The sequence below is a fragment of the Saccopteryx bilineata genome, chromosome 1 (assembly GCF_036850765.1).
Source record: "Saccopteryx bilineata isolate mSacBil1 chromosome 1, mSacBil1_pri_phased_curated, whole genome shotgun sequence".
NCBI classification, from domain to species: domain Eukaryota; kingdom Metazoa; phylum Chordata; class Mammalia; order Chiroptera; family Emballonuridae; genus Saccopteryx; species Saccopteryx bilineata.
Window position 1 is genome coordinate 121,111,216 of NC_089490.1, and position 144,179 is coordinate 121,255,394.

At 39.1% G+C, this 144,179-nt stretch overlaps 2 protein-coding genes, 2 non-coding genes and 1 pseudogene across 4 annotated transcripts; 1 reads left to right on the forward strand and 4 right to left on the reverse strand.

Annotated features, from left to right (window-relative positions):
* Positions 1 to 4,165: 4,165 nt before the first annotated feature.
* Positions 4,166 to 67,862, reverse strand: GYS2 (glycogen synthase 2). The gene is made up of 16 exons (XM_066264613.1): positions 67,394 to 67,862; positions 55,889 to 56,070; positions 52,532 to 52,723; positions 50,412 to 50,594; positions 43,923 to 44,067; positions 43,345 to 43,462; positions 43,059 to 43,179; positions 39,786 to 39,892; positions 39,059 to 39,118; positions 37,757 to 37,835; positions 36,768 to 36,881; positions 13,884 to 14,010; positions 10,686 to 10,781; positions 9,569 to 9,732; positions 8,176 to 8,256; positions 4,166 to 4,910 (listed from the first exon to the last, which is right to left on the reverse strand). The coding sequence occupies exons 1-16, from the start codon at positions 67,512 to 67,514 to the stop codon at positions 4,689 to 4,691; spliced, it is 2,112 nt and encodes a 703-aa protein (XP_066120710.1). The 5' UTR covers positions 67,515 to 67,862; the 3' UTR covers positions 4,166 to 4,688.
* On the reverse strand, positions 37,360 to 37,522 carry LOC136321402 (U1 spliceosomal RNA). The gene has a single exon (XR_010728657.1). It is a non-coding gene; the product is annotated as a U1 spliceosomal RNA (small nuclear RNA).
* Positions 67,863 to 87,014: 19,152 nt separating the features above from the next.
* On the reverse strand, positions 87,015 to 111,308 carry LDHB (lactate dehydrogenase B). The gene is made up of 8 exons (XM_066264620.1): positions 111,164 to 111,308; positions 107,430 to 107,564; positions 99,055 to 99,172; positions 97,672 to 97,845; positions 95,198 to 95,371; positions 90,854 to 90,971; positions 88,909 to 89,032; positions 87,015 to 87,376 (listed from the first exon to the last, which is right to left on the reverse strand). Exons 2-8 carry the CDS (start codon positions 107,556 to 107,558, stop codon positions 87,209 to 87,211), a joined length of 1,005 nt encoding a protein of 334 aa, XP_066120717.1. The 5' UTR covers positions 107,559 to 107,564; positions 111,164 to 111,308; the 3' UTR covers positions 87,015 to 87,208.
* Positions 111,309 to 120,323: 9,015 nt separating this feature from the next.
* LOC136320076 (AP-1 complex subunit sigma-1A pseudogene) lies at positions 120,324 to 120,899 on the forward strand (annotated as a pseudogene).
* Positions 120,900 to 132,770: 11,871 nt separating this feature from the next.
* TRNAA-AGC (transfer RNA alanine (anticodon AGC)) lies at positions 132,771 to 132,846 on the reverse strand. The gene has a single exon. It is a non-coding gene; the product is annotated as a tRNA-Ala (tRNA).
* Positions 132,847 to 144,179: the final 11,333 nt, after the last annotated feature.

A 144,179-nucleotide genomic window follows, 5' to 3' on the forward strand; every position in this document is an offset into this window, starting at 1 on the left:
AAATATATATACACTGTATACCTATAATAAATTAAAATATATTTATTTGTAATTGCAATATGACCATCATGTTAATTAATTGAAAGTTGTTGATAAATGTCATAAGTAGAAAGTATTAATTCTTGCTGTCATCAGTATATAGCACACTATTCAGTAGCTGATATGTAAATGTCTCTGTAACTTGGAATTACAATTTTACTGTGTTATCAAAATCCTGCTTTTAAGTTTTGTCTGGAACTTGTTTCATAATTGAACAGTGAAACTATATTCAAGTTAATGTAACATTGATCTCTGCAAAAAAAATGCTAGCATTAAAAAATCTGTGGCATTATAATAGGCACCTGTCGTTAATTATGATTTGATTTTAAAGTGGATTTTCTAGAGAGTGCATATATCCAGTTTTTTGATAATTACTTATTCATCTGACATACACATACACATTTTGGCTACTTAAACACTGTCTAGGCCCTGGCCAGTTGGCTCAGCGGTAGAGCGTCGGCCTGGCGTGCGGGGGACCCGGGTTCCATTCCCGGCCAGGGCACATAGGAGAAGCGCCCATTTGCTTCTCCACACCCCCCTTCCTCTCTGTCTCTCTCTTCCCCTCCCGCAGCCAAGGCTCCATTGGAGCAAAGATGGCCCGGGCGCTGGGGATGGCTCCTTGGCCTCTGCCCCAGGCGCTGGAGTGGCTCTGGTCGCGGCAGAGCGACGCCCGGAGGAGCAGAGCATCGCCCCCTGGTGGGCAGAGCTTCGCCCCTGGTGGGCGTGCCGGGTGGATCCTGGTTGGGTGCATGCGGGAGTCTGTCTGACTGTGTCTCCCCGTTTCCAACTTCAGAAAAATACAACCCCCCACCAAAAAAAAACACTGTCTAGTCTCAGAACATGTTTTAAAATTTATCTTGTGAAATCATTCTTCTGACAGTGAACTAAGACAATCTCAAGTAATCTGTCCTAAAACAGAATTTTTAAATTGAGTTCCTTGACTGCTTGTTCCTCTGCTGAACAGCTGTGCTGATTAGCACAGTCATTGCATAAAGTCCCCTATGCTCAGGTTGCTATATAGCTCTATGTCTCTCTTCAGGTATCTTTGCAATTGTCTTTATTTCTATCTTTTTTAACAGTGAAATGAACAAATGATCAGTGATGAAAACTTTTTACGTTGAATGGCCTGGATTTTAAAATTAGGAATATCTGCCTCCCATGCATATCTATGCACTAGAGCAGTGGTCCCCAACCTTTTTTGGGCCACGGACCGGTTTAATGTCAGAAAATATTTTCACGGACCGGCCTTTCGGGTGGGACGGATAAATGTATCATGTGACCGAGACAAGCGTCAAGAGTAGAGTGAGTCTTAGATGGATGTAACAGAGGAAATCTGGTCATTTTTAAAAAATAAATCATCATTCAGACTTAAATATAAATAAAACAGAAATAATGTAAGTTATATATTGTTTCTCTGCAGACCAGTACCAAATGGCCCACGAATCGGTACCGGTCCACGGCCCGGGGGTTCGGGATCACTGCACTAGAGTCCACCCACCTCCCACTTGGACTTGCAGCCACTTTTAACACAGTTCCAGTTGCTGTTCCTCTCTTTGCCTCTATATCCTACCTCCCCTGCGGCTATCTATGGCAGCGTGTGTGTGTGTGTGTGTGTGTGTGTGTGTGTGTGTGTGTGTAAATAAAACCTCCAGTGTGGGTTCTCAAATTACTCTGTTTCCCTGGGTATCCCCAGGCAACACCTCCTATCCCTCCCACACCACCCTTGATCATGAGAGAAAAGAGAAGGCAAAGAGGCCCTGACGTTAAAACCAGCCTCCAATTTCCATTTCTTTCTTTGCCTGGTTCTGAGGAGCCACTGAGCCATTTCACCCGCAGGTGTTGTAAAGTACCAAAGGCTACAGAATTAATATTAATATTATAAGAGGCTTGGAGAACATTTTATTAATTTGGGTTAAGGTGTGCAGAGAAATTGTGAGAATAGTCTCTGCACTGTGTGATTGGCATAGTCAGGATGGCCCTTAGCATTGTATTGTAAATGCAAGGGGAGGAAAACATGGATTCCCAGACATTCCACCATGCCTGCGGGGGAAAGGGTGAATGGCTAGCCAGGTACAGGGAGAGAAAAGCCAAAATAAACCTTTTCTTATAACAATGAGCCATTCATGGGCATTTGTCCCCACCGAAACTACCTCTCCTATGTAAATGCGTGTGTGACTCTGGACAGAGAGATGGCAGATAAACACTAGATAATATAGGAATACCTTTAATATGTAAAGAGACATCTTTCTACCATTGTGTTGGCTTGTAAATTTTGTTTTCTCCAAAATAATGTATGGCTTGCAAATTGAACGTGGTCCTATCATGTTAAAGGACATATGACTATAACCAATGGCGGTAAGGGGCTCCTAATTGCAATTTTTGCTTCTGTACTTCCCACTTACAAAACTATAAAAACTAAATAGAACAAAGGGCTGGCGTGCTCTCTGTCAGATTTCTGTCGGAGTTCCCGCCGCTTGGCCAAGCTAGACAATAAAGCTTTGATGTGTAGACGATGGACCTTGTTCCTGTCTTTCATGTTTCGGGTCCCTCCAAATTTGGCTTAGCAGTTCAGAAAATAAAAGTCTAGCTGCTATCAACCTTGAGTTACATTATTTTACTTCAGCTTCAGGAGAAAGGAGAGTTGAGAGTGTAACCTGTTGGTCTCCTCTTTCTGGACTACAAGTTCCTTCAGGAAGAGTTCATTTCTAATTTGACTGGATCCTTATTACCACCACGTGGAGAGGACAGTTGTATCTCCCACATTACTTCGTGGAAAGTTAAGCTCATCCTACGAAAGCCCTTGGAGCCTCCCCAGTGTGCACTTCAGCAGTTTCTTTTCTTAGTCCTCCTTGTATCCCGGAAAATGATGACTCTCACACTTGTAACATTTTATATTCTCACCAACACGTGTAAAACCAGCTCTGTTAACGCTCACTCTTATGAGGAAGGAAGGCGATACAATATATTAAAAATGTCTCACTGTCAGCGGATCAAGCACACACACTATTTTCTGTAGTTCCTGTCTTCCGTTTTATGAATACATACAATCCTTAAAAGCATTGTTTTTGTACCTCTATTTCTCCCAATAAGGCTATTCATTTATGCACCTGTTGTGTATTAGTCACTGTGCTAGACTCAGAATAATCTAACAATCTTGTTTGTTGATCTTCACGGGGCTTTGTCAATCTTGGGGAAAGGACAGTAAATGCCTGGGGCCAGGGGATGGAGTCAAGTGGCAGCAGCTGTCTGAATAGAAGACTGGCAGGATAAAAAACTGACTCCTACACATGCCACTCAAAACCAAGTATTTGCAAGTCCCTTTCTTTCCATGTGTACTATCAATTGTATTCATTTCTAATCAGAGGACTATTCTTTCATTTTAAATGAAGCATTTGAACTTTAAAGTTTTGTATTAAGAAGGTATTTTATTATATAGCTCATGCTTTCAATAAGTGACCTAACCAATTAACAGTTAAGAGTATCATCTGAATTATGAACAGTATGTAGCTTCACCAGGGATGAATTTTTATGGTTATTGTACTAGTGAAATTCCTTTTTATCATGAGATCTTCCTAGGACTTTAGCAAAAGAGTGTTTGTATTATAATACAAATGCATCTCATATTTTCTTTCTGATATTAAGTGCAGACCTTTCCAAACTGATCTGCAGATACTGGGTTAATTGGCATCCATGGGGTATTAGTCAAGGGTTGGGCTTTAGGTCATTTATTTCCCTTCTTCCTGAACCTCTACGTGAGGTGAGCTTGCAACCATCTTCCATTTTGGCCTGATTTGTTGTTTATACCCAGCATTCTCCTACTTTCTCTTAATAATGGGGCAATAGGAAATCTGAATGAGAGTTTTTAGCTGGTCTTGAAGTAGTTGAACCGTGAAGATAGTGAGACAGACTCCCGCGCACATGAAGACCTTGGCTGGCATATCAAAGTTGGTCTATTTCAAAAGAGTCTCTAAAAATGTTTAGGTCTTCTCAGTGCTATCTTGTTGATGGCAATAGTGGAAGAGTAACAGTTATGGTGGGTCACTGTCTCACCTCCTCTCACTTAAAAAAGAGAGAGGGAGAAACAGAGAAGTGACCTTGTAAATATGCACAAATATGCACCAAGATCTGGATTTAGGATGGCTATTTTAATATGAATTTTGATTGTCATGGTTCAGACTCATGTGAAAAAATGAAAATAATCATTAAAGACCAAGTTATTAAAATATGTAGATAGAGCACATTTATGGCTAAGATCAGGGTCTTTTCAGGGGAAATGGAAGACTTGATTGGCAGATATAGGTGCTGTATAAATACTAAGCGTAGGATTGTGGCGATGATAATTTTAAAAACACTAGTAAATGAAAATTGTTATTGCTCAAATTAACCACCTTAAAAACACTTCCAGTCCTCTTCCTTTAATTAACATTTTCTCATATCTAAATATACTGGGAGAAAAGGAGTTGAAGAAAATAACATGGATTTCATTTTAAATTACACAATTGCTATTCACTTAAGCTCCACTTTTTAGGCAGAGCATAAATCCCACTGTGACTCAGAAGAAAAAATGGAATTTGTGGCATTTTCATTTCTTTAAATGCTCATTTTTACTATGCTCTCACTAAAGTAGGTGTGTTCACCAGTTGTGAAATTCAGTTCTTATATTCACCGTGCAGCTTTTTCTTTCTGTAAGGAACATGACCTAGAGAAAATGGTGACTTAATATTTAACCGATCCCTTTCCGCCTCCTCTTCCTCATCGTATCTCTCATCTTCATCTTCCTCTTCCACATCACTGCTCTGAGGGCTGGAGGCCTGTGACCCTGACGGAGAAGGTGGAACTGAAGATGGCCTGGGATATTTAAATCCTTGTGTCTGCCAAAGACAAAGATTAGACACAAACGTTATATCAACTTCTTCATTTTCCAATATGTAAACATTTCGCATGTGCATTTTATAAAAACATATATATATATTTATATAGTTGGATATTTTTTGTGGGCAGTTCAGGAGCTAGTTATTTTGATTCATTTTGATACTGGTAGCAACAAGCTCAAGAGAGACTCATTAAATAAGTAGCTTTATTTTATGAAGCATTGACATGTGCTGGGTACTGCATGTATGTTATCGTGTTTAATCTTTGTAACAGCATTTCAGTAAAATTGTTTTTCCCATTTACATAAGAAAATGAAGGGTTAGAGAGGCTATATGACTTTGCCCAAGGTCATACAGCACATAAGTTGTACAGCAAAGATTTGTACCAAGGTGATGATCACTCCAGAACCTTTCATCTCAACTGTTATGTTATACTGCTGATTAGCGTCAGCTTCTATGTCAGCCTTCAGATTTGCTCAATGAAACTGTAGGACATGAGCAGCTTGGACATGACATGGGCAGCCAGCACTAGAAAGAATCTTGTAAGCCAGGCCATTGACCTTACTCTGATATTCCACTAAATATTTTTATATCAGTTAATGAACAAATACCACTAAGTTTTAATCAGCTTTCCCTTCTACCTAAAATTAACCAAAATAACTCATTTTATAAACACATACGATGAGTCAGGCATGATACTGGCACTGAGGAAACAGATGAAAAACGTAATGCTTGCTCTCAAGGAGTACACATGCTTGAATGGGGAGACAAATGTATAAAATCACCACAATACTTGTCACTGCATTTCACCTATTTTTATACATTATTATTATTATTATTATGTCACACTTATACAGTCACTTCAAGATTCAGACACTCTACTTGAAAGCAACACAGAAAACAAGCTGAGTCTTGCGCTCAGGACTTGGCTCAGAGGAGATGCTGCTCAATCTTAATAGTTTAATAAGCAGATTAATGGATGAATATGGCTGAGTTATCTTCAAGTGGAGTGTCTGCCTCTAAAGTGCAAAGCAATTAACTGTTAAAATCATGAACATGGGAGTGAAATTTGTAGATTGAAGGATTTACAAAACCCTTTCACTTTCTCTATGTGCAAATTTTGCTTTGTGTTAACTTTCTAGGTCTATTCTCTTGGACACCTGATATAGGTGGAATATAAATTGTATTACTAGGCAAAATTATTTATGGTAAAATTGACCCTTGATTGGGAAATTTACATCTGAACTTGGAGGATCTATAAATATTAAATCAGGATGCAGTTTTGGGGAAATCACTGAATTTGCATTATAATTCAAAATAAAATCTTATAATTGGGCATATATTCCTGCAGAGAACATGGAAGATGTCTATGAAAATTTACACGAGATATTTGGCTTTGTTAGTCACAGAAAATGGATCTCATACCTAATGGTATGGGTTTCATTTTCTTGCACCTAAGCTATCACCTGATGGGTAGGGGGACAAAGAAGTTTAGCTCATTGACCAATATGTAAATTACTGTTAGGACAGTCCCACTGCAGAGAAATGTCTGATGCTGCTCTGCTTCAAGCTGTGTTTCCTATCTTACACCCTTCTAAGTGAATCTGATGACAAGTTAGCTTACGTTGTCCTATAAATTTGATATCTGGTTAGACTTTAGAAGACTCCTTAATGGGCATTGCTGAGTGGAACATCAACACCCATCTTGTCCAATTCCTTCTGTGGTGATTGAATTCAGTCTAGATTAATCTTGCCAAGTCATCACTCTATATTTAAAATCATCTTTGGATAGCAAATTAACTTCCAGTTAAAGGAAACTGCTTTATATTTGAACAACTCTCTAAAGCAGGAGTCCCCAAACTACGGCCCGCGGGCCGCATGTGGCCGGCCCCCTGAGGCTATTTATCTGGCCCCCACCACATTTCCGGAAGGGACACCTCTTTCATTGGTGGTCAGTGAGAGGAGCATAGTTCCCATTGAAATACTGGTCAGTTTGTTGATTTAAATTTACTTGTTCTTTATTTTAAATATTGTATTTGTTCCCGTTTTGTTTTTTTACTTTAAAATAAAATATGTGCAGTGTGCATAGGGATTTGTTCATAGTTTTTTTATAGTCTGGCCCTCCAGTGGTCTGAGGGACAGTGAACTGGCCCCCTGTGTAAAAAGTTTGGGGACCCCTGCTCTAAAGAATGGATGCTTAGCCCTGGCCACTTGGCTCAGTGGTACAGCGTCGGCAGGCACGTGGAAGTCCCAAGTTTGATTCCCGGCCAGGGCACACAGAAGAAGCACCCATCTACTTCTCCACCCTTCCCTCTCTTCTTCCTCTCTATCTCTCTATATCTCTCTTCCCCTCCCACAGCCGAGGCTCCACTAAAGCAAAGTTGGCCCGGGCATTGAAGATGGCTCTGTGGCCTCTGCCTCAGGTGCTAAAATGGCTCCTGTTGCAATGGAGAAACGTCCCAGATGGGCAGAGCATCGCCTCCTTGTGGGCTTGCTGGGTGGATCCCAGTTGGGCGTGTGCAGAAGTCTGTCTCTCTGTCTCCCTACTTCTCACTTCAGAAAAATACAAAAATAAATAAATAAACAAAGAATGGGTGTCTAATGGAGTGATTTCAAGTACTATGGTTGAGAGAGGTTTTTTTTGTTTGTTTGTTTTTTGACAGAGACAGAGAGTCAGAGAGAGGGACAGATAGGGACAGACAGGAAGGGAGAGAGATGAGAAGCATCAATTCTTCATTGCAGTTCCTTAGTTCAGTGATTGCTTTCTCATATGTGCCTTGACTGGGGCACTACAGCAGACCAAGTGATCTCTTGCTCAAGCCAGTGACCTTTGGGCTCAAGCCAGTGACCATAGGGTCATGTCTATGATCCCATGCTCAAGCGAGCAACCCCGCATTCAAGCTGGTGAGCCCGTGCTCAAGCCAGCAACTTCAGGGTTTCAAACCTGGGTTCTCCATGTTTCAGTCCTACGCTCTATCCACTGCATCACTGCCTGGTCAGGCAAGAGAAAGTTTTAATATGGAGGTGCTTCTCCATTGACATGAGTAAGCTGACTGCTCATCTCATACTTGTGGTTAATTCTGAATCAAGTGCTTTAAGTGGGTCTGATTTGTCAGTTCTTCTATTCTTTGCTTTGCTGTGACACCATTAAAAAGTATAATAGTTTGTGTACTTAGCTACTTCCATATTAAAAGGTATTATTAGGACTTCACATAAATAAGAAATTTAGTTTTCAAAACAAATAGACAACATATAAAATACTTACCGTTGGTGGTGATGTGGATTCCATGTGGAATTTCTCTGGAAAGGCTCTGCTTAATGTTAGGTGCCTCGCATGCTGGTAATACTATAGGAGAACAATTCACAGGTTTAGAAAAAAAAAGACATATACTTCAACAACCAAGTTATTATATAAAATTTTCTTAGTTAGGAAATATATTTTTAAAGTGACAGATTCTATTCATTCTAAGCTTGAGAATAAGAAAGAATTGACAGTTTATAATTTTATTATTTTTCAATAAATAGGTAAAGAAATATTAGAAAACATTGGAGGAAAAGGCATACTGGCCTTCCTGAACTCTGAATTAGTGCTAAGGGGACCAAAAACACTGGCTTCATTATACAGAGAAGCAGTATGGTGGGGGAAAGAGATGAGACCTGAATAATTAGACAAACTAGATTAAAATCCCACTTTGGACATTAGGTAAGAAAAATAATCACTAAGAACAGCAATTTTCAACCACTGTGTTACAAGAGTTTTTTAAACATGCAATACCTGACTATTTAGTCAGGAGCACCGACCTCCTTTCCCTTAGGTTGTCAAATAAAAAGGATGACAACAGCCAACACAACTGCCATCTAGTGTAAATGAATGAAAATGATACTAATTTTTTTTTCTGATTAGCAAATATATATTTTTTGGTGTGCCACAAAATTTTTGTAATTAGTTTATGTGTGCCATGAGATGAAAGAGGTTGAAAACCGCTGCCTAAGAGCCTTATCATTCTGCTTTCATTGTAAAATGAAGACAAAATGAATCATCCAAGGTGGTAATGAGCACTGGGATTAATATGCGTAGGTACTCAGCAAATGGGCAGCATCTATCATTTGACTGGGGAAGATTAACAGTCTCTTAGCAGATATATTATGTGAAGGCTAAGTCAGTTCATCTTTTATTAAATTATCCAGTGCTAAGATATCTCAACATCTGGGTATTTCTAAACCTACTGCATGAAAGAAGGTGTTTCCCTCTGCACTTGTCATTTTGAAAAACAGTATTTTCCCATTACCCACTGAGGAGTAAGACCAAATTATCTCTTAGAGTGAAACAATGTAGGAATTTTTCTCTTGGTGTTTTCTTCTTTTCATGAGACATTTCTGCTTACGTATGCATCAAGTTAAGCAATGGCAATAGAATAACTAGTAAGATCAGTGCTAGATCTTGATGGACTTGCTGTGATAGACTCAGACTAAATGTAAAGAACTGGGTTTAGGACTTTGCAAATTTATAATATGTGAAAAGAAAGTATGTGAAAAATCACTGAGATTTGAACAAGTATGACACTGAGTTGGCTTTACAGATTACAACTAGAACCAATACATTTGTGGTCCAGTGGGATTTTTAAAGTGCCCTATGAGTTAATCACAAATCTGCTTACTCTGCCCAAGTATCTCCAGTCCAGAAGATCTGAGAGCCTCTCAGTTCGGTTCCTCTGGATAATTCTTTGGCGGCGTGACTGTTTGCAAAATCCATAGAGAAATTGGGTCAGCTGATTGCAAGAATCATCTGGAGAGCGGAACCGCCTGTCAACAATGTAAATACCTGAGGGGCACAAAAGCCAAAGCACAGGTGAAAAGCAGGGCTCACCTTAGAGCATCTATTTCTTCCTTAAGATCTATGGAAAATCACATGCATTATACTCTCTAGCCCCCTATTACCTCTACTTTATCTCTTCCTTTCCAAGGCTGTGTATATTTTGTGATCTTCTAATGGTTTCTAACCATCACTAACACACAGCCAACAAAATGGATATTGCTTTAAAAACACCTGGTCACATAGGGATCCCCTGGATCTATGATTCTCCCTGGGGCTGCTCACTACCTAGAATCTCAGTGAGCCTTGTGTATCCATGCATTTTAGACTCTCCGGAGTTCCCAGTGTGCATATGTGGTTGAGAACCACAGCTTGAGCTTGAGGAGAGAGAAAGTGACAATGCAACTCTAAAGGATCAGGGAATTGGTCACGTGTAGGCAGAGAATCCAGCCCATTCAAACTTGACTTGCTGCTAGACAACATGGACATATAAGGATAGTGATATGCAAATTCTCCTGCCATCTTAAACAATGGAAGTGAATTTTACTGTTGATATGCACCTTTATGTAATTATGCTGACCAAATATAGTTAATATAATATCATTCCTAAGACCATAGTTATTGTAATAGCACTTCTAGGTAGTACAAGGACAAACCAATTCAGGAAAATTAACAAAAAAGTAAAGGCGGGTTTATCTAAGTTTAACACACTACTTTTGTAGTTTGTTTTTTTCTGTTTCAGTTATGTTTGTTCATTTAACTTTTCTTTTGGGCAATATAGTTAATATTAACAGCATTTTTATCTTTTCTGTAGACCACATAATTATATCTCTTTCTTCAACAAGAAATATAAACATTACTTTAATCAGAATAGCGTTAGAGTTTGGCTCTGTAAACACCTTATGCTGCGTTTGGTTAAATGTCACTTTTCCCTGGGTTGGGTTAATGATGAAAAATCTCACCGTATGCAGTAGGATCAGCCACATGCTCCTGCATGAAACAGCCAAAGCCAGAGAGGTTGGTTGTTACACTGGGGATACCCATCACAGTGCACTCCGCTACCAGGAGAAATAGACAGAGGCCTGGCATCAGACCAACTACAGCATCCTCTTATAAACACAGAGAACCCCCCAATCTGGTAATAGCAATGTTTACTTTGTATCAGACTCATTTAATCTTCGCAACAACCTGTGAAGTGAGACAACCATTATTTCCTTTTTACAGATGAAGAAATTAAGGCACAGGAAAGTGAAATTGCTTGCCGAACTTCACAAAACCATGCAATGAGGAGAGCTGAGATTTGAAGCCAGGGTCCAGCTCCAGAGCTCTTGCTGGAAACTGCTATCTTAGACTGTCTCTCTCACTACTGGTTTTGATTTCCACTCCATTCTAATGTTATATTTCTAAGTATATGGCAAGTTAATAGAGAAGATAAATGTTTTGGAACTAACTAGCTCCTCACATGATAGAAATCTCCCTTCACACAAATCCCTTCCACTTTCCCAGGTGCGCAGTGAACCCCAAAGTCTCTTCCAGCCCTCTCTCACATTTTAGTCAAAACCTGTTTTTCAGAAAGTATCAGATATGTCCTACAAAACATTATCACTCTCAGGTGCCACGTACTAGCGTGGCTAGTAACCGTCCAGATCCTGAGTGAGAATGGTTCGGAATGAAGAAATAAACTCAGAAAAAAAAGGATGGGATCAGGAGGCCTCTGCAAGCTGTGTGTGTGCAAGTCAGAGCAAAAGCAAAGCCCTTGGTCTGCTTTATGATATAGTGCAGAGCCTATGCAAATAAGGAAGTCTCTGATAGGAAGTCACACATCTAAGGCATAAACAGGAATCTATTTAAGGCATAAACAGGAATCCCCCCACCATGCATAACTGAAATTAACCAACATCAGAACAAAGGGTGAGAAGAAGGGCATGTAAATTGCCTCTAACAACTTAAACAAGTGGGGATGGGATGATTAGAAACTCTTTGGTATCACAGCTAACTTGGAGGAGTGGGGAAAACCTTAGCCTTTAGCAATTTAAGCAAACCAATGAGGTGGAGGGTTGGGCAGGCTGTCATCTTACTGCCAGTCCCCCACACCTCGGTCTCCCAAAAATCAAAACCGCAAGGTCCCTTTCAGCTTGCAGTCTCCAATACTCAGGGATATCTGCATTTTAAAAACTTTTTAAAATTATTTATTGAGTTTAGAGAGAGAGGAAGAGAGAGAGAATCATTGATTTGTTGTTCCATTTATCTGTGCATTCACTGGCTGATTCTTGTTTTTTTGGTGTGTAACAGAGAGAGAAAAACAGAGAGAGAGAGACAGATAAGGACAGACAGACAGGAAGGGAGAGAGATGAGAAGCATCAACTCTTTGTTGCGGCACCTTAGTTGTACATTGGTTGCTTTCTCATATGTGCCTTGTCTGTTACAGCAGAGCAAGTGATCCATTGCTCATGCCAGTGACCTTGGGCTCAAGCCAGCAACCTTGGGCTTCAAGCCAGCAATCATGGAGTCATGGCTATGATCCCACGCTCAAGCCAGCAACCCTGCACTCAAGCTGGTGAGCCTGAGCTCAAGCCAGATGAGCCTGCACTCAAGCTAGCGACCTCAGAGTTCCAAAATCTGGATCCTCTGCATCCCAGTTTGACACTCTATCCACTGCACTGCACCACCGCCTAGTCAGGCTCATTAGCTGATTCTTGTATGTGCCTTGACTGGGGATTGAACACACAACCTTGGTGTATAGAAATGATGTACTAACCAACTGAGCTACCAAGCCAGGGCAGGATATCTGCATTTTAAACAGGAAAATTGGGTTTGATTGTAGAATAACTCTTAGTTGGTTAGTAAGGTTGGGTAAAAAAAAAAAAAAGGTGATTTCCCCATTACTCATGAAGTAACACAATTTAAATAATGGCCTTTTTTCTTGCTCTGCAAGTATTTCTTCTTGGTTTACCCTAAAGAGTAGTGGTTTCCTAATTTAGGATGGGGATAGGAAAGATGATGTAATGGAATTACAGATAGACCTACTTGAGAATTTGATAAAAATTTTGGAACTCCTCCATAGAAAAATTCTCATAATACTCTATGTACCATACTTTTTGCTCCATACAATGCACCTTTTTCCCCAAAAGTGGAAGGGAAAATACCCGTGAGTCTCATAGAGCGAGTATTCATTTTTTAGTTGCTGTGGGTTCCTGGACAACTAGAAGGATATTTGAACATTAAAGTCTTTTCTTATTTGTTAATAATAGTGCTAATGGTTGTTAATACTGCTATTGAGTTTACATTGTCGAAATATTGTTGTGGTGTATTTTTAAAAATATTTTAACACACCATTTGGTTCAGAATATTTTTTTTCTTATTTTTCTCCTTAAAACCCTAGGTACTTTTTATGGTCAGGTGCATCTTATGGAGCCAAAAATATGGTATTTTGTGTGTGTATACATATACACACATACTCACATGCTACCTATGGATTATGAAGAGCTCATCTGAAGATATATATACTTATGTGTGTGTGTGTGTGTGTGTACGCACACACAAAATTTTGCCTACAATTCTATGAAACTTAACAGATCCTTATTTTTATTAAATACTATTAACACACATGTAGTGAAATGCCAGTTGTCCATGTAAGCTCTGTATATGATATGTTCATTCTGTGAATTTAATAAAATAAGCATTTATATTCATTGTGGTTTCTCAAAATACAAACTTTAATAAATACTTTCTGGAGTGCATTAGAAATAATGTCACATAAAACAATTATTTTTTAAAAACATATTAGAAACTTATTTAATATGCTAACACCAAACTTATAGCACCAGAGATTTTAGTGTTTCTGTAATTACAGGTTAAGTGAGGAGTGGCCAACTTCCTTAGGTTAATTTAAAACAGAATGACTCATCCGCTTTAGAGTATTTCCCAAACTCTTTTTTTTTTTTTATCTCCCTAGGTTTTGTAACATCTCACAAAACGAGATATAACTCCTCTCTCATTCTGGGTTAAACTTAACTTTGTCCTGTAAAATGACCTCAAACACTTAAGCTTTGGTTTTGTGCTTCCCTGTATGACAGTAAATTATACACCAACTTTGGATACCATATACAAATGCATAAAATAAAATTCAAAACATTTTACTATCGATACATGTCACATACCTGGAGTATAACCCCATGGTTCATAGTATGATGGAAATACTCCAAGATGACAACCTCGGACAAACTCCTCATAATCCATGGGCAACAAAGGGCTGGTGGAGGATAGGAACTCTGGGTGCAAAATCACCTAAAAAAGGAAAATTCTAATGAGAAAAAAAAATAAAGAAGAAATTAAAGCAAAATAATCTCCTGCAACTTGGTTATTTTAATGTTGTAAAATCCTTGTGTTCTAGATTCAGGGGGAAAGAACAATTTAAAAAGCCCGGGTGTTTCTTTTTTCATCTCACCATTCTACATCAGCATCTACTCTGTAGACTATCTTTATCTCAGTTTCCAAGACCTAGGCTGGAAGATTGGGAGTTTGGGTGCCATCTTTGTTCTCATGCTAAAATACATCCTCCAACCCAGGCTTCATTAGCAATAAAGCTTTTATTTTATTCTCTGCTTCTATTTCTCTAAGGACTCAGCACAACAGCCAGAGTGAACCTTTAACAGTGTCAGCCACTCTCCTGTTCAAAATCATTCAGTGGCCATCCATTTCACTGAGGAAAAGCCAAAGTGTTACTGTGGCCATTACCCCATGAACATTTACCAGCACAGTGGTAATGTGTGTGCTGGTAAATGTTCAAGAATCAAAAACAAAGTATAAATACATATTTCTACATAAGTTTATTGTAAATTTTACAGATATAAAAGATATAATTATAGCATACAATTTCAAACAGTAAAGAAATGTACACACAAAAAGTTCACATACAGATGTTTATTATCAAATTAGTTCATAATTGTTAAAACTTAGAGGCAGCCAAAATCTCCTAAAGTAGGTGAGTGGATAAATAAACTGCGGTACATCCAAACGTTAGAATATGAGCTATCAAGCCGTGAAAAGACATGGAGGAATCTTGAATGCATATTATTAAGTGAAAGAAACTCATCTGCAAAGATCACATTCTGTATGTTTCCAACTATATGACACTCTAGAAAAGGCAAATCTACGAAGACAGTGAAAAGATCACTAGGGATTAGGGGGAGGGAGAAATAAATACTGCACAGAGGATTCTAAGGCAGTGAACTATTCTGTATGATACTATAATGGTGAATACATGCCGTTATACACTTATTGAAACACACAGAAGATATGACACCAGGAGTGAACCCTAATGTAAATTATGGATCCTTGGTGATAATGATGTGTCCACGTAGGTCCATTGAAACAAATGTATCACTGTGGTAGAGATGCTGATCGTGGGGGAAGTTGTGCATGTTTAGGAGCAGATGGTCTATGAGAATTCTATACTTTGTGATCAGTTTTTCTGTGAACCTAAAACTATTCTAAAAAGTAAAGCCTATTAAAATATATAAAATACTACTTATTGTAAATTCTATGTCAATTAATTATAATACAATACTTTTGTTGCTTTTTGAGAAAATCTTGTATTCATTACCAATGTGTGGTTTCAACTGATGACTGATTATACATAGTTCTGACATAACCTTCGGTTTATTCCTTTGCTAAGGAGCAAAAGGAAGGGTGAAATACAAAGATGTATGTCAGATTTCACAAGTTCATCAATGACATGAGTGACTTCTTCGTTGAGTTGGATAGTTTTGATAATGGAAGAATATTTTCTCATATTTTTGTGTCACTCACGATGTAATGACTACAGAAACAATACCGATTTAAGTTTTATCTGCATTATTAACATTTTTCTACCACTTTCTTAAATCTATACAATCAAGACATGATGTGTAGTGTTTACCTATTTTCACTCTATAAATATTTCACCATGTCCAATTTCAAGCTATCAATGAGATATCACTGATCTGGAGATAAGGAGAACAGTGACATATCATTAGACAGTCTTTCCATCATGTGGGTGCAATAGTCATAAGTAACCCCAAGGGCATAAGTAATAGTAAAATGTAGTAAACAATTAGGATGAGAAGAGTTTTGAACATTGCTTTTCTTTTTAATGTAATTAATTTATTTTTACATTTATATAATTTAATTTTAACCAATGACTATAATTAAAACTAGCTCACAAAATTTAACCACTGGCCTCGTCCACTGGTATGGGCCTGTTCTGGGACTGAGCTGCCTGTAATATTCTGCTAAGGCAGAGGCAAGACAGCATGGCTGTAATTGCAAAGTTCGGAATAGCATAGCTACTTAACTGGCCACCAAAATGAGTGGATTCTCCTGTTTCTTCTATTTATTAAAGTTCTCCATGAATTATATTAGATTATCTGTCAACTTCTCCTCATATCTAAGTAGTTATTAAAAATAAAATCTGCCCTGGCAACTTGGCTCAGTGGATAGAGCATTGGCCCAGCATATGAATGTCCTGGGTTTCATTCCTGGTCAGGGCACACAGGCAAAGCAACCAGCTGCTTCACCTCCCCTCCATTTCCCCTTCTCTCTCTCTTCCACTCTCACAGCCAGTGTTTCAGTTGGTCTGAGTGTCAGCTTCAGGCACTGAGGATAGCTTGGTTAATTCAAGTGTCAGCTCCAGACAAAGGTTGCCATGTGGATCCTGGTCAGGGTGCTTGTGGTAGTCTGTCTATCTCCCCTGCTCTCACTTAGAAAATAAATTAATAAATAAATACATAAATAAATAAAATTTTAAAGTACTGGGATTATATATAGAGTTCTACCGTATAATATACTTAATATAACAAATCACTAAATAAAATAATAAATAATATATATTATGATATAATATAAATATATTTAATATAAGATATAATATGTGAGATATATATATATATATATATATATATATATATATATATGCCTCGTAAAAAGGGAAGAGATCTTAGCCCCTTTCCCCATGTGAGGACACAGCAAGAAGGTGCCATCTATGGACCAGGAAGAGGGCCTTCATCAGAACTCAGCCATGTTGACAACTTGATCTTGGACTTTCTAGCTTACAGAACTATAAGAAGTAAATATCTGTTGTTTATAAGCCACTCAGTCTGTCATATTTCATTAGCAGCCCAATTAGACTAAGACAATCGCCCCAAACTCATCTCCCTCCACTACCACCCTGTCAGTGCAGACAGCATCTACTGCACTCTGACCCCACAGGGGCTTCAAGGGCTGCTCCCCGCTGTGTGGGCCTTCCTCCTTGTCCTGGCTCTGGCTTCTTTCTCTGGACTACCGTAGCACATTCTGCCTTCCAGTGTAGACATCTACCTTGTGTTACCCCACCTAATGGCTTTAGAACTGAATTGTTTGGGAAGGAAAAGGAAAAGAAAAATAGTAAAAAGAAACTTGGTTTTAACAAGCATGCTGCACTTTTATTTTTTATTCATGGAATAAGTATATATTCTTCCAAATAGATTACTTTAAAGAAAAACCCTAATTTGGATATATAATAATGATAACATTAATGACATAATACCATTAGATATGATTAATTTTCACATATATTGCCTCATTTATTCTTAGCAACATTGTGAGATGAATATAGTAGACATTCTCATTGTCCTAATTTTAGAAATAAAGAAACTAAGATTTCACAGGCATTAAGTTATATATATCTCAGTAGATTCATAAATAAGAGCTATGTTAAGCTTAAGAAGAAATAAAATAGCAAATATTCAAAACCAATACCATAAAAATGATTTATTCAATCACAAGAATCACACATTGGCAAAGTAAACATGGATAATATGTTTTCCTCTAGAAAGCATAATTTGAGTTTCTATTACAAGCAAAGTACTACACGAAGAAAAGAGACAAAAGACAGATATGTCTGTCTGGGCACCTATCAAATCAACAGCCCATTATACTTTCTTGGCAAATATCAGGAAAGTAGGATTTGAAAAGCATTGTGCCTGTTTGGCATTTCCACAATTAGGAAAGTTCATACCCTCCAAAGCCCATTTTGGAATCTGAAAACACCACAGCTCATTTGTTTTGTTCCCAGCCAAACAGAATGATCAAACAGCTAAAATAAGAGGACAGCTGCTCTAGGCCCTAAAACAGCCAACTGCAGAAGCCCAAGGTGGAAAAAAGGATATTAAAGGGCAGCAGAAGGTTATAGGGAGGATTAAATGAGATCCTGCACACAAAAGCCCCCAGCAGAACACCTGGCTCATGGCAAACCCTGGATCAGTAGGGGAAAAACAAAAACAAAAACAAATGAACAAGACTTGTCTGACTGTATTCATTCTAGGAGGGAAGTAAGGTCCCAGGAAGTTAGTTACATTCACGACTGTCAGTACAGGATGGAGATTGTCAGTACAGACTGTCAGATTCAGGATGAAAACCTGAAACCTGCAGTCCAAGCTTTTCTCACTATACCACACTGCTGATTAAAGATAAATTCAGTCAAAATAACCTGCTACATTTCCTGAATCAAATGGTTACATTTACATTAAAAAAAATTGTCAACCAACTCTGACAGTTGAGAACTACTCTATAGTGTTCTATAAATATACAGGCAACCAAATAGGAGTTATGTTAGCACAGATGTTGAGTTAGAATCAAGCGTTAAAGGATACTGTTAATAAAGCACAGTATCTAATTCTGAACTGACCAAAGTTTATCTCAGAGTTTTGAGGTTATATTGTTAGGAAGGGGTTATTCTTTTATCTCTTTTGCATGAGTGTGTGTTTACTTTATGATAATAAACAAATATTTCAAAATATTTATGAGTTTATCTACATAAACAATTTGTATAGGATCAACTCCCTTATCCATTCACTCTGCATAAGCCATGTGCTATTAGATATCTGTGCCTTTCCACCTACTTCTGCCTGGTGAGCCCTCCCTCCTATTATTTGCTTGATGAACTCCTGCTCATTGATCAAGATCTGCTAACATGTCATCTCTTTTTTTTGGATTTTTCTGAAGCTGGAAACGGGGAGAGACCGTCAGACAGACTCCCGCATGCTCCCGACCGGGATCCACCCGGCACGCCCACCAGGGGGCGACTCTCTGCCCACCAGGGGGCGATGCTCTGCCCCTCTGGGGCGTCGCTCTGTTGCGACCAGAGCCACTCTAGCGCCTGGGGCTGAGGCCAAGGAGCCATCCCCAGCACCCGGGCCATCTTTGCTCCAATGGAGTCTCGGCTGCAGGAGGGGAAGAGAGAGACAGAGAGGAAGGAGAGGGGGAGGGGTGGAGAAGCAGATGGGTGCTTCTCCTGTGTGCCCTGGCTGGGAATCGAACCTGGGACTTCTGCACGCCAGGCCGATGCTCCACCACTGAGCCAACCGGCCAGGGCAAACATGTCATTTCTTTAAGAAAATATTTACCCCATCCCACAGGAAAGACAAACCTTCAAGCTTCTAATCTCACCAAACCCTGTTCAGACTTTTCTTCTAAATGTAAAGTATGCCATCATGTGCTGTTACTGAACTAAGTACAAATGAAAGCTAACCTTTATTATGTATTGACCAAGTGCCAATACTGTACTAAATGCAGCACCTATTATTTTTTTAATCCCACAACAATTCTATAAATATGGGCCTATTTTATTATCATTTTACAGATAAGAATATGGAGGTAAAGGAAGATTAAGTAAATTTACATACTGAATAAATGGCAGAGATTTAAAGCCAATGGGAGCATGGTCTTTCAAGACTTGATATCCTGCCTTCTTTTAGGGATGTGGCAGTCCTAAATTTGCTGCTCAGATTTTCTCTAAGACATCCTGTAGCTGGGGAGCTTCACTGATAACTCCACCAGCATCCACTCGAGATTCACCACAGCAGCTGCTCTTGATCTACAGGACAGGTAGAGATGGGTCCTAGTGCCAACCCATGTCTACCCAATGGGTGATTCTTTCAATGGGTAACTTTTGTTTGCGGATCCGTGTTGATATTCATATGAATCCCTATTAAAACCGTTGCATCCAGCCTACCTGTGGTGGCGCAGTGGATAAAGTGTCAACCTGGAATGCTGAGGCCGCTGGTTCAAAATGCCAGGCTTGCCTGGTCAAGGTACTTAGAACAAGCAACTACTATGAGTTGATGTTTCCTGTTCCTCCTCTCACTTTTTTCTCTATATATACTCTCTCTAAACACAATATATAAAATCTTAAAAAACAAAACAAAACTGTTGCATTCAATTCCTCATAGAATAAGGCCTGCCAACTTGAAACTGTTTTGGTAGGTTGAAAATAACATGAAGGTAAAACATACAAAAAAGCTGTTAAATACAGCAAAATGCTGTATGTAGCACCACTAATATATTTAAAATAAGTCAACAGTAAACTACCACACACACACACACACACACACACACACACACACACACAGAGGCATTCTTTGTATTAAGAAAGTAAGCATTGTAAAATAATACTGAATTTGTGTTAGCTGTTGAAACTATTTTCTTATTGTTGTTTATATTTTTGTTTGTGGGCACATGTGCACCCATGTATGTGTTTTTAGCCACTGACAAGCCATATTGATATGAAGTGTCTTGGGAATGCAGACAAAGAAACAATAATTCTGTCTGAGCCTGACCTGTGGTGGCGCAGTGGATAAAGCGCCGACCTGGAATGCTGAGGTCACTGGTTCAAAAAAACCCTGGGCTTGCCTGGTCAAGGCATATATGGGAGTTGATGCTTTCTGCTCCTCCCCCCTTCTCTCTCTCTCTCTCTCTCTCTCTCCCCCCTCTCTATAATGAATAAATAAAATCTTAAAAAAAAACAAGGCCCTGGCCGGTTGGCTCAGCGGTAGAGCGTCGGCCTGGCGTGCGGGGGACTCGGGTTCGATTCCCGGCCAGGGCACATAGGAGAAGCGCCCATTTGCTTCTCCACCCCCCCTTCCTCTCTGTCTCTCTCTTCCCCTCCCGCAGCCAAGGCTCCATTGGAGCAAATATGGCCCGGGCGCTGGGGATGGCTCCTTGGCCTCTGCCCCAGGCACTAGAGTGGCTCTGGTCTCGGCAGAGCGACGCCCCGGAGGGGCAGAGCATCGCCCCCTGGTGGGCGTGCCGGGTGGATCCCGGTCGGGCGCATGCGGGAGTCTGTCTGACTGTCTCTCCCCATGTCCAGTTTCAGAAAAATACAAAAAATAAAAATAAAAAAACAAAAAAAACAATTCTATCTGGCATAGATGAGTATATACTAAGGAAAAAAAAAGGGAGAGATGACTTTTAGGTTGGATCCCAAAGGAATAGTTAGAATGACTGAAATAAGGGTATTTCAGAAAAAGTAGTACATTAGTATATTAGTAATGCCACAGGGGTATGAAAGTGTTTAATAAGTTTAGGAAATGATGTTCTTGTCCATTTCTGGGAAGTTGTTTCACTATTATCACACTTTTATTTTTAAAATATATATCAGCAAAGCATATGTTGTTCAAAACTTCATGGGGCCTCCAGCCCGAGTCTTCCCAAGAGCAAAGGAAGCCAGCTTCATCTCTCCTACACCCTCCCACATCCTCACTTCCATCTGTATTTATTGTACATGACATATGCCTGGCACAGGCAGATCGTCAGAGGAAGAGCCACAGATAGAGTATGACATAAAAGGTTCTGAGGAAAACAGAACCTATAGATAAATAAGAGCCTTCCTTGTCCCCACTATATCCTTTCTGAGAGACAAAATAAAAATTATAGACAAATAAAATGAGGAAATCCTGTCTAGGGTAAATTGCATGAGTTAGAGGCCAAGATACTGTTAAAATAATATACTCAGTGATGAGTCTCTGTGGATCCAATCCTGCTGAAAATCCTAAAGGAAGGTGCAACATTGGCAGAGACATTCCTGCATTTCCAGGGAAAATTTTGTAGTCTATTCATTATAGAAGTTCTGCTAAGTTTTGAAAATTTTGGAAATGCAGACACATAAGTAAGGAAAAAAAAACTACCCAAAATTCTATGGGATAGAGCAATGTTCACATATTTATGCATGTGCATGTGTGTAGAATATGAAATAAAATGGCTAACACAGTACGCCACATTTTATAAGTAGCTATATTATTTAATGCTGTATTATGAGCTCCTCTTACTATCAAGAAAATTTCTTCCTCTTGATTTCTGAAATACTTTCCTCTTCTAATTCTTTATTCTTTCTTTTCTTGACTTTTCATCTTTTAATCTCCCTCTTAAATCTAAGGTTTCTGTGAGTCAGCACTTTTCTCCACTCATTCGACCTGGTCTTCTAGCATGGCAGGGTGGCCATTCACTGGTCTTCACTACTGTCCATGCACTAATAGCCCTTCATGACTATGCTATGTTCCTGGGATATCCATGAAACCCCAAGATCTATGTTTTCTAGGTAACAAACATCTCAACATGAATATCACACATGAAACTCAGACTCATTCTGTCAAAAACTGAACTCAGTTCATGATAAAACCTTTTTTGTGTGTTTGTGTGACAGAGACAGAGAGAAAAACAGATAGGGACAGACAATCAGGAAGAGAGAGAAATGAGAAGCATCAATTCTTCATTGTGGCACCTTAGTTGTTCATGGATTGCTTTCTCATATGTGCCTTGACTGGGAGGCTACAGCAGACCAAGTGACCCCTTGCTCATGCCAGCAACCTTGGGCTCAAGCTGGTGAGCCTTGCTCAAACCATATGAGCCCATGTCAAGCAGACGACCTTGAGGTCTCAAACCTGGGTCCTCCGTGTCTCAGTCTGATACTCTGTGCATGGTGCCACTGCCTGGTCAGGTTCATAACAAACTCTAAACCAACATTTGTTTAGAGTTTGCCTTTCCTTAACTTTTAGAAAGTATTGGTTAGATACTGAAGCCAGGAAGCTATTATTCTTGTCTTCTTTCTCTTATTCTCTCCTAATGTCCATTGGTCAATAAGTATGATCTTTTTTATCTACAGAATAGTTTTGTCCTCTCCAATGCATCTGACATAGGCTTTTAAGGGATCCTCATCATCTCCCATTTGTACTGTTACAGTAGGTCCCTAATTTGTCTCCTTCCATTATATCCACCCATGCCTATATCAAAGACTGAATACAACATAGAAAATGAATTTAAGAATACACTATTTTTTTTTCAAGAAATTTTGCAGAGGAGGAGTCCAAGATGGCAGTGGAATAGGCAGTTACACAGACTTCTACCTCCCAATACCAAACTGAATTACAAATTAATTTAAGAACAATCATCATGAAAAACCAATTTTGGACTAAAAGAACAGGACTCAAAAACCAAGAAGCACAGAAGAATCCACACCAATCCTGGTAGGGAGTGTGGGGAGCGGTGGAGGCTCCCCCACTCCCAAGAGCGAGGGGAGGCTGAGGCTGAAAGTCCAGAAGGGCTCTCATTACAAGGAGAAAGACCCTGAGAGGCAAGGATACTCAGTCTCAGAACCAGAGGCCCAGCCTAGAAACCTAGGGTTTGAAGGAGATAGCTGGACAGCATTGAGTGGGAAGAAGTAAGAGTTCTGTTTGTGGGAAGCAGCTGGCAAAAAAAGAGCAGCCTTAAAGGGACAGAGCAGAAAATATCACTGATAGCCACTTGCCTGGGGCTCCAGGGAGAGGACTGACTGGTCTTGCATGAGAAAAGTGGCCTCCACTCTCCAGTGTGGAGGCAACTATAGCTGGGGGAGGGGTTACTCTCTCTGCCCAGAATAAGCTTAGAGTGGAACAAGATGGCCCACCTCCAAAAAGCTGTCTGGCTCCAATCATTACAAAAGGCATTCCAGAAAGGAGGAAGTAAGAGGTAGGGGCAGTGACTCAGGTTTCCAGGGAGACCTGAGCTACACCTCCTCCTTCATACTGAGAATGCATCCTGCCCCCAGAGAGTAACTGGGCAGAACACACCTTCAGATTCTCAGAGGTCACACCCACCACATTCCTGGATACAATTTCAACAAAGGCAAACAAACAAACAACAACATCAAAAAACAAGATATGCCACTTTTCCCCTTCTAAACATAGAAGGCCCTTGTTGAAATCAGCAAACAGAAGCTCCCTGCTGGTTTCAGCAAACAAACAACAGCAGGGAAATCAAGACTTTGAAGTGGTTCTACTAGTTAAGGAGAATTAAAATCCAAGCAATCAGCAGAGGCAGAGGAATAAAGGCCTACAGGAAAAGCTGAATTAAATAAACCAACCTCAAACCCACAACTCTAACAAGTCTGCAAACCACACACAGAAAGAATTGGAAGTCAGAGGAACATAAACCATATGAATCAACAACAACAAAAATATCTCCAGAAAAAGAACTGAATGAAATGGAAAGAATCAAATTACCAGATGCAGAGTTTAAAATAATGATTGTTAGGATGTTTAAGGATCTCAAAACTACAATGGATGGACTTAATGAGCACCTAAATAAAGAAACTGCAAGCATCAAAAAGGACACTGAAATCATAAAAAAGAACCAAACAGAAATGACAAACACAATATCAGAAATGAAGACTACACTAGAAGGAATTAAAAGCAGGCTGGATGAAGAAGTGGATCGAAGGAGCGATTTACAGCAGTAGTCCTCAACCTCCCAGGCCACAGACCGGTACCAGTTCATGGGCCATTTGGTACCAGTCTGTGGAGAAAGAATAAATAACTTACATTATTTCCATTTTATTTATATTTAAGTCTGAACGATGTTTTATTTTTTAAAAATGACCAGGTTCCCTCTGTTACATCCACCTAAGACTCACTCTTGACGCTTGTCTCAGTCATGTGACACATTTATCCGTCCCACCCTAAAGGCCGGTCTGTGAAAATATTTTCTGACATTAAACCGGTCCATGGCCCAAAAAAGGTTGGGGACTACTGATTTAGAGGACAAGATAAGTGAAAGCTTGGAAGCAGAACAGCAAAAAAAAAGAGTATCAAAAAGTCTGAAGAAACTCTAAGAGAGCTCTGTGACAACATGAAGAGAAAAACCATCTGCATAATAAGGGTTCCTAAAGGAGAAGAGAAAGAACAAGGAATAGAGAACCTGATTTAAGAAATCATACCTGAAATTTTTTCTAAATTGATGCAGGAAAAAGTCACACAGGTTCAAGAAGCACAGAGAAGCCCATTAAAAAGGAACCCAAAGAGACCTACACCAAGACACATCATAATCAAAATATCAAAACTAAGAGATAAAGAAAGAATACTAAAAGCTGCAAGAGAAAAACAGTCAATCACCTACAAAGGAGCCCCCCCATAGGGATGATATTCAAATTTTCAAAAGAAACACTTGAGGCCAGAAGAGAATGGTAGGAAATATTTAAAGTAATGCAGAACAATCAAGACTTTTCTATCCAGCAAGCCTATCATTTAAAATTGAAGGAGAAATAAAAAGCTTCCCAGACAAAAACAACAACAACAAAAAAAAAACAAAAACAAAAAACAAACCTCAAGGAATTCATCACAACCAAACCAATGCTTCAAGAAATGTTAAGGGGCCTGTAGTAAACAGAACAAAGGGGGGAGGGGGGACTAGTAAAAGAGGAATGTAGATTTCTGGAATAAAATGGCAATAAACAACTACATATCAATAATAATCTTAAATGTAAATGGATTAAATGCCCCAATCAAAAGACATAGGGTAGCTGCATGAATAAGAATACAAGAGCCGTACATATGCTGCCTACAAAAGACACCACAGAACAAAAGGTACACATAGACTAAAAGTAAAAGGTTGGAAAAAATATTTTATGCAAATGGAAAGGAAAATAAAGCTGGGGTAGCAATACTTATATCTGACAAAATAGACTTTAAAACAAAGGCTATAGTAAGGCATAAAGAAGGTCACTACATAATGATAAAGGGAGCAATCCAACAGGAAGATATAACCATTATAATTATCTATGCACCTAAACAGCAGACTTAAAGGACACACTACATTAACTGGATTTAATAGATATCTTCAGAACCTTTCATCCTAAAGCAGCAGAATATACATTCTTTTCAAGTGCTCATGGTACATTCTCTAGGATAGACCATATGTTAGGACACAAAATAAGTCTCAACAAATTTAAGAAGATTGAAATCATATCAAGCATCTTCTTTGATCACAATGGCATGAAACAAAATCAACTACAATAGAAAAACTGAAAAACACTCAAAGACTTGGAAACTAAATAGCATGTTATTAAATAACAAATGGGTTAACATGAGATCAAAGAATAAAAAATTTCCTTGAAACAAATGAAATGAGCATACAATAACTCCAAATTTATGAGACACAGCAAAAGTAGTCCTGAGAGGGAAGTTCATTACAGGCATACCTTAAGAAACAAGAGGTCACGGAAATGGCGCCATGAGCAGCGTGTCCGACAGCTCTCCCCTAAATCACAACAAATTTATCAACTAGAAACAGAAAAATTTATCCTCGGAGCATTCCGGAGTTCCACACAAACTGATAGTGAAAGGACTGTTATCACTTGAATCTGAGAGACGAGGTTGTGGAGGAATCTACCACAGGGACGTTCTTTCAAACCGCAAGGAAGTGCGCCTGTGGTGAGTCAGCCCATATACTTGGGAACCGCGAGCCACCGCGAGCGGCCGACGCGAGCCGCCACCGTGAGCCGCCGCGGGCTGCCACCGTGAGCCGTGAGCCGCCGCGGGCCGCCGCCGCGAGCTGCTGCGAGCGGCCGCGCGCGCCCGGTCCGATTGAGCACCGCTGACGTTGCCAGCGGCCCGCACACTGCGAGTGGGGGTCGCCGGCCACCGGTGCCCAGAGCGCCCCATTCGTGCGCGTGCCTTGGGCATTCCACGCGCCCAGGGCGCCCTGCTGGCCCGCACACCCAGGGGGCTCCATTATCCTGCGCCTGGTGCGGTCCAGCCGCCAGCGGCGGGGCGAGCGGGAGAGGCTTGGGAGATTCTCTCCATGAGCGGGGCACCTCACCCAGCCATTCAAGCTAACAATCAAGCGTTGGGGGAGGGGCGCACGCAGGCAGCCTAAAATACCTTCGGAAGCACAGCTGCGTCCCAATCACTGAAATTAGCTTAACCCATGAAATCTGCGCACCCTCGGTTCTATTTGATAAGATCTCTCTCAGTTCAGCGATCCAAGACAAGAGGCGTGATATTTTTTAGTGCCTCTCGCTAAAGGGGCGGGGGCAACTTCTAATTGATAGAGCCTCCATATTCAGGGATAAACGCTAACAAGAAGGACTTGGCAGATAATAAGGTCTATACTACACTAGTCGTAAGCAGAGACTAGTGCCTCTTCTTCCCTGCAAAAACAGGCTACAAAGTGTGGAAAGCCTGGGTTGAGAGGTCCAACTATATATGATAGGCGCTGAACAGTCACCTTGACAACAATTGACTCCCACCCCCGCCTGATTACACTGGAGGCCCTGACTCTCAGAGCCTTTCCCAAAGCCTTGCACTGAGTGGGGATAGAGTGGGGATTTCCCAGCTCTTTGAGCCTCTTACTCCCCAGGCAGAAGCAGTTGCAGCCTTATAGCTGGATCACCAGGCTGCTAATTCAGAAAGGGGGGACTAGGAGAGAGAATCCAGGAAAGCAAACTCTCTCATCGTTGGACCCTGCAAACGCCAACAAGCCTTTACTTCCAGCAAGACTAAAGCCAATTATATGACATTGCCATAGAATCCCATCAACTGCAAATCCCTACCTAAGAGTGACACAGGGGCAGAGCCTGGGGTACAGAGTCACCGACCAGGAAGAGGGAGAGAAAAGAAAAAGGAAGAAGTTAACCTCTCAAAATCAAGAAAAACCCACAGACTTTACAACTTGATCCACTAATTTTTTTTGTTGTTGTTGTTTGTTTCTTCTATCTTTTTGCCTTTATTTCCTCCACCTCGGTCCTTCTATTCTCTGCCCATCTTATGCTTCCCCTTTCTTGAACTACACTACCCATGAGTGTTGCATTTTATTTTTCTTCTTCATCCTCACCATCCTTTAAGGTTATACTCCAAAACACTTAACTCTCACTCTCTCCTCTTTTGTTTTGTTTTTTTGTCTTGCTTTATTTTGTTTTTTTCTCTTCCTATTTTATTTCTTCCTTCTTTGTTCTCTTTTTCTTATTTTTTCCTTTCTATTCGTTTTTTCTTTTCTCATTTTACTTTCATCCCATATAATCCTCAATCACGAACAAATAAGTTAATTTGGGACTCAAGGCTTTTTTTTGGCTTTATTTCTCTTTTTTGCTTTTGTTTTTATTTTTTTTTATTTTTTTTTATTTTTTTATTTTTGTGGCATTTTGGGTCCTCCCAACCCAAGGTCTCCATTGTATTTAGTCTTCGCTCCACTTAATACAACAGATTTTTACTTATTATTTTTATTTTTTCTTCTTTATTATTCTTTTTTGGTCCTTTTTTCTGGTTCCCTCTTATCTCTCTCATTATATCTCTTAGTTGACCATCACTTACAAGCAAATCATCTTATGCTTGTCTAAGATTTTCTTCCTTTTTTTTTTTTTTTTTTTTTGCATTTAGTAGGTCCCTACTTCTTTTTTTTGTCCCTTGAACTCTTCACCCCAAATCAAGCCCTCCAATATAGGCACAATATTTCCCTGAGGAGGGGAGAGGAGGGAAAGAGAAGAGAGAAAAAAAGGGGGAAATAATAAATTATTACTGTTTTTTTTTGTGGGGTGTTTTACCTTTTTTTTTCTTTTTTTTTTCTTTTTACTCTTTATTAATTCTAATTAGTGCTATCAATAAGACCACCCTCAGATGCCGATAAGAAAGAGGAAATCGAATATTATGGATACAAAAGAAAGAGAGGTAACACAAATAAATGTGGAAAAATCTATGGAGAAAAGACTTAACATATTGGAAGCCTTGGAGCTAAATGACAGAGAATTTAAAATAGAAATCTTAAAAATACTCAGAGAGATACAAGAAAACACAGAAAGGCAATATAGGGAGATCAGAAAACAACTCAATGAACACAAAGAATATATTACCAAGGAAATTGAAACTATAAAAATAAATCAAACAGAAATGAAAAACTCAATTCACGAGCTGAAAAACGAGGTAACAAGTTTAGCTAACAGAACAGCCCAGATTGAAGATAGGATTAGTGAAATAGAAGACAAACAACTTGAGGCACAACAGAGAGAAGAAGAAAGAGACTCAAAAATAATAAAAAACGAGAAAGCCCTACAGGAATTGTCTGACTCCATCAGAAAGAATAACATAAGAATAATAGGTATATCAGAGGGAGAAGAGAAAGAAAATGGAATGGAGAATATACTCAAACAAATAATAGACGAGAACTTCCCAAGCCTGTGGAAGGAACTAAAGCCTCAAATTCAAGAAGCAAACAGAACACCAAGTTTTCTTAACCCCAACAAACCCACTCCAAGGCACATCATAATAAAGATGACACAAACCAATGACAAAGAAAAAATTCTCAAGGCAGCCAGGGAAAAGAAGAGTACAACATATAAAGGAAGGCCTATTAGATTATCATCAGATTTCTCAGCAGAAGCTCTACAAGCTAGAAGAGAGTGGACCCCAATATTTAAAGCCGTGAAAGAGAGGAACTTTCAGCCAAGAATACTATACCCATCAAAGCTATCCTTCAAGTATGAAGGAGATATAAAAACATTCACAAATACAGAAAAGATGAGAGAATTTATCAACAGAAAGCCCCCACTCCAGGAAATACTAAAGGGGGTTTTCCAACCAGATTCAAAGAACAAAAGAAAACAACACCACAAGTAACAGCTCCACCAAGAACACAATAAAACCAAACTTAAACTGTGACAACAAAGGAAAAAAAGGGGGGAGAGGATGGAGATTAACAGTAGCAAAGGATGATGAAGTGCAGAAATACTTATAAGATAGGGTACTACAATGAATATGGTAGGTACCCTTTTCATTACTTAATGGTAACCACCCTTAAAAAAACCACCACAAAAACACTTGACTTAAAAAAGGTAGCAACAGAGGAAAGAAGTATGGAACACAAACAAACAAAAACAAATGATAGAAAAACAAAAGAGAAGAATCAAACTAGATACAAAACTAACAGAAAGCAATTTATAAAATGGCAGTAGGGAACCCACAAGTGTCAATAATTACATTAAATGTAAATGGATTAAACTTACCAATAAAAAGACACAGAGTAGCAGAATGGATTAAAAAAGAAAATCCAACTATATGCTGCCTACAAGAAACACATCTAAGCAACAAGGATAAAAACAAATTCAAAGTGAAAGGCTGGAAAACAATACTCCAAGCAAACAACACCTCAAAAAAAAGCAGGTGTAGCAATACTCATATCTAATAATGCTGACTACAAGACAGAAAAAGTACTCAGAGACAAAAATGGTCATTTCATAATGATTAAGGGGAAGTTGAATCAAGAAGACATAACAATCCTTAATATATATGCACCAAACCTAGGAGCACCAAAATATATAAGACAGCTACTTATTGACCTTAAAACAAAAACTAACAAAAATACAATCATACTTGGAGACCTCAATACACCGCTGACGGCTCTAGATCGGTCATCCAAACAGAGAATCAATAAAGATATAGTGGCCTTAAACGAAATACTAGAACACCTGGATATGATAGACATCTACAGGACACTTCATCCCAAAGCGACAGAGTATACATTTTTCTCTAGTGTACATGGAACATTCTCAAGAATTGACCATATGTTGGGCCACAAAGACAATATCAGCAAATTTAGAAAAATTGAAATTGTACCAAGCATATTTTTTGATCATAAAGCCTTGAAACTAGAATTCAACTGCAAAAAAGAGGGGGAAAAACCCACAAAAATGTGGAAACTAAACAACATACTTCTAAAAAATGAATGGGTCAAAGAAGAAATAAGCGCAGAAATCAAAAGATATATACAGACAAATGAAAATGAAAATACGACATATCAGAATCTCTGGGATGCAGCAAAAGCAGTAATAAGAGGAAAGTTCATATCACTTCAGGCCTATATGAACAAACAAGAGAGAGCCGAAGTAAACCACTTAACTTCACACCTTAAGGAACTAGAAAAAGAAGAACAAAGACAACCCAAAACCAGCCGAAGAAAGGAGATAATAAAAATCAGAGCAGAAATAAATGAAATAGAGAACAGAAAAACTATAGAAAAAATCAATAAAACAAGGAGCTGGTTCTTTGAAAAGATCAACAAAATTGACAAACCCTTGGCAAGACTCACCAAGGAAAAAAGACACAGGACTCAAATAAATAAAATCCAAAATGAAAGAGGAGAGATCACCACAGACATCATAGATATACAAAGAATTATTGTAGAATACTATGAAAAATTATATGCCACCAAATACAACAATCTAGAACAAATGGATAAATTCCTAGAACAATACAACCTTCCTAGACTGAGTCATGAAGAAGCAGAAAGCCTAAACAGACCAATCAGCAGGGAGGAAATAAAAAAAACTATTAAAAATCTCCCCCAAAATAAAAGTCCAGGCCCAGACGGTTATACTAGTGAATTCTATCAAACATTCAAAGAAGACTTGGTTCCTATTCTACTCAAAGTCTTCCAAAAAATTGAAGAAGAAGCAATACTTCCAAACACATTTTATTAGGCCAACATAACCCTCATACCAAAACCTGGCAAGGATGGCACAAAGAAAGAAAACTACAGACCAATATCTCTAATGAATACAGATGCTAAAATACTAAACAAAATACTGGCAAACCGAATACAACAACATATTAAAAAAATAATACATCATGATCAAGTGGGATTCATCCCAGAATCTCAAGGATGGTTCAACATACGCAAAACGGTTAACGTAATACACCATATCAACAAAACAAAGAACAAAAACCACATGATCTTATCAATAGATGCAGAAAAGGCTTTTGATAAAATACAACACAATTTTATGTTTAAGACTCTCAACAAAATGGGTATAGAAGGAAAATATCTCAACATGATAAAGGCCATATATGATAAACCATCAGCCAACATCCTATTAAAAGGCATAAAACTGAGGACTTTCTACCTTAAATCAGGAACAAGACAGGGTTGTCCACTCTCTCCACTCTTATTCAACGTGGTGCTAGAAGTTCTGGCCAGAGCAATCAGACAAGACAAAGAAATAAAAGGCATCCATATCGGAAAAGAAGAAGTAAAGCTATCACTTTTTGCTGATGATATGATCCTATACATTGAAAACCCGAAGGACTCCACAAAAAGATTATTAGAAACAATAAACCAATACAGTAAGGTCGCAGGATACAAAATTAACATACAAAAGTCCATAGCCTTTCTATATGCCAACAATGAAATATTAGAAAACGAACTCAAAAAAATAATCCCCTTCATGATTGCAACAAAAAAAATAAAATACCTAGGAATAAACATAACAAAGAACGTAAAGGACCTATATAATGAAAATTACAAAGCATTGTTAAGGGAAATCGAAAAAGATACAATGAGATGGAAAAATATTCCTTGTTCTTGGATAGGAAGAATAAATATAATCAAAATGGCCATATTACCCAAAGCAATATACAAATTTAATGCAATTCCCATCAAAATCCCTATGAGATTTTTTAAAGAAATGGAACAAAAAATCATCAGATTTATATGGAACTATAAAAAACCCCGAATAGCCAAAACAATCCTAAGGAAAAAGAATGAAGCTGGGGGCATTACAATACCTGACTTTAAACTATATTATAGGGCCACGATAATCAAAACAGCATGGTATTGGCAGAAAAATAGACACTCAGACCAATGGAACAGAATAGAAAGCCCAGAAATAAAACCACATATATATGGTCAAATAATCTTTGATAAAGGGGCCAACAACACACATTGGAGAAAAGAAAGCCTCTTCAACAAATGGTGTTGGGAAAACTGGAAAGCCACATGCAAAAGAATGAAACTCGACTACAGCCTGTCCCCGTGTACTAAAATTAATTCAAAATGGATCAAAGACCTAAATATAAGACCTGAAACAATAAAGTACATAGAAGAAGACATAGGTACTAAAATCATGGACCTGGGTTTTAAAGAACATTTTATGAACTTGACTCCAATGGCAAGAGAAGTGAAGGCAAAGATAAATTAATGGGACTACATCAGACTAAGAAGTTTTTGCTCAGCAAGAGAAACTGATATCAAAATAAACAGACAGCCAACTATATGGGAACTGATATTTTCAAACGACAGCTCAGATAAGGGCCTAATATCCAAAATTTACAAAGAACTCATAAAACTCAACAACAAACAAACAAACAATCCAATAAAAAAATGGGAAGAGGACATGAACAGACACTTCTCCCAGGAAGAGATACAAATGGCCAACAGATATATGAAAAGATGCTCAACTTCATTAGTTATTAGAGAAATGCAAATCAAAACTACAATGAGATACCACCTCACTCCTGTTAGATTAGCTATTATCAACAAGACGGGTAATAGCAAATGTTGGAGAGGCTGTGGAGAAAAAGGAACCCTCATTCACTGTTGGTGGGACTGTAAAGTAGTACAACCATTATGGAAGAAAGTATGTGGTTCCTCAAAAAACTGCAAATAGAACTACCTTATGACCCAGCAATCCCTCTACTGGGTATATACCCCAAAACCTCAGAAACATTGATACGTGAAGACACATGTAGCCCCATGTTCATTGCAGCACTGTTCACAGTGGCCAAGACATGGAAACAACCAAAAGCCCTTCAATAGAAGACTGGATAAAGAAGATGTGGCACATATACACTATGGAATACTACTCAGCCATAAGAAATGATGACATCAGATCATTTACAGCAAAATGGTGGGATCTTGATAACATTATAAGGAGTGAAATAAGTAAATCAGAAAAAAACAAGAACTACATGATTCCATACATTGGTGGAACATAAAAATGAGACTAAGAGACATGGACAAGAGTGTGGTGGTTACCAAGGGTGGGGGGGGAGGGAGGACATGGGAGGGAGGGAGGGAGAGAGTTAGGGAGAGGGGGAGGGGCACAGAGAACTAGATAGAGGGTGACGGAGGACAATCTGACTTTGGGCGAGGGGTTTGCAACATAATTTGATGACAAAATAACCTAGACATGTTTTCTTTGAATATATGTACCCTGATTTATTAATGTCATCCCATTACCATTAATAAAAATTTATTAAAAAAAAAAAGAAAGAAACAAGAAAAAGCTCAAATAAACAACTTAACCCTGCATCTAAAAGAACTAGAAAAAGAACGAGTAAGGCCCAGAGGAAATAATAAAGATCAGAGCAGAAATAAATGACATAGAGGCTAAAAAATCAATATAGAGAAAAAATGAAACCAAGAGCTGGTTCTTTGAAAAGGTAAACAAGATTGATGAACCTTTAATCAGACTCACCAAGGAAAAAAGAGAGAGGACTCAAATAAATAAAATTAGAAATGAGAGTGGAGAAGTAACAACCGACACAATAGAAATACAAAGGATTGTAAGAAAATACTATGAAGATCTGTATGCCAAAATATTAGACAACCTAGGTGAAATAGACAAATTACTTGAAACATATAATCTTTCAAAAATCAATCTGGAAGAATCAGAAAACCTAAACAGACCAATTACAACAAATGCGATTGAAACAGTTACCAAAAAACTCCCAACAAACAAAAGCCCTGGGCCAGATAGCTTCACAGGCGAATTCCACCAAACATTCAAAGTAGAACTAATTCCTATCCTTCTCAAGCTATTTCAAAAAATTCAAGAGGAAGAAAGACTTCCAAGCTCCTTATATGAGGCGAGCATAATTCCGATTTTCAAACCAGGCAAAGAAAACACAAAGAAAGAAAACTATAGGCCAATATCCCTGATGAACATAGATGCTTTAATTCTCAACAAAATATTAGCAAACCAGATCCAGCAATACATAAAAAAAATCATACACCATGATCAAGTGGGATTTATTCTGGGGAAGCAAGGCTAGTACAATATTTGCAAATCAATCAATGTGATTCATCACATAAACAAAAGAAGGAGAAAAATCACATGATAATATCAATAGATGCAGAAAAAGCATTTGACAAAATCCAGCACCTATTTATGATAAAAACTCTCAGCAATATGGGAATACAGGGAACATACCTGAACATGATAAAGGCCATCTATAACAAACCCACAGCCAACATCAAGGAAAGGAGGCAAGAATAGGTAAAAAAAAAATCTGTATCTGAGGCCAGTACGGAGAGACACTGAAGGAGTTTATACACCTTAAATTTTCAATTAGGTCATCTGCTCAAGGTGAAAAAAAGAAAAGAGGATCTTTGAAAAGGTTGGTAAAAGCTTATGACACCTTGATCTTGAACTGGTGAATGAAATTGAGTAGGGTTAAGCAATTATTTGTTAACATGTTCACCGTTATCAACCACATCTAATAAAGGCCTAGAACATAACAGACATCATAGAGGTAAACATCATAGAGGTTAAGCACCACAGTGTCTGAGACCAGATCTTATTCATACAACTAGCACTATGCCTAAAAATTGTGGAAATGCAAAAGTCGAGCCTGACCAGGCAGTGGCGCAGTGAACAGGGTGTCGGACTGGGATGCAGAGGACCCAGGTTCAAAATCTCAAGGTTGCCAGCTTGAGTGCAGGCTCATCTGGTTTGAGCAATGCTCACCAGCTTGAGCCCAAGGTTACTGGCTTAAGCAAGGGGTCACTGGGTCTGCTGTAGCTCCCAAATCTAGGCACATATGAGAAAGCAATCAATGAACAATTAAGGTGCCTCAACAAAGAATTGATGCTTCTCATCTCTCTCCCTCCCTTCCTGTCTGTCCCTATCTGTCCCTCCCTCTGTCTGTCTTTGTCTTTGTCACCAAATAAAGAGAAAGAAATGCAAAAGTCAAAAGGATGAATTGTTCCATAGAAAATCACATAAAAACATTGTTAGCCATATTCTTTAAAACTGGAAATCTCTTGCTTGACCAGGCAGTGGTGCAGTGGATAGAACGTCAAACTGGGATGTGGAAGACCCAGGTTTGAGACCCCAAGGTCATCAGCTTGAGTGTAGGCTCATCTGGTTTGAGCAAGGCTCACCAGCTTGAGCCCAAAGTCGCTGGCTCGAGCAAAGGGTCACTCGGTCTGCTGTAGCCCCTCAGTCAAGGCGCATATGAGAAATCAATCAATGAACAACTAAGGAGCCACAACAAAGAATTGATGTTTCTCATCTCTCTCCCTTCCTGTCTGTCTGTCCCTATCTGTCTGTCTCTCTGACTCTCTCTGTCTCTGCCACACAAAAAACAAAACAAAACAAAACAAAAACCCCAAAAAACTAGAAACCTCTCATATTTTCTCTTTAAGTTTAACTTATCAGAAAGAAATAAAGATGGTTCATGTGATCTCAAGGTTTGTTAATTAAATTAATTCTTAGAAAATAAGTCATTAAAAATTAGATAACCTCCTTATGTTTACTAACAGATTGTACAGTGAAAATATGCTAAGTGAAATAAGCCAGGCAGAGAAAGATAAATATCATATGATCTCCCTTATATGTGGAATCTAATGAACAAAGTGAACTGAGGAACAGAATAGAGGCAGAGGTGGGGCCACAGGGAGCAGAGGGACAGCTGTCAGAGGGAAGGGGGATGAGGGAATGGAATCAGAGAAGGTGAAGGGATTAGTGAGATTATATATACATAACACACAAATACAGATAATAGGACAGCAAATCCAAGAAGGAAGGGAGGGGAGAGAATTTGGGGGAGAGGGCAAAGGGAGTGTAATGGAGGACATGGGGGGGATGAAGGTGTTATATTGACTGGGACACTTGACTCCATGTTAACACAATAAATGAAAATTAATAAAAATGTAAAAAAAAAGAAATGTTAGAATTATGACTAAAAACCATAAATATTCTTCAGCTTTCAATGATACCAAAATAGTAATTGTATTTTAATTACCCAAGACAGAAAACAAAATTAATTTTCTTTGGAAATATTTAAAATATTTTTGATAGATGTTAAAACAAATAAGGGAGACTTCTAATAAATTATCAGTGAATATATTCTGTATCCTTTTGAAGCGACCTACATAACAGTGAGTTCTACCTTGACTCTGTCTGTGCGGCTGTTGAAAAGTCCAATTCGTCTAATGGTGCTGAGGATGGGATCAGTGGAGTCATCAATCATGTTGTGCGTGGTCACTGGAGGCAAAGACTGTCGCTGAAGTAATGGAAGAAAATGTCAATTGCAGAAAGAATTAATATGTGACTAATTTCTACAAAAGGTCAACGGGGAGGTGTCATCCAACCTTATTGCCTTCAGTCTTTTGAGATGATGCTAATGATGATGACTAAGTTTTGTATGTTTCAGAAGATAATGGGTTGAAGCACTTCCTTTCGATATTGTGAATACATAATAGTTTTTCACCTGCAGCCAAGACATCTTGTCTACTCCTGAGACTTATCTGGAATAAGAGTGTCCTAAAAATCTTGACTGAAGATGAGCTACTCATGTAGATTCTTCTAGTGAGGTGTCCTCTGGTGCCTGATCCCTCACTATTATGACAAGATTTTTGGTGCATGACTAACACAGCACTTATCCTCTTTTTCTTTGAAAAATTTAGGTTTTCATTGTCATTGCAATATGCACAGCTTTTCAATTGTATATAATGTTTCTAGATGAAATTGCTTTTTGGTGCCAGGGGAGAGTGCAAACAAGTCCTCCTCTACCACAAATTATGCAGTTGAATTTGCCACAATTAGGGAAATCACAGGAGTCAACACATCCAGAGTGCAATAAGTGAGACTGGTCCTGGAAAAAACATCTTTGGAATCCTGGTATCCTCCCTACCAAGTAAGTATAAAATACATTTGGTAATTGGATACAAAGACAAGCTCCATGAGATTATTAAAAGGAGCCCTGTAAGCCACTCATAAAAGAGAATACAAAGTTGTCATTTAGGTGAATACATAAAAATGACTTTCTAGCTCTTGAGTTTAAAACTTTTGTAAATTAGCTGATTTCAGTAAATTAAACTATTGATCTAAATTGATTTTAACAATTATGGGAAGTGGAAGGCACTTTTTCTTTACTACCTGAGTTGAAAAGATGGCTCTTTTCATAATTGTTACATCATCTCGATCCAAAATATTGTTCATATCAGGAATTTCTCCTCTGTGGGGAAAACAATGTTAATAAAAATAAAAACAACTGGCACTAATTCAGTGCTTTCTATGTATCAGAAACTGTGTTAAGCACTTTAAAAATAAAAATAAACAGTTTCCTGATGAAGCTCACAGACAAATTCCTAAAGTGTGAAGAAGTTTGATAAAAGAACACATTTGGTAGCATTAAAAATAAATTGAATATCTTTTTTTTTGTGTGAGAGGAGGGGAAGCAGAGAGACAGATTCTCACATGTGTCCCAACTGGGAGCCATCCAACAAAACCTCTAGTGGCAATGCTCTGCCCATTTGGGGCCTTTGTTCCCTTACAACCAGAGTCATTTTTTAGCACCAAAGGTGGAAATCCTGGAGTCATCCTCAGTGCCTGGGGCCAACTTGCTCCAACTGAACCATGGCTACAGAAGGGGAAGAGAGAGAGAGAGAGAAAGAGAGACAGAGAGAGACAGAGAAGCGAGAGGGGAAGGGGTAAAGAATCAGATGGGTGCTTCTCCTGTATGCCCTGAGTTAGAATTGAACCTGGATGTCTACACACTGGGCTGATGCTCTACCACTGACCCAACAGCCAGGGTCTCAAAATTCATTTTTAAAGTGTACATGTTGACCATCAGGGGAACTCTTATTATGTTTTGCCTACTCCTGAGTTCTTGTCCATCTATAAGTTGATTATTGTACTGGTAAAAAAAATGATGCTTACCTGCCACCATGTGTCAGGAGACAACATAGCTTTCTCTTTATATCAGAGCAAAATTCATATATTTTAATATTATTATTATAATATATTTAAATTTGATTTGACATTTTAGATTTTATTGTATCTATAAGTTTATATATTTCACTTATTAAGTAAATACATGTAGATTCATAAATATATGATAATCTAATATGTCAGTATATTTAATATATTAATTCAATATCTATATTGACTGAAAAATCTCATGAACTCTTTCATCTTCCAATTGGCACATGAACGTTTAACAAGATTCTTATTGAATTAGACCTTGTTTGCATATATAAATATGTTCTCATTTGTACAATGTTTACAAGAATTTGTCAGATAAAGGATAAGAGGAAACCTTCTGACATGAAGTAACCCATCTTCAAAGGTTATTAATTCCTTTATATTTGGAACAAAACAAATACATTATAGCACTAAAATTAATTTTGAATAGTGACACCCCAAATATTTGACAGGTTAAGTGTTTGAAGTATCTACCTTAATAAGGCATCATAGAGTTTCTTTCCAAACTTTTCCTTCATAGAATTTGCAGTGTCCCTATATGGAAAATAAATAAATAAATGAATATTTATAATTGAAACAGTATTACAATTTTAAATCTTTATTTGTCATGATAATGTTATTATTTTGTCAGTGCATTGTTGAAATTACAGCTCTCTTTTGTATAATCTCTTCTATTATTTGATTTGTCAATTTAGCTTGAGTTAAAACCTGCAGAGCTGAGGCAGCAGAACGCCATGGCAAACCCACAGGGCTTAACGTTATTTGTTTGCTTGATGATATTCAGGGAGGGCAGAGGGCTGGGAGCAGGAATCAAAGGAGGTATAGATGTAACAAGATTGTGAATGTGCTGCTAATTGTCAAATATGGGCTATGAGCATGGAAGAGGTCATTATACTAATATCTTTACTTTGCCATATGATTTTATGTTTCCACATTATATTTTCCTAAAAAGTCAACCCATCTTTAAAGATTTCTACAGAGGCTTTCTTCTTCTATGATAGCTCATTCTAAAGTTTTTATAACACAGATGTATAGGCATTACATAGTCTAACATAGCCCAATGAGAAGAGAACCAAGTAGTATCTATGCTATAATAATCTTAAGGCAAAAAATAGTTCAGGAATATATATATCATAAATCAGGCACATAGAAATAACCCTTTGCATTTTTGCTTGAGAACATTTACAAGATGTGAAATTACCATAGTTGTTTTCGCACTGCCTGACCTTTCAGGGTTTCCACATTGAAATTGTTTGTCTTGGCAGGCATAATGAAAAACACCACCACGGTGACGTCACTCTTATGCATCTAATGAGGGATCAGAAAACAAGAGAATCAATGACCAAAGATAAAATAAAATGTGTGACAGATGGACCTTATACTTTAAGAAAAAATAGTGTTTCAAATATCTTTAGAGAAAAAAAAATACTTTTTTATAATTTACGGAGAAATTGTACCCACTTTTCCAAGGCTTTCCAGAAATTTTAATATAAGTTAGGCTTTCAAGAGACATCTGTTGATTAACAATTTGAAAATTCAGATATAAAGTATTTTCATAGCATCAGTCATCTAAAGTATATAGCAATTGATATTAATATCACAATCTTCTCTGTTGTTAAAAAATAGTAATATGAACGTGAGTTAAGATTACAGGGTCAAAATTTGTTCTTTAACATTTCAGATTGGAAGCTTACTGAAGTTTTAGCTTTAGTTTACTCTATTTTTTCCCTAGTTTATGCACATTGATTACACAAAAGATTATTTATATTTTCCAGTCAAATGTCTTGATTCTCACAATACTGCATTTTATTTATTTTAGTCAGGTAAAGAAGCAAGCATATGCTCAGCAAATTTGTTGTGGCAGGTGCTGTGTTGGGTGTGTCAAATGCTTAATTTAACACAGTCCTCATAATCCATGCAAAACAGATATCACTCTCTTTGTTTTACTGATGTCAAAAGAGAGTCATGGCCTGACTAGCCCTTGGCACAGCGGATAGAGTGTTGGACTGGGACACAGAGGACCCAGCTTCAAAATCCTGAGTTCACTAGCTTGAGTGGGGCCTCAGCAGCTTGAGCAGGGGTCACTGACTTGAGCATGGGATCATAGACATGACCCCATGGTTGCTGGCTTGAACACAAGGTTGTTGGCTTGAAGCCCAACGTCACTGGTTTGAGCCCAAGGTCGCTAGCTTGAGCAATGGGTCACTCACTCTGCTGTAGCCCCCCGGTCAAGGCACATGTGAGAAAGCAATCAATGAACAACTAAGGAGCCTCAACGAAGAATTGATGCTTCTCATCTCTCTCCCTTCCTGCCTGTCTGCCCCTGTCTATCCCTCTCTCTGTCTCTGCCACACACACACACACACACACACACACACACACACAGAGAGAGAGAGAGAGAGAGAGAGAGACAGAGGCATGGAAGTTCAGTATAGGAATCTGACCTCTTCTAACAAATTTTTGGCAAAGTTGAGATTCAAACAGTTTTTTTTTTACTCTAAAATCTATGGGTTTTTCCCCCTCTTCCCACAAATACTATTGGTCTAAGCATCTCTCAGAAGGAAATAACATCAAACAGCCATGGGAATAAAAGCGTAAACTCACTTAAACCATGAACAGATGAATGCTCATGTATTCTGAAAATGACTATCTCCTATCTGTGGCCTCTGCACTGCAAGGCCTGACAAGCTACTCAAAAGTTTAAAGTAACTATCCATAGAACAATAAACTCACTCCAGGAGAAACTAATGTGCTGTTAAAGAATAAATGTAGCATATAGAAAGAGAATGCCTTCTTTTCCTGTCTCCAAGATTGTGATTATCTTTGATGTCTAGAATAATGTAGTAACTGGCTTTTTCTTCACATCTAAAAACAAACTATTTAATAAATGTATGGATGAATTGGTTAATGATGTTCCTAAACATAATACACATTTGCTATGGTTGGGAGCCCATCTATAAAGTTTGTCACATGGTACATACTAAAAAATGTGATGAAATAAGGTTTAAGTAACATTGTTTATTTTTTTAAAGAACTTCAAAGTCTGTGTCATTCCTAACAAATCTGAGCTGCAAGATCTCCAAAGAAAGCCTGTGTACCAGCTACAAAAACTTTTTCTTTTTTTTTGCATTAACTCGTAACTGGAAACAACCCAAATATTCACCAACAGATGAATGAATAAACAAAGTGGTATAGTAATAGAATATCACACTTCTCAGCAATATAAAGAAGGAACTATTCATGTAACCATCACTAATGAATATGCTGCCTGAAGGTGCCCAGGGGGGAACAGAGTAGACGCCGTATGACTTCAGGGAGATAGATGGTAGAAAAAATAAACTACCGTAAGGAAAACTATGTTAAAATGGTCTTCAGTCTTATTTTGCAGACTTGAGTTTTTATTTATGTACTTCCTTATTAATGTGGTTCTGTAAATCTTTAACACACTTGCTACAATGTCTGCTCTAAGACAAGGATAAATCTATGTTCAAGAAATTAAAAATTTAGTTGGAGAGTATTACGAAGCTCAGAAAAGTTTAGACTGTCTCAGTATCACAATAAGATTGAAATTTTAAATGCTCTTGTGAGCATTTTACTGTTATTTATTTTATATTTTATGTGATAGAATTATAATGTAAGCCAATGTAACTTTAATCACTAGCTTGACATGATACCATTTTTATGGTTGTTTCCATCGTACACAGGTTTTATTTTTATATTTTTTACTTGATTAGTTGGGAACTTATTTTAAGTCCTGCCTTTTGAGCAAAACATGATTCTACATCACTGAGAGTGTGGACGTCGTTTTCCTTTCTTCTTATTTCTGTGTGATGGGTCATCTCCTGGTCTCACTGCTAAAGACTCTCAGTCTAAGGGAGGAGGTGTGTCTGCTGAGTGGGGCAAGTAGCAGAGTTTGTGTGTGCCTGTCTTGTTCTGCAGAGGACAGCTGCTCTGCCGTCAGTCTACCATGCATGTTCCTCTGAAGATCTCCTCTGGTGGGGGAAGGATGGTGATGGCCCGAGCCACCTGCAAGCCTGGCTAAGTCTAGTACCAAGGTTCAGCATCAGGAAGCCTATTGTTTTCATAGACTCAGACTACGTCTTCCATCATTAGTCCTTATCAGTTTTTTGAAAAGATAAAATTCTGTTTTCTATTTGCTCGATTCCTCTATATTTATTCTTCAAGTGGTTACAAGCTCATTTGGGGGAGTGTTATAATGTCATCTTAAAGCATAGCATATAAAGTGGGAAAAGCTAGTGGCTCTCCTAAAAATATACCTGATGACAGAGACAAACACACAAGTGGAAAGTGTAGCAATCCCAATGTGGAAATTGAAAGACCAAAGCCATTTTTATAAGATTGTCATTTTAAATCTTCAGAGTCTTACATGCTCCTGAAAACTGTTTAAGGAGCCAGAAAGTTCTTTACTGCAAACAGAACAAAAGCATTATATAGCATCTTAGAACTTTCTTACCCTCAGGAGGAAATTTAGCCTGGATAAGGACTCTAGGAAGATGTCAGCTCCTTTGTTTGAAAACTCATACCTCCCAGCAATGAAAAGGAACAAAGTCTTCTCAAGATCAAAGTCCAGGTGACTAAAACAAAACAGAACAGTTTCAGATGAAAATAAAGCACCAGAAACAAAATGTACACATGAATTCTGGTAAAGTACAAAGTGGGCTGGGAAAGATAAACATTTCTCTATACTAGAGATCTCTAGAATCACACACTATTTTTTTTTTAAATAGAGAAAAACATACCCATAAAAATGACCTCGAACAAAATCTTGTATCCTAGCCTTATACATTACATGTAGATTTTGAAACTCATGCACTGCTGAAAATTTCTTAACATTCAAGCCATTTGGAGTAATTATATCTGGAAAAGCAAAAATAAAATCATCATGAAAACGCTCTTTTGAGAGAGGATACCATTGTAGAAAAACAGTGTATTTAAATTTATAAAGTTAGATGCCTGTTCACATTTCTAGTTTGTGACTATCATAGAATTGAAAATTCATAAATTTCTCAATAAATTGTTGAAATAGGAAATCAGGAATACATAACTGAAGTAACACTGGTACAAGGACATAGTATAATGAAAAGCAATAATAATGGTTATTATAGTTTTATTGTTTACTATGTTCCAGGCTCTGTTGTGAACGCTGCACAATGTAATTCATTTAATCCATGTAACAATCAATGGAGTAGGTGCTCTTATCTGCATTTTCAAGGACAAAAACTTTTTTCCTCTACTGTTTTACGCTTTTTTCTTATTGTTTTCAACAAAATTCTCATACTCTCCTGTCATCAGTGACAATCTCCAGGATAATAATTACCAGGCTTTCGCATCAGCATATGTTCTGCCTCTATTGCTGTTATTTCAGAAACCGTGGTGAACACATGAGCACAGTGGACCGCGGCCCGCTCCAGGCAGTACCGGTGGTAAATCTGCCTTTCTCCAGCCTCTTTGTCGATGTCAAACTGTTAAAAACAAAACAAACACAAAAACAAGCACATCTACATTTGCTTACACTGATTCTTCCACACAAGCAAAACAAAATCACATATTTCTCATATTGTGTTTCTGCAAGGCTATGCAAAATTTTATGTCCACAAAAAAGTAATGATTTCTATTAGACCCATTATTAAGTGCATAGCAACTTACGCTCAGGTGTTGTTTACTTCACTTCTGCTTCTAACTGCTAGTTAACCCCATGAGTAAATGATATTTCTACTTTGTTATCATCACATAAAAATCCGGATGTGATGGCATTTTAATGATACTTATCTCACATTTTATAAATATTGAGCTAATTTCTTTTCCCAAGGTCCTTATTACATTTTGTCCATAAATGATATAATAAAGTTAACATTAAACTTGATACTAAAAATAAAGATAATTATTATTATCCTTAATTCACTGAAAGGGAACCTGGCAAAGAAAAAAGACAAATGCTTTTCCACAGCCCTAGAAATCCTACAATTATAAAATTTCAAGAGTGTACAGCCTGACCAAGGTGGTGGCACAGTAGATAGAGTGTCAGCGTGAGATGCTGAGAACCCAGATTTGAAACTCCAGTTATTAGCTTGAGCATGGGATCATAAACCTGACCCCATGGTCGTTGGCTTGAGCCCAGAGGTCACTGGCTTGAAGCACAAGGTCGCTGGCTTGAGCAAGGGGTCTCTGACTTCATTAGAGACCCTGGTCAAGGCACATATGAGAAAGCAATCAATGAACAACTAAGGTGCTACAACGAAGTATTGGTGCTTCTCATCTCTTTCTCTTCCTCTCTTTCTCGCAAAAGAGAGAGAGAGAAAAAGTGTACTGTTATTTTAACTATATAGATAGTGTGTTGGATTGTTCAATCACTTGTTATTTTAGGTATCTTAACTTATAAAAAACCACATGCACACAATAAGTCAACCCCCCCACCCCACAATTAAATAGTTGGCAATAGTCATGGCACTTGTCATTTGGCTTAGATATTGAATGTTATGTCTAGTCAAGGTGCATATAAAAGTATCAGAGTCTAAGAGAAAAGGCTATATAGTTTTTAGCACTCAGCAATGTGCTTTTCATATTAGAAGCTTTTCAGTGCTATGCATCATGTACTTTTCCAAGCAGGATATCATATTTCATCCTCATATACCACTGAGACACATATTTTGTTTTCATTTTATAGAGGGGGAATTGAAACTTTTAAAAGTTAAAGAACTTGCTCAAAATCACATTCCTATTAAGCATCTTCATCTTAACAGAGCCCTAAGTTGATCCTAATTAGTCTGATTCCAAGCTTATACTCTTACCTGCTTTTGTATCATCTAAACTCTCAGTCAACAAGTTAGACCCAACAATTACTGTACTATTTAGAGGAAAATATTTTAAAAGGATTTATTAGATTATTCTAAAGATTAGAACAAGGACATTCTTAGAATATTTTTTCTTGACTGTAATATTTGCAAACATCTCTCTGAAAATGTTTGAATCGGGGCTCTATATGGTATTCTTGGATCAGCAGAAGTTTTTCTTAAAAGCTTTATATGACTGGTCTCATTTATTCAACAAAATCCTTCATTTGACCAATATTTATTAAGTAACTTATATGTTTTTGTTTCCATTAAAGAGCTTATAAATTAGTGAGAAAATAGGTAAAAATTAGGCAGCAATGAATAAGTGCCTCAGTAAGGTATAATAGGATCAAAGCAAGATAGGGAAAAATATCTCATATTATATGTGTTCATGTTGTCAATATCACTTCTAGAATGTAAGATTTTCAAGGGTAAAACCATGAGTTTTTTATCTTTATATCTCCAAGTTGTTTGGATGAATAAAATAGTATTTGGACTAGGATATGAAAGTCTAATTTGGGGTAAGTTTGTTTTAGGTTGAAAATTTAGCTTCCTTAAAGAACAAGTATATAAAGTTATATGGCGTGTGCAGAACATAGCAAAATGTCTAGTGGCATTGGGAGTAGAATGTAGGAGACATAGTAGGGCAACATCTTGATGGGATATAATAGGGCCATATTCCAGAATTCCCTGAAGACAAAACTAGGAATTTAGTTTTTGTCCTGTACACAGTGGAAAGACTGAATGGGTTTGTTCAGAGATATGGTGAAGACACAGCCTATGTTTAAGAAAAATAGCTCTGGCAAGTATGAAATGTTTTCTGTCTCACTGAGTTTCTGTAAAGATCAAATGAGGTAACGTCAAATATACAGCTCACAAAAATTAGGGGATATTTCAAAATGAATATGAAGCGATAAAAAGAAACATTTGATTTTTTTTATTAAACAAGAACATCAGAAAAGTAAATGACAAGTCAAAAACCATTGTTTGATTATGCAAATGAGATGCACTATACAAAAGGCTGAAAGTACTGGAGTATCTGCATGTTCCTTGATCCCCTAATTTTTGTGAGCAGTATTTACAAAAGTGCCTGGCACATAGAAAGTGCTCAATAACTTTAGCTATTGTTATTATTTATTGTTGTTGCTGCAAATAATATGATTTTATATGTGGGATAGCATTTAATGTTTAGACATGTAGAGATAGGAAGATATGTTCTCCAAGTGAGTAAACCAAGCAGGCAAAGACGCAGGTCTTGGTGAAGACAGACATTGTGCATGCTTCTGCCTTTTCTTGGTCCCATGACATCCCTTATCTTTTAGGCCTGTGGGATGCCTAACCACACCTGTGGCTTTATAGCAACCCAGTCTGGTTATACATATCTACTTTTCCTGGGTTCATGATAGTATGTTAAAATCTCTATCTGATAATTACAACATCTACAACATATCTGGGCCTGGTTCTTTTGACAGTGAAACTTCCCTGTTTTTTTCCTGTACTTCATAGCTTTTAGTTGAATTCTGGATAATGTATATAAAAGAACAAAGAATGAGGTTAAGTGTATATTAACCATTGAAAACCAGTCCAGCAATAGCCCTGGCTGGTTGGCTCAGTGGTAGAGCATCAGCCTGGCATGCAGGAGTCCGGGTTCGATTCCCGGCCAGGGCACACAGGAGAAGCACCCATCTGCTTCTCCATCCCTCCCCTCTCCTTCCTCTTTGTCTCTTTCTTCCCCTCCCGCGGCCAAGGCTCCACTGGAGGATGGCTCCATGGCCTCTGCCTCAGGTGCTAGAATGGCCCTGGTTGCAACAGAGCAATGCCCCAGATGAGCAGAGCATTGCCCCCTGGTGGGCATGCCAGGTGGATCCCGGTCGGGCGCATGCGGGAGTCTGTCTGACTGCGTCCCGGTTTCCAACTTCACAAAAATACAAAAAAAAAATAAAAGCCAAACAAACAAACAAACAAAAACCAGTCTAGCAGTAGCAGAAGGTCATCCTGTAAATGAAGTTGACTAGTTCAAAACTTGGTCAGAGGAAAGAGTTGGAATTCATTAAACAATTTTCTATGACTTCCTTCACCATTTTTTAATCTCAAACAGCACTGTCCTCATATTTCCATTAAGGAAATTTTGTTGCTGTTGAAGGAAAAACTGCTTATTTTACCTTATGTGCTTTTCTTCAACTATTCCCTAACCCCCTCATCCAGTTTCAGGCTACCCCCACCTCTCTCGTCCCCTCTTTGTGCAGCCACTTAAACTAGCCAGTCGGGAAAAAGTAAGATTGCACAGTCAACATTCCAGCCAATGGGACAATACTCAGCCTAGGGTCTGCATTAGGGATAAAAACAGGACCCACTCCCCTGCCAACGTGCTTGCTGGCTGGCTTTCACTAGCAGCAGCACTCCCTTCTGCAGAAGTTATTAAAGTTGCCTTGCTGAGGGTTTTTTTGTCTCCACAAGTCTTGCTTAATTGCAACTCTAACACTGTCAAGAAAGGAGAAGCCAAAATCCAACCATTTTGGAGAGTCTCAGAAATTCAAATGCTGGCTAAAAATGGTTGAAATGCTATATATTAGCTCATTAATTTAACTAAAAACTTAAACCAATTTCAAGGTCTTTGTAAATTGACTAATAACAAAAAAAAAGTTCTCAGTTAGCATTTACTTTTTGAGTAAAATAACTTTTGCTTTTTGCTTTCCTAGAAATTGAAACTTCTATTTTTATTCTCATTTCCTTACCCCTCACTCCATGTTTATTTGCCAGCGCCAGAATTTACTGGGACAGATCTTGGGTCCTGACTCAAAGACAAAATCATGACTCATTTCTTATGTTGAACCTTAAAAAAATTTTATATACAAAATTTGGTATTTTTATACATCACCAAATTCTAAACTCAGTGAGAACATAAATAAGGAGAGGGTATACAGTGGAAAATGATTGTAGGGTTTTATTTTCTGTAAAAAATGATAATGAGTTTAACTCAAAATCTAGTTCTTTGCTACTTGTTATTTACTAGTCACTCTGTTGGGCAGGACATTTTACTAGAACAATGAGCTGGGGTCTGACTAAGCTTCTGTACGTTAAACAGTGAAGAGCTTTAAGCTGCGGGCATGTATTATCCTATCTGAGACAATATGATAAAAATTCTGACCTTTATGAAGAGGATAAAGTTGTAATATATAACTATATATTACCATGCATTTGTTTCTTTAAAAATGCTGATGTATATTATTAGTTGTTTTTACTAATTACTATATAATGCTCTTAAGTATTCTGCAGTAAAATATTTGATATGCCTCACCAATATTTTCTGTCACAAAAACCAAAGTCTGCTTTTCTCCAGGTAATATGGTTCCTGAGTATAGCACAGATCACTGGTTTGCCCTCATTAGTCCACCAATATCTTATGCCATTAGGAAATTTCCCTGATCTCCTGACTATCTGAATCCCTCTGTGACTTTATTTTAAAGGTACATCTTATGTTTCCAATTGACCTTTAGGATAGGCTGACCTTTTCATAGGTCAGCTCTCAATAGGACCATTCATTGCTTTGCAAATGTTAAAGTTTTGTCAGAAAAAAAAAACTTTCTTGCATTCAGTGTCAAAGTGTCTTTGAGTCAGTAATTTAACTTTTCACAATTATTACCTAAGAATTATTTATATATTACACACACACACATACACACACACACACACACATTCTGTGTCATAAAATCCTAGCACTTTTTAAAACTGGAAGTCTTTAGCAACCAACTTGCAAACTTCCTAATTTTCTGGATAGTGAAACAGAACCCTAAAATGTTAAATTGATTTGATTGGCAATATAGATACCAAATTTGCAAAACTGATTTATGGTATGCACATGCTTTGTTGATATTATTGACATATTATGTATTCTTTAATCTGATTTCACTGATGGAAAATACAATAGAAGAAAGAAGTCAAAACTGAATAACTTTGGCCCTGGCCGGTTGGCTCAGCGGTAGAGCGTCGGCCTAGCGTGCAGAGGACCCGGGTTCGATTCCCGGCCAGGGCACATAGGAGAAGCGCCATTTGCTTCTCCACCCCTCCGCCGCGCTTTCCTCTCTGTCTCTCTCTTCCCCTCCCGCAGCCAAGGCTCCATTGGAGCAAAGATGGCCCGGGCGCTGGGGATGGCTCTGTGGCCTCTGCCTCAGGCGCTAGAGTGGCTCTGGTCGCAACATGGTGACGCCCAGGATGGGCAGAGCATCGCCCCCTGGTGGGCAGAGCGTTGCCCCTGGTGGGCGTGCCGGGTGGATCCCGGGCGCATGCGGGGGTCTGTCTGACTGTCTCTCCCTGTTTCCAGCTTCAGAAAGAAAAAAAAAAAAAGAAAAAAAAAAAGAAGAAAAAAAACCAAACAACTGAATAACTTTGGGTCACAGAGTCAGGCCATCTTCTCTAGTGAGCAGATATAACTGTTTGGTCACCTAGGACCCACATCCCTGTTTTTAATAACTTTTTTCTCATTTGATCCCAACAAAAAATCCACCTATGCTTTGCAGAGTGACAGGAGAAATCTGACCATTTGTTCACTTGGAGGGTAGAGGAAGTGAGGCTCATGGTGCAAGCTCTAGGTCTATAATTGTGGTTCTCTATCTGCCACTCTGAGCTGTGTGCAGATCCAGGATCCTCCCAGCATTTCCCAAGCTCCAGGGTAAACAGGAGCCCAACCTTGTGTCTATATAGTCTTACTCTCACCCAGACCCTTTGGGTCTGGGATCTATTGCTCCAAAGCAGAAAAATCTCACCCCTCACTGCTACAATCTACTGCATTTTGAACAAAGTTACACTCTATGAGCTCTCTGTCACACTGGGGCGGATTTGTCATGGATATCGATTAGTTAAAAGGGCATTTCTGCCATCTGGCTGGCAGATGAAATGTCAAGATCAATACCTCTCATCTTTTAGCTTCAGGCATCAGAAAAAAAGATGGTGAGAAGGAAGGAGGTAGGACTATTTACCTTATCTAGATGGTTGTAGAAATCAATGTTTGCTGCACAGAGATACCTCCCAAGCTGTGTGGCGTGAGTGGTAAAAATAGTAGCAATAGGAAGTTTCCGAGCTCGAGAAAGAATCAGTCCAGTCCCAGCCTGCCATTCGTGAAATTGGGCAATTACGTGTTTACCTTCGGCATGGTCTGTCACCTAAATCAAAAAAAGAAGCATTTAGAAAAGTTGTTGAAGCTTGATCTTGCTCATGACCCACAGCCTAAGTAAAATTATTGTGCCTGTAAATTTTAGCACAATTTAAAGGAATCTAAATGTGAAGCATGCAGGTTGAGCAAGTGTGTTTTATAGCAGTGGTCCCCAACCTTTCTTGGGCCACAGACCGGTTTAATGTCAGAAAATATTTTCACGGACCAGCCTTTAGGGTGGGACAGATAAATGTATCATGTGACCGAGACAAGCATCAAAAGTGAGTCTTAGACAGATGTAACAGAGGAAATCTGGTTATTTTTTTAAAAATAAAACATCGTTCAGACTTAAATATAAATAAAACGGAAATAATTTAAGTTACTTATTCTTTCTCTGCGGACCAGTACCAAATGGCCCACGGACCAGTATCGGTCCACAGACTGGGGTTTGGGGACCACTGTTTTATAGAATTCAGTGCACGTTCATAAAGCCCAGCGTTTCTCACACTTAGCATACATCAGGTCATCTGGAAGGCTTGTTAAACACTAACATGGGGGCCTCATTTCCAGATAATTTAATTCAATGAATCTGGGCTTGGGGCAGGACTTTGCATTTCTTACAAGTTTGCAAGGGATGCTGCTACTGACAGTGCAGGGAAATATTCTCTGAGAACCACTGACTTAGGCTAAAACCTTTGTATTTTAAGGTATCTGCTCTTTGCAAGGTTCTTCACAGCTCCTAACAACTGCACAGATCAATGGCCCAGCAAGACAGGTGATATAGAAACAGGAGTTGCCCAGAAAAGCCTTAGGATTGCTTCAGTGTCTTTGTTTACACTTTTAACCAATGACAACATCTCTATTTCTGGAAATGCTTTACTGTAGAGGAAGTTGGGGCTCTCACTTTTTGTTTCTTTTCCCTCTGTTCTCTTTAACAAAAAGGATGACAGCAGACACACACATGTGTGCTTGCACACACTTGCAGGCTGACTTCAGCCCCAGGCGCAGTGGGTCAGGGAGACAGTTTGCAGAGAAAGAGTTGACACTAACGGAAACTAAAACAAGAGTTCATATTTGTCATTAGGCCAGACCTGTCAGCACCCTCACCCTTCTTCTCCTATTCTGTCACTAACACAAAGCAATAGGACTGCTTTTCCACTTTCTCCTTAAGTTTGAGACAGCCCTTGATGGCTATTGGAATACAACTGTACAGGGAAGAAAGACAGGCCAAATGAAACACACTCCCAACAAATAGTTCTCTGATTTGTCCATAGAATACACTCCCACTTTGCTAGGGAGGCTCTTCTCTTTCCATCTGATTTTTTAGGTTAAGCATCATCATCTTGAGATAATGCAAAGAAATACTACTGCAGTGCTTTGAGGACTTGAGTGTACCAGCTTGGCTCATTTAAAAAGGACTAGTTTCTAATGTTATTATTATTATTATTATTTTATTTATAGGATATTTCACTGTTATGAATTTCTTAACACCTGCTGGGATCACTTTAGCCTTTTGCTAATGAAAACATCTAAAAGTCACTGCAGTTACACAAGTACTCATGCATAAGCAAAACCAGATATTTCAAGCTATTTTCTATTCCCTTGATTTATTCATATATATAGTACATGATGCATACTATTTTTTTCTAGCATATATTTTGAGTGTGATCTATGTAGCAGATAATATAATTTGATTTTTTACACATAATTCTATTTAAACCAGACACAAAGTAAATATTAATAAGCATTAGTATCACTCTGTTTCACAGGTTGATATTTTGTTTGAGGAATGCTGAATATTTTCTTGGAAATGTACTAAGACAATTAATAATGGCATCATTTTAAAATTCACTGAATCTAGAGGTCATGGGATCATTGCTGGGCAATGCTGAACACAGAACACAATTGTGCTGCTCCTCTGTTGCATGACTATACAGAAAACTGTACCTCTTTTAAGAACCAGGCAGTTAAAGATCCAAATATCAACATATCGTTGGCTTCTCGGTCGTGATTAGGGATGCCGACACTGCATGCTTCCCAGAGGTCACCTTTCCACCTGTCCAAGTTCCAAGCCGAATACCCTATGTCAAAGAGCACCACGTAAGGATTGCCTTCTATGAGCCATCTTCCAAAATGTACCTGCCGTATAAAGAACACAATGCCTTGAGGTAATGCTCAACAATGAATAGGAGGAGATGTATCTGTGCTTAGAAAGTGTGTTATTTAGAACTCAGTAGCAGATTACATATGCTGTATGGAAAACTGTAGTGATACCAGAAAACATTTGGTATATGAGCCTGAGGATTGAATGAGCTTGCCTCCATTCATCTAAAATCCCCCATTCTTTGCTTTTCATTTAATTTGGTCATTCAGAAACCTAGTATCTATCATATCATCACTCTTGTGAACTTGAGATCATAGTTTTAGGATTAATATTATAGTCTATGTTTGTTTTCATGATAGAGTCGTAAGGTGAACTGCTCTGTATCTGTAAGAACTTGCAATTGGATATAATTTCTACTGTCACTTATGATTTTTTATGCCATGGGACTTAAAATAGTTCCTGCTAGAGAAAGTTTTTTTTCTGTTGACAAATATTTATAATTTTTCTTATTTTTCCTATAAAAAATATGTTACTCAAAGTATTTTTCAATCTGGTTACTGCCAGAAATCTTAATTAGATATACCTATTGCCTAAGATATATTACCGCATTAATCTAGCAGGTCAAAGTCTAATTCTATTACAGTCTTCAAACTGACTGTCCATCAATTCAACTATTAATTACTTCAGTCTGTTGCAAAATTACCCCCAAGACTTTTTGCCAACTTGCCCCATTGCACAAATGCTGAAATTTAACAACACTGAATCTCCATCTGTTCAACTTCCCATACTTTAACTCAGGCTGCTGAAGGTTGCTGGAGAAAGTCACAGTCATGTAGATTTGAGACACTAAAAAGTCATGACTATACATCAAAGATGTCCAGAAATTCTATTTATTCCTTGAACACTTTTACAGAATTTTTTCCTTCAAATTCTCTTATTTTAGCACTTGCCTCCTAATTTTTGTAAGATGACCTTTAACTTTAACTTCAGTATGATCATCAAAACGTTGAGTGAGACCATACTGAGCTCTTCATCAACTTATCCCTGTACATTCATCCTTGATTTCTTGTTTAAGTGAAAGGGGAGAAGAACGATGCTCTCACAAGTGCTTTGGATCTTGTTCCCGCTCCCATTCCCAGTGGCCTTACTTACTTCAATCATCCATTTCTTCTGAACTTTCAATCTCTCCCTATCTGCTAGATATTCTTTTAGGCATAGAATTATAGCCAGGTCTCACTTACATTTAATAAAGTATTAATTCTCTCATAATCACAACTTTTATACTTTTTTATCACCACTCATTCATTCTTCAACCCACTGGCATCTGATTTAGCCTTCCCTTCCTTAGAAGGTGTATTTAACAAGGCAGTGGTGGGATTCAAATAATTTAACAACCGATCTCTGCCCTAATGACCGTTTTAAGTATTAAAAACGATGTACCAAAAGGTAGTTTATTTATTTCATGCATTGAGCACTTAAATAAGAACAATTAAAGAAGTACAAAAAACTAGATTATTTTATAAGAAAGAGTTTTAAAATATTAATGGAAGATATTAAATAATACCTGACAAAAAACAATAAAACGGTTATTTCAGATATTTTCAGTGATAGCTTATAACCTCTGGTTGTTTGGCACTTTCTCCTTTACATTATGTATTTGTTTACTGAAGTAATATACACAAGGGTATTAAAATGTGGTATTTCATCAAAGGTACAGAGTTTTATGAGATGAATTAATAAATATTACAAGCATAGTTCCATCAAATATTTTTCACCTACAGACTGAATGAACAGTAGTACTACAAGCACTTAGAATGCACTGTTGTGCAGATGAATGTTAAAAAAGCGTAAAGAATATAAATTTGTGGTTTCCACATTGGGCGCCCACCTTAGAGAGAACCCTGATTACAGGTAACAACTGTTCGCCAAACTCAAGGTATTGGTTCTGCCAAACTGGTGTAAACTGGCTGAATCCCACTACTGAAACAAGGTTACCACAAATGACCTTAATATTGTCAAACCAAAATATTGCTAAAGGCTGGTTCAATTCTTTGTTGACTTAGTCCCATCATACTTGGAACTCTTCTTCTCCCTTGTCTTGAATTCACTGTTCTTGTAGCGATGGCAACAAATTAACAGAAACCTAGTGGCTTAAAACAACACAAATAATTATTTTATAGGTTTGGAGGTTATAACAGGAAGTTGGTCTTATGGATTAAAACAATATGTTGGCAGAGTTTCATTCCATCCGTAGTCTCTAGATGAGAATCTATTTATGGCCTTTTATAGTTTCTAGAGGCTACCTTCATACCTTGGCTCATGGCCCCTTCCTCCATCTTCAAAGCTCATTATGCCAACTTCTGCTTCCATTGTCACATTTTCTCTCTGATTCTGATTCTACTGCCTCCTTCTTATAAGGACCCTTGTGATTAGATTGGGCCTTCTCTTATTATCAGGGTAATTTCCCCATCTCAAGATCCTTAACATAATCACATCTACAAAATCAATTTTGCTACATATGGTAACATTTTCATAGGTTCTGAGCATTAGGATTTGGACATCTTTGGACTTACATTACTAGCTAAGCTTCTACTTTTGCAATCTCTGACTTCTTTTTTTTTTTTTACTGAAGGACTTTTAAAATTTTTTCTTTATTTATTGATGAGAGAGAGAAAAACATCAATTTTTTGTTCCACTTGTGTATGCATTCATTTGTTGATTCTTGTATGTGCTCTGACTAGAGATCAAAACTGCAATCTTGGGGTATCAGGACGATGCTCTAACCAATGCTCTGCTTGGCCAAGGCCAATCTCTGACTTCTTTTAATATAGATATTCTAACGTGTTGACATTCCCAAAGTTTGGCTTAGAACTCCTATTCTATAAACTCCCACTGAATAATGTTATCAACACCAATTATATCAACTACAATTTAGACACAAATGACTTTTCCAACAATAACTTTACTTTATGCCTTCTGCTGAGCTCTAAACCTATTATACCACTAGACATTTCCTTATGGTCTTCACAAGGTTTCTAAAAAATGTGACTATTTAAAATCAAGTTCATCATTTTTCTCACAAACCAGCTGCTTTTCCCCAAGTAGATGGTCTTCTCTTGTAAGTCAGTGTAAATTGTGTCTACTTTCCCATGACGGTTTATTAAGACTTGTCAAGGGAAGTGTCCGTCAGTACCCTTTACCTGGCAGCCATGTTTATTCATTGTGTCCATCGCTTTTCTAATAACATCATTTGCAGGTTCACACTGTTCCACTTGAGTCTTCATATTTTGCTCAAAATATGGACCAATCATAAAATAATTGTCTCCCCATTCATCTGCTGTTATTCTGGACTTTGTCTGAATCACAGTGTAGATGCCACCAACTGTTGAAAAGAAAAGGTTTCATTATCATTCAGGTTGGTAATTCATTTTAAGTGATAAAGACATAGAAATGAGTTCTAATTTTTGAGTAAGTATTCAGGATCTATCTAGCACAAGGGTCTATTTAACTTTCTAAATGAAAGATTTTAAAAGACACTAACAAATAGTCACTATTAGTTCAATTCATGCATACTTTAAAGCTTCTTCTGGGTATAGGCCAAAGAACAGCAGAACAATTACAAACATTTCAAAGAAATTTGAAGAGACAATTGGAATAAAACAGTACTTGGCTTAATGATCTATCCATACTAAGGTGTCACAGTTGGGACAAATAGCCATTGTCAGAACACATGTCCTCAGCAGCAATAGTCACCTCCCACTCCTTCTCCTATAGTGGTCCAAGAAGGGACTAATGTATGTCCAAGTAACAACCACTGTTGAATTTATGAGCAAGTCTCCCAAGCTGAAGAGCCACTTCCCATCTAAGGTACCAAGTAAAGAAGCTTTTGTCAAGAAGAAAGAACTGATAGATTTTGAGGGGAAATGCTTGGCCCAATTCTCAAATCAAACCCAATGACACAAATACAAATTTTTATACAGCAGTTCATTTTCCCCCCTCTGCATTGTGGCCACCAATGTTAAAGCACAAAGCCAAAAAATATGTAAACTATTGAAAAATATATATACCCTTGGATCCAGCATGTCCACATATAGAAAATTGTCCTGGAGGAAAACCAAAAGAATGCCAAAGGATATGTGGACAAGGGTGTTTATTGAAGTATTATAATGTTGAAAAATTATAATCAACTTGCCTGACCAGGTGGTGGTGCAGTGAATAGAGCATCGGACTGGGATGCGGAGGACCCAGGTTCCAGACCTCAAGGTTGCCAGCTCAAGCGCAAGCTCATCTGGCTTGAGAAAAAAATAAAAAAAAATAAAAAGCTCACCAGCTTGGACCCAAAGTCGCTGGCTTGAGCAAGGGGTTACTCAGTATGCTGAAGGCCCATGGTCAAGGCACATATGAGAAAGCAATCAATGAACAACTAAGGTGTTGCAACAAAAAACTGATGATTGATGCTTCTCATCTCTCTCTGTTCCTGTCTGTCTGTCTCTATCTATGCCTCTCTCTGACTCTCTCTCTGTCCCTGTAAAAAAAAAAAAATCTAATCAACTTAAATTGAACCAGTTAACTCATTTAACCTTGAGAGAGGAGAAACCAGAAGAATGCAGGAGAGGGGAGCCTACAATGTCTGTGATCTTATGCTCAAGCCAATGAGCTCAGGGTTTTGGACTGAGGGAGAAAGGGCTGACTGAGAAAGTTTGAAAAGTAACAAACCACAACTGTAGCCCCTGTTATCAGTTCCCTGAAATAAACATGCAGCACCAGCAAGAAAAAGGGGATATGTGAATAGTAAACAACAGACAGTCCAAACCTCCTCTCTTGTCCCCTCTCCTCTAAGAGACACAAAAGTCATGTAGGTCTGCAGACAAAGACTTCAAAGAAATCAGGTACTTGTCACATGAAAACTAAAGCTGTGAAGGTATATTAGATTCAGAAAAGCTAACTTTGGGGAGCTCGTGCTTTGGTGCTACTAGCCCCATGGCTACTAATAAAGTCTTCTTCCTCCATCAAGTTGTCTACATGTCTATTATCCTTCGTTTGGGAGCCATTTCTTGCTACAACCTAAGGTTCAATTAGCTCATCTGGCCAATGGCAGTAAAATAATACTTAGCTTAGAGAAAAGAACAGGTAACAACAACAGTATTAAAAACTAAGCCTCAGTTAAAAAATAGTATTTGATTAAGTACTAAAAAGGATAAAGAAATAATTATGGCAGGTGAATATCATGGGGAAGAATTTTGAGTCAGAGGAAAGGGTTAGAGCCAAGACCCTGAATAGGACCCTGAATGGAGAGTGATAGGCCTTCAAAAAGAAAGGTCTGAGGGGCAATAACCAGGCAGGAACAACAGAGAAGGCCAAGGAGAAGACCTTCAGTAAACATAAGCAGGCTATTCCTGTGCTGGCTCTGAACTGTCATCTTGTATGACAGTATGAAAACAGTCTGAATCAATTTCTTGAGCAAAACTTTGTCTCTGAGGTATAGGCAAGGGGATGAGTCCAGAAATTCTGTGTGAAATCCCAAAGCTAATACAAATCCTGGCACCAATCTTCAACTCCATTTCCAAGAACAATTTGTTTGGTTTATAGACAAAAAAACCAAAAACAAAACAACTTCTTATTTTTCATTACCATTTTTTTTTGTATTTTTCTGAAGCTGGAAACGGGGAGGCAGTCAGACAGACTCCCACATGCACCTGACCAGGATCCACCTGGCATGCCCACCAGGAGGCGATGCTCTGCCCATCTGGGGCATTGCTCTGTTGCAACCAGAGCCATTCTAGCGCCTGAGGCAGAGGCCACAGAGCCATCCTCAGTGCCCGGGCCAACTTTGCTCCAATGGAGCCTTGGCTGCAGGAGGGAAAGAGAGAGAGAGAGAGAGGAAGGAGAGGGGGAGGGGTGGAGAAGCAGATGGGCGCCTCTTTTGTGTGCCCTGGCCCGGAATAGAACCCAAGACTTCCGCACGCCAGGCTGACGCTCTACCACTGAGCCAACCGGCCAGGGCCTTTTATTACCATTTTATATAATGTATTTCAATTCATCAGGATATAGGGTCTGATAGCTACTGCATCCCTTAAATGTCTTGTTTTGGTAGCTGAGACTCTAAGTAATAAATCTGATCGATAGTTACAATCCATAGCCAAAAGTTAGAATTTCCATCTGTGAATTTGTCTTTAAGCCTGAGCCACTAAAATATACTTTTTGGTAAATTACCCTTTGAGAAGTAAGACACAAAAGACAAATGTTGATACTAATATATGACACTAACAAGATTCATTAATTTATACTTCTTTTTCAAATTTTCTCAAGTGTTTATTTTATTGATTTTAGAAAGAGAAAGGTAGAGCGAGAGAGAGACAGGAACATCAGTCTGTTCCCAGTATGGACCCCAACTGGGGACTGAACCGGCAACCTCTGTGTTTAGGCATGATACGCTAGCCAACCAAGCCACCCAGCAAGGGCAAGATTCATTAATTTATAAAATGAAAGAGCTAACTTAACTCCCAAAATGTAAATATTACATGCAAGTAATTTTTATATGAGCCTACATAAACTTATTGCCTTTAAAATTTTTCTTTTTTTAAAAAGGGCTTTCTGACTGTACCTAAAGGAACTTAAAACTGTTACTTGAGTAGAGTATGACAATAAGAACACTATCTAGCACAGCTCAGATGGCAGATGATGAAGATACTTTGAAACACATGAAGAAGATCTGCAAATCCTGTAGGCAGAGGCTTCCAGACTGGAATAGAACAGACCTGATTCACCTGACCATTCAACAACAATTTTTTATTTTATTTTATTTTATTTTTACAGAGACAAAGAGAGGAACAGACAGGGACAGACAGGAAGGAGAGAGATGAGAAGCATCAATTCTTCGTTGTGGCTCCTTAGTCTCTTTAGTTGTTCATTGATTGCTTTCTCATATGTGCCTTGATCAGGTAGCTACAGCAGAGCGAGTGACTCCTTACTCAAGCCAATGACGTTGGTCTCAAGTCAGCAACCTTGGGCTTTAAGCCAACGACCCTTGGGCTCAAGTCAGCGACCATGGGGTAATATCTATGATCCCACACTTAAGCCAGTGAACCTTTGCTCAAACCTGATGAGCCTGCACTCAAGCCAGCAACCTTGGGGTTTCGAACCTGGGTCTTCTTGCATCCCAGTCTAATGCTCCATCCACTGTGCCACATCCTGGTCAGGCTCAACAACAAATCTGAGTCTACATAAATTGATGCCAACATCAAGTATCCCTAAGTATTTCTCCCAATTCCAGAAAATTTTATAAACTGTCAAAACTATTTGTTGAGGAAATACAAATGTAAAGAAATAGCTTGCAAGGGCAGCTAAAAATAACTTTTCTTTAAAGCATGAGTCACATTTTAGCAACATTTAAATATTTATATACTCTTTATTTAGATAATTTTTCCTCTTCTGTTGACTTATTTTCTTCATCTTCATCTTATTGGGGGGGGGGATATGTTAACAAGTTTTGATAGCACATGTTTATTAAATGCCCTATTCACATTTCTATTCTTGAAAGCTCTTTTATTTGCCATATGTGTCTTGCCCAGAGAGTTTAGAACATCTTTGTTTGTTAGATTATGAGTTTTAAATTTAAACACACTTGTGTAAATGCAAACACATTTTTATTTGCTAAAGGATATAACAGAGAACAGAAATTCTTCATTAATAAAAAATTGTTAGATTTTGAAATTGAAATGTTAAGATAAACATAGTTAATCAGTTTGCTACTTTCTTTTCTGATTTGAAGACTTCAGTCTTGATAAAGATAGTCCCCAAAGAGCCTTACATTGTTAGTCAATACTATGGCTATGTTCTTTCAGTCTATCAGGAATAAAAACGCAAAATTTAAAAATAACAGTCCATCCCATATTAGCTGAGACCTGATTGTAGATAATTCTTTCCGTGCAGACATCTCTCTGTACAGTCTCTCTGCGAAGAGAAACTCTAGCTGCATTTCATATGCTTAAGCACCAATTTAGCCTCTTTCTTTCTTATATTTTTATGCCAAATATCTTTGCTAGATTTTTACTCTGTATCACAAACTTCTCTTTTGCGTGCCAGTTATAGGTAAGTGTGATGATATAGACATAGGGTCGTTTACATTTTTCAAATGTAAAGTATAAACCAGAGGTTCACCAATGTATATTTTTAATGAATTATTATTTTATTGTACCTCAGTGTAGGTCACTGAATTTGGACTTACCCTTTACTTTCAAACATGTACTTTGTATTTTATTGATCTATATATTTTTTTCCAAAACAACATGGGAGCTATCTTTAGTATCAGGGCAAAGTAGCAGGACTTTCATAAGAAAGAAAAGACGAGCTCCTGCAGCATATATGACACTGAAGTAGCTACAGCCCCAAGTTTTCATTTAAAACCACTGCTGATGTTGTTAGAACTGGGATTCCGCCTGACCAGGCGGTGGTGCAGTGGATAGAGCGTCGGACTGGGATGTGGAGGACCCAGGTTCGAGACCCCGAGGTCACCAGCTTAAGCGTGGGCTCATCTGGCTTCAGTAAAAAGTTCACCAGCTTGTACCCAAAGTGCGGGCTCGAGCAAAAGGGGTTGCTTGGTCTGCTGAAGGCCCGCGGTCAAGGCACATATGATGAAAGCAATCAATGAACAACTAAGATGTCGCAACAAAAAACTGATGACTGATGCTCTCATCTCTCTCTGTTCCTCTCTGTTCCTATCCCTCTCTCTATGTCTCTGGGAAAAAAGAAAAAAAGAGAACTGGGATTCCAAAGCAGCATGAAATATGACGATGGCCAAAATAAGGCATTTTATATATGCATATAAATTAGGAGTATCTTCACTATTTTTTAAAATGTTTCAAAGTTATAGAATTTGGAAGTCATATTAATTCAGTATGCATAGCTAATTATCTTACCCTTCTGTCTCAAGATACAGTTGCAGAAGCAGGAGTAGTCATTACACAGTTAAAACATTAATTTTTGAGGCAGCAGGGCTGGTAGAATAGAAAGTAAATATTATTGGTAATGATGGTCAACAAATGTCTGTGTGCCCAGCACTTTGTTGGGTCTGTGGTTCAAATCAAAGCAGCTGCAGTCTCAGACAGTGGAAGGTGAGACACTTAGAGCAAGGCCATGTGCGCGCCCCACCCTGATGACACCGCAGGGGCAGCCCCACGTTTTATACAGTATGGGCTCAGATGTGGCAATCAGGATAAAAAGGAAGCAGGGGGACTATGGCTTTTCTTAAAGATATGTGTGTGCCAAGCATGATTTTTCCATGTGGTGTAGCTTAAGATGCCACTGACGCGGCCTCTGTACATCCAAACTGGGCAAAGGGACGTCTACCCTTAACTGCTGTGTTCCCCATGAGGGTAGTAACCCTGTTTCACATCTTTTTTCCACTTTCTGCTTTTGTGTTTAAAAACTGACTATAATGTCAAACCCAGTATAATGAATAATCCAACATACTCATTTCATGAGTAAATTTTATAAAGAAATAGTAAGCTAACACCTACAAAGTGTTTAATGCTAGGAACTGAGTGATTCACAACTGGTATTTATTTTAGTTTTCACAGTATCATTACAGGTAGATGTTATCATTATCTTTGCTTTTAGCTGGGAAAACTGAGGTGCAGAGAGGCTGTGAGATGGGTCCACCATCACGCAGGTAACGAAGAGGTTGGGATTCCAATTCAGTTTGACTCCAGAGCCCCCAGGCTGCAGGCAGCAGGACTGTTAGCGCCCATTGGAGCCACATATTGATGGATCTTTAAAGAAGTTTATAAACTTCTTTAGATCTTGAGGAGGCTGGAATCCTTTCTATTCAGCTCTAGAAAAATCCATTTGGAGGGCAATACTTACAGAAAATAACTTTTTAATTTTGGTTCTAGGCACTTCTGAGTTGATGAAAAAAGTAACCCAGGGGTTTAGAGGACATTAGAGCAACAGTTCTCACATTAGTCATTGAGACCTTTGGAATATCTGACAAAAACTGTCAGTCTTCTCCAAAAGGAAGCACTTACACATAGGGATACATATTTTCAAATACAATTTTATAAACTCTTTTTCAAAGAGTTTGTAAACTCTTTGAAGTTCCTTTTATCAAGGTCCCCACCTTTAGGACACTGGACTCAGAATAATCAATTTGCATTTATGGTCAATTTCTACCATGCTATTTTTTATTATAGTTTTCTGAGTTTTTCCATATACCATTCATTCCATGTGACCCAGAGCTATGGAGACTAACTTAAGGAGGGAGTAAGCAGAAGTATTATGTCCATTAATACTCTGGCTTAAGGCTAAAACAAATTGTTTTTAGTTGATTTTAGAAGAGATACATTCATTTAGTGACTAAATTATAGAAATGTTCACATGTATTAGCATTTGTTATTTGTGAAAGTGCTGATTTAACTCTTTCTAGTAATCCTAAATATCCTCAACATAATCATTGATCCATAGTCTACAATGATTTACGCTAATCTATGCAGAAGAAATGATTATATTAAGAGGTTTGTTCCAAACTAGTTAGAAGCCCTCCCCTGCTGCACACATTACGTAGTCTAGAGCATCTGGTACTTATTCTTACTCATCACGTATGACTTTAATTGCATGTTTAATGCCTGTTTTTCTTCAAGTCCAATTTTGGAAGACTTGGCATCAATCATCTCCCCGTGCCTGACATGTAATAGACACTTAATTAACCTTTATTGAATAATAAGTAGATTATAATAATAAATTGATGAATAGAAGCAATAAATTTTAAGGGTAATATGAACAAATGGAGAAGGTTATTTTGAGGTCTGAGAATTAGTGTTCAATAATTTAACTCCGACTCTCTTATTTGTTATTTTATACATATTCATTGTTCATTGGAAAAATTCTAGCAATAAGGGTTTCCCCCCCTCCAGTCTTTTAGAAATCTTTTGTTTTCTTGGATATAATTACATATCTTGCTTACCACCACAAAACATGGTGAGATTGCTGAAGCATATTTCATTCAGGAAGAAACTGATATTCAGATAGTATATGGGATATTTTTACAAAATCTCAATAATCTATAATCTGACTGCAAGTCCTGTGTTCTTTTATCTATAAGAAATTTCCTTAGGCAATGGATGTTTTCATTTTTTTTTCTTTCTTTTTTTTTTTTCTTTTTTTTTGTATTTTTCTGAAGTGAGAAACAGGGAGGCAGAGACAGACTCCTGGATGCACCCAACAGGGATCCACCCAGCATGCCCACTGGGGGTGATGCTTTGCCAATCTGGGGTGTTGCTGCTCTGTTGCAACTGGAGCCATTCTAGCACCTGAGGCAGAGGCCATGGAGCCATCCTAAGTGCCCAGGCCAACTTGCTCCAATGGAACCTTGGCTGCAGGAGGAAACGAGAGAGATAGAGAGAGAGAAAGAAGAGGGGGAGGGTGGAGAAGCAGATGGGTGCTTCTCCTGTGTGCCCTGACCAGGAATCAAACCCGGGACTTCCATATGCTGGGCCGACGCTCTACCACTGAGCCAACCAGCCAGGGCTTGATTTTTATTCTTGTGTGGTAATTAAGAAGAGCAGTTGGCTCTGGCCAGTTGGCCCAGAGTGTGGAAGTCCTGGGTTCGATTCCCAGCTGGGACACACAGGAGAAGCACCCATCTGCTTCTCCACTCTGCCTCTCTCTCTCTCTCTTCCCTCCTGAAGCCATGGGTAGAATGGTTTGAGCAAGTTGGCCCTGGGTTCTGATGATGGTTCCAAAGCCTCACCTCAGGAGCTAAAAATAGCTCAGTTTCTGAGCAACGGAGCAGTGCCCCAGATGAGCAAGCATTGCCCCTAATGGGCTTGCTGGGTGGATCCCAGTCAGGGTACATGCAGGAGTCTGTCTCTTTGCCTTCCCACCTCTCAATAATAATAATAATAATAATAATAATAATAAGAAGAAGAAGAAGTAGACTCAGAGGAGACTTAACTGCTAGTCCCAAATCTGCAGTTTACTTGGTCATTAGTGCCTGCAGATGTCTGTTTCATTTATGAGACAGAGGAGTTAGATTCATGACCTCTAAAGTTCCTCACAGCATGGTGAACTGGAAGGAAATTAAAGTTCAAGTAAAATTTTATTTATTTATTTATTTATTTATTTATTTATTTATTTTTGTACTTTTCCGAAGCCAGAAACGGGGAGGCAGACAGACTCCCACATGCGCCCGACCAGGACCCACCTGGCACGCCCACCAGGGGGCAATGCTCTGCCCATCTGGGGCATTGCTCTGTTGCAACCAGAGCCACTCTAGCGCCTGAGGCAGAGGCCACAGAGCCATCCTCAGCGCCCGGGCAAACTTTGCTCCAATGGAGCCTTGGCTGCAGGAGAGGAAGAGAGAGACAGAGAGGAAGGAGAGGGGGAGGGAGGGGTGGAGAAGCAGATGGGCACTTCTTTTGTGTGCCCTGGCCGGGAATTGAACCCGGACTCCTGCACGCCAGGCCGATGCTCTACCACTGAGCCAACCGGCCAGGGCCAGTTCAAGTAAAATTTAAAAAGAAACTATGGTGTCAATGTATTGTCAGAGATGAATACAATAAATTCTCATTCATATAAACATCTCTAAAAAATTCAGACTTTAATAGATATTAAAATAAAGATAATGAGTATATCACATTGTGGGTCTCCTTTTGAGATGACAAAATTCCCTTTCACTTGCATTGGAAATAAAAGAAAATAAGTATCAAAGGCAGCATAGAGGTTGAAAATAAATATATATTCTTTCCCTCATATAAAAGCAAAAATCCCTTTGAGCACTTTCGATGTGCCAGGCACCATCCTAGGCCTTGACATCGGTGTGCATGTCATTGGGATACAAGATCCATAGATAACAGTCCTCATCAGTGTGTGCCCAGCACCAGAGGATAAGCATAGTTCCACTATACTTGCTAAATGAACAGAACAGAAGGAAGAAGAAAAGGTTCTCTGTTCAGGTATTGCAACTCCCACACACATGTTCTGAACTGTTTCCTGGTGCTAATAAGGTCCTCTAATATTTTTCCACTAACAAGTTATATTCTTGAGTTCCTGCTTACTCTATTAAACAAACCTTTATTAAAGGTACAGCCTGAAATTTATGTGTAATGGAGATGGCTCAGGAATAGTGGACATATTTAAAAACCTTAAGACAGGATAAAAAGAACACTAGACACAGGTATTCATAAAATACTTCACTTCTCCATACTAAGGTTTCTGTCCTCTTTGCTTTCTCCTCACTAAACTGCACAGAGAAAGACTGCTTTGTTCCCTCATACTCACTCTGTATTTCTGCATAGGCAGACTTGAATTTTTTTTTAAGTGAGAGGTGGGGAGGCAAAGAGACAGAGGCTTCCCCTTGTGCCCCCATGGGGACCCACTTGGCAAGCCCTCTACCTGGCAATGCTCTGCCTGTCTGGATCGCTGCTCTGTTGCCGGCAACTTAGCTATTTTAGCATCTGAGGCAAGGTTATAGAGCCATCCTCAGTGCCAGGGGCCAACTTGCTCAAACCATTCAAAATATGGCTGCAGGAGGAGAAGAGCCAGAGAGAGGGGTGGGGGAGGAGTGGAGAAGCAGATGGTCACTTCTCCTGTGTGCCCTGACTGGGAATCAAACCCAGGACTTCCACACACCAGGCCGATGCTCTACCGCTGAGCCAACCAGCCAGAGCCTCAAACTTGATTTTTCATTTTTATTTTTTGAGTTTTATGAAAATGTATACATGAGAACTTTGAACATTTAGCATAAAGAGAATATCTGAACAGATGCCAAATATAGTTCCTCCACTTTTGAGATTCTGCTGGTTCTGATTAGCCAAAGGGAAGTAGTGTATCGTATTCATGTTGTCATTTCACATCTTTTAAATTTCACAATTACTACTGCCTTTTACCCTCTAATCATTTCGACAAGTCCGTCATGACATGGACAAATTCAACCTTCAAATCTTACTTTTCTTACTAATATTCCCTCAACATTCTTGACACTTTTAAGCTAGAGAATATCAATCCATAAGAAATTTCTCTCTATAATTTTACAGATACCTTTCTTATTAAAATACTTTAGGTTGAGTGCTCTACTTTGTCTTCTCCAATCCAGCACAATTGAGATTATACCTTTTGCAAAAAATTTTAAATTTGACTTTTAATTTGACTTTTTTTCTTATTTTATAATTTCTATGTAAATATTATTATTAAAAAACCTTTTGTTTTTAATAGGAACTCGATATCATGCCTTCTGAGCTGATTCTAAGTTAAAACTTAATTCCAAGCTAATCTTGAATTATCAGAAACATTATTAAATATTTTATATAACAGCTATCAGTATATGGGGTTAAAGTTTCTAACTGGTTCTGCTCAGGTACAGTTCTTCCTAAAATAAAGTACAAAATTGTACTTTTTGTTGAAAAAAGATCATAAACCAAAAAAGCAGATATTAACTTTTTATTTCTATTTTGCCATAACATGGATTTCAACTTTTAATTTAAATGCACATTCTCTGGCAAAGACTAGTATTTTCAACTTTCCCTTCAACACATATACACAAGTCTAAGTAAGTTTTCATTGCCTGTTGAAATAGACATGGTTAAATGTAATCTAAACTTATGTTCAGTTTGAATACTCCTTACTCACTGACGATTCATTTCATTAATTTATTCCCTAATGTACATTTTTCAGCAATCTGTCAAATAGCCACCTTCAGGACCAGTACAAACCTTTATTGGTTACTTCCCAAGAAACTTCAAAGAGCAGTAAATCTTCCACGGGAAGTTCTTCAACTTCCCACTGGGGAAGCCCGCTCAGGGATGTCACAGATAGGGATCGGCCTCGGAGCATTCTTCTTCCCGTCCTCTGACACTTGTTTGAATCACTCTTTACCTTAACTGTAGAGATGTGCGCTTTAGAGATGTGGTGGTTCAAAGTTAGTGGATCTCAGGCTTGGGTAGCTTCTCATAGAACTAAACCACAACAGAATGAAAGCTCACGTGCTTCCCAGAGAACTCCCGGTTGAAGGAGGAGTTGTCAAGTTCTCTCTGCAGTCTTTCTAGGTGGGTCCACTGAGAACAATCAGAATTTACCCAAACAGCTGGTGAGGTATCACAAGTGAAAATCCTCAGCCTGGGGTTTAGGCAAGCACCCCCTCTGAATAGTGGCACCCTCATAGGCTGATCATGATACATGTCCAGACCTTTAGCCCTTGTCCTTTTGACCAAATTCCTAGACTCACACTGTCACTAATGCTTATTTCATCACTTCCAAAGTGATCCAAGATTAGCAATTCCCCTTATAAAGTTTGTGTAGATCACATATAAAGTTGACGGGGATATGTTTCTATGCTTTTAACCACTTTATATTTCCTAAGTATTATTCTCTCTTTTGATTCTCATTTCCAGAGCATTAAAAAAATTGTTCCTGGTTATTTTATTCAATAGCACATCTGCAAGTTTTGTTATGAAGATAAGTATAGATTTTGGCTTTCTTATCTGATGCAATTACTTTTCTTTAAAAAATTTCCTATGAAAAAGTATAAATATAAGTGTGTATTTGGGTAGAACAAAGAAAGTAGTTTTGACTTATCAGTGATTATAAGATCATTTTAATGAGATAGTAAAAATTAATTTGAGTCCTATTTGTGAATTTACCTCAAACATTTTCAAATTAATAAATTTAATGGATATAAACATATTCAAATATAAGGAAAATGCAAAATATGTTAGGTTCTGAAATATTACCATAATCTGCTTGCCAGTGTATGCCATATATTTACTTTTTTATGTGCTTGTATGTATGTAAGTATGTAGGTGCTAATTTATTTACACACACACAGACACATTCTATATTGTCCTTAAATGGAGTAATGGCATTCACAAGCATGCTTAATTTTGAAATATCTTACTTTATAGATTTAGTTTACAATCAATATTTCACACTATCATTGGGCAGTAGAATTTAAATTCACACAAAATAAACTTCATATTAGAATTACAAGCTGAATTCTCATAAAATAATTAATTTGTTCATACCAATACTATTTTTATCTTTACTATTTATTATTACTATTTGTTACTTACTAGTATACTTTTATTCGGACTAGCCATTTTTGTACAGTTGTCCTTCTTGATTTAAGCCTTATTTTAATGACTTAAAATAGATAAAATCATATTTCATTATCTGATATAAATAAATCAATGTACATCAAGTAGATTAAGTGTCTTTCATGAGTTCCAACATATTTGATTCTTATCTTTGTCTGTAAAAGTAAATGTAAGCATATAGTTAGTTAGTCATTCAATTGGTAAGAAAAAAATGTCATATAGTTAATTAAAAAGATTAGCACTAAAATATACAGATAGGAGCCCAAATTGTCAAATTGACTTTCTTCTTCACAAAATGATTTGTTTTGTTGACATAACCTCTGTGAACCCTATAAATACGAATTCCAATAAAACCAAACAGAAGGGCATGCTGACAAGAAGTGAGAATGGGATGACAGGGTGATGGTAAAGTCAAGTTTGTGGTGTTTAGAGTCAGAAACCCTGATATGGGTTCTTCCAGGAATAAAGCCCCAGGATAGCCAATTCACAACATCCAAATTACGCTGTAACACATTATTCCTTTACAGTGAGTGCCAGGTACCATGTGCTTGGCTGTAAAGTAACCATTCTTGGAACCCTGTCCAATATTCCATTATCAGTTTGTAAACTAAAGCCAATATCTTGAACAAGCTTTGGTTTTCCCACTAAAATAGGAATAAGACTATTTATGTAGGGTACTTAATATAGTGCATTATATTAAACAATTTAGTAACTTTCAGCCTTATTTATAAGACATATAGTAGTCTATTAAAAGCATTTCTTAGTAGATACTACTGCAGAGAATCAAAATTAAAAAAGAGGATTATTTTTCTTTAATTTTTTGAATATTGTTCCACATGGATATATTATTTGGTCAAATAATTAATTATATTTTGGGGCAAAATGACCTTAGATCAATGATAATATTATAATGACATAGTACATAAAAATAAGTTACATGTACAGCAAAATAAGTAGCACAATGAATTCAATTTTGTACAAAAAGTATACATGCATATCTACTAGTGGAGTATATATAAATAAAAGATTAAAACAGATAGATATAAATAAAATTCCTGCAATGATTTTCTCTAGGTCTGTGATGGCAAACCTTTTTATAAAACAGCCCACTTTTACAGTGCTGGTCAACCTGGTCCCTCCCGCCCACTAGTGGGCGGTCCAGCTTTCATGGTGGGTGGTAGCGGAGCAACCAAACAGCGTCGTGACTGGCCCACCATGAAAGCTGGAACGCCCACTAGTGGGCAGGAGGGACCAGGTTGACCAGCACTGCAAAAGTTGGTGATTTTTTTTTTCTTTCAGGGACAGAGACAGAGTCAGAGAGAGGGATAGATAGGGACAGACAGGAATGGAGAGAGATGAGAAGCATCAATCATCAGTTTTTTGTTGCAACACCTTAGTTGTTCATTGATTGCTTTCTCATATGTGCCTTGACCGCGGACCTTCAACAGATGGAGAAACCCCTTGCTCGAGCCATTGACCTTGGGTCTAAGCTGGTGAGCTTTTTGCTTAAGCCAGATGAGCCCGCACTCAAGCTGGCGAGCTCAGGGTCTCGAACCTGGGTCCTCCGCATCCCAGACCGATGCTCTATCCACTGCGCCACTGCCTGGTCAGGCTGAAAGTGTTGATTTTTATAAAAAGGTTTGCCATCACGGCTTTAGGTGGTACTGATAATGGTCAGTATTTATGTTCTATTTTTTATTTACTAGTATTCTACAATTTTCTGCAATAAGCATGTATACATACATTTATACCATGTACAGAATAAGTAAAACAGTTTTTGAAAGTTTAATCAGATACCTCATGATGATTTCATTCCTTTCCACTCTCATTATATTGATATTTTGAAAATCTTGGTCCTTGGCTGTCACTTGGGGCTTTGTCGCAGGAACCAGCACTATCTGCCACACAGCATCTCCTTATGACCCTTCAAAGTAGACTTACATAAATAACTCTTGATTCTGTTTTCCCAACATGAGGACACTTTGCTAATTCTCTGCTTTTTAGTGGTGAATTCCTTTTGTAAAATTGCTCCCTGAGTCAACAAAGGTGAACCAAAGGGAACCACATGAAATATGTCCATGGACTAGATCTTCATTGATCTTTTATATATGGATGAACCCCCTTATTTCAGACATATGTGAAAAGAAAAGCATTCATTTATCCAATAAGATCTGGAGGGGAATTGGAGAAGGTTCTCTGCTTCTCAAATTCTCTGAATATCCCTGAATACTCTTCTCTAGGCTTTAAACTAAAAGCACAATTTGGTGAGCTAAGAGTGGAAAGAGAGCAGTCATCTAGACAGAAAGGGAACTGCGATTTCTCCAAAATGAGAGAAGGTGTTTCCAAAGTTCCTGTTTCTTAATTTCACATACACACTAACATTTTATCATTTAATAAAAATAGGTGAGAAGACAATGAGCAAAAAGTTAAGATGTGCATTTGGTTTCCTTGGTAAGTATTCCAGCAGAGGTCACTAGATACATTTAGGAAACCACACTTACATTGCCACCATCTTGGAAATCTTCAGGATTACAAAAACTTCATTAGCCTGCACCTGCATATCCAGAAAGATACAGCTAATGTATTTGTGAGCACTTACTATGTGCTACTATTCTAGGAGCTAAAGATATTTTCAATGAACAGTAGTCAAGTCCCTGCCTTCGTGTGAACAAATAGACATTAATCATGTAAGAAAACAAATTGTATTATTTCAGGTGAATCTAAGTTACTGAAGAAGAAAAACTGCAAAATGGTAGTGTTAGATTTGGGTCCAGGACCCCTTTTAAACTCAAACTTGCCTCACCCAACCTCCCCACAGGGGCAACTTCCTCATTAAGAGATCTTCCTCATCTGACCCCTTTCTCTTAAGCAAATCTTATTCCAAGAGGATCTGGGAAGTATCCCTAAGGCAAAGCATTCAAGAGGAGCCTGAGAGTTGGGAAAATGAGACAGCCTGTGACCAAGGCCATAAGCCAGGATATACTAATCTGAGCATACCAGCTGCACCTCTATGTTAGCAGGTGACTGCACTAGTCCCTATATCAAACAACCCCCTCCCCACTGCAGCTTGGGGCTGACGCCACTAAGGTCTTGGCCCATCTGTTTATAGATGCATAAAAATGTTTTTTATAAAATTCATCAGGTGCCCTGGCCGGTTGGCTCAGTGGTAGAGCATCAGCCTGGCGTGCAGGAGTCCCGGGTTCGATTCCAGGCCAGGGCACACAGGAGAAGTGGCCATCTGCTTCTCCTCCCCTCCCCCTCTCCTTCCTCTCTGTCTCTCTCTTCCCCTCCCGCAGTAAAGATGGCCCGGGCGCTGGGGATGGCTCTGTGGCCTCTGCCTCAGGTGCTAGAATGGCTCTGGATGCAACAGAACAACGCCCCAGAGGGGCAGAACATCGCCCCCTGGTGGGCGTGCCGGGTGGATCCTGGTCATGTGAATGCGGGAGTCTGTCTGACTGCCTCCCCGTTTCCAGCTTTGGAAAAATGAAAAAAATAAAAATAAAAATAAATAAATAAATAAATAAAATTCATCAGGCCTTGTGTGTCCCTTCTTTGGCAACCTAACAAGTAAAAAGTGCCATTTGAAAGAAATTGGTGCTTTAGTTGGGAATGGTAAAAAAGACTGCTCAGAGGAAGTGACATTTGAATTGAGACACAAATAATGAGAAAAGGACAACACTTGAAGATCTGGAAGGAGATACAGCAATGCCTTTAACACTTCCAGGGACTGAATGAACACCAATGTATCTGAAGCCTAGAGCATAATGAGAGAAAAGCAGGGAACAGATCACAGAGAAGCTGGTAAAGCACTTGCATTTTATTCTAGTTGTGGCAGGGAGTCATGACATGGATTTAAGCAAGTAATGCGATCTAATTCATGCTCTGAAAAGATTTCCCAGTTTGCTCTAAGAAGAATGGAATATAGAGTAGGGCAAGAGAGGAGTCTGAGATGATAAAACAAGCATGTTTAAGTCACAAATTTTAGAATATGGAACTTATCCACTACATAGATAACATTGGGGAACAAAATTTTTGTTGCATCCAAAAAACTCTTGTTCTTACCTAAGTCAAGTGTGCTGATCTAAAATCTGACATTAGTTTTTCTCTGTAAGCTACAGGTTTTTTTGCAATTCAAGATTTATGTTTTTATCCTATTGTAAAATTTTCAACATTTAGTTTAACATAATGAAGTAGAATGTCTTCTTGGGCATCATCTTTGTGAAAATATAATAATTTATATAATGCAGTAAATACACTAATACACTAAAAGATATGATTGCATCAGAATTTGTCTACAATTTTGAAATAGAACATATTAAAACACTTATTTTAAATTTGCACAAAACTTATTTAAATTCTATTCAGGCAAAGATTTGCGTTTGTAGTTCCTGCATTTGTGTATTTGTTGAGGACAATCTTGTTTGATGCTCCAGCAGTAGTCTGCTCATCACTAATAGCTCCAAGATTTTTGGGAAATTTATCATGGTGACTCTTCAAGAAGTGAATCTTAACGCTCATATTACATTACATCCTATGTCGCAGAAAATTAACAGCATCCTTTGAACCAGAAGTTCATAGTTTTCTGCTCTTTTGTTGCCAAGGAAGCTCTTTGTAACTGCCACAAAAGACTGCCATGCTGCTTTCTCCTCCTTATTCATCTTCCTGGCAAATTCTTTGTCACGTATGAGGGTTGGAATTTGAGGTCCATCTAATAACACCTGCTTTTATCTTCTTGAAAGACAAGGCAGGAAAAGCAGAAATAATATGTTGAAAGCATTCACTTTCTCTATTCAAAGCCTGAACAAACTGCTTCATTAAGCCAAGTTTGATGTGAAGTGGGGGGGAAATGATCCTGTCTCGATTAAATAGAGGTTCATTCACAATATTTTGCACCCCTACTTCCAGAGCTTCACATTTCGGCCACTCCTTCTGTGTCCATTGTTTCTCCCAAGCTCGGTTGTCCCACAAACACAGAAAGCAAGGATACTTCATGAAACCTCTCTGTTGTCCTAGCAGGAAATTTACCATTTTAACTTCCACACAAATGATCCAGTGATGCTCCTCATACTTCAGAAAGTCGAGGAAAATTTTTTTTAAATTATTTATTTATTTATTCATTTTAGAGAGGAGAGGGAGAGAAAGAGGGAGAGAGATAGAGGGGAGACAGAGAGAGAGAAAGGGAAGAGGAGCTGGAAGCATCAACTCCCATATGTGCCTTGACTAGGCAAGCCCAGGGTTTTGAACCAGCAACCTCAGCATTTCCAGGTCGACGCTTTATCTCAGGGGTCTCAAACTCGCGGCCCGTGGGCCCGAGTTTGAGACCCCTGCTTTATCCACTGCGCCACCACAGGTCAGGCAAGGAGGACAATTTTTATGTCATTATAATCTTCTCGCAGATGAATTGAATAACCAACTGGAACCACTGCATAAACATTACTGTTGTGTAGGAGAACACATTTCAGATTCCGTTTAGTGCTGTCAAGAAATAGCCGCCATTCTGTTGGACTGTAAGTGGTAACACCTAGCTGGCTGAGAAGACTACTGATATCATGACAGTAAACAAAGTGTTTGTCTTTGGGAAAAAAGTCCACAAAAATTTGTTCACGCTTCCTGAAATGGGATACTTTAGCTGACTAGTGAAGTACATTCTTTTCTTGAAGTCTGGAGGCTAATAACTCAGCTGCTTTCTTTGATAGGCCCAAATCTCTTACTAAGTCATTCAATTCGGGTTGGCTAAACTGCTGAGGGGTTAATGACTGCTTGGCATCAGAAAAAGACCCTTCAGATTCTACAACCGTTTCCTCATGCATTTTTTTTTTTTTTTTTTTTTTTTTTTACAGAGACAGAGAGAGAGTCAGAGAGAGGGATAGACAGGGACAGACAGGAACAGAGAGATGAGAAACATCAGTCATTAGTTTTTTGTTGTGCATTGCAACATCTTAGTTGTTCCTTGATTGCTTTCTCATGTGCCTTGACCGCAGGCCTTCAGCAGACTGAATAACCCCTTGCTCGAGCCAGTGACCTTGGGCTCAAGCTGGTGAGCTTTTGCTTAAACCAGATGAGCCCACGCTTAAGCTAGCAACCTCGGGGTCTCAAACCTGGGTCCTCGGCATTCCAGTCCGATGCTCTATCCACTGCGCCACCGCCTGGTCAGGCTCCTCATACATCTTATCAAAATACACTTGATCACCATGTTCACTTTCTTCGTTCTTAGTAGAAATAAAACCATTGAAAACTGGAATCAGCAGTGTCTTATAGTGTGGGATAGGTTGTATTGCTGAAGCAATATTAGGATATGTGATCATATGCCATTTTTTCAGATATATATTTTTTATCAGATAATAATTTTTTACATTTAAAAACAACTACAATTATGTAAAAGTGATGTTTTTAAAACATTAATTGCCTTGTGGTTATGTTCAATCCAAGAGTTGTTGCCCTTTAACTCCAATTTAAAAACCAATGCACGCCATTAACTGTAACAAAAAGAAATTAAAACTGTATAAAAACTAGAGCATGCACCAAAAAATGGATTTCAGAATTGGAATCAGCGATGCAGAAATATATAGAAACAGTTCTAAAACCTCATACAACAGAAAATGGAAAAAAAATTGTTTCCCAAATTATAATCTTTTCTTCTAAATTTTATAAAAGCAGCAATGAAAGTGAGTTATTTATCATTTAATCTTTTCATTTAAAAATTTTTTAAAAAGTACTTTTGTTTTCCGAGGTGCTTCCTTACATATTTCATTTCTGCACTCTTGCCTGTCCGTTGTCTGTACATTATTATGCATGTGTTGCTGTTAAGACTGTAGACCTGAAACAGGAAGTTCAAGTTTTATGGCAGAGGCCACAATATGGTGCTGAGTTTGACTCAGTACATACAGCGTAGAACAGAAGTTGCAATAATTTTTTTTTTTTTTTTTGCAATTTTCTGAAGCTGGAAACAGGGAGAGACAGTCAGACAGACTCCCGCATGCGCCCGACCGGGATCCACCCGGCACGCCCACCAGGGGGCGACGCTCTGCCCATCCTGGGCGTCGCCATGTTGTGACCCTCCTGGGTGTCGCCATGTTGCGACCAGAGCCACTCTAGCGCCTGGGGCAGAGGCCAAGGAGCCATCCCCAGCGCCCGGGCCATCTTTGCTCCAATGGAGCCTTGGCTGCGGGAGGGGAAGAGAGAGACAGAGAGGAAAGCGCAGCGGAGGGGTGGAGAAGCAAATGGGCGCTTCTCCTGTGTGCCCTGGCCGGGAATCGAACCTGGGTCCTCCGCACGCTAGGCCGACACTCTACCGCTGAGCCAACCAGCCAGGGCCTGCAATAATTTTTTAAAAAATAGAGATTTCATATAAATCTCTGGATTTCTGTCTTGAAAAAAAAATCTAGATCTTATTTGCATATTGTAAAGCCAGTATTCACGGCCGCCATCAAAGCCACCTGGCCAATGCAGGTTCAGGTTTGATTCCGATTGATTGTAAAGAAACAATTGAGCCAAAAGCTGGTGGTCTATTTCGATTTAATCCTAGCTCGCACCTGGCAAGCAAGTAAAAACACACAGTGGGAAACACTTCCCTTTCTATTTAGGGATCCCAAAGCCACTGACTCATCTGAGTTTTCCTAGAATCCAAGGCTCCCACCTCTTTGCCTTCATTTGGCTGCCTCCTCTCCTCCACATGGCCTTTCTTTGCCCTGCTAGCCATGCTTTAATAGAGAGCATGGGCTCCTTCTCTCCATAGAAACGTGGCCACTCTCCCCCCAAAATGGCCTCCTGGACCTCCTTTTAAAACCTTTTGGCGTGAAAGCCCTCCCCCAACACACATTAGTATAACCAAGTCCCTTCTCAAGCAAGAAAGTCATTAATATGACCTTGGTGACAGGCAGCACCATCTTTAACAAAAAGAGTGAACAAAACCAGAAAATACTGATTTTACAACTCATTTGCCCGACACATACCTTTATGACAACCATCAGCTGGAGCTGGGTAAATGTGTCTTTTTGGCCATCACTACAGTCACCTTAGTATCCATGGGGCTACTTCACTCATTTACAGCAACAGTCAAGTCCCTAAATGCACAGAATTCTTAAGCTTTTATTATTTTTTTCTATGCACATCTGGAGTTACTGATCAAGAAGAGGTGAAAGAAAGAGGAATTATCTTTAAATAAACCCCGTAATGTAAACTGACAATGCCCATCTATCCGAAATATCTTTAATACTCATTGGAAGATAATAATAGGAATTTTTTACCTTAACTATTGAGATTATTTTAATGGCAGTATAAATGGAATCTCACTCAGACACCCAGAATTTATTTTTGGAATAGAACTTTGTTTTGCTGTGCCCTGTTCTCTGGTTTTATTTTAAACTCTTCTCAGTACCAAAGATGAAGAGATTTGGAAAGGTAGTTTTAGCCTCTGTGGAGAAAGAGATGAACGAATGAGATTTTGGAGCCACCCTAATGAGTTCAATCAAATTTTGTGACACTTTTTTCAATGTGCACCCCTCTCTATTTTTCCATTAAATTTTTAATAGAATCAATATAACAAAGTTTTAAAATATCAGTTACAAAAATCAGAATCTGGAGCAAAGGTGTCTGAAAATGAGAGCAAACACTGCCAAGAGCAGAATTCAAAGCCTGATGACACACCATGTGTTTACCAGAAGACCAGCTGGAAAGGAGCAAAATGAAATTATTGAAAATAAGGACTTTTGGCCCTGGCCAGTTGGCTCAGTGGTAAAGCGTCAGCCCAGCGTGTGGAAGTCCTGGGTTCGATTCCAGGCCAGGGCACACAGGAGAAGAGCCCATCTGCTTCTCTATCCTTTCCCCTCTCCTTTCTCTCTATCTCTCTATTCCCTTCCCATAGCCAAAGCTCCATTGGAGCAAAGTTGGCCCGGGTGCTGAGGATATAGCTCCATGGCCTCAGCCTCAGGTGCTAGAATGGCTCCAGTTGCAACAGAGCAATGCCCCAGATGGACAGAGCATCATCCCCTAGTGGGCACATGCTGGGTGGATCCCTGTGGGGCACATATGGGAGTCTGTCTCTCTGCCTCCCTGTTTCTCACTTTAGAAAAATACAAAAGAGGCCTGACCAGGCAGTGGCACAGTGGATAGAGCATCAGACTGGGATGCAGAGGACCCAGGTTCAAGACCCCATGTCTCCAGCTTGAGCGTGGGTTCATCTGGTGGAGCAAAGCTCACCAACTTGGACCCAAGGTCTCTGGCTTGAGCAAGGGTTTACTCAGCCTGCTGAAGGCCTGCAGTCAAGGCACATATGAGAAAGCAATCAATGAACAACTAAGGTGTCGCAACGAAAAACTGATGATTGATGCTTCTCATCTCTCTCCTCTCTCTGTTTCTGTCTGTCTGTCCCTATCTATCCTTCTCTCTGACTCTTGCTCTGTCTCTGTAAAAAACAAACAAAAAAAAAGAAAAGAAAAAAGAAAAGGACTTTTGGTGTAGCCTAGTCTCAATGAGAACTGAACTATATCCTAGCTGGTAACACAAAGGTGGTAATATTTACTTCATTGTGATCTTGTTGCATGACCTTTGTACAGTGTCTGCCAAATCCTGCTTGGCTCAGAGTCTAAGGATTGCAGTCCAGGTGCATGAAGTTGCTTTTTATTTTGGTAACATCAAGAATTAGAATAAGAGAAATATTGTCCTGATTTACATGGACTATTAGAAATATTGGAGCAAGTTTCAAAGCTGATGCATACTTTAAATAAATTTAACTTACTTATTATATTCAATTTTAACCTTATTCATGCATACCCTTTGTCCCTATATTTGTTATTATTTATTTATAACTATATCAGAATTGTACTACCTTCTCACTACCATAGGATCACTGTAAACTGTTTGAAATATTGCCTGTTGGGCAAATAAAATATATTATGCTCACTTTGTTAAAGATTGCACTGCCCACGTGGAAGCCCATCGCCCAGGTGATATTAATGTGTGTTGGGGGCGGGCTGTGGGCAGGCAGGATCCTTGTAGCCTGGGGCTTGGTTTTAGGACTAAGCCTTTCCCACCCTTTTTGATGTGGGTTGGTGCAATCCCATCATGCCTCTGATAAGCGACTTTGGGTGTCCAAATACATTTTATTATTAAAATTCATATAATCTTACTACTTATTATATGGGTTGAAGCAGTGCAGGAAAGTGTTTAAAAGTGATTTAACTTTTAAATGATATGTAAATATATTATTTAGCTTACAATATTTGTTCAAAATCAACATATCGTAAAAAGTGCTCTCTTATGTACCTATATAGCTATTACATAAAAATAATATTTATTTATCAAATGGGACTTTTAAGCTAAAAATATCTGCTAATATGCAATTGAACCTCATTCATTAAAAGCCTGCCTATATGAAGCATTTTGCCAGCACTCTTCTCTCATACTCTATCCCCCGACACTGTAGAGCAAAATGTAATAAATCTTTAAATTTTAAGTAAGCTCATGATATCTCCTTGCAAAGGCCTTGAACTAATATGTGTGCATGTATATTTTTGTCTATTGTTAAAATATCCTGTGCATTGTTCTTAGAATTATGATTAGAAATTTCCATCTGAGTGTCTTGAATTGAAAGCAACAGCTGCCTGGTATCAGGTGAGAGTCCCGATTTCCAGGAGACCCTCCTGATTGCAAAGAGGGCTCTCCCAGCAACCATAAGAGTGTTTGTAAAGTAGGTAACCAAATACCATGGAAGTGGAACAAACAAGAGATAACCTGGGAAGTGAGCCGTCATTACCTTCTGATGGATTCTTTTCCCTTGGGAGAAAAATTCCCTATATTACTTAACCTTTCTACACCTCTAGGTTTTCTCTATTTCTTAGAAAGCTGGTTTTATCCCAAACTAGACTCATCTCAGAATAATTTCACTACCTCTATATCTGTTCTTCTGTGATCCCTAGTAATAAAATTTCTTGGTTGTTTCAAAATAAACTAAATTAAATCTGTCTTCTAAGGATGGAAGAATTTGTTTTTTTCTTCTCCATTTCACCCTGTTAAAACGTTTTTCCCCCACATTGTAAAGTCTAGTCTCTTATCTGCATGCAGTACATTAAAATAGGCTATTTAAAGAGAATGGTGATTCTTCCATCATTAGCTTTTATGAGTTTCAAGCTAATAATCTAGAAATAAGGAAATACATATCTCAGTGCTAGCTTTAACCTTATTCTTAGATATTCTTTGTCCCTATACTTGTTATTACTTTTCCATGACAATTTCGAAATTGTGGTTATTTCTCACTACCATATGGATCACTGTAAGCTGTTTGAAATGTTGTCTTCATGGCTTTTGAAAATGATTTGAAAGCTCTCACTTAAACAAACAATAGCATATAGATTTTATAATCTAATGACCTGGTTGGCATGGGTTGCTTTATTCTGTGATTCAGGCAAGAATATTAAAAAAAAAAAAAAAAAAGATCATTACTAGAACATTCAGACTGTTTGTAAAAGACACTTCATAAAAAAGAAGAAAAATATAAAGCTTTTTTTGTTATTTTTCCATAGTGTAGGAGACTGAAAAAAAAAATGACACAAGACAAAATTATCAGAATTTCTGTGAACATTTTAATATATTTTTGTTATTATCTTTACATTGAAAGCACTTTTTAACTATTTTTTTTTACTTTAAAAACTTTAATAAACAATACATTTACCTGCTTCAAAAGCCATAGAGTACAAAAATTATACTGTAAACTGCTCCCTTTATATGTCAGGTCTCATGACTCTCCTCTAGTCATCAGGGTGAACTTTAAAGGTGCATACGTTTTTCTGTAGCTTTACAAAAAATGCACATACAATCAAATATAACACATGTTCATCTTCCTCATTTTTTTGTAGGCAATTCTTTTCACTTATTAATATATCTTTCTGTATTGTTATGTGGAGAGCATGTTCATTTTTGTATTCTATGGAATAGTATTTCATTTTAACAGTCTTCTATTGATAGGCATTTCAACTATTTACTATCTTTTGATATTATAAACAGTGCTGCCTGGCTAAATTGAAATGCACATTATGTTGTTCTTGCGCTAGTATGTAAGATTGATACATATGTAGGATAAATTAAGGCATATGCTTTTATGATTTGGATGATACTGCTTAACTGCCCTCCATTAGAGTTATATCAATTATGCTCCTCCCAGCAATATATGAGTTCCATTAACTCACAGTTATGCTAATAGAATGTGCTATTAAATATTTAGATAGTTTCTAGTAGGTAAAACGTAGTATATCAGTATATTTAAAATTTGCACTTATGAAGTTGAGAATATTTTTATGTATTTCATAATAACTTTCCTTCCTTCCTTCTTTCCTTCCTTCCTTCCTTCCTTCCTTCCTTCCTTCCTTCCTTCCTTCCTTCCTTCCTTCCTCCCTCCCTCCCTCCCTCCCTCTTTCTTTCTTTCTTTCTTTCTTTCTTTCTTTCTTTCTTTCTTTCTTTCTTTCTTTCTTTCTTTCTCTTTCTTTCTTTCTTTCTTTCTTTCTTTCTTTCTTTCTTTCTTTCTTTCTTTCTTCTTTTCTCTATCCTTCCTTCCTTCCTTCCTTCCTTCCTTCCTTCCTTCCTTCCTTCCTTCCTTCCTTCCTTCTTTCTTTCTTTCTTTCTTTCCTTCCTTCCTTCTTGCAACACAGAGAAAGAGAGAGAGAGAAAGGGACAGACAGGGACAGACAGACAGGAAGCGAGAGAGATGAGTAGCATCAGTTCTTCATTATGGCACCTTAGTTGTTCATTGACTGCTTTCTCTTAACTGCCTTTGCAGGGGCGGAGAGGAGGGACTCCAGCCAAGCCAGTGTCCTCTTGCTCAAGCTAATGACCCCTTGCTCAAGCCAGTGACCTTTGGGCTTAAGCCAGCAACCTTAGGTTTCAAACCAGGGACAATGGGGTCATGTCTATGATCCCATGCTCAAGCCTACGACCCCACACTCAAGCTGGTGAGCCCATGCTCAAGTTGGAAACCTCCAAGTTTCAAACCTGGGTCCTCTGTGTCTCAAGCCTACACTCTATACACTGTGCCACCACCTGGTCAGGCTAACTTGCTTTCTTTTTGTGAACTCTCTGTTCATATCCCTTTGATTATTTTCCTATAACATTTAAAAAATTATTTTCTAAGAAATACCATATACATTCAAAATACATTCATCCTTTGCCTGTGATATTAGTTGATACTCCCCTCACCTCAAGTTTGTTGTTTTCTTTTGACTTTATTTCTGTTTGTTTTATATGCAGGCAGTTTTGTTTTGTGTGTGTGTGTGTGTGTGTGTGTGTGTGTGTGTGTGTGTTTGAATTGAACCAGTTTTTGGGGGGGTTTTTTCTTAATGACTCTAGATTTAGAGACTTAGTTAGAAAGGTCCTCACAAGCTTAAGGTAATAAAGGAATGTACCATATTTTCTTTTAGAACTTACATATGTATATTTTTTCTGCATTTTAGTCTTTGATTCATTTAAAAATTGTCTTAGTTTGTGGTGTGAGGCACATAAACATTTTTTCTAGTCATGCTCTTGGGTTATTTGTAACCCTTTTCAGTTATCTAAATCTAAATTATCCCTGTAAAGCATCTCTCAGTTCACAAAGATTTACTTTTCACAACTGTCCTGACACTTGAGACTTTACTGCTGTATTGTTGTTATGCAATGACGTACGTGTGTAGGGCTTTACAATTCATCACAGTATTTCCTACATGTTGTCTTATTTATATCCTTATTTAGTATATTTTAAGTAAAGAATCTGACATTCTAACTATATGGATCTGAAGGAGAGCCATGACTCTGCGAAGTGTGACATCTGGATATCCATCTAATTCTCTGTGACTACACTAAACACATAAATGTCATATTACTACACTTCTATATGTTTCATTTCCCTGAAGACATAAAATATGTCTTCTTCCTTTTCACCTTAGCACTAGAAAAGTTATTTATACCAGGTACTCAATAGACATTTATATATTGGCTAATTTAATATATCATGGCTTCTCCTGTTAATTCTTTGCTGGATTTTGTTCACATTACCTAGTTTTTTCCAAAACCACCTATAGGATTTCTACTTTTCTTTAATCTCCCAGTTTTCTAAAGCAATGGCTAGTCTTCTTATGGTGAAGCTTCAATAATAACAGTAATCAAGTTAAGCCAGACATTAAAATAGATAATGTAGTGATTTTCTCTAAAAATACCTGCATTTGAGTTAAAAAAAACCAAACTTCACTAAGGTAGAATCTCTATATAAGTGAAAGCACTGATGCATAGTGATTGGGGGACAATAATACCAGTTAGTAAAATGAGGTAGTAGAAAGAATCACAAATTGAGTGTCAGAATTAGAAGACATATATTACTTTTATTTGTCCTAATATCTGGTAATAATACCTTAAATTTCTCCTGTAACCCATCGCCTCCACCACTCTCAGTTTATGATCTTTGGTCCCAGGAAATACAAATTGTTAGTGAGAGCACACTGTACCACTCAGGCCACAGAGACAGGTTCAGGGATGTGTATTTCACTCAGTGCGAACCAGTAAGGTGCAGTGAGGTATTTCCAGACTTTCCAGGACTTGAACACGAGAGGGCATGAGACTGAAATTGCTGCTATAGACAATTTTCCACTGCACAGAACCTGAGAGTCAAGTCAATATGCAGAGGAGAGAAAGGTTAGAGAGTTGGAGAAAAGCTTGATAATTGTGGTGACATAGTTTTGTTCCTGAATGTAATCTCTTAATATCAGTTCTAATTCTAGGCTTTTCTGTTAGATGGGCCAATAAATCTTTTCTCCTTTTGTTTTATTTTAACCATTTTGAAGGAATACAAAAAAAAAAAAATAGATCCACAAACTTGCTTTATCTAAGTGAATCAAATTATTTTCTCTTCTGTAAAATAGTTTGGGCCAAGGTCACTTCCAATGCTAAAATTATATGAGATAAAATTCCTTTTATAATTAAATGATCTATGTCAGCCCCAAACAGTGTGTGATTTTTTGCATTTTGGATAGTGAATTATGGAATATCTGAATCGTGTGGTAACTAGTCAGGTGTCACTGGGCACCTAATTTAATCTTAGGGAATGTGAGCAGTTCCATTATCTGTTACCCCAGAGAATAAGAAAATAAAGTGTTCCAATTGAATATGTAGGGATTCAAGTGTTTTTGATGTTTGTTTCATATATATATATATATATATATATATATATATATATATATATTTCTTAAGTTGGAAATGGGGAGGCAGTCAGACTCCCGCATGCACCTGACTGGGATCCACCGGCATGCCCACCAGGGGGAGATGCTCTGCCCATCTGGGCCATCACTCTATTGCACCAGGGCCATTCTAGCACCTGAGGCAAAGGCCATAGAGCCATCCTCAGTGCCCGGGCCAACTTTGCTCCAATGGAGCCTTGGCTGCGGGAGGGGAAGAGAGAGACAGAGAGGAAGGAGAAGGGGAGGCAGATGGGCACTTCTCCTGTGTGCCCTGGCCGGGAATCGAACCCAGGACTCCTGCATGCCAAGCTGACGCTCTACTACTGAGCCAGCTGGCCAGGGCCTTTGATGTTTGTTTCTTAACAGCACCTTGTCTTATGATTTCTCATCCATGTCTATCTAATCAATCAAATAGAAAGTTATTTGTTAACAGATACTTTGATTATGGTTTATTGTTCCCAATAAAGTCTGATAGAGTGTCACTAAGAATTAGGTTTGGCTAGCTGCAACAGATACAGTGAGTGATATGAGCTTATTTTCTTGTAACGTAAAAGCAATGTGGATGCAGGCAGCCCTGGTTGGTTTAGCTGCTCCATGAAAACCAAGGAGTGAGACTTCTTCCAGCTCTTGGCTCTGCCATCCCATGGGTTTTGTCTTTCTGCTCATGGTCCAGAACAGCTGATAAATTTGAGATTATGGTATTTGTATTTTGGGCATTAATATCTTTTTCTGTCTGATGGTAAGAATATGTGGTTGTTGTTTTTTCCTCTATGTCCTTATTTGGCAAAATAAAAAGTTGACTTATTTTGAAAGCTCCCCCCAGGTTTCTTCCCAAAAATATTCATTCCCATCCTTGACAAAGTTAAAAAATTTTAGATTGGTCCATGAAATTCAAGCTTGGAAACCACTGGCTTATTGTAAATCAGCATTCATATAGAAAATGGAACATAAATTAGACACATAAGTGAAAAGAACCTTTCTCCTTACATCTAAATCTAATCTTCATACCAAAAGATGAAGCCATGCTGGAAATGTGACCTGAGAAAGGTGCTTAGTAGGTACCTGACTCCATCCCCCATTCTGTAACATAAGAGTATCTTTATAATATGCTGGAGCATTCAATAAAAGAATGACTGCAATATTATTTTATGAGCTTTGATACAAAAATGTAACAATAACTCATATTTACTGCAATGTAGTACTGTGCTGAAGAGCACAGATTAAGAAACTATATGCCTTGGTTAAATCCCAGCTCTGCTACTCAGTGGCTGTGTGACTTCTGAGTGCCGGTTTCTGTTTCCTCATCTGTAACATAAGATTCAAATATTTTCTGTAGAGCAGGGATTCTCAGCCAGGGTGATTTAGCTCCCCAGGAGGCATTTGGCATGCCTGCACACATTTCTGGTTTATACAACTAGGGGTTACGGTGTGTTACTGGCATCTAGTGGGCAGATACTAAAGATGTTGCTCAACAGCTTACAATGCACCATGCCATCCCTGATACAAAATCATCCAGCACCCAGTATCAATATTGATTTAAATGAGACAATATATGTAAAGCACTTCGAACAGTAAGCACTGCTTAACGATCAGTTACTATTATGACCAAGCATTGTGCTATGAACTTTTTTATTTTTACACAACTCATATTAAATAGGTACTATTATAACTATTGCGTATGTGGGAAAATTGAGGTGTAGAGTATACAAGAAGGGAACTTGTCCCAAATCAGTTAATCAATGACTGAACCAATACTGAAAGCAAAGTTTAAGTGATAACAAATTTCATGTTGCCTGACCTATGGTGGCGTAGTGGATAGAGCATTGACTTGGAATGCTGAGGTCCCCGGTTCAAAACCCTGGGCTTGCCCGGTCAAGGCACATACAACAAGCAATCAATGAACAACTAAAGTGAAGCAACTGACTTGATATTTCTTGTTCTCTCCCCTCCTCTCTCTGTAAAATCAATAAATAAAATTAAAAAAAAAATTTCATGTTAACACCACCTAAACTGACCCTTAATTAGAAAGTTTGTTAAAAAAAAGTATGCCTTATGTTCCCCTTAAATCCATAGTATGCTGTCTCCTAGTGGCCTGAATCTGGATAATTCAGCCCCAACACTTTTTTTATTAGAAAGAACTCTAATAAAGTTATTTCCAATTTTAGACAGCTGTTTTAGAGGATCCTATTTTCAGAAAAATAAAATAGACTTCCTTGTAAATGTTATCCACTGGCTATAGATCTTTATTCAGTTGTACCCTTAGAATATACTGCTCACAAATATTAAAGGACATTTTATAGCTTTGTACTCATTTTGAAATATCCTGTAATTTCTGTGAACAGTGTAATAACCACAGGATTTTTTTTTTTTTTAAGATTTTATTTATTCATTATAGAGAGGGGAGAGAGAGAGAGAGAAAAAGAGAGAGAGAAGGGGGGAGGAGCAGGAAGCATCAACTCCCATATGTGCCTTGACCAGGCAAGCCCAGGGTTTTGAACCGGCAGCCTCAGCATTTCCAGGTTGACGCTTTATCCACTGCGCCACCACAGGTCAGGCTAACCACAGGATTTTTAAGGGCAGTGAAACTACTGTTGCAAGGATGAATACATGTACCTTCTACATTTTCCAAACTCATAGAATGCACAACACCAAGAGTGACCCCTAAAGTAAACTATGGCCCTTGGGTAATAATGTCGTGTAGGTTCAACTATTTTAACAAATGTGCCACTCTGGTGAGTGATGTTGCTAATGCGGGAAGCTATGTGTGTGAGGAGGGCAAGTGGTACCTGGGAAATCTCTGTACTTTCAATTTTTCTGTGAAAAATAAAATCAAATCCCTTAAAAAAATGATAAACATAGTCTCAGGACAACAACAAAATCACAGCACATGTTCTGACCAAGACTTTTTGTGCTTTTTAGTGGGAGGAGTATAAAAGATGAAATGCAGATGACAGAATTTAGGGAAATCTATGATGTAGGAGGAAAACTACTTGCAAACTGACTGAAATATTCAGAAACCACTCAAGGAAGAATTCCAGAAACAGAAGTACGCTACTATAGTTAATTTTATTTGTTCAAGGACTCATATTGCAAGCATTAGACCAAGCATGGGCCTTGATTCTGTGAGCCCAGATTCACATATTTAGGAAGGAAACTGTGATCCATGTACATGGATGGAAACTAAAGGCTCATGGTTAATCACATCATAGTTTTAAAATTTCTACAGCCTAGACGCCTGAAGTCACAGGTCTTTGAGGTCCTTCTGGATGTTCCACAGGGTATCAGCACTCTTCTTGAGTTGAGCAACCTCGTCATCCTTCAGTTTCTGGTTGATAACACTGGTTAATCCTCGAGCATTCAGGATGCACGGAAGGCTCAGGAAGACTTCGTTCTCAATGCCATACATCCCCTGCCGGACAAGGGAAGCATTTAGATTAAAACATAAAACCAAGGCAAGAATGATCAAAGGTCCTATGTTTGAATAGAAAGAATTGTAGGAAATTGGTTAGTACAAACTCATTCTTTAATTTTTCATCACTTATAAGCCCCTATATTTCCTCAATAATTGTGTTTTGAATTAGGTTTTACACTTAGAATAGACAAATATACACTATAATAAAACTAGAAATTTATAGGAAAATAGTATAAGTACTTTATTGAACTTATTGACAACTCTCTCTCTCTCAGGTAGATTTTAAGAGAATTTGATATATGTCTTCAAATTGCATTCAAATGCAGTTCTTAACGGTCTACTTACTTTTCATGAAATCTCAAATTTCTTAAAATTCTTTAGTTAAGAAGAGAATTTCAAGAGGTAGCTAACCTAAAAGGTCCAGAATAGTGGTTGGAGGCCACCCAAAGACAAGATTCTTATAATTTCCAAGAGTTGCGGAAAAAATCAGTACAATCTCCAAAACCTTTACCAGTCTGTATAAAGTAAATTATTCACAGGGACATTTTCGCTGCCTAATTAATTAAACTACGTAATTATATTAAAGAAGTTACTTTAATATATTTTTAAACTTATAATTCCCTAAATTTTTATGTACAGAGAATAAAGTACAGAGAATAAAGAAATTCCTACACACGCACTCCAAGACACAGCAGTTAATCTAATTTTGCTATATTTGCTTTTTAAAAAATCTGTAACTGTGTTTTACTCCCCAAAAGTTTCAATAGTTATCTCTTTGTATGGCTCTTTTATTCTACTGTACCCCATCTCTAACCTTTGCACTGACTTGTGAAAAATAAGTTATCTTACACAATGTTTTAGTGCAATAGTAGTTTTGGTTTAAAGCAGTCAATATTTACTTAACTGCTTCATAGCTTTTGAATTAAACTAAGTTTGCTTAGGTATAAAGAGCTACAAAATACAATATTTAGTTTAATACACCAACTTGAAATAAGAGTATTGTATACTTATTTAAATAATCATACAGCCTGACCAGGCAGTGGCGCAGTGGATAGAGCGTTCGAGACCCTGAGGTCACCAGCTTGAGCCCAAGGTCGCTGGCTCGAGCAAGGGGTTACTCGGTCTGCTATAGCCCCACGGTCAAGGAACATATGAGAAAGCAATCAATGAACAACTAAGGAGCGGCAACAAAGAATTGATGTTTCTCATCTCCCTCCCTGTCTGTCTGTCCCTCTTCTCTGACTCTCTTTGTCTCTGTCCGCCCTCCCTCCCAAAATCATACATTGTGAGAATATGCCAAATACAATTCAGAGTTAATCTTTAATTTGCCACATCATACAAGAGAAAACTATAGAAAGGTACTGGATGTTTGTGCTCTTATTGTCCTGGACTTCCCGTAGCAAGACAAGTCACCATAAAACTTTGAGATACAGAAATTACTGAGACTTTATCTTATCCTTCTTTAAATGAATCTGTTTATAGAATACAGCAGTAGAAATCATTTTACATTTTCTAACAGTTTGTCTTACCTTCACCATTGTTGACACTGGGTGAACCCTGGATAAGTTTTTCAGCATGGACTCAATGAGATCAGCCACACTTAATCCAATAGCCCAGTTGGTGTATCCTTTCAGCTTGATGATTTCATAGGCACTAGGAAAAACGTATCATAAAAGAAATTACTGAAATGACTCAATAGTTATTAAAATTAGACTCTTTGGGTTTGATTCCTGCTCTGTCTCTTTTTAATTTGTACTCTTGTTTAATTTTTTTAACCTTCCTTATTCAGTATCCTCTTCTATAAAATAAAGATAACAATGGTAATGAGTTAAAATATATGCAAAATGCTTAAAATTCAAACATTACACGGTGAGTGCTATATAAATGTTTTGATAAATTTAAATAGGTGTTGTGTAAGTGAAAATAAAGTCACAGTGGTAAAAAATGTACATTTTTCAACTAATATTCTTTTCATAAACATGAACACTTCCAAATATACTAATGAAATCAGGAAACAAAGTAAAAAGACAAAATATATCTTGATTTTGAGGTTCCACTTACCAATGTCACCTAAAATACTATGACCGACTAACTTAAAGCACAAAGTGAAGACAATACTTTGCCTGGTAAAGTATTTTCTGAACACAACATTGCATATAAATGCAGAAAGGCACAGGTACTTGAGAGACAGCAGGAGCAACTGAGTATTAGGAAATTGAAATCTAATGCGATCTATTACTGACTAGAAGATTGTGGACAAGTTATATCTTTTGGGTGAACTCTAGTTTTCCCATCTGGAAAATAAAGAGCTTATGCTAATAAAATTCTAAGGACCCATTCAACTTTTTAAAGATTCTTTTTCTCATTATACGGGTCAAATTCCTGAAAAAAAAAATTATTAAAATTGAACTAAATAAAATGATTCCATTTTTAAGATGTCAGTTAGTTTTGTCACAATTCTTTATAAATAAGTTACTATTTATTGAAATCTTACCAATAATAAGTGCGTACATAGGTATGTGAACTTTCACTCAATTTGTACAATAACTATAACCACATGACTTTACAGAGGAGAAAATTGAGATACAATTTAAAAATTAAATGGTTTGTTTCATTAGACTATATAGTTAGTTAGTGCCATGATTTGAATCATGAGCCAAATAAGCCTGACTAGGTGGTAGTGTAGTGGATAGAGAATCAATCTGAGACACTGAGGACCCATGTTTGCACTCATCCGGCTTGAACGAGGGGTCAGCTTGAGCATGGGATCATGGACATGATCCCAATGTCGCTGGCTTGAGCCCAGAGGTCACTGGCTTGAGCAAGGGGTCACCAGCTAAGCATGAATGCATGTATAAGAAAGCAATCAATGAATAACTAAGGTATGCAACTATGAGTTGATGCTTCCCATCTCTCTCCTTTCCTGTCTGTTGGTCCCTGTCTGTCTGTCTCTCTTTCTAAAAAACAAGCCAAATAACACCTTGTTTTATGATAAGCATAATGGTTATATATAGAGAGAATGGTTAGTCTCAAGAGTTTCCAGAAAAAGAAAATGGAAGAAACTTTATCTGAGTGTGGAAAGGTAAATATAGCACAGCTTAAACACTTTCAACAATCAATCATCACATATTTATTTTAGGCAATTATGATACTAGTAGTGCCTAGGGTTATGTTTTAAATAAGTCAGACTTATCTATTGATAGGAGGCATTTGGAAAGCCCTTCTCACTTGTTAATTCCATGTTTTGTTCCTGTTACCACTACAACAAGCATTTCTCCAGAAGAACACTTGCTTTTCCTCCGGGGACTAGCACAGCAAATTTACCAGCGTAAGTTCTTCTTGTCTGTTTCAGCAGGTAACAGCTGCATATTTTCTATAGGCATTTATTTGAGCTGGTAGCCATAGAAATTACTTATGATTTTATTTAAGTAATGATGAAATTAATTTTCTTAAATCAAGCCCCCTTCCACTTACCTTTCAACCACCATCTTATGCACTTCCTTCCAATTTTCACTATCATTGTCTGTTCCCATTTCTGGATTTAATTCCTGGAGAGAAACACCTGCCACATTCACTCCACTCCACACAGCCACTGCAAAAAATAAATAAAAGAATAAAAAATAAAAAATAAAAATTTTATATATTTCTGACACTATTTTCAGAAACCCCTTCTTCCCTTATTTCAGGTTTCATCTCTGATACAAGCTACATACTCAAACTGTGACAACTGATTCCAGTGTATTTCCCCCAAAAGGCTGATATTGCCTTCAAATAGCCACACGTCTGATCTTCTAACTTTCAGTCATTTGGTGCAAAATAGAATTACTGTGTCATACTTACAGAGAATATGAACCTCTTGCTTTTCTCTAGGTTTGTGAAATCACAAAGGATTCTGGTTGGAAACTATCCTAAGCTTTTGATTTGAGGAATTTTTAACTTCCCTCTTGTTTATTTTTCTAATAGAAGCCCCATTTTTTCTAGAGTTAAAAAGAAATCTTGGGTAAAGTATCTCTTCTCACGCCTCAAATGCAGTTGATTTCTTGAAAGAAATTTCATGTAGCCACAATGAATTTTTCTGGTTCTAACTGGATCAAATATTTTCTTCTAAGAATGCTTCTAGAGGTATAGCAAACAAGGTGCACCTCTATCACCGGCTGTATCTTTTGATGCATCAAATCAACTCTCTTGCCTGTTCTTAACACCTGCTGCCCAGTCAACAGCTATATGGATGAATGAAGACATGCTCTGTGACATAGACAAGCTCAGAATCTACTGGGAGAAACAAGTAAAGGAAACTAAAGCAAAGGGATCAGCTCTGACAGAAGTATGGAGGAAGTGTAATAAAACACAAATAAAGGGTCTACTTAATATAGGGGAAAGGAATGTCAGAGAAGCGTACAAAATAAAGGCATTTGAACTGGTCTGGGCACTGAGAATGGCTCCGTGAAGCCTCCACCTCAAGTGCTAAAAGTAGCCCGGTTGTGAGCATGGTCCCAGATGGGCAGAGCTTCGGCCCCAGACAGGGGTTGCTGGGTGAATCCCGGTCGGGCACATGTGAAAGTCTGTCTCTCTATCTGCCCTTCTCTCATTTGGCAAAAGAAGAAAAAAAAAAAGAAGTATGTGTTTCTCATGAACCTTAATAAATGCGAGCGAAGGCACAGGGTGAAATCTATCATGGCTATGAAGGAAGAAGCTGCCCATAACCTAATAAAGCCTCTTCTAGTCCACAACTTTTGCAAATTCAGACTAATTGTTGAAAAAACTAGAGCCTGACCAGTAGGTGGCACAGTAGATAGAGCATTGGACTGGGACACGAAGGACCCAGGTTTGAAACGCCAAGGTCACCAGTTTGAGTCTAAGGTTGCTGGCTTGAGCAAGCGGTCATTTGGTCTGCTGTAGCCCCGGGTCAAGGCACATATGAGAAAACAATCAAATGAACAATTAAGGTGCTGGAACGAAGAACTGATGCTTTTCATCTCTCTCCCTTTCTGTCTGTCTATCCCTATGTGTCCCTCTCTCTCACTCCAAAAAAACCAAAACCAAAACCAAAATACTAGAATATTTTCATGGTCTTTGAAAGCTATGAGGTCTACATAATTTTGCCATAGGGAGCACGGTATAACTCTCTTTCATATCATGTACATAATATATTGTAGATCAACATGGAAATACTGGGAGAAAAGATGTTCTGGAAAAAATGACATAGTAATGAATAAATAAAACATTGGTCAAGAATCTAAAGACATGCCTGACCAGGCAGTGGCGCAGTGGATAGAGCGTCGGACTGCGATACAGAGGACCCAGGTTCGGGGACCCAGGTTTGAGACCCCAAGGTCACCAGCTTGAGTGCGGGCTCATCTGGTTTGAGCAAAGATCACCAGCTTGAGCCCAAGATCACTGGCTAGAGCAAGGGGTTATTTGGTCTGCTGTAGCCCCACGGTCAAGGCACATATGAGAAATCAATCAATGAACAACTAAGGAACCGCAATGAAGAATTGATGTTTCTCATCTCTCTCCCTTCCTGTCTGTCTGTCCCTATCTCTCCCTCTCTCTGACTCTGCCCCAAAAAGGAATCTAAAGACATGAATATAGCTAAAGGATCTTCAACAAGCCACAATGACTGTTTGCCTTCCTTGTTTCCTCATTAAAATACAAGTCTTGCACTAGAAGACATGTATTATCACTTCCAGATCTGTGTTTCTAGCAACCGTGTATTTGTAATAACTAGCATTTATTGAACCTTTACTATACACTAGACACTGTACTAAATACTTTATATAGGCTTTAAATTCAGACATATCTTTGGATATGAAGCACTCTTGAATAAAGTGGTATAATGTCTAAGAAAAAAAATCAAACTCATTATATAAAAAAGCACAAATGCAATAATTAGAAGATCAAATTCTTATAATACCAAGGTGAACTCCTTCAAATATCACATTACACTCTTACTAAATTCAAAAGAAAATTTATACCTTAATCTGTTAGTGAGAAAATAGCTCTTTGCATATTGGGCAGAAATAAATTTAGTAAAACAAAGACCAGTATTTTCATTATTATTAATATTAAAGTTTTGGATTATTAGGTTATACAATAAGCTAATTCAACTTATAAAATTCTATGTTTAATAAATAAGCTTGGGCCTGACCAGGCAGTGGCGCAGTGGATAGAGCGTCAGACTGGGATGAGGAAGGACCCAGGTTCGAGACCCCAAAGTTGTCAGCTTGAGCGCAGGCTCATCTGGTTTGAGCAAAAGCTCACCAGCTTGGACCCAAGGTTGCTGGCTCAAGCAAGGGGTTACTCAGTCTACTGAAGGCCCATGGTCAAGGCACATATGAGGAAGCAATCAATGAACAACTAAGGTGTTGCAACAAAAAACTGATGATTGATGCTTCTTATCTCTCTCCGTCCCTGTCTGTCTGTCCCTATCTATCCCTCTATCTGACTCTCTGTCTCTGTAAAAAATAAAAATAAATAAATAAATAAATAAGCTTGGGATTATTAAATACAATCACAACTGTTCATAAATATTTTTAAACAAAATTGTTTGGAACAGAAATATTAATTCCAATGAAAAGAGAAATACTAACTTAAAACAACATTTAAAATAAACGATGTGAAAAATTGTTTCCAAACAAATCATTATACAAGAAACAGAAGTGCGTTATAATTTTAATGTTGGTATTGTTACAATGATTAATTTATGTCCAATAATTCTACTCAGTCTTCTAAAAAAATAAAAATACTTGAGAGATTTACCATATAGTTTCTTACTGCTTAAAATGATCAAGTTATTAAAGGTTTCTTAAAAATCTGATTTCATTTGAAACAAGATTTTACATATTTGAATTGTAGACACTAGTTATTTAAAAGCTTTTGTTACCCAATTTATCCCTCCCTCAATAAACATGACGGCTCCCATAGCTCTGTCCACTGAAGGGGTCTAGAAGCAAAGACATATCAGGAGCATGAACACACCTATCCCAGGTCTTGGTTTCTAAACACCATTCCTCTGAGATGGAAACAAAGTTCATTGGAAAAGCAGATAATTCTAGTGACGGTAAAGGGGAAGTATGAGATCAAGCTGGTGCACTTTATTTTTCCAGAAAGCAAAAAAGGGCTCAAAATGTGTCAAAAAGACACAGGAGCCAGCCTGAAGAGCCTGTTACTTGACCTATTTGGGATGATTTGTGCATTATGACAATGACCGCAGAACTATCGTAGAATAAAACAAAAATCTGAGTTTACATTGATAAAAATAAATGAATAAATAAATAAATGGGGAAGAGAAAGCTTACTCTTATAGAATACAAATAATAAATATAGAAAAAATGAGGGGTTTAGAAATGATATTTGACATTACCATAGTAATAACTTACTTAACCAAGAATCATTAATTATTATTAAACAGGCAAAAAGATTGATGAATAATCAAGTATTTGCCTAAGGCAGTCTATATCAAAGTTATCCAGCAAAAATTACTTCTTTATAATGTTAAGCATGTGAAAATGCTTAAAAATAAAATTTATTTTTTTTAAATCTTTTTTTTAGTTTTTTATTTATTTATTTATTCACTTTAGAGAGGAGAGAGAGTGAGAGAGAGAAGGGGGAGGAGCAGGAAGCATCAACTCCCATATGTGCCTTGACCAGGCAAGTGCAGGGTTTCGAACCGGCAACCTCAGCGTTCCAGGTCGATGCTTTATCCCACTGCTAAAAATAAAATTTAAAAACAAAAATTTAGAACGGCAAGAACAATACCATAAGTAGCACACAGTGAACATTGTCCACTTTTAATTTTATTTTAACTTTTTTTTTTACCACTTGAGTCTCCATGTTCTCCCAAAATCCATCCATGGCAGCTGCTGGGATGAATGCCAAGTTTTTCAGCCATAAGATAGCGAAATCTAGCCGAGTCCAGATTACATCCACTTCCAATCACACGGTGCTTGGGTAATCCACTTAGTTTCCAAGTAACATATGTGAGAATATCCACTAAAAATATTAAAAAGTACATATGTAAGTAAATCAAAACTGATTTCAACTGCTATGTAAATTAGAGAGTGCCCCTGCTTTCTCCTCTCCCACTTCCCCACTCCTCAACTGAGGTGTGCCTAGAAGGATGTAAATACCTTCCCTTTTCATGTTTGAGATAATGGAGGTTAGAAAGACAAGAAAAATGTAATAATGTGTTTTTAATTTACATTATTACTTGAAACAAAAATATATAGGAACTAGCAGATTCATTAACTTACTGTACGTGGAGAAAAAAGGGTTGAGTAGATCATGCCTTCTAACATTCCATGACTGTTAATGACTGTCATCATAAACCAAAAGCCATTTGGTTACTGAATTACCAAAGTGTTCCTATAAATTTTCCTGGGCTATTCAGTTATTAACTGTTTTAATACAAAATACTAACATTTCTTACCATTTAATAAAAAGCCCTCTATAACAGGACCTTTATCCTGGTATGGTGCAAATGAGACTGCACAGAGGCAAAACCTGCTGGTCACATAACTTATAGGCTAAGCTATAAAAGCAGAAATAGCCTGACCAGGCAGACTGGCATGCATAGGACCCAGGTTCAAACCCCGAGGTCCTCAGCTTGAGGGCGGGCTCATCAGGTTTGAGCAAGGCTCACTGGTTTGAGCACAAGGTCACTGGCTTGAGCTAAAGGGTCACTTGGTCTGCTGTAGCTCCCCACCCCACCCCCCGTCAAGGCACATATGAGAAATCAATCAATGAACAATTAAGGTGCTGCAACAAAGAATTGATGCTTCTCATCTCTCTACTTGTCTGTCACCATCTGTCCCTCTCTCTGTCTCTGTCACATAAAAAATAAATTTAAAAAATTTAAAAATATATAAAAGCAGGAATATGTGTACACAAGAAAGGCAAGGGGTTAAATTTGCAGTCTCCACCTCCAGACTCGTACATAGACAATGGCTAAGATAGCTTAAGGTCATTTTTGACTAGATTTATAAATGTTCCCTGGCAATTTAGACTCAATAGGCGTGACTCCTGAGAGTTAAGACTTGTAAAGCTCCTTGGAAAATTGTATAACCAGCTATTAATATCTAGATATTTGTCATGCTTGTTCTACAGCTTTCTGCCACCATGAGAACTTTTAGAAGCACAGTTGAACTGTTTTGTTAAGTCAGAATCCAGAATTACAGAGAAAAAGAATACTAAAACAATCTGCCCTTGCTTGCTTCCATCTCTCAATATTTCATAAAGTATAAGGATTCCCCTGGTTTTCAGTCACAATCTTTCTCTACATGAACTGTCAGAGATGATGAGCTTTACCATTTTATCAATGTATGTAATATGCTCACCAATACACAATGAGTTTGGTGGCAAATTAAAGACAAAAGAAGTGTGAAATAGAGTAGATTTTGACTTTGTTGCTAAAAGAAACGCAATTCGTTCTAACCAGAAGTATTACGTTTTTAACATTTGGTGTTAGCATGTGTCTATTAATAACAGTCTATCTTTAAATCAGGGCTGAATGATGTTTTTCTTAAACTGTTTCAAATTCAATCTAATTCAATTTTGAAGAGTTTCAGAGATAAGGAAAACAGAAGGTCAAAACTGCTAAAATAGCCTGACCACGTGGTGGCGCAGTGGATAGAGCGTCGGACTGGGATGCGGAAGGACCCAGGTTCGAGACCCCGAGGTTGCCAGCTTGAGCGCGGGCTCATCTGGCTTGAGCAAAAAGCTCACCAGCTTGGACCCAAGGTCGCTGGCTCCAGCAAGGGGTTACTCGGTCTGCTGAAGGCCCGCGGTCAAGGCACATATGAGAAAGCAATCAATGAACAACTAAGAAGTCGCAACATGCAACAAAAAACTAATGATTGATGCTTCTCATCTCTCTCTCTCTGTTCCTGTCTGTCTGTCCCTGTCTATCTCTGCCTATGTAAAAAATAACAACAACAACAAAAAAAACTGCTAAAATATTTCTTATAAACTGAAGCCATGTTCAAACGTTTCATCATGCATCCAAGGATAATCTTTACAGAAATTTTAAAAGCTTTTAGACTCTCCGACAAACCCAGATAAAACAGATGAAAAAACTTTTCACATTTTTAAATATTTGGCCTGGGATAGTGCCATTTGTTTTTTGTAAACACCACTTTTTGGGATCCAATAACAGAAGCCATGTGAATTGTTCTGTTAGTTCACACCAGAACAGATTTCCCTAAATTCAAAAAACAGACTTAAAATTCAAAAAACAAAACAAAACCCTTAAAACATTGAACTCAACACAATTGATCCCTGAAGGCATTAAATACCTGGGTTAGAAACCACAATGATGATGCAATTAGGGCTGTACTTAACAATCTGGGGAATAATGAATTTGAAGACATTAACATTCCTCTGCACCAGGTTGAGACGACTCTCTCCCTCTTGCTGACGAACTCCAGCCGTCACCACCACAATCTTAGAATTGGCGGTTACAGAGTAATCTGGAAGGAGAGGGAAAAGATAAAAGATACTTTAAAGACAACTCTTCACCAAAACATGATACAATATGCTCTAAAACTAGCTAAACATCCATAAACTTCTGGAAGTAAATGAGAATGTCGTTTTCTGTATTATATAGTGCAATGCTTCTGTGGCTTCTTCCTCCTATTTGGAAACATTTCAAACATAAAATTGGCTCAGAGAATTGACCAAGGAAATTAAAAAGGTCCTAAATTATGTTTCCAGCTATAAATTCAACTTGCTATTGAATTTATATTAGAGAATATTGGGTTGTCAGTAATAACACAGAGCATAAACAGTGAATCCAACGAACAGCCCTTCAATTAAAAAAAAAAAAAAAGAAGCAATTTAAAGGTACCTCTAGGTCTGTAATGTTAATTCAATCTATGATTGGGATGGAAGAAACTGAAGTGTTCATTCTTGGCTAGCAATTAATTTCTAATACTCAAGCCTATTCATTTTTAGCCATGAGTTTCTCTAGAGAATTTTTTCCTCAAGGAAATGTGTCCTTTCCCAAAAGATACAAACATTATGATTTGATATGATCATTAGACCCACTAGCTATGAATGTCTCATAACTAAACTGTGCTATGTCACTTTGTCAGTCAATATTTTATCAGTCTCATTTCCTATAAAAAGGAGGTGATAGGACCTATCTCTTAGGGTTGCTGTGACAATGAAGTAATATGAGACATACAAAAAGTCTCACAGTACACAGTATACTTAGTAATTCAATCAGTAACAGCTAATTTCAGTAGCAGTATTGTTAGAGATTACGTGGGAGCAACATTAATATAGCTTCAGTCACTGCCACACTGTACTGGCAGAATTACAGTATAAACAAGTGAATCCAGAACAGATGGCTAGAACATGAATTTATTTAGTTTCTTTAGTGCACTCAAATAAATTATTTGTGCAAATATTCTCTCTTGTCTAAAACCTTCCCATTCCTGAATACACATAAGCAAGCATTACAAGACAGTCTGCTAAAACGTTAGTACCAAATGTGTAGAATTTACATGGTGGTTTACAGAGGTAACACTGGGGTTGGTTCTCCAGAATGAATTGGAACCAGAAGGGACGAAGAAACTGCCAACATTAGCTTCACCATGATGGGAAGACTAATGGTACATCAGAGAGTGAAAGGATATCAATTTATTAGGTAGATCACATTGGGCATAAAATATTACCTTTATCTGCCACAATTTTAGATGTCTGAAGAAATAAGCTCCCATGCTGCAGATCCATCATTTCTCCTTTGAGTTTATCTTCCAAAACATCCACTAGAGCAAGCTCATCAGCCAAAGACTGGAACCACAAAAGCAGGTGTTGGTCCTCTATGCTACTCCAGGATATTCCAGCTCACAGCACCACACAGAAACCCTTGAAATGGCTAAGAGCCCAGTGAAAACCTAGAGAGCTTTATCATGGACTGAGGTGTGCTCTTTAAACAATTTCATAATAAAACACCTTGAATAATAAACTATTTATATTTAAGACATGGATTTTTCAGAATTTTACCTTCTAGTCCTCAACTAGAACTGGACTGGCATAACACAAATGGCTTTAAGAATATGCAGATGTAAAGATTCTTGATGAAACCAACTTGGTTCAACAGTGGTCTCATGGTGAAGAGAGACTCACCCAGTCACAGAAACAACCTTGGGCAGTGTGTCCATCCCTGAGATCACCTGCAGTTAGGAGGGTTCCTGAGGACAGGTCTAGTTTAAACCATCATGAGTTTAAGTTTCACTTTAGAGTTGCCTTTATTTTATTTTTTTTGTGTGTGTGTGACACAGACAGAGAGAGGGACAGGCAGACAGGAAGGGAGAGAGATGAGAAGCATCAATTCTTTGTTGTGGCACCTTAGTTGTTTATTGTTTTTCTCATATGTGTCTTGCGGAAGGGGTGGCTCCAGCAGACCAAGTAACGCCTTGCTCAAACCAGTGACCTTGGGCTTCAAGCTGGTGAGCCTTGTTTAAACCAGAGGAGGCCGCTCTCAAGCTGGTTACCTCAGGTTTTCAAACCTGGGTCCTCTGCGCCCTAGTCCAACGCTCTACCCACCGCGCCACCACCTGGTCAAACTAGAGTTGGCTTTAAAGCTCTGCTTGTGAAGTTTGAATCCTCAGGTTGGTTCTGACCAACTTGAATATTTATATGGAGGAAGGAAAGAGTTTTATGGACAGAGGATCCAAGATTACTAGATTCTCCAAACTTGCCCAGGTTCAGAGTTCTTTTATTTTCAATTCCAGTCATCACCCTATGCAACTCATGCAAAATAAAAGCCTAAATCAATTAGCATACTATTTAATCTTAATCTAGTACCATAATTTCACGTTCTATACATATGTCTCTCTCACACACACACACACATGTATTCTCTTTATCTCTACATGAATAGAGAAAGAAAGAAAACTCTGGATTCTCCCTTTCAGTAATCATGTATGTTTTTCAGCAAGTTCTTGATCTTTCTTCTTGTAAAAGTAGGTGGGGCTGGTGTCAATCTAGACACATCTAAATAATCTTTTAGCTTTGAAACCAGGTTCTCCGTTGTTCAAAAAGTCTTTAAAAAGTAGTCATCCTGCCTGAGCGGGTGGTAGAGCAGTGGATAGAGCATCGGACTGGGATGTGGAAGACCCAGGTTTGAGACCCCGAGGTCACCAGCTTGAGTGTGGGCTCATCTGGTTTGAGCAAAAGCTCACCAGCTTGGACCCAAGGTCGCTAGCTCGAGCAAGGGGTTACTCAGTCTGCTGAAGGCCCACAGTCAAGGCACATATGAGAGAGCAATCAATGAACTACTAAGGTGTCGCAATGGAAAACTAATGATTGATGCTTCTCATTTCTCTCTGTCTGTCTGTCCCTATCTATCCCTCTCTCTCTCTCTCTCTCTGACTCTCACTCTGCCTCTGAAAAAGAAAAAAAAAAAAGTATGTAGTCATCCCCCCCATTAAACATGACTAGTCTTTGCTTCTACTGTTTTTTTTTAGGGCTGTTAGCAAAATAAATGGCTTACTATAATATATCAATACTGGAACCCACTGGGAATTGGGGTTCCGGAAGAACATTGAAGAATAAGGTACAGTAGCCTGGGGTGGAACTAGGAAACTGCTGACCAGGAGGGAGAAGCAGAGAGAGGCGAGATGGCCTATTAGAAACCTGACCTACATCTGTTGCCAGCAAAGCAGATCCCGCTTCCTATAGGCACCAAGGAATAAGGACCACCCTGTCTCTAGAATCCCAGTCTGGCTGGCCGCATAAAGCTGGGAGGATTTGCTTGGGAAGATTCAAGCCTCCTTGGGACTAAATGTGTTCTCAGTTCCAAGCAACTAATTTACTTGAAAATTTATAAAATTATTGTTATATAAGTTGGGAGTTACTTAGTAAATATTTTCTCATTTCCATGTACCGTATTTCCCCATATATAAGATGATCCCATGTATAAGATGCACCTTAATTTTGGGGCCTGAAATTAAAAAAAAATGTATTACATAAAGTTATTGAACTCAAGTTTTTTGTTTTTGTTTTTCAGAATTGTACAATGATTTAATGGTGCTTAGAACCCCAAACACACATCCACTCACTTCAGTTTAGTAATTCTTGGATTTTAGAGCTCTTTTTTTTTGAACTCAAGTTTTTATTCATCATAAAATTCATACAACTGAGCCTGACCTATGGTGGCGCAGTGGATAGAGCATCGACCTGGAATGCTGAGGTCGCCGGTTCAAAACCCTGGGCTTGCCTGGTCAAGGCACATATGAGAAGCAACTATACTAGTTGGTGCTTCTTGTTCCTTTTTCACCCCTTTCTCTCTTTCTCCTCGCTCTAAAGTCAATGAATAAAATCTTTAAAAATTTTCGTACAACTGAACAAGTGAGAAAAAGCATGAAATGCAAGTAAAAAAAATCTACCACCACTGTATAAGATGCACCCAGTTTATAGACCCCAAATTTTTCGAAAAAAGGTGCGTCTTACACATGGGGAAATATGGTAAGTCAAATACTGACACTAATGATCACCCATTTTTACTTAAACACATGTTTTAACACTTTTAAAATGGTTATGTTCCTTTGCAGCCTCTGACAAGGTCACACAAAACGCTCATTTGGATTTTTTCAGTCCTAAATTAATACAGTAATCTCTCACTTCACACTGTTGCTAGGTTCCTGAAACTGGGGTGGCCTGACCTGTGGTGGCGCCGTGGATAAAGCGTCGACCTGGAAATGCTAAGGTCGCCTGTTTGAAACCCTGGGCTTGCCTGGTCAAGGCACATATGGGAGTTGATGCTTCCAGCTCCTACCCCCCTTCTGTCTCTCCTCTCCTCTCTAAAATGAATAAATAAGAAAAAAACAAAACCACAATTTAAATAAATAAATAAATAAATAAAGGTTAAAAAAAAAAGAAACTGGGGTGAAATGATATATAACGAAATTGATTTTATCACTAGCTAATTAATATAAACAAGAGAGTTTAATAAGTTCCGATGGCATCTGATCAATGTTATAATGAAACGGGACGAAGGAAACGCTTTTTGGCAAACTTGGGCAATGTTATTTAACAATAGTTATAACATTCAGTCAAGGTCCTGAGCACAAAGAACATCACGCTTATTTTAGTAACATCACACATGTGCGCTACTGAAGTCAACAGGGCAAAAAAAAATTGGGGGCTTAAGTGGAAAAGGATATCACAGGATCTCAGATCCTGTCTTTTGTTTCAGTGGGTGTAGAGAATTGGCTGAGAAGTGCATGCTCAGCTGGCAAGGAAGGAAGAGACTCAAAGCTTTGAGTCAATAATTGCAGAGCTGGATTTAGCTACATCTGCACCACTGAGCATCTCTCAAGTGTGGAGGCAGGCAAATGGAAAACATGTGACAAAGTAGTGACACTGTTGTTTGACTTAAATAAACTTTCTTCTGCAGTAACTTAGTGTCCAGCCTATGAATTTACCATCTATATATTTTACGTAAATTGTAACTATATTTTAAAATATTTGAAACTGCAAGGCTTGGATTAACTGCAAAAGTGGTGATTTACTGCCTGACCTGTGGTGGCGCAGTGGGATAAAGCATTGACCTGGAAGTGCTGAGGTCGCCGGTTCAAAACCCTGAGCTTGCCTGGTCAAGGCACATATGGGAGTTGATGCTTCCAGCTCCTCCCTCCCTTCTCTCTCTCTGTCTCTCCCTCTCCTCTCTAAAATGAATAAAAAAAAAAAATAAAAAGTGGTGATTTACTAAGGAACAAGGTCAGTTGGAAGCCAAGAACATCACTGTTGAAACCTTGTTTAACAGACTATGAAAATGTTTTCTAATTTAAAGAACTATGTGGACCAGACAGACACAGTCCTAACCTGCCTCTTGGTTCTTTTAGCTAATAAATTACTGCTGCCAATGCCTTAATATTTGATGGTTATATTTTTTATATTCAAGTGTTTAGGGTGCGTGAAATATTGTAGGAAGAAAAGGTGTTAACTTTTCCAAATAATTAGCTAAATGGACAAGTACCATTTTTTTCAATAATTTGTTTTTCTTCTCTGGAATGCCACTTCTATCACTAAATATTGTCTCGGCCTGTTTCTGGACTTCTAGTCTGTTCCATTCATGTACAAATTCCAAATTTTAATTAAGTGCCACTTTAACTTAATTTAAGCCAAATCTGCACTATGTCTATAATAACATTGCTCTTTCTAAGAGACTTCTTATGCTGTGTTTGAGAATGTGGCTACAGTTGACTGAACCAAGAATAGATATTCAAACCTAAAACAGCTGGGCACAAAGGCTCAGGGTAGAATAAATAAATTTGACCCTGATAACATGATGAGAACTTGGCGGCTAAATGCAGTTTGTGACTGGTAGTGTGGCAGAAGTCATTTTTGGCAGTAGAAGCCAGGAAGAAGGAAAAGCTATGATCAAAATTTGGCCAAATGTAAATAAATATAGTTTATCAGCAATAGCAGGAATAAATTGTAAATGTGCCAAGCTTTATTGATTAAACAGGAATATAGTAATGAATGAATTTGGCAAAGTCTCTGCTCTCATGAAATGTATCAGGAAAAGAATAAGAATTAAGCATACAATTTAAGATGATTCTGATGATGTATGTAGGTGCTATTAACACCAAGAGGTAGGGTGATGTTCAAGTTACTGGGAAGGAAGTTTACTTTGTTTTGGGAGAGTCAGGGAAGGCATGATATGAATGATAGAAAGTCATCTCTGGGACGGTCTAGGATAGACATTCCAGGTAAAGGGAAAATAAAGTTAAAGGGTTTAAAAGGAAATGAGCCTGCCATTTTGAAGAAAAAAAGCAGTGGGTAAGAGATGAAGTGTGAAACAATACCATCATGCTGCACTGCCAGGTGCTCCTGACACGTGAATGACGCTGCCTGGAGTTGTACCCTCCACTGCTTTGCCTGTGGAGGAAAAGGTTCTTGCGACATGCAGGCTTTTTGCATATGTGTAGCACATGTGCACTATGACACTACTGAAAAGTCATTAAGTAGGAAAGCTCCTATTTTTATAAAATCTCACTCTGGTCATTATGTTGGCAATGAGGGTACAGGGAGTAGGAAAGAGAATAGGCAGCAAATAATTGAGTCTTTGGAATGGTGGGACATCGTGCCAGGGAGCCCGAGTTGCCTTCGCAGGCCTAGCTGAGGGGTGGGCCTCCCACTCAGCCTATCTCGGATGCCTGAGCTTAGCTCCTTTGAGCCAAAGCAGTGTGCGTCCCCTGTGAAGCACACCAGTGCTGAATGCAAAATGCCAGATCTGAGACTATTTGTGTGATCTGAATTAAATCACTTAGTCTTTCTGAGTTCTTTTTTTACCCCAACAGTAATTTATAAATGACAATACCCTCCTAGAACTTCTGTGGAGAGAAGAGGCAAAATACAGAGACCAAACAGAGTTAGCACTGTTAATTTCCTTTCTCTATTGAACTAGTGGGGTTCCTAAGCTTTACCAAATATCAGTATCATATTGAAACACTTTAATCCTTACTCATTAAAATAAGATTTACATATTTTTCATTAATAAAATGGTCTTTGAACAAAGCAGTTGTTCCCTCACAGCAAGCAACTAAACAAGTAAACTGGAAGATTCCCACTGTGTTAGCAGCAAGGTCAGTCCTCTAGCCTGCTTGAATTGGGCCAAAGTATTATGTAACTGCAGATACAGTCTCCATTAAATAATTTACTATGAAGGATTTTAAATTTACAGTTGAAACAATCAGGGGGGTACTCATAGACGCATGATAGCTCCGAAACAGGTTTCTGCATTATCTAAATTTTGAGATTAGCAGGAGGAATGAAAAATCCCTAGCTAATATGGCATCAATACCTTGATTTTTTAACTGCCTAAATGCCAGCATAGAAGATAAAGACATTTCAGAGTCAGTACAGTTGAGTTCAGCATCCTGAGTTCAAAACCCAGCTCTGCACTGCCAGCTATGTGACTGCGGGCCAGCCACCTCGGCTGAAAACAGAACAGGAATTGCCTGACCAGGTGGTGATGCAGTGGATAGAGGGTCAGCCTGGAACAGGGGACCCAGGTTTGAAACCCCAAGGTCACCAGCTTCAGTGCCGACTCCAGTGCTGGCTCACCAGCTTGAGTGCAAGGTCACCAGCTTAAGCGTGGGATCACAGACTTGACCCCATGGTCTCTGGCTTGAGCCCAAGGTCACTAGCTTGAGCAAGGGGGTGACTCGGTCTGCTGTAGCCCCCCAGTCAAGGCACATATGAGAAAGCAATCAATGAACTAAGGTGCAGCAACTATAAGTTGATGCTTCTCATCTTTGTCTCTTCCTGTCTGTCCCTGTCTGCTGTTCCTTGGCTTCGTGTCTCTCTCTCTTTCTGTAAAAACAAAAACAAAAAACAGGACAGGGACAATTCCCATTTCTTCAGGTGGTTGTTTAAAAGGAAGCATTTCAGTTAAAATGCTTTGAATGTGTTACACACTCAATAAACATTACATAAAAGAAATGTAAGCTGGACCAGTTTTCATTTTTACAGGCATGAACAGTGAGCACTCGAGTTCAGTTACTGAAATTCCCTGTCATTTGGGAAGCAGCTCTCCTAGATCATAGGCAACTGGTCAATGAAAACGAGCCTGAAAAAACGCAAAAGAACAAAGCATTCATTGTTGCACACAGCATATTTTAGTTGATCGCTTTGATAATTTTTTTCTCAGTGGAGATCCAGAATTTGTTCCTTCAGGGTATAAACATAGCAAACAGAAATATGCTTGGTGAGTAGTTATTCAGGCAGTCTTCATATAAGTACAAAGAGGCAGTGTGTTCTAAACACAAGTCAGTATTTTGGGAGGGGAGGGAGAAGGTTAATTCCTACATTTAAAGCAGCCTTCAGAAGGCAAAAGAATGAATTCAGTGAGGTAAATAAGAAAAGACCTCTTTCCTCAAAAGTCCTTAGAGACTAAAAAAAAAAAGTCCTTAGAGACTAAATAAAGCTAATTGTGGTTTAAAACACAAGGGGACATGAGGCAAGCAAAAAGCCCATGGAGGTACAGAGGAAAAATATAGACTTGAGGAGTGGAAGGTGTTAATAGTATGATATCAATGTGAAATCTGATGTTGATAATCACATTGATTATGTGAGAATATGTGAATATGTCCTATTTTAAATAAATGTACTCTCTTGGATTTATATGGAAAAAGTACGATGTCTGCATTTAATTTCCAAAATGTTCAAAATATCCATTAGAAGTCAGCGTGTGTGTGTAGAGAATGAGAGAGAGGGAGAACACACACACACACACACATACACAAAATCCAAGGACTGGTAAATCTGGGAAAAGTAGATATAAAAGATTTACTTTTACTATACTTGAAAATTTTCTGTAAATTTTTATTTCAAAATAAAACTGTTGAGTGAAGTTTGAGGAAAGTAAGACTTTTTGAGAATTTCAAGACCTCAAAAAGCTACTGTGTATATATTTATTAATTGTAGAAGGTAAAGGGACCTTTGCAGTGGAGAAATCTTGCAGTGACCACCAGTAATGAGACAAGCTGAATATCACGTGACTCCTGATGTGATGCACCAGAGAGGTTAGAATGTCACCTAGTCATGATCCCACCCCAAAATTTAACTTGAACCTAGTTACAAGGAAACATCATACCAACATAAATGGAGGGCCAGTCTACAAAACTGTCATGGGTTATTCAAAAATGTCACTGATATGAGAGACAAAGAAAAGGCTCAGTAACAATCCTAGATGAAAAGAAAAATAAAGAGACATGACAAGTATATAAAATATATAATCTTGGATTGGGATAAAAACAGTTTAGAGAATTTTAAATCTGGGCACTGTATATTAGATAATATAGTAGTCTTGTGTCAGTGTTAGTTCCCTGGGAGTCTTAACTCTATTATGTCAGATAAGGTAACTATCATTCTCTCAGAAGACACATGCTCACATGTTCAAAGGTTCAGTATCATGTCTACAACACACTTTCAATTATTCAGAAAAAAAAATCTTTTAAAAGTACAATAAAATCCTGAAGTGCCTGGAGAACCCACACTAAAATGGTCTCCCATGTACAGTATTCTTGAAATGTACCTTTCCCAGAATGCTGATGGCACATGCCATACCAACTTGTCCGACACCCACGACAGTGATCTTATTGTTTGGGACTGCTGTCTCTTCTTTTGCAACTGGTGCAATCAGTTTTTCCTTAAGAGTCGCCATTGTGCACTATAAGAAAAGAATCAACATGTCACATAAGACACCTGAATGGTAATGATCCTGAAAATGTTACTATTGCAATTTTGAAATAAAATACAATTGAAAATGAGCCTAATGATATTCCAGAACACAAAATATACTTTTAAGACCCATGCGATCCATTTAATGGAGAACTTAAGACAGAACCTCCCTGAAGCTACTGGAATTTGGGTTCTTCTCATCAGCCTGTGGGCTCATATTAGTATTTACAAGTTGTAACAATTTTTTCTCGCAACTATTCATTCACCGGTTAAAAAACAAAAAGTAGCCTGACCTGTGGTGGCGCAGTGGATAAAGAGTCAACCTGGAAACACTGAGGTTGCCGGTTCAAAACCCTGGGCTTGCCTGGTCAAGGCACATATGGGAATTGATGCTTCCTGCTCCTCCCCCCTTCTCTCTCTCTCTCTCCTCTCTCTATAATGAATAAATAAAATCTTAAAACAAACAAACAAACAAAAAAACCCAAAAAACAAAACAAAACAGAAAAAGCCAAAAAGTAGCCCAACCAGGCGGTGGCACAGTGGATAGAGCAGGGGTCAGAAACCTATGGCTCACGAGCGAGATGTGGCTTTTGATGGCTGCATCTGGCTCGCAGACAAATCTTTAATAAAAATATAATGTTAAAATATATAAAACATTCTCATGTATTACAATCCATTCATTTCCTACCACTCATGTTCCTGGTTGCCGGTGGCTAGAGCCAATCACAGCTGTCCTCTGGGACAACACCAAATTTTTATTGGATAATGCATAACATACACGGATCATCGTATGGCTCTCACGGAATTACATTTTAAAATATGTGGCATTCATGGCTCTCAGCCAAATATCCCGACCCCTGGAATAGTGTCGAACTGGGAAGTGGAAGACCCAGGTTCGAGACCCCGAGGTTGCCAGCTTGAGCCCAGGCTCATCTGGCTTGAGCAAAAAGTTCACCAGCTTAGACCCAAGGTCGCTGGCTCCAGCAAGGGGTTACTTGGTCGACTGAAGGCCCGTGGTCAAGGCACATATGAGAAAGCAATCAATGAACAACTAAGGTGTCGCAACAAAAAACTGATGATTGTCGCTTCTCATCTCTCTCCATTCCTGTCTGTCCCTATCTATCCCTCTCTGACTCTCTCTGTCTCTGGAAAAAAAAAAAAGTTACATTTAAATTAACTGATGTTTCTATTCTCCAGAGAATTTATAAGTAACTATGTAAACTAAGTTGATCTAAAAAGTAAATGGTCAATTATAAATATTAATTTATACTATTCATGGTTATCACTTTTAGAAAACAGGAACTGACTGGTTCTTCTATTTTTTCTCCTACTTAAGTCTTATTTAAAATGTGCCAAGTATACTGAATACACAATATGTTCTTAAATAGATACGGTGACAATAAAACGGTATTGTGTAATGTTTGGGCAGAAGGTGCAAAATAAAAAATTACCCTGAATTCCTTTTGGTACACCTTGGACAATTGCTGAAAGGTGATTACCATAGATACCTATACATTTTCCTTTCGGGGGTCACAATAAAAGAATACCAACTTTTGAATTAGTTTCTTTCCAGCCATTAAAGACAAAAAAAAAAAAAAAAAAAAGCCAAAAATTTAAAATGAAAAAAATTAAAAACTGTTGGAAAACATTCTACACAGTAATACCAAATTTACCCATGTCATCAGATAATCAGATGTGCTTTCTGAATAATAGGAAAGTTCATTGTACCACTCTGCCTACCTAAATGCAGAGAGTACAGATTGTAATTAAGCCTTTTCTTCAGAATTAGTATCACTCATCATTGTAACCTATGATAATGTCCATTATTTATCCTTGCTATTTACAGCTAAAGCTAGACTGTCACCTTGGAGGCCACTGTACTGGTTTCAAATTGAACTCCTGCTTCCCAATCCTATTTATTGTTTCTCATCTGCAGTAAACTAAGTAACAAAATGTAGCATAGTAACTGTATACGTTAAAGAGTCAATAAATCTCTAAGTTAGAATCAAGTACTTAAATTTGGAGACAATTGTGTTACAACTATTTTGTTCTAAAGCTATTTTTCCTCTAAAAGACATTTCTCCCCAGTCACTGGGGAATAAACTGAAGATTATTTTGCCTTTACTGAGCACATTTGCAGTTTCTTGTGGATGCTCAAGAAATACAGAACAGCATGCAAATGTATCCACAAATAAGATGACCTTATAGTGAAATTCATACACATTCTTCATTTTAAGCAGAATCAGAAGAATGCTGTATCTCTTCTTCTTGAAGATACAAATGCATCGTTTTTCTTTATTAACTTATTTTCATTAGTTGTTTTAAGATTCTTTAGGATCCAGCAAGCAGTGGAAAACAAAAATCCAGAAGTGGTTAATACCTAAACACTGATTAGTTGTTCAGACAGGTCTTTTAACTTGGGGCATTTCAGAAACTACAATTTAAGAGGCTTGAGTCAGTACAGATTCTTTCCTATCTTTTCGGAGAAAAGTGTTTTTCTTTAATCTTTCCTTAATAGGAGTTCTAAAAAATTTAAAGAAAATGTTAGTATTGCTCGCAGGACTGTGCCAAGATCAGAGCGTTGGCTGTAGGAAAAAGAATGATACACAGCATACAGCATAAAAGCCACCTCTGATTCTCAGTCCTTTGCATTCCCATCCCCCTACCCCTTGTGCCTATAAATCATTAGAAATAAACCAGCGCCTTAAGTTCAGAAGCAATGATCCCTTTTACGAAATATCTCTCAACTCTAACTTTTTAAAAAGTCATCTAATGACTCCACTAAGCAAGTGCCAGTCCTTCCCCTCCTCCTCTAGGCCCTAATTGCAACTTCCACTGCAGGCCGCCCACAGGCCACCTCTTCCTCTCGGCGCCCGCAGCACAGCGTCGCAGGTCACGAGGGGAGGTGGCAACCTCAGATCTCCTCGGAGGTCTTTGGGGGCAAGTCTGGGCCTTCCTTACTTGCAACACCCAAAGCTGGCAAAGTAAACAGAGCACCCCAAGCATCCAGCAGAAAAGCCAGACATCAACCCTGGAAAAGGCTGCGTCTAGAGTAGCCGGATACAGACTGGAGTGTACGGTCAAACCTGCATGCACATCACCCTTGACCCTCATCCCCGCCAGACATTTCACCATTTCCATAGTAGCACATTCCAATACCCCGGTTCAAGATCATCCTGCTTTCGCACGTCACCTAGTTCCTTCTCCCTAACCCTAGATCCTAAAGCACGTGCCCCGACTCCGGCCAGCAGGCACGGGGGGTGATGTGACCGCCACCGGCCGATCAAGGACGAGAGCCCGGGTTTTAGCTGCAAATTCAAGTTTCTTCCCCAGGGAGTACTGGCCGGCCGAAAGCGAGCCCGGAGGGAGCTCAGTTGCAGGCACTCGCTCCGCCTCGCCCGGCAGCTGAGGGCACGACCTACCACCCCCAACGCCAGGATTGACTCCCGTCCGGATGCTCAGGGCTAACGGCCCTAGGGGTCATAAGTCCTCTGGTCCTTCCCACAGTCCTGCTACACGAGGTCTACTCTGCATGCCCCACTCGTTCTGCCTGTGAGTCAGGATTCAGGTTATTGAGCCGAAACCTACCAGGACGGAGAACACTTTCCCAACGTAGTTAAGGAGACGCGCCAAGAAGACAATGTCAGCTGCCTGCGCCTGCTCCTGCGCAAGATCTGCAAAGAGGGAGGAGGAGGCGGGACCCACCCCTCAGCGGCCTCTTAGCTTTCTCTATTGTGATTGGAAACCCGAGCGCCGCCCAACCCTCCCCTCCGCTCGCTCAATCCCCTTCAAGGGCAAGGGCTCAAGTATGCGCAGAGCCTCCTCCGCTCCGAAGAAGCAGGTCACCTTCTAGTCCCTGAGGCTGCCTCGGTTCTCGGCCCGCGTGACAGTCTGCAGAGGCTGCATTACAGTATTTCCAAAACCAGGCTATCTTCGCCTCTTCTAGACTTTTATGCTCCTGTTCTGATAGGTTTAGTCCAAATAGAAATAAATTTCAATTTTGCTTTTCAGATCAACTTTAGAGGAACGTAGTTTTCCAGCTGAGATGTTGATGGGGTAGTACTGGTGCTTCTGAATGTTCTTAAAATTAAAACTGAATTTTCAGTTTTAATTGTCTTGCTTATAAACTGCATTTGATGCAACAATGACAACTCCCTCTCCCTTCCCTCCCTCCTTCCTTTCCTCTCTTTTTTCCTTTCTTTTAAAAAAAAAATTCCCCACCTAATTCAGCAAATATGCATGATTTACTGTTGGGCAGATAAAATATATTATGCTCACTTTGTTAAAGATGGCACTGCCCACGTGGAAGCCAGTCGCCCAGGTGTGATGGTATTGGATGCCCTTTTGCTTGGGATGGGTGTGATTATATTAATGTGTGCTGGGGGCGGGCTGTAGGCTGGCAGGATCCTTGTAGCCTGGGGCTTAGTTTTGGGACTAAATTTTTCCCACCCTTTTTGATGTGGGGTGGTGCACTCTCATGAGGAATCCCATTATGGCTCAGATAAGTGACTTTGTATCAGAGACTTCCTTGTTTGTATATTGGATTAAAGGTTTTGGTTTCTACACTATAAAATGGGGCAGACCCGGAGCTTCCTCTCTTTCTCTGTTCCTGAGATTAGCTTTAGAGAGGAGAGCAGAGAAAAGCCAGGTGGAAGAGGCCAGGAGAAGCAGCCAAGCTGCTGGAATGCTGAGGGAGAAGCCAGTTTGTGCAGAGTTTCTGCAGAGAGAAGGAGATGAAGAACAGAGGTGAAAAGGCTGGTGAGCGAGAAACCTTTGATTCTAGGAAACTCAGATAAGTCAGTAGCTTTGTGAGCACTGAATGAGTGGGTTTTGGAGCCCAGTATGTGTTTTTACTTGCCTGCCAGGTGCAAGCTAGGATTAAAGATAATGGCCCACCAGTTTGTGGCTCCATTGTTTCATTACCGTCTGTCCAAATCTAATGTGAATCTGCATGGGCCAGGCAGCTGTGATGGTGGTCGAGGCTACTGGCTTTACAACATCTTTGTGACCTCAAGGGGCCACTAATAAGGCGCAATTCCTCTGTTAGTCCCTGATAACTCCAAAGCTGCAACTTGCCATTTGCCTCTGTGCCTTCAACACCCAGCTCAGTGCCTGGTACCTCACTACAGTGCTGGCAAATAAATGAACGAATTACTGACTGAGCAGCTGGAGGTATCCTGAATACCTTCATGTATGATGTATGTTTAAATTAAAATGCTTTCAGGTATAGCAATCTTACCAACCCCCTGTATGTGAAAGGGAGTTTTTGCTAGCATTTGGTTTGTTTTTGTAAATGGCCATTAATCCTAGAATTGCTGCTTTAAATTTCATCTCTGTGCCAAGCATTGAAAGTGCAAAGATAAAAATAACACTGTGCCCCTTGAGATGCTTCCAGTTTGAAGGAGAAAGATGAGTAAGGCACTCTTTTGATTACAATACAATGTGTTAAGTGGTAATAGAGATTTGGTTAAAGAGTACTAAATGTTCAAAGGGAAGAGCCACTAAGGAAGGGGTGTGTCTAACAGCACTGATAAATCTCAAACTTTCCAGGGTTATAGAATCCAGTTAGTAAGGACTTGGAATGACCCATCAGGGAAAGGAAGAGTTTAGCTGAAAATCATTATTACATTCACCTTGGATCCAGTTTGAAGCAAGACCAGCAAGTCACTCTAGCAAGAAATCTAGAAGTCACCCTAGGTAAGGCCTCTTTCTTACCTATTTGCCAAAAAGAGTTAAATCTACCTGTTAGGCAGATGAAATGTATTATGCTCACTTTGTTAAAGATTACGCTGCCCACGTGAGGCCATCGCCCAGGTGATATTAATGTGTGTTGAGAATCCTTGTAGCCTGGGGCTTGGTTTTGGGATTAAGCCTTTCCCACCCTTTTTGATGTGGGGTGGTACAATCCAATCATGCCTCAGAGAAGTGACTTTGTATTAGAGACTTCCCTATTTTGTATATTGGATTAGAGATTGTGAAGCTACACTATAAAATAGGGGCGGAACGGGAGCTTGGGCTCTTGGTTCTGGGGATGATTAGCATGAGAGAGCAGAGAAAGGCCACATGGAGGAGGCCAGGAGAAGCAGCCAAGATGGTGGAGTGCTGAGTGAGATGCCAGTTTGTGTAGAGTTTGTATTTGGGATAAGGAAGGAGATGGGGAACAGAGGTGAATAAGTCTGGTGAGCTAGAAACCTTTGATTCTAGGAAACTCGGATAAGTCAGTGGCTTTGTGAGCACTGAATGTGACTGGGTTTTGGAGCCCAGTGTGTATTTTTACTTGCCCGCCGGGTGCAAGCTAGAATTAAAGACTATGGCCCATCAGTTTTTGGCTCCGCTGTTTCTTTACCGACTGTCCGAATCCAATGCGAACCTGCATGGACCAGAAGGCTGTGATGGTGGCTCCGGCCTTGACTCCTCCTGGCTTTACACTACCCTTCTGTAGACTTATAAATATCTCTCCATTTTTTCCTCTTCTTGCCATCCCTATTACTGTATTTTTGGGTGGAGGGGGAAGGGGAAATAGGAATCAATCAGAAGTGATTTCTCTTTCTTCTGCCCTCATTTCCATCCACTCCCACAATCATTTCCTAATCTGACTGATCAAAGTGAGTTCAACATCTGCAATTCTGTATGCCGGGAGAGCACACTACCTGTCTCAAAGATCTTGACAAGTGAATACCCAGACAAGTTATTTTATTAGTGTGACTGTTGGGTGGATAAAATGTATTATGCTCACTTTGTTAAAGATGCCGTTTCCCAGGTGATATTAATGTGTGTTGGGGGCAGACAGGATCATTGTAGCCTGGGGCTTGGTTTTGGGATTAAGCCTCTCCCACCCATCTTGATGTGGGGTGGTATAATCCAATCATGCCTCAGAGAAGTGACTTTATTAGAGACTTCCCTATTTTGTATATTGGATTATGTTGGAATCCATGGGAGTCCGAAAGACCAGAGTCACAGGCTTTATTGAAAGGAAGAAAGGAACCCTGCCGGGCGCTTCTCCTGGTGGAGAAGAGCACCGGTTACAGACTAGGGGCGAGTTATATAGTTTTTGGGAGAGCCTGAGGGGATACTGAGGCAAAAGTCCTGGTATGTCTGGAATGCTCCTCCTTGGGGGGCTTCGAGCATGTGGGTGTTGAACCAAAAGTCCTGGTATGTCCGGAGCCCCTCCTTGGGGTGGGTTGTCAACTTTTTGGAATTCCTCTGTCTCAGGGTCAATAGTCCAGTAAGGGTGAGGTCTGACAGATAAGCAGAACATCAAGAGGGCAGTTTGGAATTCACGTATCTATCAGATTAGAGGTTGTGAAGCTACAATATAAAATGGGGGCGGAACGAGAGTTTGGGCTCTTGGTTCCTGAGATTATCATTAGAAGAGAGAGCAGAGGAGAGCAGAGAAAGGCCACGTGGAGGAGGCCAGGAGAAACAGCCAAGATGGTGGAGTGCTGAGTGAGATGCCAGTTTGTGTAGAGTTTGTATTTGGGATAAGGAAGGAGATGGGGAACAGAGGTGAATAAATCTGGTGAGCTAGAAACCTTTGATTCTAGGAAACTCGGATAAGTCAGTGGCTTTGTGAGCACTGAGTGTGACTGGGTTTTGGAGCCCAGTGTGTATTTTTACTTGCCCGCCGGGTGCAAGCTAGAATTAAAGACTATGGCCCATCAGGTTTTGGCTCCACTGTTTCTTTACCGACTGTCCAAATTCAATGCGAACCTGCATGTGAATGGCCACAATGGTGGCTCTTGGCTTTACAATATATATAAAATGATTCGGACTATATAATCCCCTGATGGGTTTCGCAACAAGTTTCCCCAAATTATGGCACCTTGGCATGTTGCATATCCTAAGCCAAAGCAGTTTGAGGAAACAGCAGAAGCAGGAAGGTCACTCTGAGTTCCCTGTACCTCACCCTTCTTCCCGGAGAGCAGGAGCTAGCTTCCCCATATGATAGGTGCACTCCCTGTAACAGGAGGCAGGTAACTTGGGGAATTTCAGAAACTACAATTTAAAAGGCTTGAGCTAGTACATATCTGTTGGTCCAATAAGTTTGTAAATATAATATATATGTTTGCTTGCTTATAGTTTGCATTGGGTGTGAGGGACAGGCTGTAAGCAGGCAGGATCATTATAGCCTAAGGCTTAGTTTTAAGACTAAACCTTCCCACCCTAAGTGACTTTGTGTTAGAGACTTCCTTGTTTGTATATTGGATTAAAGGTTTTGATTTCTACACTATAAAGTGGGGCAGAGGAGCCCATGCTGGAGGAGAGCCAAGAAAGGCCACGTGGAGGAGAGAAGAAGCAGCCAACATGGTGGAGTGCTGAAGGAGAAGCCAGTTTATGCAGAGCTTGTGCAGAGAGAAGGAGATGGGGAACAGAGGTGAATAAGTCTGGTGAGGTAGAAACCTTTGATTCTAGTGTTGGGCAGATAAAATGTATTATGTTCACTTTGTTAAAGATGACGCTGCCCACGTGGAGGCCATTGCCCAGGTGATATGAATGTGTTTTGGGGGCGGGCTGTGGGCAGGCAGGATCCTTGTAGCCTGGGGCTTGGTTTTGGGATTAAGCCTTTTCCACCCCTTTTAATGTGGGGTGGTACAATCCTATCGTGTCTCTGATAAGTGACTTTGTATTAGAGACTTCCCTGTTTTGTATATTGGATTAAAGGTCTGGATTTCTACACTATAAAATGGGGGCAGAACGAGATCTTGCTCTTTTCGTTCCTGAGATTAGCATTAGAGAGCAGAGAAAGGCCACGTGGAAGAGGCCAGGAGAAGCAGCCAAGATGGCGGAGTGTTGAGTGAGAGGCCAGTTAGTGCAGAGTTTGTGCAGGGAGAAGGAAGGAGATGGGGAACAGAGGTGAATAAGTCTGGTGAGCTAGAAACCTTTGATTCTAGGAAACTCGGATAAATCAGTAGCTTTGTGAGCACTGAATGTGAGTGGGTTTTGGAGCCCGGTGTGTGTTTTTACTTGCCTGCCAGGTGCAAGCTAGAATTAAAGACTATGGCCCACCAGTTTTTGGCTCCGTTGTTTCTTTACCGACTGTCCGAATCCAAGGCGAACCTGCATGGGCCAAGCTGCTTTGATAGTGGCAGCCCTGGCCTCTGGCTTTACATCTAGGAAAGTTGGATAAATCAGTGGCTTTGGGAGCCCTGAATGTAAAGGGAAGTATACAGATCAGTATGGAGCCACCACCACCTTTCAGTGGTGGAGTAAAGGACTGGCTGCTGTTATGGTTCCCCATGGCTGTCCTTTTAGGGGCCGTAGGCTGGCTGACTTTTACAGCCATGCATGAGGAAACCAAGAGCTCTGTGGAAAAGGCTGCCTGGGACCTGCAAATTGAGCAGTGGAAGGAGCTGGAGCAAATGTGGGAGAAAAAGATGCCAACCCTGGAGCTGGAGCAAGCACCAGAGGAGGCCGACCAGGTTCATGAAATTCGCTTGGAAATGGAGCAGCCACTGGAGAAGGGATCACAGGTTTGTGAGTCACAGATTGCCCTGGACATTGTGGAGAGCCAGCAGTGGCAAGAGGCCGGGGCTGGGGCTGCAAGGCCCGCAGAGCAGAAGGTGGTGGTGGCCTGGGGCTAAGCCCAGTAGCGGGAGCTGATGTTTTCAGTTCCTCTTTGGAGGATGAAGAGAAACGTTCTAGAGTTGTGATCCGCAGTCTCCAGAAGATGAGATCCCAGCAGCAAGGAGTACCTACTATGCCCCTGGTAGGTCTGTGATTTTTGGGACATAAGGGTGGCTGCCATCATGCTCTCTGGAGCAGAGATGGAAATGCTCATTGCCATTGCCACATGCTCCTCTTTGGGACAGTGTAAGACCTGCCAGGACGGCAGGGATGAGGGGGGTGGCTGAGGCCCCATGTGCTTGGACTGATTCCTGGACTATGACCAGAGTGGGCACTGGCTCCTTTGTAGAATGGACTTATGGATTTTGGACAATGTAAAATACCCTGATGGGGGTGGGGGCAACTTTGCTGGAGGCCCTCCCCCTGCTCCGGGAAGCTTTTAAAATGGCTAGAAAGAAGGCAGAGGACATTTTGTGCTTTTGGCAGAGTACTCAGAGACTGATGAAATGTACCTTTGCAATTGTTAAAATTGTATAATTTATCATGTTGTTATAATTTGTATAATATGCCTAATTTCCTTGTGTAGGAGTACTTGTGCTTTAGATTGTGAAGCGAGCAAATGGGGTGGAATGTTGGTCAAATAAGTTTGTAAATATGATATATATAAGTTCTACCGGAAAGTTCTGTCCGTTTTTATGACAACAAGTTTTGACACATAAGCACATGTTTATTTGGCGCATGTGTGCCTCTCTATTTTTATCACTTAATGTATACATACTGACGTAGCAAATTAACTAAAACAAAGTTGATTCACATTAGTCTTACGTGTGAAGCGATAGTGTACCCATGGCTACTGATAAAGTTCATTTACGCCGCTGTACTTTTTACGAATTTCAACAAGGAAGAAATGCTACAGAAGCATGTAGAAATTTATTGAAAGTGTTTGGTGAAGGAATAATACCGACTATCACTTGTTTTTGTCCTTACAAAATTTTTTGAAGGGCAAAAAATTCAAAAATGAAGAAGATATCAAACAAGCACTGATTCAATTTTTCGCATCAAAAGATAAAACATTTTTCAAAAATGGGATTACAAATTGCCCTTACACTGGCGAGAAATCATTAATAATAACGGCAATTATATTATTTAATAAAGTTTATTGACAGTAAGAAAAATTTGTATTTTGTTGTATTCCAAAAATGGACAGAACTTTCTGGTAGACCTTATATATTTGCTCGCTTATAGTTTGCATTGGGTGTGGGGGACAGGCTATAAGCAAGTAGGGTCGTTATAGCCTAAGTGACTTTGTATCAGAGACTTCCTTGTTTGTATATTGGATTAAAGGTTTTGATTTCTACACTATAAAATGGGGCAGAGGAACCCATGCTGGAGGAGAGCAGAGAAAGGCCACATGGAGAAGAGGAGAAGCAGCCAAGATGGCGGAGTACTGAAGGAGAAGCCAGTTTATGCAGAGTTTGTGCAGAGAGAAGGAGACGGGGAACAGAGGTGAATAAGTCTGGTGAGGTAGAAACCTTTGATTCTAGGAAACTCGAATAAGTCAGTGGCTTTGGGAGCCCTGAATGGAAAGGGAAGTGTTTTCCCACTGTGTGAATTTCTTGCCTGCTGGGTGCAAGCTAGGATTAAAGTTAATGGCCCACCAGTTCTTGGCTCTGTTGTTTCATTACTGTCTGTCTGAATCAAATGTGAACCTGCATGGGCCAGGCGGCTGTGATGGTGGCCATGGCTACTGACTTTACAATATCTTTCTTTCATATCTTTCTGGAGAAAAGTGTTTTTCTTTAATGTTCCCTTAATAGGAGTTCTAAGAAATTAGAAAAAATGTTTTATATTGCTTGCAGGACTGTGCCAAGATCAGAGCGTTGGCTGTAGGAAAAAGAATGATACACAGGGTAAAAGCCACCTCTGATTCTCAGTCCTTTGCATTCCATCCCCCTACCCCTTGTGCCTATAAATCATTAGAAATAAACCAGCGCCTTAAGTTTAGAAGCAAAGATTCTTTTATGAAATATCTCTTCATTCTAACTTTTAAAAAAGCCATCTAATGCCTCTACAAAGCAAGTGCCAGCCATTCCCCTCCCCCTCTCTCCAGGCCCTAATTGCAGCTTCCTTCTCTCTCTCTCTCTCTCTCTCTCTCTTTTTCTCTACCTCTCCCACAACCATGGCTTGATTGATTCAAGCACACTGGCACCCAGCGATTTGGAGCTTCCACCTCAGGAAGCTATTTAGCAAAAATAGCTCAGTTGAGAGCCTGGCCCCAAATGGGCAAAGCATCTGCCCCAGACGGGGGTTGCCAGGAGGACCCCAATCAAGGTGCTTGCGGAAGTCTGTCTGTCTCCCCTCCTTTCATTTGTAAAAGAAGAAAGAAAAAAAAAATAGACTATCCATGTAATAATATACAGTCGCTGTATCTGGGCTTTTCCATCCTCTGGGACTTTGTGAAAAATATTTATGTGCCATGATAAAGCCCATTACACAGGGTAGAGTATTTTACTTCTATAGCAAATAATCCCAAACTGCTGCTGTTTTTTTTGGTTTTTTTTGGATATCTTGTGCTTTTAAACAAATTATCTCCTGTTATCAGATTGTCAATTGTTTTTAAACCAAATCATAAAATTTTAGTGCAGAATAGGAGCTATGACATAATCTAATCCAAATGAATACTTTAAGATTGAGTAATCAGCCTCAAGTTACTCCACAAATTAAGAATACGACTAGAAACACTTTTAGTCTTGCTTTTATCTCTGTGCCTACTGTGGAAATCTTTTAGTTCTGGTTTTTTTGGGATCTTTTTTCCTTCTGTGCTCATAAAACCACACTAACAAATTTTATTTAAACTATTTTTTTTAGTTTATTTTCATTTATTTTTGTATCCCCAAATAACATAGAGTAAAATATAGTTAACAAGGCCATTTCAAAAATGGAGTCAAAGCTGCCATCCCAAAGGGACTGCCTTGCACATCTTATCCCTCAAATCTTTGGAATGTTAAAACAAAGCAAAATAACCTTTGGACTGGTCCTAAAGTAGCATTGTACTCCAAGCAACTGTTTGGAAAGATAACAAGACAGCAGATATGACTATGGCACTGAAAATTAAAAACAGTATTTAGATTAACATCATTCTGTTAGCTTATTCTTTCCTTTTAAAAATGAAATTGTTGATGCGCCAAGACAGAGGCTGCAGGATGATGTGATTCATGCTGCTGTTCAGCCGGCAGGGAAAGCGGAGACTGCAAAAATGGTACCTGGCCACATCAGACAAGGAGAGAAAGAAGATGGTTCGAGAGCTTATGCAGGTTGTTCTGGCACGCAAGCCCAAGATGTGCAGCTTCCTGGAGTGGAGGGACCTCAAAGTTGTCTATAAGAGATATGCCAGCCTCTACTTCTGCTGCGCTATTGAGGGCCAAGACAATGAGCTCATCACACTGGAACTGATCCACTGATATGTGGAGCTCCTGGACAAATACTTCGGCAGTGTATGCGAGCTGGACATCATCTTTAATTTTGAGAAGGACTACTTCATCTTGGATGAGTTTTTGATGGGAGGTGATGTCCAAGACACCTCCAAGAAGAGTGTGCTAAAGGCTATTGAGCAGGCTGACCTGCTGCAGGAGGAGGATGAGTTGCCACGCAGTGTGTTGGAGGAGATGGGTCTGGCATAGCCCCCGCCCTGGCTGCATGGAGATTCGGGGAGCTGGTGGAGACGCAGGGCACGAGTGGCCCTTTTCTGGGTGGAACTCAGCTGCCCTCCTCTGCTGCCTCACCTTTTGGAGTGAGCTGTAGGCTCAGGACCCTCAAACACAGTTGTTCTCAACCTTTCTAATGCCGTGACCCTGCAATACAGTTCCTCATGTTGCGGTGACCCCAAACCAAAAAATAATTTTGGTGGCTACTTCATAACTGTAATTTTGCTACAGTTATGATTCGGAATGTAAGTACCTGATATGCATTATGTATTTTCCGATGGCTTTAGGCGACTCCGCTGGGGTTGTGACCCACAGGTTGAGAACTGCTGCTCAAACAGTTCTTCCTTCCACCCCCCTACCTCCTGTTTTCCCATTTCCTACTGAAGGTCTTTGGAGCTAGGAGGCAGGAAAATATGCCCAAGACCCAAGATGGGGGTGCTATTTGGCTTTCATTCCCTGCCATTGAAGAACTATTACTCCAAACTTCCTTCTCTCCCTTATAACTGTAAATATATAAATATGTCAGGTTAAACGGAAAAGGTTTTCAGGGCTCTTCTCTTCTCCCTGCCCCATAACCTTCCTCCTCCCCCACACCTTGGCCCCTGCAGCCAGCCAGGGCAGCTTCTCTGCCTGGGAAGGGGGCATCTTTATAGTGATTGGGTTACCCTTTCCCCTCATCTGCCCCCTCTCCTTCCTCCTTGGCTGCAGTAGGGCCTCTGTCCAGTGCTGGGGGAGGAACAATGTAGTTAATTTTTTTCTAACCTTGTCACGTTGAAGAGGGAGGGTTGGGGGAAGGGCAGACTTCATGGGAAACTGGGCCCCCTGTCCCTCCTTCACTCTATGTTCTGGGTGAGGCAGGAGCTAAAGAAGTGAGGTGGGGAAGTGTCTGACTCTATTTCATTTCCTCTGAAATAAAAGGAACACATTTCTGGAAAAAAAAAAAAGAAATTGTTCCCCTTCCCTTTCTCATAAATGCCTTTTGCTTTTGCCTCCTAATGGGACACTATTCGTGGTTCTTTGAGAATCAGTGCTTTCCAAATAGGTATTCTTTTGGCTTTCAAATAAATGTTTGTAGCTCTCAATTTAGTTTATTATTATTATTATTAATATTATTATTATTTTAGCTTAACTATATCATCTGACAAGGTACTGTTATATCTCCTAGCAAAATACTTTTTAAATTGGGCACAATATGAGCAAATAAACAAACTTTCTGAGTTAAGGTGTGAAACTTCTTTATACTTTTTTGGGTTTGTTTTGCTATTTTTAAAATTTCCCAATCTTAGGTATATTAAATATAGTTGAGATTCCTTGAAGCTGAGATTTTTGGTAGGTAAATTTGTGATAAGGTGCCAAGGAACTGTAAAATTTAAGTATTAGCAACGCCATTTTAAAGAGAAAAGGTCAGGCTTCTTACCCCCTCCTTTCCATAGAGAATGGAAAGAGAAGAATGCAGGAGCTTCCTGGCTTACAAGGACAACTGGGCCATCTAGTCATAGTTTAGCTGATTCCTAGAATTCTCTGAAAGGGTACCTGGGACCACTAAGCCACACAGACAAAGAAGATAGAATTTATCTAAAAACCTTAGGAAACAATGTTTATGTACCTTAAGAATTCCTATTACTTGGACTCACTCTAAAGTCATGAGAGTAATATATACCTCTAGACCAGTGGTTCTCAACCTGTGGGTCTCGACCCCTGTGTTTTTGTCGTTCGACCCCCGCCAGGGTCGCGACCCACAGGTTGAGAACCGCTGCTCTAGACAAAGGGATCACGAGCCCCTTCTTACCCACCACAACCAGTATGTGATTTGGTCTATAAAATCAGCCACAGAATTGTGGGGACTTTCTACATGATTTGGGATTGTGCCCCATGTAGCTAGCTGGCTAAATAACAAACTCCTCAAAAATTTATTTGGACTTGGTGTCTCTATGTAACCCACAGATTAAGGTACCGTGCTTTACAACAAATTGTTACTCAAGTTAAAACTATAATAGCAATATTTGCTTATATGTGAATAATTGATGTTGGAATATATCACTAACCACAAGGAAACAAATAAAGCCAAGGAGAGAAACTAATATTCTTGGAGAAAGAAGAGAATTAAAATTTAAAGTCTCAGAAAGCAAAATGATTTGATTTTAACATTCTCTAGATATTTATAAAATGGAGTACCTTTTCTGTGTACATATGAGCTATTCCTTTTTAAAATAAGAGAGTAGTTATTCTGAGTTTTAACTGTAGTTTCTAATTGACCCATAGTTGAATCTGCTTGGATTTAGACTACTTTATGCTAAGCAGTACTGGGCCCCTAGTGTACCTGAATGATATGTGAGGTCGGTTGGCAATAGGGAAAGGTCACATGAGGAACCAGGCCTGGGAACTTTGGCTAGAACCGCCTACACCCATTCCAGCCAAAAAGAAATGGCCCAGAGCCCTTTGAGAAAGAATGACTGTCAGCCAATGAAATTTTGCTATGTCATATCAACTCGACCACTCTAACGACCCTATAAATTACTCCCACGTATCCCCCCATGTGACTTCTCTGGCCCTCGTCTTGTGGACCAGAGAACATTGTCCGGGAAGCGCTCTACTAAATAAAGCTTTTGCTGTTCACACTTCATGGCTACGCCCTTCCTTCTTCCTCAGAGGGGAAAATACCTTACATTTGGTGCCAAAACCTGGGAGGAGTTTGAAGCCCACTGAGGCCACTCCTCTCCCCTTCCCTTCCAAGGAAGAACCAGGACCTCCAACTTTCCACCCACTTCGGCACATGGTGCAGTAAGTCCCCTGCCTCCAGCCTCCCCTCAGTTCTTTCTGCGAGACTCCTTGTCCATAATTGCAGCTGCATCAGGGACCTCTTATCCGTTCTGAGTGCGTGTGTGCCTGTGGAGACGTTCTGGACACATCCACTCTACCTGTCTGGCAGCCAGAGCTTGAGTTGCAGGACACCAAATCTCATCTCTGATTATTCTGAGAACTGAGGGCAGCCATGGGAGGCACAGGAATCTAAACCTGACTCAAAAACACTCCGGGAATTGCCTTATCTGAAATTTCTCCCTCCCTAAAGAAGAAGAAACTGATCATCTTCTCCACTGTGGCCAGGCCACAATACCCACTGGATAATCGAACCAGGTGGCCTCCTGAAGGGACTTACGATTTTTAACACCCTCACCAATTTAACTATTACCAAAGAACTGGGAACTGGTTGGAGATCCCTTACATTCAGGGCTTCTAGTATTTGCGCTCCCGTCCTAATCTCTGTGCTGCCTGCTCTACGGCACAGGCCCATTTTGGCCAGAGAAACCTCAGCTAAACTCTTGATCTTTCCTCCTTTGCTGACCCCCAACTCTCTTCCCCTCCTGCACGGCTTCCTCTATCTTATTGGGCTCCTCCCCTTCCTCAACCGAATCCTGTTTCTCACTCACCTGCAAATACCAGTCTCTCTTTCTCCTTCCCTGCTGGCCAGGGCCCCTCCCTTCTCCGCTGTATTCTTAAGCCCCTCCCTCATCAAGTCCTCCTCTGCTGGCCACTGGCCCTCACCCAGGTTTTAGGGCTCCTGACCCCATGGCTCAACCCCAGTCTTCTTGCAGGAAGGCCTAGCCATTTCCAGCTCACCAAAAGGTTGGGCCCTGTAGCAGATCCTCCTGTTGCTCCTCTCCTTCCCACCAGGAACCTGCCACCAGAGTGAGCTAAAGCATGAAGCAATGCTGTTCAATGAGACTGGCCCAATGGAAGAAAGCATTGGGGTCCTCCGCAGGTCTGCAAGAGAAACTGCGCAAGGACCTCTCCTCCTACAACCTGCTTAACTCCTGGTGGCAGCCACCCATCCTCACCTGGGCTACCTCTATCCTAAATCCTCTTCTAGTTATCAACATATTACTCATATTTACTCCTCTTTTTAAAATCCTTACAGGACCTCATTCACAAAATTTCTCGAGTCACGGTCAAACAGATGTTCTTACACCCATATACACGACTACCCTCAGAGCCACCACCTTCCGACCTCCCCTCGCCCCTAACCAGCAGGAAGTAGCCAGACGAATAGGGGCACCCCTATCTAACATAAAAGGTTGGAATGTGAGGTCGGTTGGCAATAGGGGAAGGTCACATGAGGAATCAGGCCTGGGAACTACCCACACTCATGCCTTCCAAAAAGAAATGGCCCAGAGCCCTTTGAAAAAGAATGACTGTCCGCCAGCCAATGAAATTTCAGCATATCATATCAACTCCACCACCCTAATGACCCTATAAATTACCTACACGGATATCCCCCCCACACACACACACCCGTGTGACTTCTCTGGCCCCTGTCTCACAGACCAGAGAACATCGTCCGGGAAGCATTCTGCTAAATAAAGCTTTTGCTACTCCACACTTCATGGCTACACCCTTCCTTCTTCTTCGGAAGGGAAAATACCTTACAGATAGATGTTTAGAAGCAGTGATGTTAACAAAATTCCTGGGCTTGAACCAAAGACTGCATGGAGTTTTATTTCTCTTGTCTTCGGAGGCTGTTTTCTCTGGGTGTCTGAAGAACATCAGTGTACATCCCTTTATCCAAACATATGTCACTCATGGAAAAATGCCTCCTTGCTCTCTCCTACGGTGGGGTGATAAGTTTTTGAAAGTCACCTCAGGTGACTTTTTCTTGAAAAGGGTTCAGTCTTCTTAGGGTGACAGAAGAAAATATTCCCAAAGCAAATTATTATACAGCAGATTAGAGTTCACAATTTCTCCCTGAAAGTTAACTTTTAGGCAGGCCATCTCCAGCAGAACCAATCAGCAATCAGATCTTTCCTACTTCTTCCAAGGGGTGTCTTTGAGGTGGCCTGGGCTGCTTCTGGGAACAGAGGTGAGACACACACCTTCAGGGCATTGCCAAGGCCTTCAATGTGTAAAGTCCTCCAACAACCATCAATATTGCCCTTTTCAATAACCATGCCCTCTTATACTTTCTGGAGCCAAGGGCTTTATTTATTTATTTATGTATTTATTTATTTTGGCTTAAAATATTCTTTATTTTGGAAACATCTGTGTTTAAAATAGATGAACCCTGCTTATAATTCATGGACTAAACCTGAGACACAATTAACAAAGTTCACTTGTCACAGGGAGATGTTGGGGGCTCAAGGGCAGGGGGCGGGGGTGGGGCTGGGTTGAGTCTCAGGACAGCCGGTGCAGAGGAGTTGAGGAGTCAACAGACAGGAATACCTACCTGCTCAGCAGCCTGGGCTGAATGCCGGGCCCCAGGCCACTTTCTGGACTGGAGGAGTTTAGGGGTGTGAGGCCAACTGTAAAGCCAGTGGCTGCCGCCCTGACCATGTAGGTTCAGGTTCCCATGGGATTCGGGCAGACGATAATGGAACTGTGGAGACAGAAGATGGTGCACCATTCCGTTTGTTAAAGTCTTGTAATGGCGGATGAACAAACAGGCAGGGAAGACTTCTTTCCTCTCCTCAGGGCTCCCAAAGCCTCGACTTGGTCTCATACTCACAACCTGAACTCACAGCCCCCCATCAGCCTCAGCTCTCTCTCTCTCTCTCTCTCTCTCTTTCTTTCTCTCTGGATTCTCTCTGTACTCTTTTGCCCAGCAAACAGGCTGGGGTAAAAAAAGCCTTCTTCAGCAAACAATAGCAAACAATGGCCCTTCCCAAGCAGGAAGGCAATCCGCAATTTGTAATCTGTTGTCCTGAGGGCAAGCACAGCAGCCTTCCATAGACTATACACACATGGAGCTGCCCCTCACCAATGCAAAATACCAGAGAGAAAACCTAAACACACTTGAAACACATTGGTTTACCCAACACCAACTCTGGTACCTGGTGAGAATAACTGCACCCTAACATCCCAACCCTACTTTGGCCTTCATACCTTCTCCACCTGTGGTCCTAGCATCAGGCTAACCGGGCCATAGAACCTCAACCCCCTTTTTTTTCTGTTCCAGAACCCATTTGGTACAGTTAAAGCAGAGTTCCTCTGTCCTGAGAGTGTTAGGAGAAAGGCAGTGGGGCTCTGTCTTATCTTCAGGGAGAGCTGCAATCCCAACCCACAGGATGGAGCCAATGCAAATATGGCTTCCCCTTTCTGAAGTCTAGACGAAGGGCACTCTAAGGGCTGGCATTACTGACCTCCCCACACTCAGGGTGGTGCTGCTTGTGTCCTGAGACTGGATGAGCCAGTTCTCAAAGAAATATCCCTAGCCACAAGCATGACTTCATCCTGGAGTCAGTGCTCCAAATTTCTCATTAGCCAATGACTTATAGCTATTCCTGCCCTCCTATTCCTTCCACTGTGCTAACCTATCTTTTATTCCTACATCCTGACCCACTCTCTCCTGCTGTCTCCTGGTTTGCTAGGAGTCTAAAGGAAAGGTTTGGTGATTTTATCTCCCCGCCCCTTTTTTGAAGGAAGTGAGGTTCTTAATCCTTCACATGGGTGTACCTTGGATTTTGGTCCTTGGTTGGTGAATGCTCAATGTCTAGTTCTTTGCTTTAGCATTAGCTCCAGCCATGCTCTATGGCTAATGGGTAGTTTAAGAATGATGCACTACTGAGGAAGGTGGAGAGGAGCTCTACCAGGGCTGGTAACTGGGAACATATGCCTCAGGCATCGCAGGCAGTTGGGCTGTGAGCTATTTATTATATTTAATTTAGTTATCTAATTTATGAGTCTTGATCATTATTTAGAATGCTAAAATGCAACTTTTTGCAGTGTCCTTGTGCACCACAAAGGAATTCGTTTTGACCACTCATCCATCACCAGAGGTTGAAATCAGCTAGCCTAATGGGTTTCTGAAAATGATTTCCCTGCAGCTGTGTTTACCCTTCACTCCAAACATTTCTTTGGTACTTCCTCAGCAAAAATACATAAGGCATGCTTTTCTGGTCTACATTAAAATATAAAAAGCCCCCTTTTGTTTTCTGTAATCTTAGCCTGTAGGGAAAAAAAATCAACAACAAAAAAACTAAATTAAACAAGAAAAATACAGAAAAATAGATGCATCAAAAGCAATGTCTAAAATACAGAATTTTGATGCTGCTATTAAATTTTTAAAAATGGTGTTATTTGGGAATGAGACATAGAAAACTGATATTTATTGAGAACTGTTATGTGCCAAATGCCATACTGGGTGCTTTGAATGGCCCAATATAATTTCAGCACTTTATTCAATAGCATCCTGATGCTATTGACCTTGAGACAATTGTCTAACAGTATTTAATGACAAAGGAAGACAATCTAATGAGGCTAACAGAATCATAGTAAAACCAGAGACAAAATAAAATATCAATCAATTTCTGACTAAGTGATACAATACTGTCAGGTCATCTTATTTTATTTTTTATTTTTATTTTATTTATTTTTTTGTGACAGAGACAGAGAGAGGGACTGACAGGACAGACAGAAAAGGAGAGAGATGAGAAGCATCAATTCTTCATTGCAGCACCTTAGTTGTTTATTGATTGATGTTAGACAAATAAGTTTGTAAAATATGTTTTTTAGGTTTGCTTGCTTATATTTTGCATAGGCCTAGGCAGCACCATGAGTATGTAGTCTGTGAAAGGCAGCAGATTGCCACAGAGCAGCAGATTGCAAATTGTGGATTACCTTTCTGCATGGGAGGGGTCATTATATTGCTCACATTTGCTGGAGAAGGTATTTTTTCCCCAGCCTGGGTTTTGCAGGAAGGGATGAAGGAGTGCAGATGTGGAACCTGAGAGCTTTGGGAGCTCCACTGAGGCTAGTGGGGGCCTTTGATTTTAGGAGGAGCCGGAGAAAATTTTCCGGGTTGTGAAACCAGAGAATGTGTCAGGGCTTTGGGAGTCCTGAATGACAGGTGAGCAGCCTTCCCTGCCTATTTGCTTGTTGGCCAGTGTGAGACTTTAATAAACAGAATGACCCACTATTTTTTGGCTCCACTGTTTCTTTACCATCTGCCCAAATCCAATGAGAACCTACATGGCCATGATGGTGGTGGCCACTGGCCATACAATTGCTTTCTTATATGTGCCTTGACCTAGAGGGCTACAGCAGAGTGAGTGACCTCTTGCTCAAGCGAGTGACCTTGGGCTCAAGTCAGCAACATTTGGGCTCAAGCATTGACCACGGGGTCATGTCTATAATTCCATGCTCCAGCCAGTAACCCTGTGCTCAGGTTGGTGAGCCTGCACTCAAGCCAGCAACCTTGAGTTTTTGAACTTGGCTCCTCTGCGTCTCAGTGTGATGCTCTATCCACTGCACCACTGCCTGGTCAGGCATGATTATCTTACTTTATTTTATTTTATTTTTATTATTATTACTATTTTTACAGAGACAGAGAGAGTCAGAGAGAGGGATAGGTAGGGACAGACAGTCAGTAATGGAGAGAGATGAGAAGCATCAATCATCAGTTTTTCGTTGTGGCACCTTAGTTGTTCATTGATTGCTTTCTCATATGTGCCTTGACTGTGGGGCTACAGCAGACTGAGTAACCCCTTGCTCAAGCCAGTGACCTTGGGTCCAAGCTGGTGAGCTTTTTTCTCAAACCAGATGAGCCTGCGCTCAAGCTGGCAACCTCGGGGTCTCGGACCTGGTCCTCTGCATCCCAGTTCGACGCTCTATCTACTGCGCCACTGCCTGGTCAGGCTCATCTTACTTTAATTCTCTTAATTTTATTCTATAAATAGTCCATAATTTCAGAAAGAATTGAATATTTATATGTATGTAAAAGGGACCACATGCTGATCCTGACATGCTTAGGGAAAGCCTGCATGGTGTCCCTCCAGACTCTGGGACCTAAAATAAACATACAGTGAAATATAGAAAAGAAAGGCTCTTAGCATGAATAATTTTTTGGCAGAACTTACTTTCTCTAAAACAGAGACTTTTAGCAGAACTTACTTTTTCTAAAAAGACTCCCTACCCCTGGCTTTGAGGCTGGGTTCCCAGGCTGTCGCCTTAGATAGTTCAACAAGGTTACAGATGTTCCCAGAATGTTTGTCCCTGAATTAACCTTATACACATTGTAAGAGAGTTTGTTTCACTGCTTTGTTTTACTGCTATGCTTCCTCTCCTCCCCATTCCTCAATCAGTATGTAATTTTGTCTTTAAAAGCTAGCCCTAAACTGTGTTCAGGGCCGCATTGATTTGAACAACTTAGGTCTCCATGTGGTCATTGGCATTAAAGACTCCTTAATTTGGGTACTTAATTGTGTGTGTGGCAAGATGCCTGTTTCTTGCTGTTCCCATACGTGTGTCAAATAAGTTTGCAAATATGATGTATATGTTTGCTCGCTTATAGTTTGCATTGGGTGTGGGGGACAGGCTGTAAGCAGGCAGGGTCCTTATAGACTAAGACTTAGTTTTAAGACTAGGCCTTTCCCACATTTTTAATACTAAAATCTTCTCAAAACTAAGCTTTTCCCCACACCCTTGACTATTGCATGATGTGGGGTGGTGTACTCTCATGAGGAATCCCATTATGCCTCAGATAAGTGACTTTGTATCAGAGACTTCCTTGTTTGTATATTGGATTAAAGGTTTTGATTTCTAAACTATAAAGTGGGGCAGAGGAGCCCATGCTAAAAGAGAGCAGAGAAAGGCCACATGGAAGAGAGGAGAAGCAGCCAAGATGGTGGAGTGCTGAAGGAGAAGCCAGTTTGTGCAGAGAGAAGGATATGGGAAACAGAGGTGAATAAGGCTAGTGAGGTAGAAACCTTTGATTCTAGGAAACTCAGATAAATCAGTGGCTTTGGGAGTCCTGAATGGAAAAGGAAGTGTTTTCCCACTGTGTGTATTTCTTGCCCGCCGGGTGCAAGCTAGGATTAAATCTAATGGCCCACCAGTTCTTGGCTCTGTTGTTTCATTACTGTCTGTCCGAATCAAATATGAACCTGCATGGGCCAGGAGGCTGTGATGGTGGCCACGGCTACTGGCTTTACACCATACAACAACAGGATGGTCTGAAATTGAAATGTTTTAACTAAAAGTGATTTATGGTGGGTAGTCATGGCTTAGGGAGTTATTCTCTATCTGAACAAGGTCAGTGTTTGAAACCTGTCTATTGCCGTTTGCAATTACAATAAGGTACCTGATAACATGCCTTTGGAATGTAGGGGTAATATTTTTTTTCTAGCATCTCAAGGCCGGCATCCCAGCAGAGCAGGAACCAACACCCCCTTTGATTGTTATTATTATCATGTTAATTAACTTAACCTGTCTTGTGCCTCCCTATGTAAGAGAGGTTGTAGTGTATGCATTTTCACTTTTATCTAATCCCAGAGATTTCCTGCTTTGCTCTCTCCTGCTTCCCTAAACTATCACCAATCAATTTCATGGAACCCCTTTAAGTCTTCCCTTTTGATTCTGATGTATTAAATACGTGGTGAAACCATCATTTCTCGGAGCACTTTCCCAACTCATTGAGACTTTGCTTCCTGGCAATTGTCTACAGTTTGGCTCAAATAAACTCATAAAAATTCTTACAAGTTTGTAAGCTTTTCTACAATGACATATATATATATATATATATATATATATATATATATATATATATATATAAATGTACAAAGTAGAAGCAAAGTCCTTAGCTTCCCCATCTCCCAATTTTTAGAGGTACTCACTGTTAACAACTTAATGTGGTCCATTCTGTGTCCACATCCTAAGTAAAAGATAGTTGAACTTTTGTTAGTATATAATAAAATTCTAATAAATTCTATTTTCAGAAGTAAATTATTTATTATTAGTAATTGTTTTACTTTTAGCAATTGCATTTTCTAGTTTTAAATTTAAAAAAATTTAAATCATCAGCTAAGAATAATTACCCGGTATCAGTTTTTTTCTCTCAGTAGTTTGGAATTTAATAAAAATAGTTAAAGTCCACTGAGTGATTACTTTGTATGCCAGGTACTTTACCTACATTAACATATGTTAACATATTTAATTCTCACAAGAACCTTTCAATCTAGGTGCTGTTACTCTCCCTATTTGAAAGTTGTGAATTTGAGGCACACAGTGGTTAAATCAATGGGCTTAGGTCACAAAACTACTAAGTGATAATGCTAAGAATTAAACCCAGGGATTTGAAATCATCTATCTTAGACTATCAATATTGTCCCAGAAGTCAGTTTTTTTGTTCTCTCTATGCTTCTGTTTGTATAGTTTTAATTCCATCTTCTAGTTCCCTGAAATTTTCATCTGTCGTTTCTAATCTGCTTTCAAGTTCATCCAATATATTTTACATTTTAAGAATGATACATCTTTTGAAATTTCATTGTTATTTTTATACTTTTAGTAGCTATCTTGTTTTATTTATTTATTTATTTATTTATTTTTTAATTAAATTTAATGCAGTGACATTGATAAATCAGGGTACATATGTTGAGAGAAAATATCTCTAGATTATTTTGACATTTGATTGTGCTTATACCCCTCCCCCAAAGTTAAATTGTCTTCTGTCACCTTCTATCTGGTTTTCTTTGTGCCCCTCCCCTCCCCTAACCCCTCTCTCCTTCTTCACCCCCTTCCCCCTCCCCCAACCTCCCGCCCCTGTTGCCATCACATTCTTGTTCATGTCTCTGAGTCTCATTTTTGTTTTGTTTTGTTTTGTTTTTTTGCATTTTTCTGAAGCTGGAAACAGGGAGAGACAGTCAGACAGACTCCCGCATGCACCCGACTGGGATCCACCCGGCACGCCCACCAGGGGGCGATGCTCTGCCCACCAGGGGGCGATGCTCTGCCCATCCTGGGCGTCGCCATGTTGCGACCCTCCTGGGCGTCGCCATGTTGGGACCAGAGCCACTCTAGCGCCTGGGGCAGAGGCCACAGAGCCATCCCCAGCGCCCGGGCCATCTTTGCTCCAATGGAGCCTTGGCTGCAGGAGGGGAAGAGAGAGACAGAGAGGAAAGCGCGGCGGAGGGGTGGAGAAGCAAATGGGCGCTTCTCCTATGTGCCCTGGCCGGGAATCGAACCCGGGTCCTCCGCATGCTAGGCCGACGCTCTACCACTGAGCCAACCGGCCAGGGCCTCTGAGTCTCATTTTTATGTCCCTTCTATGTATGGATTCATCTTAGTTTTTTTTTTTTTTTCTGATTTACTTATTTCACTCCGTATAATGTTGTCAAGGTCCATCCATGTTATTGTAAATGATCCGATGTCATCATTTCTTATGGCTGAGTAGTATTCCATAGTATATATGTACCAAAGCTTTTTAATCCACTCATCCTCTGACGGACACTTGGGCTGTTTCCAGATCTGCGCTATTGTGAACAATGCTGCCACAAACATGCGGGTGCATTTCTCCTTTTTGAGCCGTTCTATGGTGTCCTTGGGGTATATTCCTAAAAGTGGGATAGCTGGGTCAAAAGGCAGTTCGATTTTCAGATTTTTAAGGAATCTCCATACTGTTTTCCACAGTGGCTGCACCAGTCTGCATTCCCACCAGCAGTGCAGGAGGGTTCCCTTTTCTCCACATCCTCGCCAACACTTATTCTGTGTTGTTTTGTTGATAAGCGCCATTCTGACTGGTGTGAGGTGATATCTCATTGTGGTTTTAATTTGTATTTCTCTAATGATTAGTGATGTTGAGCATTTTTTCATATGCCTATTGGCCATCTGTATGTCCTCTTTGGAGAAGTGTCTATTCATCTCTTTTGCCCATTTTTGGATTGGGTTGTTTGTCTTCCTGGTGTTGAGTTTTACAAGTTCTTTATAAATTTTGGTTATTAACCCCTTACCAGACGTATTGTCAAATATATTCTCCCATTGCGTAGTTTGTCTTTTTATTCTGTTCTTGTTGTCTTTAGCTGTGCAAAAGCTTTTTAGTTTGATATAGTCCCATTTGTTTATCCTGTCTTTTATTTCACTTCCCCGTGGAGATAAATCAGCAAATATATTGCTCCGAGAGATGTCGGAGAGCTTACTGCCTATGTTTTCTTCTAAGATGCTTATGGTTTCACGGCCTACATTTAAGTCTTTTATCCATTTTGAGTTTATTTTTGTGAGTGGTGTAAGCTGGTGATCTAGTTTCATTTTTTTGCAGGTAGCTGTCCAATTTTCCCAACACCATTTGTTAAAGAGGCTGTCTTTACTCCATTGTATTTCCTTACCTCCTTTGTCAAATATCAGTTGTCCATAGAACTGTGGGTTTATTTCTGGGTTCTCTGTTCTGTTCCATTGATCTATATGCCTGTTCTTATGCCAGTACCAGGCTGTTTTGAGTACAACGGCCTTGTAGTATAACTTGATATCAGGAAGTGTGATACCTCCCACTTTATTCTTCTTTTTTAAGATTGCTGAGGCTATTCGTGTCCTCTTTTGGTTCCATATAAATTTTTGGAATATGTGTTCTATATCTTTGAAGTATGTCATTGGTATTTTAATTGGTATTGCATTGAATTTATAGATTGCTTTTGGTAATATAGACATTTTAATGATGTTTATTCTTCCTAACCATGAGCACGGTATATGTTTCCACTTGTTTGTATCTTCCTTGATTTCTTTTATCAATGCTTTGTAATTTTCCGAGTACAAGTCTTTAGTCTCCTTGGTTAAGTTTACTCCTAGGTACTTTATTTTTTTGGTTATAATTGTGAAGGGGATTGTTTCCTTAATTTCTCTTTCTGACTGTTCATTGTTGGTGTATAAAAATGCTTCTGATTTCTGAGTATTGATTTTATATCCTGCCACTTTGCTGAATTTATTTATCAGGTCCAGTAGTTTTTTGACTGAGACTTTAGGGTTTTCTATATACAATATCATATCATCTGCAAATAATGATAGTTTTACTTCTTCTTTTCCAACTTGAATGCCTTTTATTTCTTCTTCTTGTCTGATTGCTGTGGCTAGGACTTCCAGGACTATGTTAAATAAGAGTGGTGAAAGGGGGCACCCCTGCCTTGTTCCTGATCTTAAGGGTATTGCTTTTAATTTTTGCCCATTGAGTATGATGTTGGCTGTGGGTTTCTCATAGATGGCTTTTATCATGTTGAGGTATGTTCCCTGTATTCCCACTTTGGTGAGAGTTTTGATCATGAATGGGTGCTGGATTTTATCAAATGCTTTTTCTGCATCTATTGAAATTATCATATGGTTTTTCTCCTTCTTTTTGTTTATGTGATGAATCACATTGGTTGATTTACGAATATTGTACCAGCCTTGCCTCCCCAGAATAAATCCCACTTGATCATGGTGTATGATTTTTTCCATATATTGTTGGATCCGGTTTGCTAATATTTTGTTGAGGATTTTAGCATCTATATTCATCAGAGATATTGGCCTATAATTTTCTTTCTTTGTGTTGTCTTTGCCTGGTTTTGGAATCAGAATTATGCTCGCCTCATAAAAGGAGCTTGGAAGTCTTCCTTCCTCTTGAATTTTTTGAAATAGTTTGAGAAGGATAGGAGTTAGTTCTTCTTTGAATATTTGGTAGAATTCCGTTGTGAAGCCATCGGGCCCCGGACTTTTCTTTGTTGGGAGTTTTTTGATTACTGTTTTGATCTCATTTGGTGAAATCGGTCTGTTTAGGTTTTCTGATTCGTCCAGATTGATTTTTGGAAGATTGTATGTTTCAAGGAATTTGTCCATTTCATCTAGGTTGTCTAGTTTTTTGTTATACAGTTCTTCATAGTATTTTCTTACAATATTTTGTATTTCTGTTGTGTCAGTTGTTATTTCTCCTCTCTCATTTCTAATTTTATTTATTTGAGTCCTCTCTCTCTTTTTCTTTGTGAGTCTACTTAAAAGTTCATCAGTCTTGTTTACCTTTTCAAAGAACCAGCTCCTAGTTTCATTGATCCTCTGTATTGTTTCTTTAGCCTCTATGTCACTTATTTCTGCTCTGATCTTTATTATATCCTTCCTTCTACTACATTTGGGCTTTACTTGCTGTTATTTTTCTAATTCTTTTAGATGCAGGGTTAAGTTGTTTATTTGAGCTTTTTCTAGCTTCTGAAAGTGTGCCTGTAGTGCTATGAACTTCCCTCTCAGCACTGCTTTCTCTGTGTCCCATAAATTTTGAGTTGTTGTATGCTCATTGTCATTCGTTTCTAGGAATTTTTTTATTTCTTCTTTGATCTCATTCTTAATCCATTCATTATTTAGCACCCTGCTATTTAGTTTCCATGTGTTTGAGAATTTTTGTGCTTTTCTGCTGTGATTCATTTCTAGTTTCATGCTGTTGTGATCGGAGAGAGTGCTTGATATGATTTCAGTCTTCTTAAATTTGTTGAGAGCACTTTTGTGACATAACATGTGGTCTATCCTAGAGAATGTACCATGAGCGCTTGAAAAGAATGTATATTCTGCTGCTTTAGGGTGAAAGGATCTGAAGATATCTATTAAATCGAGTTGATCTAGTTCCAATAAGTCTGCTGTTTCTTTGTTAATTTTCTTTCTTGAGGATCTATCTAGTGATGTTAGTGGGGTATTGAAATCCCCTACTATTATAGTATTGCTGTTGATCTCGCCCTTTAAATCCATCAAAGTCTGTTTTATATATTTGGGTGCTCCTATATTAGGTGCATAGATATTTATAATAGTTATATCTTCCTGTTGGATTACTCCCTTTATCATTATGTAGTGGCCTTCTTTATCTCTTACTATATCCTTTGTTTTAAAGTCCAATTTGTCTGATATAAGTATTGCTACCCCAGCTTTTTTTTCATTTCCGTTTGCATGAAATGTTTTTTTCCCATCCTTTTACCTTCAATCTATGTGTGTCTTTTGTTCTAAGGTGTGTCTCTTATAGACAACATATGTATGGATCCTGTTTTCTTATCCACACAGCTACCCTATGTCTTTTGATTGGATCATTTAATCCATTTACATTTAAGGTTATTATTGATATGTAGTTGTTTATTGCCATTTTCTTCTTTAAAGGTGTATTCCTTTTTTTGCTATATTCTTTTCCAACTTTGATCTGTTTACAACAGGCCCCTTAACATTTCTTGCAGCGTTGGTTTGGTTGTAATGAATTCCTTGAGTTGTTTTTTGTCTGGGAAGCTTTTTATTTCTCCTTCGATTTTAAACGATAGCCTTGCTGGATAAAGTAGTCTTGGTTGTAGGTTCTTGTTCTGCATTACTTTGAATATTTCTTGCCATTCGCTTCTGGCCTCAAGTGTTTCTGTTGAGAAGTCGGATGTCATCCTTATGGGGGCTCCTTTGTAGGTGATAACTTTTTTTTCTCTTGCAGCTTTTAATATTTTCTCTTTATCGCTTAGCTTTGGTATTTTAATTATGATGTGTCTTGGTGTAGGTTTCTTTGGGTTTCTCTTTAATGGAGTTCTCTGTGCTTCTTGGACTTGTAAGAGTTTCTCTTGCATTAATTTAGGGAAGTTTTCAGTTATGATATGATTGAACAAAGTCTCTATCCCTTGTTCTTTTTCTTCTTCTTCAGGAACCCCTATGATGCGGATGTTATTTCTCTTCATGTTGTCACAGAGCTCTCTAAGTGTTTCCTCTGACTTTTTGAGTCTCTTTTCTCTTTTCTTCTCTGCTTTCATGCCTTCATTCCAGTTGTCCTCCAACTCGCTGATTCGATCCTCTGCTGTATCCATCCTGTTTTTAATTCCTTTCATTGTGGTCTTCATTTCTGATATTGTATTTGTCATCTCTGACTGATTGTTTTTTAATATTTCAATATCCTTTTTTATACTTGCTATTTCTTTATTTAGGTTTTCAAACTGCCCCTCCATTGTTGTTCTAAGATCCCTAAGCATCCTTACAATCATTATTTTGAACTCCGCATCTGGAAGTTTGATTATTTCCATATCACTTAGCTCATCTCTCAAGGGTGTCTCTTGTGGTTTCATTTGGGTTGCACTCCTTTGTCTTATCATAATGGTGTTTTATTTGTAGAGTTGCTTGAGTCTAGGCTTGGTGTTTTCTGCCTCCTGTTTTCAGTTGTGTTATTTCTAGGTCTTCTTGGCTTGGTATCGGCTATTATTTGTAATCCACTTTTGGATTTGGGCAGCTTTGAAGTCTTGATTTGTTTGTTTTCTTAACAGGTGGTAGTCTTGTTAACTGATCTCAGCAGGGGGCTTCCTTGAAAATGTAACCAGGAATGCTGTGGGTGTAACCTGAGACACTGAAGGTCTTTTCCACCAACTAATCTCACTGGGGGCAGGGTTTTTTCTCAGCTTCAGTAGGGGCAGGTGTATCTCAGATCTCCATGGAGACCTGAGTTACTGCCCCTCCTCCCCACTTCTTGTTTTCAGCTGTGTCTTGTTGCGCTGATTGGAGCTGGATAGATGTCCGGAAATCTCTGATCCGGAAGCACTTCAGCTCTGTTTTGTGAAAGGTTCAGTCCCTCCCCCAGCTATGGCTGCCTCCAGCACGAATGAGTCAGCTTTTTTATTTCGTTTCTTGCATACCTTAGCTCCTCACAGTCTGTCCCTCTCCTTGTCCTTTCCACTTGGGAGATAAGCTGGTCTTTTCAACCCACCTTGCTCCCTGGTCACCAGGTAAGTGGCTGTGAGCAGTAGTTTCTGCTCTTTTTCCTCTGTGAAATCCTCTCTGGGCTCTCAGCCTCACCCCCCCCCCCCCTGCCGTTCCTGTAAGCAGAGGAGATTCAGGCACTCCTTACCAGGTTTATTGTGTCTTTCTCTTTGCTCCTTGGTTTTTGAGAGCTGTTCTTGCAGTTCAGTGTTGGTTTTTCATGCTGATTTTTCCTAAATTGATTTGTATTCCAGTTTGGGGTTGAGAGCTGGGCATCTGTGCGTCCGCCTACTCCGCTGCCATCTTCAAAAGCCGCTATCTTGTTTATATTCATATTTTTCTTTGCATCTTTGTGCATGTGTGCATGTAAAGTTCAACCGTTTTTGTCATTTATTTTCTGTTTGTATTGACTGATATTTTTTCTGATGATTAGTCATAATTCCTTGTTTCTTTTCATATCCCATCAATTTTTTTGGATGCTAGACATTTTGCTGCATTCAATAAAGAATGTTGAAGTGTGTTTGAAAGTCATTTAAGTTACTTGTGGATCCTCTTGAGGCTTTTTTCTGAAGCTTTGTTAGAGCAGTTCTAGAGTAGTTTCACACTATATTTGTTCTATGTATATTAACAATATATATGTTAATATACCTCTGGGGTATGTACTGAGACCGTGGGTGTTCAACAAGAGTTCTACACAGTAGCTGATCAGAATTCAAATATCACCAAATTTCATTCAGATTCTTGGAATTATTCAGTTTCCATTTCCTTGGTGGTGTCTACTTATGTGTACTGCATGTTCCAGCTGCCTCAACATTTTCCTGAATGCAGATTCCTGTCTCTTCAACTCAGTGAGACTTCAGTTCCCTGTTTGGATGCCATCTACTTACACTGGGGTCCAAAAATTGCTACCAGGGATTGTGGTCTTGTCATGCCTGTTTTGCAGTGTCTAAAAACTATTGTTTTTCCTATTTTGTTTAGTTTCCTAATTGTTTACATATGCAAGTCTAGTATCATTTACTCTGTTGTGGTCCCATATCCTCTTTTCATAAGCATGCATTGAAGAAAATAATCATTTTTTTATACTATCAGAATAAAATAGATGCTTCTGATGGTTAAGATCTAGGCTGACATTCATGGCACCATATATTCAGTAGCGTTTTGGGGGATTTTGAATTTTACTTTAAAATTATACCACATTCATAATTTTCTAATTATAGTAGTGGGATTTAAAAATATATTTTAAGTGTCACACTTGAAACCAATATTTTTCAAATAGCACATACAAAAAATTCCATTTCAGTGGTTAAAGGGTTCAAGTTCACGAGTTTATGTATTTAATAAATACCTGAATGATTCCAATAGTTTTTTAAAGCATACATTTTGTGTAAAATTGTTCTAAACCTCTAAAAAGTCTAAAATCTTATCCTTGACATCTTAATCTTACCTCTTTAACTTCACTCCTGAAAGGTAGCACATATATATAGGTCAATGCCAAATGCTTTCATCAAGGTAATAGGAAAATGTAAGAGGCAGTAAGGGTGATGATCACAAGTGTACATTCTCAGGTAGATTGTCTGGGTTTGAATCGAAGCTTTCCCATTAGTAGCTATGTCAAAGTTGATAGACAACATCATCTTTCTGAACCTTTCTCATCTGTAAAAATAGGCATGAGAATGGCGTTGGATTGTTGGTGAAGCTGAACTAAATGAGGTATGTGTAGGATATGCCCTATAACTGCGATCAAGAAAGAATAATAATCCCTGGTCTAAAATGCCTGACATCTTTTCTTAACTCAAATGAGGAAAAGTGTCTCTCTTCTTGCTTCCTTTACATCTTGTACTTATATTTCTGTGGCTGTAACATTGGAGCACTTGTGCATGTGAAAGGGGCCTCCTGCACTGCTGTGACACTATATTCCCACTGACAGGTAGAGTCTGTTCATTCATCTATGAACTAAAATGTTCTAGAGGCCCATCATTCATTTCTGTATTCTTTAGTACCTAAAACAATTTAAAGCATATTAGAGGAAATAATTTCAAGATTCATCTTTACTTTTAAATAGGTAAATAAAGATTATATAAAAACATAGAAGCCTCAAATCTCTTGCTTCTCCTGTTGTTGCTTTTTTTCTCACTTCTTTTTCCTTATCCTCCTTCTTATTCTCCTGTTCCTTCATCTTTGTCTCTTCTTCTTTGATGTGTTTTAGAAAACTTCCCTTTTTGTATTCCTAAACTCTCTTTCTAGCCATAGGTTTTGAGCAGTAGATGTTTACAGGGCTTTCCAACTCCTCGTAAACTCAAGGAGGATAATTTACACATCAGGGCAACCTGAGACTGATGTCTCTATTTTGAATGTTCCACCAGGGTGAAGAGAAAAGGTCATCTTAGGGCATTCTCTTAGAGTTACAATTGCAACAAGATAGAAACCTGTAAAGGACAGAATGGCACTCTGTATTGTTTGCTGTTACATTCCCACATTCCTGGCATGCCATAACCATTCAATAAATATTTGATGGATAAAATTTGCATATCTCATTGTGCTATTAAAACTTTCTTGAATCTCTCTCTTTTCTTTTTCAAAACTGAATTTATTGGGGTGAAATTGGTTTACAAATCATACCGTTTTCAGGTATACAGCTCAACAAAACATCATCTGGACACTGCATAGGGTGTCCATTGCTTAAGGCAAAGTCTCTTTTCATTCTTATTTATCCTCTCTTTGCCCACCTTCACCTCGGCCCACCCCCTTTCCCTCTGGCTATCATCCCACTGTTGTCTGTGTGTGTAACACACAGACACACACCCTGCTTACTCCTTCTCTTTTCAATATCTTACAGTGCTGGGCTTGCTAGTGCATATCAATGTAATTTAAAGTGCCCAGAGTGCAAAATTTGCTCTTTGATGTTTCAACATCTACCATTATTAATCCCTCTTATAAACTGAATGTGTGTATCCCTCCAAAATTCATATGTTGACACCTAATCCCCAATTTGATGAGATTTAGAAACAGGGCCTTAGAAGGTGATTAACACAAGCATGGAGCTCCTCATGAATGCGATTTGGGTCTTAATAAAAGACACCCCAGGCAGCTCCCTTGACTCTTCTAGCATGTGGGGGCACAGACAGAAGATGGCAACTGTCTGTGAACCAGAGAGTGGGTACTCACCAGACACTGGATCTGTTAGCACTTTGATCTTGGAAATCCCAACCTCCAGAACTGTAATACATTTCTGTTATTTATGAACTACTCAGTCTATAGTGTTCTGTTATAGCGGCTCAATCTGACTAAAGCAATCCCTAATTGATCTTTCCTGGTTCTGGTTAGTAGCTCATCTAGAATTTGTCCTTAACATTGGTGCTTCTGAAGATTCAATGTGGTGTCAGAGTCTCAGCTCCCTCCATCAATGCTGTGTGGGCTATTCATACCATTCCAATGGCATCCATCATTTCATACCCTTGCTCTCCAACTCCTGCTCAGACCTCTCTCTGAGCCTCAGTCCTATTTCCAGCTGTCTCCTGAATAGATTTGCCCAGCATTTCAGACTTAGCTTGTCTATGAGGAAGTGTCTTCAGAGCATACTTTTCTCTCCTATCAGCAGCTGTCAAAGATTGAAAATACATTAGCCACAGCAAATTCTTGCTCTTGAATGTATGCCTTAAAATGTAGTGGAAAATACTTATAAGCCTGGACTATATATACTACCAGTTGTGGTTGCTTTTGGAAAAAAACCCTGAATATTTAGGGCAGAAAAAAATTTACTTTTCACTGTATATCTTTTGGTAACTTCTTAAAATTTTATACCATGACATATATAGCTATTTAAACAATAATAATGAGCAATGGTAGGAAAGGAGTTGGGAAATGTTTGCTACAAAAATTTGCTTATCAAAAACTGACCTCACTGAACTCGTTCAGAAGGAACTACCCCATTTTCTTTCAGGGTATGCTTTGCTGAAAGCGAGAGCGAAGAGGGGATAATTTATTCATGGGTACATGTTCTTTTTAAACAAGCCTGTTTAAAGGCAGTGATACTGTTTCAAGTTCTGAAAACAAGTTCAAGAGTGTCTGAACTTTAAGCATTCATTCATTTATTCATTCAAAAAACACTGCTTTCCTGAGGACACAAAGTTCATATCCCATAGTTTCTGGGTTCAAATTTCTTAGAGTCTAGAGATTGTGAAGCAATGTGCTAATGAACAGAGGATATTTGGGGCCTCTGACCTTGCATGTGAGTGCAGATGGGTCAGGCACCAAGGCAGGCATCCTGAAACATAGAGGTCTCATGTACTCCTAAGATTAAGTTGAATAAACCTCAACTAAACTTTAGGAGAGAAGAGAGAGCAGAGGGAGAGGGGCAATTCAGAGGAAAGACACTGAGACACAGAATGACAGATGGCAAGCTACGGAGCAACACATAGTTTTGAGTTGTCAGAGTATGAAGCCTAAGCTTTTAGACATATCATCTTCCTTAACTTAATTAAGGAACTCAGGCTGGTGTCTGTTTAAACCAGGGAATGTTCTCTGTTCTTATCCTTCCACAGTTCCTGAAAAGTTTTAGTTTACCATTGTACATCACCTAAAATCCTACCTATTGATGTAAGCTTCTTAACCTTTTAGTTGACCCATAAAACCTCTAAATTTTATATAAAATTGTGTATACATGCACATGTGCATTTTTCCAAGGGAGAGAGTCCAGGCATATCATCAGCAATTTCCAAAAGGCTCTCTCTCTTCCTCTCTCTCTCTCTCTCTCTCTCACACACACACACACACACACACACCATACTCAAAACATAAATACTTCTTTAGTTATAAGCTTTAAAAACACAGATAACACTGGAAGAGTTGAAGAAACTCTCATACATTCACTCCAAAAGCATCTAAACACTGGGCAACCCCTGACCATGGATGAAAACTGCTTTACCCATCTGACGTCTCTAGCCATTAAATTTCTGATGGCTCCATATTGGGTGAGAGGACTTCCAAGGTGTGCAGACTGTACTAATTTATACCTAGTAGCCGATAGAATCCATCGGAGTCCAAAAGACCAGTGTAACAGGCTTTAATGAAAGGAAACCTGCCGAGCTGTCTCGTAAGAGAGAGCAGCAGCGGCTACAGTTTTTAGGCCACTTTTTAAGGGTAAGGATAAGGAAGTAAGAAGGGTAGTGGGGCATTTGCTGTCTGGCTGTCGCTATCGCTAGATACAGGGGTGCTTTTCACCATTATGGATATTGGTGCATTTTCAATCGTCAGCAGTTTCAACTGTCCATGACTTCATCGGACATTCCTCTGTGGTTGGTCACCTGCCGCAAGCCCTGAAATGAAACTTGTGCCGGCAGGGTTAAAGAAATGACACCTAAAGGTCGCCACTGTACAAATCCATATAAACCGTTGAATCGGCAGGTGTTTAAGGTGTAGGGCTGTATGGTCCTCCAGGACCTCTCAGTCATTTTTACAGAGCCACAGTCCTCCCAGCTGCCTGGGGATTTTCTATGTAATTTAAGAAAATTTTGTCTTTACTCTAATATTCATTTCCTCTTATCTGAGAGTGAGAAAAAGGGGAACATGTAACTCATAGGGTTGTTGAGAAGATTACGTAAATGAATTAGGGATGAATTATAATCATTAGTTAATTATACTTATTCTTCATAGTTTTCTGCTTCCATTGATTACCAGTATGCAGGTTATTTATATATTTTAAAATAAAATGTGAATCTATGGTGTTGGAAGTCAAGATAGTGGTGATGGGCTCTGTGACGGGGAGGGGTCTTGATGGGACTCCTGGTTCTGATAAACTTCAGTCTCTGGAGCTAAGTTTGGCTACTCAGCTATGTTCACTTTGTGAGAATTTATCACCTGTATGTCTGTGCTTTGCACACTTCTCAGTGTGTATATTTTATTACAGTGATGTTTGCACAAAAACA

Coding starts and splice junctions, on each gene's coding strand:
- GYS2 (XM_066264613.1), bottom strand. CDS start 67,514: ATGCTCCGAGGCCGATCCCTATCTGTGACATCCCTGAGCGGGCTTCCC. Junction 37,836..39,058: donor CTCTATGATGCCTTATTAAG/GTAGATACTTCA, acceptor TTTTCCCCACAG/AGGAGAAATTCCTGATATGA. Junction 8,257..9,568: donor ACTGGAGATACTTGGGCAGA/GTAAGCAGATTT, acceptor GTTCTCCTATAG/TATTACCAGCATGCGAGGCA.
- LDHB (XM_066264620.1), bottom strand. CDS start 107,558: ATGGCGACTCTTAAGGAAAAACTGATTGCACCAGTTGCAAAAGAAGAG. Junction 95,372..97,671: donor CATTGTGGTTTCTAACCCAG/GTATTTAATGCC, acceptor TAATATTTTTAG/TGGATATTCTCACATATGTT. Junction 87,377..88,908: donor CAGTGTCAACAATGGTGAAG/GTAAGACAAACT, acceptor CTTGTCCGGCAG/GGGATGTATGGCATTGAGAA.